This window comes from Cryptomeria japonica, chromosome 6 (assembly GCF_030272615.1).
Source record: "Cryptomeria japonica chromosome 6, Sugi_1.0, whole genome shotgun sequence".
NCBI classification, from domain to species: Eukaryota; Viridiplantae; Streptophyta; class Pinopsida; order Cupressales; family Cupressaceae; genus Cryptomeria; species Cryptomeria japonica.
The window spans coordinates 93,555,059-93,699,237 of NC_081410.1; the positions used below are offsets into that span (position 1 = coordinate 93,555,059).

General features: G+C 36.8%; 2 protein-coding genes across 3 annotated transcripts; both read right to left on the reverse strand.

The window, feature by feature from the left end:
* Positions 1-15,079: 15,079 nt before the first annotated feature.
* Positions 15,080-100,869, reverse strand: LOC131039724 (probable glycosyltransferase At5g03795). 2 transcript variants are annotated; one of them, XM_057972558.2, is made up of 4 exons: positions 100,692-100,869; positions 98,005-98,135; positions 62,791-63,139; positions 15,080-17,340 (listed from the first exon to the last, which is right to left on the reverse strand). In XM_057972558.2, the coding sequence occupies exons 1-4, from the start codon at positions 100,749-100,751 to the stop codon at positions 16,663-16,665; spliced, it is 1,218 nt and encodes a 405-aa protein (XP_057828541.2). In that variant the 5' UTR covers positions 100,752-100,869; the 3' UTR covers positions 15,080-16,662. The 2 variants fall into 2 exon arrangements, with proteins under 2 accessions (XP_057828541.2, XP_057828540.2); XM_057972557.2 differs by lacking the exon at positions 100,692-100,869 and adding an exon at positions 100,056-100,593.
* A 26,656-nt stretch (positions 100,870-127,525) lies between these two features.
* On the reverse strand, positions 127,526-129,866 carry LOC131039726 (geraniol 8-hydroxylase). The gene is made up of 2 exons (XM_057972560.2): positions 128,832-129,866; positions 127,526-128,382 (listed from the first exon to the last, which is right to left on the reverse strand). Exons 1-2 carry the CDS (start codon positions 129,729-129,731, stop codon positions 127,762-127,764), a joined length of 1,521 nt encoding a protein of 506 aa, XP_057828543.2. The 5' UTR covers positions 129,732-129,866; the 3' UTR covers positions 127,526-127,761.
* Between the last annotated feature and the right edge of the window lie 14,313 nt (positions 129,867-144,179).

The following is a 144,179-nucleotide window of genomic DNA, read 5'->3' on the forward strand; positions in this document are numbered from 1 at the left end:
TAACAAATTCTTTAGTGGGGTTCTATTCACATGCTAACTTAGGTTCTATGTGTTGTGTTGTAAACATACATGCCCCATTGCAATGGGGACCCACACATTTCGCTTCTTAGGTTGGTAGTTTTGCTTAGTTTGTCAAAGATTTTGATCTTTTAGCCTTTGGGTAAGGTAGTGATGTTTTGTCAATTCCAGAAAAGTGTATTAAGCAATCCTTGAAATGAGTAAGAGTGTGAAACTTGTACTTGGAAATGGGTAGGTCAAGTCACGAATTCGTCAAGTCTAGAATCCATGAGTGAGCTTCAAGATTGTAAATTGAGGGCAAAGGTGCAAAATGTTGTCAAAAGTTGTCAATGTTGTCAAAAATGCAAAATAAAATGTTGTCAAGGAAAAATTGAGGAGAAAATTCAAGATCAAGACAAGGAAAATTTGTTGTCAGGGTTGGATTTTTCAACCTTGAAAGGGGAGGAAAATATATATTTTTGCGAAAATCCTTGGACAAGGTTGCAATTTTTATGGAAATCCTTGTTTAAAATGTGGAATTCAAGATTAAAAGATTAAATCCTAAGTTGAGATAGGGAATACCAAAATTGAGATTCAAAATCAATTGAAAATTGAAATGCACAATCTTAAGGCGAAACATGGAAATCCAAATTTAAATACAAAATCCTTATTCAAATAGGGAATTCCACAATTTAATTCAAAATCCAAGGTTGGAACATGGATTAATCTCTATCAAGATCAAATTTCCCTATTGAGTTTCAAGCTCCAAGTCATGAATTCAAAAGGACAAAATGCAAAAATCCATGTTTATGCCTCAAGTCCACTTGGAAAAAGTGAAAAATCCATGTTCATCCTTCACGTTTTCTTGAAATCCACCACAAAATTCTTGACAAGGTCTAAAATGCGCTCAACATAGTTCTTCACAACCTTGCTCTTGCGCCCATGCGTCTGGAACTACCATGCTCTAGCGTTCACTATTCTAGAACGGACACAACTATTCTGGCTCCAAAAACATTTGTGTTATTGACACCCCCGAAAAATCGCGGTCGTCACTTTTGTGATCACTGGTCTGTAATGCACCCATAATTGCGTGTTAAGTGAATTTCCATAGTACATTAGTGCATTTTTGGAGCCAGAATAACACCCCATTAAATGCACCCTCTAATCCATGGACACATGCAAAATGTGCCTAGTTATCCTTGCACACATGCTAATACTGCCAGGGTGGAGTTAAAGCTTGAAGTTGACTGACTTGATGAAAGTAAGAGGACATTTTGAAATTTTGAAAAGCCAAAAGTAAGATACAAGCATGGCCAACTTGACATGAGTTATTTCAAAGAAAAAATAAATGCAAAACCTACCTAGGTCAACCTCATTAATAAGTTTTAACCTAGTAGGTAGAGTGTTATAAATGCTAACTCAAAACTTGATTTCTCCATCACAATTCAACACAAATTTAGAGCATACCTAAAGGTGCGATTTTCCAAGCAGAGATATTTGATTTTAAACCAAACAATACATTCCCAAGAGAATAAGGGGCAGGATTAGGAGCACACTGTAGCAAAGAAGAGGCAATTTTGAACATGAAACTCAAGTGTGAAACAAGTGAATTTTAGCAGTGTAAATTTTGTGCAAAGAAATTTTGACCCCAAGTCAAATGTTGAATGAAAAGAGAGAAGTGTTGAAAGAGGTGTGAGTTTTAGTAGAGTAGCAAGGTGTGAGTACTTATCAAAGAGAGTCTAGGCCAAATTCAAATTAGGAGAAGATAAATTCCATTAAGAATTAGATCAGAGCTAAAAGTGTAGCAATTTTGAAGAAGGGATCAACTGATTTGAGCTACATTTCTCCACTTAATAAATATTTTCTAGAATTATATAATTATTTTTAGAAATTTTGGGTTAAAAGTTCAATTTCTATATTTCAAGAGATAAAATCAAAAGTCATCTAGGTTTGGTTTTTAGGAAAATTTAAGTTTAAAAGGAAAATACAAAGGTTTTGACAAGGAAGTGAAGATCAAGGGCTTGGAAAGGATTGATGAAGCATTGTTATGAATTGTTGATAATTGATTTCAAAGAGTTAACTTTCATTTTCTTCTCATTTCAAAGTACATTACACTTTATTCATAATCATGGTTCAAAGTTTTCTCTTTTAATGTGATTGTAAAGAAGCATATGGAACAAGGAAAAGGACTTCACAGCATGGGAGAGATCAAGACACGCAAGGGAACAAGTGGAATGATCGAGAAGGACAAATAGGACTAGCTCAAGATGTTCAATTTCAAAGAATGCAGACAAAGCAACTTGGAAGGCAACAAGATTGATAGAGGATCAACATCCAAGACATCACAACGTGGAAGATTCTACGACCACCTTAGATTTCCTTTGGAAATCCAAGATCGAGGTGAAGGAAACAACAAGATCAATACAAGATGACATCAAGATGCACAAGAACAAGACATTACAACATGGAGAGTGTTACAATATGGAGGATTGCTCAACTACGACAAGAAGATCAAGGCAAGATGATATCAAGGTCAAGTTCAAATATATCCAAGACATCAAGAAGGATCTAAAAAATGAAGTGCAAAAGAGATGAAGCCCAAGGACAAGGAAATTGCAAGGAAGATAGTTTCAGAAGAGTTAATCAAAGTTAGATGCTCATCCAATAAAGATGATGCAATTTGGGAATATGAACCATCACAACCAATCAAATAATGACAAGCTAACATGTCCAGATTCATTAATGAACCTAACTCATCAACAAGTGGACATGTTGATGCATTTCAAATGAAGTGTCATCATCTACTCATTGTAAATTGTGCCATTGAGGCTATATGTTAATTATCATTGGTCTTTTTCCTTAAAAGGATATGTACTCAAAGCTTGTAATTTTTCCGTTGGATGGCATTAACTGTAAAGTGGTAGTTGTTATAAATACCTCACTTTAGGGTTTTTTATAATTATCTTGGACATTGACTTAGAATCAACCTAAGCCCTTCATTTGTAATTGAGAAGTCTATATAAGGCTTGCTCTTCGCATTTGTAAAGGTTAATAAAGAATAGAAGAGAGCAATTGTTCGAAGTTAAAAGTAGTAGTAGGAGGTGATCAAAAATCATTGCCAAGGGTATGATGGAATAAATACATGATTTTCATTGAAGATATGGTGGACCTTTGTATATTGTTTCAACATTTTTTATGGTTTCTACTTCTCAAGTTTTAGTTGAAGTTCATTGATTGTAATGGTGAAATGCGAAAATATTCGATGAAATTCCAGTTCATGCCATTTGTAGTTTGTTGATTGCAAATTGCAGTGCATGGTTAGTCTAAACCTAATTTAGCACTAGTTCATTCATGGATGTTCATTTGGATTGTGCTAGTACTAGGCATTTGGATGAATGTTTACAATATGAAAATCCTTTGTTACCTTTGGAGATTGCATCAGTTTTGTGTAGTTGTTTCCTCATGGCAAAGTACAACTTGATTTATGGAATCCATCTATCAAAGCACTATCCATCATCATCATTGTACTTAGGTTTTACATTAGATTCTCTAAATGTTATCTTTTTTTCTTTTATTTGAGATTCAAGTCAATTTAGTATTCAAATTCCAAGTTCCTGGTAAAGCATAAGTCCCTTTGTGATATCAACAAATCACATATTTTCATTGCGTCTATCCATCGCATTGTTCGCATTTAAACCTTGGGGCTGCCTTATTTGATCACATTGTTTAGCATTTGAGGTTTCCTTGTCCAAGAGAGGATATAATACTTGGTATTTTATTATGTGTTGGCGAGTGTCACAAAATATGCATCAACACTACGTGTCTTTCTGGAAGTCTAGGTTGTCAATTGATTCTTATCTCATTTACTTCTTGTATTCTAGCTCATTTAATATTTGTTTTAGTTAGTTGTTTCGTGTTATAGGATCAAGAAACATGTCAACATCTTCTTTAATCATGTCATGCTCGTATAAGCAAAGTTATTGTACACTTTGTAACATATCTCATAAATTTTAAAAGAAAGAAAGCTCACTTCTTGCATACTCTCTTGTGGAAGGTTTTCATTGTTTGTACAAGTGATCCTAGAATCTTGAGCTAACCTCCAGTTTCTACATGGTATCAAAGTCACAACGTTGCAAAACCTTTCTCAAATCAGAGGGTAGAGCTATTGATAGATAATAAATCTTGGTGGATTTTAGTAAAGTTGAGTATGTTCTTCTCTTGCATCATATGATGATGTACAGAATCATAAAAGCTTTTCAAAAACTCTAGATTTAAAGTTTCCTCTTTGTAAATTTTTATTGTAGGTTCATATTGGAGCATGTTGGAGCAAATTTGAGCTCACCATAGAATTTAGGGAGTTGAAGAAAGTTGATTTTGCATAAATTGGGCTTGTGAGACCAAATCTTCAAAGATTTGAAGTTGTGAGGATGTTGCCAATCCGAGAGGAAGCTAAATTTTCAAAGCATTTAAGACCAGAATAGACTCTATCATCGCATTTGAAGGGCCCAAAAACCCTAATATCAACTATCAAATCATGAAAGTCTTATGTCCCAGGCATGCAGAGGTTTTTTCTACCCCCATTGTCATTTTCGTACAGTTCGTATTGTCGACTTGTGTTAGTAGCCATAGTTAATAGAATTTGTATACGAATCAACATATTTTGTAGCATATTCACTATGATCAGCATATTTTAGGAGAATATTATCCTTTGCACAAACATTATGTAGGTCTGGCATACTCTAAGATGTGTTCATTGCTTGCATCAAAAGTTCATCAGATGGTATGTTTTTGTCAACTGACATTTTTTTCAGTTTTAATTTGCTTGCCTACCTGTGCTCTTTGTAGAGGATTCTGGGGGTTTAAGGGGGGGGAGAGGGGGCAAGTCAGCCGCCAATTTGCTAACTGCCACCAAAGCACCATCACCACCCCGATGGCGCCTCCATTGTTGGTGACAAGATTTTTTTGCCACACTAGCATGACAGGTCACATTAAGAATCAATGGCTAGTGACCAAGGCGTTAGTATTTAGCCCCTCCAAAGCCCTAATTGGTCCTTTTTTCTCTTAGCCATAACTTTCCACTAACGTGTCAAAATTTTCCAAATGAGATATAAATGGATAGCTAGTTCTGCTTACTTCATAGTGGAGCACGAAATTTTTTAAGATTTTGTTGTAGGTGAATTTTATTGCTAATTGAAATCAATTTTTTCATTATAGACCTCCGAGCTCATAACTTTTTACCACAATCTTCAATTTTCATGTTTTTGGGCATTGGAAATGTATTGAGGAGCTCTATCATTGAACACATGCACTTATTCCAAATTCAGTTGTAGATATATTTTATTCAATTTTTTGCACATTTGGAATATTGATTGATTACATGGACATTAACTCCTGGAAATGTTCTATCTTTTTGGGAAGGCTTCAATCTGACTATTCATCATATTAGAGAGTTTCTATATGTTGTTGAGGGTTTATGTCTTTGTAATTTTAGAGAATTCTTATAGTCTATAATGAGTTTTTCATTCATCTTTCTCTCATCAACTTGAAATGGGGAAACTATAAACAATGGAGAGATAGCACCATAAAACATCTTCATTGGCTTCATTTGTTGCCACATTTGTATGGTCTTGTTCCTCCAAGTATACCCAATAAAAAATTTGCTTGAAATTGCAAAGGGGATCATGTTTGAGTTATGATGTACATGTTGATGATGATATCTTGAATTCTATTCTTGAGTTCGAGTGTCTTCATGCTCTTTAGACTGAAATTTGGGAAATATATGGAGATCCTAATACCCGAACATTCCCAAATAGTCCCCTTTTAAACTGTTTTGTGCCTCTTTATTTTTCAAAAAAGATACCCTATGACTATGATACTATTTGAGAGTTATCATCTTTCATGGACAAGGTGACACATGAGTGGATTTCAAAGACATCATCATCGTACATCTTCATGCTTCTCCATGTCAATTCCTATCCAAAATGGAAAACATTCTTGCATTTGTACTTCATTTTGTTTCTTCTGAAAGGGAGACAAGTTATTTTTAGGCATTGGATCAAGTTTTGTCTTTAGGTACTTACCATTTTTTCAAGGGATTACTTAGTGTTGGGGAAAGGGGCTACATAGTCTCTTTTTCCCTCATATGGGGGGATATCAATTGTATCTTTGTGATGAATGTAGTCCTTGGGGGGTATTGATGAGTCCTCCATACACCACTCATTTCATCACTTAGCATTCTCTCTTTTGGAGGGGGGGTTTTTTCCATGTGGTTTTTCTCCTTTTCTCCATTTGCGAGAGACCATTTGTAAATGGATAACTAAAACGGCCTCGTAGTCGAGACCCATCATGCATCATCTTTGCATTTCTTACATCATTTGCATTGGTTTTGTTCCTCCATAGTTGCAAAGGAGGGGTGTTGGTGTGAATAAAATTTTATACCTAACTAATTGCTTAGTGGGGTCCTATTCACATGTTAAATTAACTTAGGTCCTAGGTGTCTTTCTAGAAGTCTTAATTGTCAATGAGATCTTACCTCATTTACTTCTTGTATCCTATGTCATTTAATATTTGTTTTATTTAATTGTCTCATGTTGTAGGATTAAAACACATGTCAACAACTTAATAATTCTATCACTCACCTTTCTCATATAAGCAAGGTTATTGTACACTTTGTAGCATATCTCATAGATCTTAATATCAAGCAAGCTCATTTCTTGCATACTCTCTTGTAAAAGGTTTTCATTGTTTTTTGCAGTTGATCCTAGTCTCTTGAACACATTTTCATCTCCTACAATCAACTCATTATAAACCAAACATCTTTTCCAAAGAAACACATTGTTGATATTTATTGTTTATTAGAAGAAAAAAAATTGCTCACACCTCCCAACCACAGAGGCAATAATAAGATCTATAGATCATCTATTGTTGATGCACTTCTAGGTCTCAAGGTCAGGGTGGGAGCATTAATCTTGGGGTCGGGTGGGAGCATTAATAATAATAGGGGTGGGGGAAGGGCCCTTCTGATTGTCAAGAGAGAGAATGCCCCCTAGGGGTAGGGAAGGCCAACCAAGAGAAAAGGCAAGATCAATTATTTAGAGTATAGAGGTTGTTTTTCTTGGGGTAGCAATGGAGGTGGGAGTTTTGGTAGAGAGCTTCTAGTGCATAGTATGCACATAAGTCATATAGCGATAAAGCATAATTTTTTTTTCAATTATTACAAGAATATTCCACTAACTTATATTGCCCAAGCATGATCTTCTAAGGATTTCCCCTTAACATAGAAAATATTTGCATAATAATGAACTATATATTTTTTATTAAGATAAGCAAGGTTTCATGGGGCTAAGAACCTTGTACAAAGAGAAGGATAAAGCATGAAGCACATCAAGACACCAAAGAACAACCAAGAGGAGCTACAATGAGACTACACAAGACAACACATTACACAATCTTACAAACTATCAATCTTGTCATTAGGGCCGTTTAAAGATGATCCCAAAGATTTTTTATTTACCTTGGGACTCGTATCCTAATCCCCTAAATTCCTTATGACAAGGAGAATTCATACAAACACTAGCAAATTCCTCATGTAACCCCACCACTTTAGGAGAGGTTTCATAGTCAATGCGTGATTTCTTCCTATTAACCTCCTCTTGTGCCTCCTTGAAAGAGTAAGAGACTTCTCTACTATTGTAGAAATCTTCTCTACATTAGTAGGCATTTTTTAATTTTTCCTTTAAACAAAATGGTTTTTCTTATTGATCAAACAAGTAGCAATAACATGGCCCACTTTTCCACAAGAATTGTAAATGATAGGGGAGCCTTCAAAAACAACTTTCTATACCCAATTACCAAATTTGGAAGATAATGTTAATTGAGTATGAAGCACCTTGTTCTTGTCCACAAATACACAAAATCTAGCAAATAACAAATGCTTCATGAGTTTGAGTGTGGTGGTAGAATCCGTAGCACAATTTTGCCCAAAAGAATATATTATGATCATAAAAAACTTCTCATTTCAAAACTCCAAAGGCAACCCCAAAAAGAAAACTCAAACAAGAGCTTGAAGTTTATATCATTCATTGGATTGAAACTAGAAGACCACTTTCAAAGACAAAGGCCATTATTTCCCAAAAACCATGTGCCTTCCAAAAGAATCCTTGAGGTATTTTTTAGATTGGAAAAAAGAGAGAAAAATTATTCAACATAAAAGTTACCTCAACATAGCCTCTTAGTTTCCATACCTGAAGAACCCATCTTTTGATAGTATCAATATTGGGATGATTGCTACAACATCTTCCAACAAGTGAGTGCCTAAGCCAAGCAAACAAATCAACAAAAACTATTTGGATATGCCCTTCCTCCTTGACCTTAGTAGATCATCGTTACCAGAACTCCCAACAATCACATCGTAGTCATAGCCAATTTGCAAGTTAGAAGCACCACAAACCTCCACGACATAGAGATCCTTTAAAACCCTTGGGTCGGAGCAAGGACAATAGGAGGTGAATTAACTACCAAAGGATAGCAGGAGGTGAATAAACTACCACATGAACAACAAAGCTCACAACAATCACATCATAGGTAAAACCTTTTTGCAGGCTTGAAGCACCACAAGCCTCCATCTCATAGAGATCCTTTGAAACCCTAGAGGCTAGAACGTGAACAATAGGAGGTGAAGAAACAAAACCTTCCTCAACATATTCAGATTGAGCAAAATCAACCCCACTTGTTGATTTATTAAACCCACATCTCTCCCTTAGCAAAAGACATGGGTATCAACAGATCCTCATTATTGTGGGTCGACTTGGAGGACAAAACACCTATAGAAGGGAGGAGAAATCCTTTACGTAGACCTGAAAAAGGATCTCCATCAATGACCTTCGCCACTAACTCCCAAACATGCCCTTTAGCCTTTGCTTCATGAATTAGATGTTGGCCCAGAATGCTTGCCATCAAGACTGCTTTGCCAAATTTGAATTATAACTCTCATTTACATTTTGGACACCTGTTGGATATTTCCGGAGAAAATATCTTGAATACTGGGTTATTGGGTTTTGGTTATGATATTTTAGAGACACTGAACGTTTATATGATTGCATCAATCGTAGATAAAGTCTCTGTTAGGATGAAAAATCAAATTGAAAACAACAGATAAACAGAATTAACAATACACAACACAAATAAAGAGACACACAAATTTATCGTGGTTCGGCAATTGCCTACATCCACACTTGAAGCAGGGGAATCAATCTATTAATCACCAATCTGGTTTACATATACACAACTGCAATCAGCTCCAGCAATTAACCTTTAGAAATGAATTACAATCAGCCCTTAAAGAGCTTGCAAAGAGAATATGAATAGCCAAGAGTTTTGGCGGCAAACAAGGAAGGAGTCCGTTGGACTTCAACTACCAACAATCTCCCACTGAAGGCCAACGAACTACTACAACAAGTAGATTCCCCCACTCAGTTCTGCTATCAGTTATTGGAAAGGCTAGGAGAAGCTCGGCAGAAATCAAACTTATCCCACTTAACCACTTTAGTGAGCACATCAGCTGGATTTAGGTCGGTATGAATCTTATCTACATGAAACTTGCCTTCTTCGACCATATGGCGAACATAATGACTGCGAACATCAACATGTTTTGACCGCGGCTGAGATGTCTGATGTTTAGTCATAAAAATTGCACTGTTGTTATCACAAAACAAAGCAAAATCTGATTGCTTCAAACCCAACTCGTTGAACAAGAGTTGCAACCATACCATCTCTTTTGCTCCCTCAGAAAGAGCTATGTATTCTGCTTCCGCGGTTGATTGAGCAACTGTATGTTGCAATTTTGAAGCCCAACTAATCGCTGCCCCGACAAATATGAAAGCATAACCAGAAGTAGACTTTCTTTTGTCTAAGTCACCGGCAAAATCAGAATCGATAAACCCTTGCAAAACTGCCTTGTCCTTTCCAAACCATAAACAAAAATCAGAAGTACCTTTGAGATACCTCAAGATATACTTAACCGCCTCCCAATGTGATTTGCCCGGATTAGCCATAAATCTGCTCACCAATCCCACGACATGAGCAATGTCTGGTTGAGTAGACACCATAGCATACATGAGGCTTCCAACTGCAGATTTGTATGGAATTTTATCCATAAACTCCTTATCTTCTTGTGTTTTAGGACACAATTGAGAAGACAACTGAAAATGAGAGGCTAAGGGTACACAAACAGACTTAGCATCCGCCATGCCAAATCTATCCAAGACTTTTTTAATGTAGTCTTGCTGAGATAGTTTGAGTTCTCTCTTTTTTCTATCCCGAAAAATAGTCATTCCTAGGATATTCTTTGTTGCTCCTAAATCTTTCATGGCAAATTCCTTTGCTAAATGAGTCTTAAGTTCACTCACAATCATCATGCTTGTGCCGACCACTAGCATATCATCCACATAAAGGAGAAGAATGACAAATTCGCCATTAGGAAGCTTCTTGTAATAGATACAAGGATCAGACTCGCTGCAAGTAAACTTGTGATCAATCATGAACTTGTCAAATTTAAGATACCACTGTCGGGGGGCTTGCTTAAGCCCATACAAACTGCGTTTCAATCTGCAATAAAGGTGTTCCTGCCCCTTTTTAATGAACCCTTCCGACTGATGCATAAATAGTTCCTCGTCAAGGTCGCCATGGAGAAAAGTCGTCTTTACATCTAGTTGTTCAAGTTCAAGATCCCAAGCTGCAACTAAGCCCAATACTGCTCGGATGGTAATCATTTTAGCTATTGGCGAAAAAATTTCTTTGAAGTCGAGGTCTTGCTGCTGAGCATATCCCTTTACAACCAATCTTGCTCGAAATCTTTTGTGACCATCGACTTCATCTTTTAGTTTGTATACCCATTTATTTCTTAATGCCTTTCTATCAAGCGGAAGTGGCACCAAATCCCATGTCTGATTTCTCACTAGTGCGTCCATTTCTTTGCACATTGCATCGTGCCAGTTATCATGGTCTGCATTTTTACAAGCCTCTTTGTATGTTGCAGGCTCTGTTTGATCAGAGATGAGCAAAGAAGGTTCAGCCTCTTCACAAAACAGTAAATCATAATCGGAGAACTTTGTAGGAGGTCGCCTCTGTCTGGTTGATTTCCTCACTTGACTCTCTGCTGAAGTAGTAGAACCATTAGGTGTTCCCTGTTTATGTACATTTACATTGCTCCCATTGTTAATGTCTCTACTAATATCCCTGTTTGTTTTCCTATGTGCAGGGTATGCGAAAACTTGTGGATTTTTATCCACATTGTGTGTAGGCAATTCACGGGAAAATGGACCTGCAGAAGCATCATGCTCTGCCTGCAATGACTGTTTGTGCAGGGAGTTGGGTCTGCAGGAGGGGGCTGCCACATCACCATCGATAGTTTGGATGCATGATGGTGGCAGAGACCCCGTAGTAGCCGGTGAGTGCAGGGGACGAGACGGTGGAGAGGCCATGGCGTGAGAGTAGGCGGGGAGCTCACGGGAGAGAGCCTGCGCAGAGGGGAAGGACGTTGCAAGGGGTTCGAGGGGAGCTTGCAACGTTGGCAGGTCACGCGAGGAGTGAGGGGAGGCTGCAGGGAATCCACGGGGAGAAGGAGAGGAGACTGGAGGTGCAGAAGCTGCAGGGAGCTCATGGGGTGTGGGGAAGATGATGATTGCGGTGGGTGTGTTGTGTGTGATGGCTGTGCAACATGCCATGGAGAAAATAACTCACAACGCGGTGGATAGAGTGTTGAATGTTGTGCAATAACCGGTGGAATTTCAGACCACCATGGTTCCTCCAAAAATTTTGCGACATCAGTGCGATTTTGGGGAGGCTTTGCTCTGTTTTGCAGACCCCTAATTTCAAAATTACATGAAGACCAAACATTATCAACACTTTCTTCATCATTTGCAAACTGAGAATTGTATTCAACTGATGTAGATGTCATAGGAGCTCCCACTGAATGAGAGACCAGAGGCAGAGCGCTAGTAGTCGAATTCTGAAATAGAGACATAGGGACATAATCTATCTCTGATTTATTTGCATCTTGTAGTGCGGGAAAGGAGGTTTCATGAAAGACTACATCTCTGTTGTGAACAATCCTTTTGTGAACTGAATCCCACAATCTAAAACCAAACTGCTCTTCTCCATACCCCACAAAGATACATTTCAGCGACTTTGGATCCAATTTCGTTCGCTTTTCCTTGGGTATATGCGAGAAGGCTTCGCATCCAAACACATGAAGATGCGAATATGAAATCCTCTTCCCTTGCCATTCCTCTTCCGGAATACCAAAATCCAATTTAGATGATGGACTTCGGTTGATTAAATATACTGTTGTGTTACACGCTTCTGCCCAAAATTTTTTGCCTAAACTTGCATTAGACAACATACATCGTGCCTTTTCAAGAATTGTTCTATTCATCCTCTCAGCTGCACCGTTTTTTTGAGGAGTGAAAGGAACAACCTTGATTCTTCTAATCCCATTATCAGCACAAAAATTATCAAATTCATGTGAACAAAATTCCCCACCGTTATCGGTTTGTAAGCATTTAATCCTATGCCCAATCTGATTTTCAACTAAAGCCTTGAAAATTTTAAATTTTGAAAATACTTCAGATTTCCTAGAAAGCATATAAATCCATACTTTTCTTGTACAATCATCAAGAAATGTTACAAAATAATTAGCTCCTCCAATGGAGGTTACCTCGGTCGGTCCAAAAACATCCAAGTATACAAGCTCCAGTGGTGTTGTCTTTGTGTCACGCCCACCTTTCAAAAAAACTGACTCTCTTTTGTTTGCCATAAAGGCAATGTTCACAAAAGGCTAAGTCCACAAGCTTGAGGCCCGGTAGCTGATTTCTTGTATGCATAACATGGAGTCCTTTCTTGCTAATGTGTCCAAGTCTTTGATGCCAAAGATCCACTTTGCTGTCCTCAATCACCATTGCAGCTCCCACTTCACCATGAGCCTTAGATACGTATAGTCTTCCCACTTTGTTACCATTTGCAATCAGCATGGTACCATGGGTTACTTTCCATGTATCTGGGAGAAAATTAACATTAAGACCTTAACTAAAGAGCTGTCCAGCGGATATCAAATTCCACTTCAATTTTGGGACATGGCGAACATCTTTGAGCAGCCATGTTTTACCACCTTCTAATGGCAGCAATACATCCCCTTTGCCTGTAATTTCACAAGCTTTGTTATCTCCTAAGAAAACATTGTCAAAATGACCTTCATGGTAGTTAATGAACGCTTCAAGACATGAGGTAGCATGATAGGAGGCACCGGAATCAAGCACCCATGAATCTGAAGTAGTGTCGATTGTTGAAAGGATTAAAACGTTATCATCTTTATCATAAATTGTATTTGCTTCGCTATCCCACACCCTCTCTTGTGCCCTTTTGAAATTTCTGCAATCCTTTTTCACATGACCAGCTTTGCCACAAAACCAAAATTCACCATTTATGTTTCTAGACTTCGATCTCTTTGCTGATTTCGAACGTCTATTGTGCCCTTTTGAAATTTCTGCAATCCTTTTTCACATGACCAGCTTTGCCACAAAACCAAAATTCACCATTTATGTTTCTAGACTTCGATCTCTTTGCTGATTTTGAACGTCTATGGTAATTATTTCTGCCTCTATTATGACTTCTACCTTTATTATCGGTGCTGACCACCGTTAAGGCTTCACCGGATGAAGGTTCATCATTCTTTCTTCTCAAATCTTCGCTAAGAAAAGTAGCTGCTACATCATTAGAAACCAACTTATTTTTACTGGATATAGATGTGCTAATTGTTGTTACAACACCATCCCAGCTGCTTGGTAAAGAACATAATAACAAAAAAGCCTTGCTTTCATCATCTTGTGTCATCCCCACCGAAGTCGCTTGACTAATCAATGTATTGAATTCATTGATGTGGTTTGCCATAGCACAACCTTCCTTCATTTTCAGTTTGTACAAGCGCTTCATAATAAAAACTTTATTTGGAGTTGATGCCATTTCATACATGGCTGAGAGTCTATCCCATACTTCTTTTGTTGTTGCATCACCCGTGACATTGAAGAGAACATTATTGGACAGCGAGAGAAAAATTGTAGCTCTCACCTTCTTGTCCAATTTTTTCCAATCTTCATCAGCCATCCCAGATGGTTTCTTTGCTTTCCCTTCAAGCACGAGTGAAAGGTCTTGCTTTATCAACAAAGACTCCATCTGCACTTTCCATAACCCGAAGCTCTGACCGGAGAACTTCTCTATCTTCGATTCTTCCATGATTCTGGAAATTCAAACACCAAAATCTAAACAACGATCTAACCTCGCTCTGATACCAATTGTTAGGAGGAAAAATCGAATCGAAAACAGAAGATAAATAGAATTAACAATACACAACACAAATAAAGAGACACACAGATTGATCATGGTTCGGCAATTGCCTACATCCGCACTTGAAGCAGGGGAATCAATCTATTAATCACTAATCTGGTTTACATATACACAGCTGCAATCAGCTCCAGCAATTAACCTTTAGAAATGAATTACAATCAGCTCTTAAAGAGCTTGCAAAGAGAATATGAATAGCCAAGAGTTTTGGCAGCCAAAAAGGAAGGAGTCTGTTGGACTTCAACTACCAACAGTCTCTTCAATGAGTTCTCTGATCATGCCCGTGTAAGAAGACCTTCTTGATGGGGAGTAGGCCAACTTGGATAATTAGGTTCCCCCTCCGAGAGCTGTTTAGCTGCATAATTTTGTTTATATTTGTTATTGACTGTTAACTTATGATTATGTAAAGGCTGTTTCTTTTTAGGGGGCATCAATACTTCACTTCCTAAATTAACCTGTTTGATCAATTTTGCGGTGTGATTCCATTCTGCCCACTATTTTTCGAGGATTGATTATAAGTTTTTACTTTGTGTATTAACATAGGAGTCTAATTCATCAACATAATTGCCACATCACAGCAAGTTTAAAATGAAATTTTGTTTATGATCAGTTGATTATGTTAATCAATGATTTTTTTTAAAATAACCAGTTCTAGCATAATTGTTGCGAGAGTATAAAGGCCAGCAAATAAAAAAATTGTCCATTAAAACCAGTTTTCCACAACATAGGCAAGGAAAGCAAGGGGTGGTTTTGAATTTATGTAGTCATGAATGTGGTGCGGCTAACCCTATTGGCTAGTTTTATGGGAAATAAGCAATAATCAACTAGATACTTAGCCAGGCTAGAGCTGTATATCTTCATTCTTGATTGATGCAACGAATGTTAAAGTTCTTTCCTTACTAACCACCATATTATATTCTGTCAGATTGGCAAGAACTTGGTGAGGAAATAGTTCACAACCATAGATTACTGAAGCTGTTCTTGATTTCTCAATATGAAATTTTCTTACATCCCCTCTACTCTGAATGAGATGCCTGTGTGCTATAATGAGCTTGGATTCATATTCCAGCTGTACCAGTCCTTAAACACCAAACCATCCTGTCACGTTCAAGCATGGCTCCAGAATACTTCTCCACTGGGGATTACACACTATTCACTCAAAGCAGGTCCTCCCAAATTCCGATCATACTGGGCTTATATATTGGAGATTTCACTGACATGAAGATTCTACTTAACGGCAGGAGGCACCCTCCCAATTGTCGCTAACAATAAAAGTTCAATAATGTCTAAATCAAGAATGCCAAGAATGAGATTCAATCCCATGGCCTCTCAGACCAGATGTTAAAACTTGTGGCTCCTGATGACAGTGAGAGTTTCTTCCTTCACACTGTGGAGTGACCTGTGCGTGCAATTTTCTTACCATAATGTGAAAGCAACACACCATTAGTCAAATTTCTGCATGTACTTAGATAAGGTAGATCCTATCCATAAAGAGATTAGAAAAAAAATGAATTCAGTTACTTCAACAAGAATATATCAATAGAAATTAGAAAACAAAATGTTGTATGAAACTGATTTTCATTTGCTAATTCTCCAACATCAACACTAGTGCTTTGAATGCTTTGATTAGATGCACGGAGGGAAGTACAGGATCAACTCATTTGTGCCAATAAAAGATATTGACAGAAATATGAAAATACTGGCATGGCGCAGTCTTTTAAGTAATTGCTGAAGTTCTTTGAATCGATGTGCTTATCGTTCAATTGGCATGGTGCAGAAAAGGATACCCTCTGCAGTTGTAAATATCATCAATGCTTCACAAAGATGTTTTGCCTTTATTTTCTTTAATGTGGAGACATAACGTTTCTACAAATGCTCCCCTCATCAGATCTTCCTTATTGTCAGGCTGGGCCAACACATAACATTCCATCCCACACTGTCATAGTGCAGAAGATATTTTATGTTCAGTGTAGTGTTAAGTACAATGTTCTCCTGCAGCTGCCTGTAGCCCAAAATGGATTCTCATTTTCACTGTTGAAAATTTGTGGAATCCAATGGTTCAGAGAGAAATGTCTCCACATCTGGTTTTTATCACCTAAAAGGAATCACAATCCACATTTTATTTTTAAATGACTCGGAGAGCAAAATGTCTTCATGTCTTGCTTTTATCACTTTAAGGGATCACAATCTGCATTTTATCCTCCCCATTTTTATGTTTCTTTCCCAAGCACTTAGACTGTATGCCCCACTGACTTCTACCGTCAATAGTTTCTATGATTCAATCTGATTCAACCTATTAAACCAGATGGAGTGAAGAATCATGTGAAAAATATCATACTTAACAGGCTTTGCATGCCATAAGAAATGCCTTTGGACTTTCCTCACACTTAATTGCATTGAAAGGTACTTCTGCTGAGGAATGCTCAAAAGAATGTCCTTCAACTTGGGAATGTCCTTCTCTGCCACAGTTATCGAGAAGGCGTCCCAATTCAGAACCTCATTCAAAGGATGAACAAAATTATCTGCTATTATTACTGGAACACACTCATAGTAGATGGCTTCCACAATGCGTGGACTATTTACCTCATAACCCATTGGGCAGATACAGTACTTGCTTGATTTCATGTGCTCCGAATAAGACATTTTTTTGGCAACACGAGCAGGTAAGAGATGATAAATTTTCATATCATCATCCTTGCCTTTCCAGTACTTCAGGAGAATTGGCCTTACCCTGCCATGTATATTCCCAGCAAAGAAAGCAAGAATAGATCTCTCTGAGACAGCTTTGCCACCTATGTTTCCAGTAGGATGTGCGATTTTACGCAAAGTTGTTTCAGGAAGGGATACATCCTTTCCCAAAACAAAATATCCTTCAGATAAATCAGCATTGCATAGAACTTTAATTGCATTTTTCCGAAGCTGTGGATGCTCTGTTGTTGTGTATGGTCCCTGTAGATGAAGAACAAGAAAATGAGAACAGACGGGGAAAGCTGGTGTGCAACCAATAAGGAGCCCAAAGAATAGAAATGATCTTTCATAGACTTCAAAATATACATAACGTGATTAGATAAGAAATATATTCATTTGTTCAACAGTTGGCAAAAACTTGGCAACTTAAAAAATTACTTTAGTTTCTTAAAAACATTTTTTTTTTAATTAGATTTGATTCTTGAATACATATGGCTTACAAAATTGCATCATATTATGAATTTATGATGATTGTCTTCAAAATTCATTATCATAAATTGCATATCTAGGCAAGTAACAAATTACAACTTTTTACAATTTCATCTTCCTTGTTCTAGTGAAAAATTGGGTGGTAGAGGGTATTGTTCTCACTCAATTGTAAATCAATTAAAATTTAATCAATCCACAAATTTGTCGGTATGTGAAATCAATTTTATTCTTTCAGCATTGGTAAAGCAATTGATGGTCTATTCACATTTGTGAGGTGTGGCTGAAGGCCTAATTACCAAGGTGTTGTAGGGGGATTGGCCATAGCTCCTTACCACAGCTGACGGCCAAGCGAAAGAAAACTTTTGGCCATGTGTTTTGGTGTATCCGTATAATATGGCATGTGACTAACCTGTTAATATCAGGTCTAACTCATGTTCGACTCCCAACATTACCCTACATTGGTTTTTTTGCATGTACTCACCAAGTTTCAGCGAGTTTTTGTCAAAAATAATTGCAAAAATTTCAATGAGTTTTTGTCAAAAAATTTCAGCAAGTTTACTTTGAGATAACTCGTGGCAGGGAAAAACTAAAGAGTAATCGGCAGCTCACTGAGTTTGTGAACTATGGATCGGACAATCCTTGGTTGACTTTTATATCTAAAGAAGCAATTTGATCGATCGCCACTACCACCAGGAGTTTAATGTTTGAGGAAGACAATAACTTGTCTATGGTGTTGAACTTCTTCCATGTTGTCCTATTCCATGTGCACATGCAGTATACAAGGTCTTTTTTATGAGCTATCAATAATGGTGACAAGAGTTGTAGTACCCCTGCTCTAATCAATCTCTAACCTTGGTTTAATCTTGATCAGTTTATCGTAATATTATGTTAAAGTCAGATGTTTGATTTAACGCATAGCTGTTGATGTGATTTTCACACTAGTTGTATGCAAGTTGTTTAGTGTTCCTATTTCGTGATATTAACATCGAGCTAACGCTTTCATTAAATTTTACATATGTATGCATGTATGATCTTTGGTTGCAGGAGATTTCAGGTACGAAGTCGCATGAGTGCGAGGTTCGTCTTCACCTGGATGTGCAGGTTTGAATGTACCTCTGTTAATCCTTAGAGTTGGATTAGGTGGTCGTAAGACCCTAGTCGACCTTTGTCGTGCTCAAGTGAGCATCGCCAGTCGTCGTCGGTAATCCCTTCTTGTTTGGGTTTGCGAGTCGTCTGTTTGGTTGGCCTTCTCGGTTTGCGTGCTTGGTGTGTTTGGTTAAATTGTTTAATTAGTCCTTAGTAATTATCTTGTTTAAATATGCGTTTGTGCATTGAAGATTATGGGTTAAATTAATCGGGAATTCGTTATGCAATTTTCGTTGTTAATGAATTGTCTGTTTTTAATTGGGAGTAAATTCGATTAAATGACTGATCTTGAATATTTAATGCATTTTATATATGCTGTCGAAAAAGAAAGTTTTGTTTTTATTATCGCAATAGATTGACTGTATTCTGTTGGATTATTAAATTAGAACGGCTAAATTTGATTAATTGAGAAAATCGATTTGGAATTGAAAAAAAGCAAGTCAATTTGTTGTTTTAATTAGAAAAGGATTAGATTTTGTGAATTATTGGTAAATAAAAAATTTAATTCCAAAAATGGAATTTTTGGGTCAACTCTTCCATATAACCCAAATTTGGGGAAATTTGGAGGGGATGGACAAATTTGGAAAAACTTTGGTTGGAGAGAATTTTGGAAGGAAATTTCGGGGTTTCCTAGCGGGGCATTACATTTGGTATCAGAGCCAGGTTGTGTGATGACACTTGTCCCTGCGTTCGCTAGTGTGTTGTCGTTTGTCCTGTTAAGAGTACCTTTGTGGGTCGTCCTTTTGTTTATGCCCTTGTGAGTATCGGTTTCATGTTAGACCTTGGGTGGTGATGGCTCAGTTTTATGGATGCTCTCCTGGACCTTTGTATTAGCTTTGATTATGTTCAGCTGGATCCTTTTCTTTTCAGATATCGTTTATGTATTGATTGACCGATGCGGTCGTTTGTATATTGTTTATGTTTCGCCTTGATGGCTGGATTGTAATGGTGTAACCTCTTGTATTCTTAACTTTATTAATTATCAGAGGGGTCTTGCAGTTGAGCAAACCCGGAGATGTAGCCCTTTAGGGGTGAACTCCGAGATCATTATGGTGTTATGTGATGTATTCTCTTATGTTTCCTTTATTCAGCTTTATCATGTATGATTAACTTATGTTAGAATGGTTAAGTGGATAATTGGAATTAACTATAAATGCTTATATTCAGTTCTTTCTTGAATGCCATGTTGATCGAATGCGTAAGTGGTTTAGATGAGATTTATCGTAGATGCTAGTATGCAATCGTCTTTTAAAATGCAATAAGTTGGAATATGAAAGAATGCAACTTAGAGTAATGAATTATACTCAATTGTTGTTAAGAAATTAAGTATGCTTGAAAAGATCTCTTATGTTATGATGAAATTCTAGTGTGTTAAGATATTAGATGTATGGTTTGTAATTTTAAATGAAAAGCTTGAATGAAGATTATGAATGGATCTTAATGATGAATCTTCGCTTGTGATTTTTATTTCCCTCTTTTGAAAGGAATTATCCTAATTATGAATTATCTCGTTATTAAGATATTCAGCTTTTGGATTAATTGTGTGAGTTAAGTGAATTGTGAAATTTAAGTAATCTCGTTGGGAAACTCTTTAGGTGTTAGTTGATGTCTTCCGCTATGTAATCTGAATCTTTGATATCTCGTTGTATCTTAATGTGTTGTAATTTTTATTTTTTTTAAAAAAAAATTTTGCACTCTATTCTTGTAATTTTGGCTTATCCCTTCGGGGTTTCCTGGCGGGGCATTACAAGAGTTGTTGGTTCTGGTGTATAGAGTATATTGTATCCGTGAAAAAAATTCATATAGTGTAAATATTCAAAATTCATGTCATTTTTTGTTTAGCGTATCAATGTTCATCATGGTCCTGAATGTCATCTCTCCAAGCTCAAATAGTGTCTTTGTGTAATCAATGCTAAATGTTTTCCAACACATCAGTCGAGATGAAGATCACAGCTGAGACAGGAGAGGAAAGGCAGGGATGACATCAAAATTGGACATTCAGACTACCTGAGTACAAATAGTTTGCAAAGACGACGAGCAAAGAATTGATCACCTTAAGCTAGACTTTGTTGTAGATTTCTAATCATTCAAAGGCAATAAACGCCAACATACACCAATGACTCTTAACAGCTTTTCTGAACCTTCAATTGCTGTTGGAAGGATTCGTGTACATTAGTCATGATTGGAAGCACATTTGCAGGGTTTGGACACCAACATATCATCATTGCAAGCATTTTCAGCAGCCTATCATCAAATGTTGTGGATTTTCAAAGATGTATAGGGTTTGGGAAATGTAAATAAGGAACAGTCATCGCCCAAGTTCCTTGCCGTACAGGAAGATGAAAAAAACAAAACAAAACATGGTCAAATGCACCTTAAGCACATGCTCATAAAACTCAGTCACAAAAATCTCAGAAAATGGTCAATCCCAGTCCAGGTGGACACCAATGAGAGGATCAGACAGAAATTTAAAAACACAAAAGACTGGTCACATGATCCCTGAGTATGCTTTTGGAAGGAAAAATCAGAAGTTTCAAACAAAAAATAACCATAAAAATTAACATATAACAGTAAGGGTTTGGATCAGATTTTGAACATCAAAAACACCTTCTACCTGTAGTGTGTGCCCTAATCAGGTTTCATTAACGGTTTGGAATTTGAAAGCATAAGGAATAGGCCAGCACAGTGTTCAGAACACACCAAGAGGAAACCAATTGTTTGAAAATGCCAAAAAAGGGTCATACCAATTAGAAGCGTTAATCTTGTTAGGGCAAAATCTGCAAAATACATGGACAAACCCTGCCCAGGTGCATGCCATAAGGCCAAATGGCCATAAAGCTCATCAGGGTCAAAAAAAGGTTCAAAATGCCTATAAGCATGCACCTTAGGAGGTTCTCAACAGAATTAATAAAATGTAAAATAATCCAGGCCCATGAGTGCAAGCCACGTGATCTTTTAGACAAAAGTTCAAACAATTGAAGTGTCATCCTTCAGCTCAAGTACATGCATGGCAAGAATCTGTCTAAGTTTGATCAAAGGAGTGCTGAACATAAAAATGATGCACTCCATTCACTCCAATCGTCACTTAACATAATATTGGCTAGTTCATAAATGCCAAAGAAAAAATTGATATTCACATTCCCAGCATGAACCCAGCATTGTTTTGGATCAGAGTTTGGAATGTCAAAGGGCAGACGGTGAGGATGAAGAACATGCCCAGCAGTTCTTTGAAGAGGTTTTGATATAAATAGGAGCACCCTTCCTTCAAAAAGTGTTTGCTCATCACTTCTCACTCCATATTTTCATTGACAAAGACAAAGACAAGGGATTGATTTGCAGCTGTTTAAGAGGATTGTGATTTGCACCTTTCAAGTTTATTGCAGATTGGTTATTGTTTGATCATCATAAAGGATAACAACAGGGTCATCAAGAGTTATCGGCAGGTTTTCAGCCATAGACATCCATAGCAGATTTGTAACAAGTTTCTGACAATTTTTTATATTGTGTCCTCAGTTTAACTTCATCTACAGTGGTTGTTTTAAGTCATTTGGTCTCCATCTACAACAAGCATCTTTCAGCCATCAAAAGGGCAGGATACAGTAGTTGGGTAAACCACTCAGAGATTATCATTTCCTTCACTCTTCATCCAAGATGCTTCAAGAACAATGGTCTGATTCTTATCAAAGAGGTTTTCAAATACACCCATTTGCAGGTTTGTCTCAAATGTTTAGGGTTTAAAATCAGTTTTGTCAAGTGTCTGCGGCAAAGATCAATTTCCAGGGGTCATCCTTGACAAGGTTTAGAGTTTTCAGAACACTGATTTTTGCAAGTTTGCGGAGATGAAGGATGATGGGCACACTCTTTATAAGAACTCAGATTCAAGTCACCAAGATTGTTTGGTGATTTGTCAATGGTCCTTGGGTTTTAAGTGAAAGTTTATCTGAGGACATGATATATTTAGTCAAAGCCTATTTGGGGCTTTCTTGTTTTGTTTTAAACATTGTATTTTATAACATTTTTGTATTTTGAGCTTGCTGTGACTGCAAGCAAACCATTTTTGGTTTAGGAATTTCATTATGGCTTTTTATTTATCTTGAATAAATTATATGCAAAATATTGTAAAACACTTAATAAGTGTCTTTTGCACTAATTCAGCCTAAACCAGGGAGTATAATTAAAAACAACCTAATATAGCAGCCCAATATTTAATCAGCAAATTCATATGTAATATGGAAACAGCAATATTAAAAAGATAAGAAAATTTATTCTCTGTTACACCAAGATTTCAGGATAGAGATGGCAAGGGGCACAGGGACATGTTTTTGAGATGGATTTTTCGGGAAGCCAACTTTTAGGGAGCAGCTATTAAAAATATTCTTATAATAACATTGATAAGCCATTCTTCATATACATTAAAGAGCCTTAATTCATAACATTTACTTGAATTGAGATTTCGGATGAGTCAACAAATAAATTAGCAAAACTCAATTGCTTTCATTGTTGATGTGCATATATATTATATAAAACTTACAAAACAGCTGAAGGCTGTATGTTTCAACTAGAAAATAACAAATACATAGAAAATATGTTATTGTACCTAATCAACATCCAGTAACAGTACACCAAAATCAAAGTCCAAGTCTAAGTCACTGCCACTACAAGAGGCTGCCACATCTAACAAAACCCCATCCAATCCCTCGTGCCTCTTTCTCACCAACCTGTGTGGCATTTTCAAGATCAACATCATAGTTTGCAACTAGAGTCTGACAATACTCAAGAGTCTATTAATCCTAAAGCCAGAAGGCACTATGCATGGCCAGCAATGCAACACCAACTTCTCTACTCGTTGAGAGGTAAGCTTGTTTGTCTTACTTGACTCAATGAAGCTTCAAGCTATATGTGGAATAAATCCTCTTTGTAGCAACGGAACTAACAACCTTTGAAAGGAGGCAAGTAGAAAATATTGTCAACTCGAGTGCATCCATCATCTAATAGGATTAGTTTAAGATATATTGTAGCTCTATTTGTCCTCACATTTGGTTTGCTAAATGTTGTGTGAAGTAAAATAGACTCCTTATTTGTATATCTATCGCCACTTTTGGTCCACGCACCCGAACAGGGTTCGCTCAGGTTCGGGTTCGCCCTGGGTACTTACCCAGGCATTTGGGTTTGCTAGGTACAAACCTAAGCGTATCCAAAGGTGCTGAGTGCCAAAACATAACAAATACAGACAATTTTGACCTTTTTTTGCATGCAAAAACCCTAAAATGTCCCTAAAAACACCCCTTCTATCATTGGTTTCTCACACATTGATCAATCATATATATATATATATGCACGGACGAACCTGACCCAAGAACCGAAAGGGCAAAAAAATTTTTACCTGAACCCACGAACCAGGTTCATGTACCCAAACTTGAACCCGAACCGGTAACTTAGTGTTTTTCAAAAGGCCTTCATTAGCCCATCTTTCACCTCTTCATCATGAGATGGAAGAGGCCTAGCTACATACCATTTAGGATTTAGAGCATAGGCAGCCATATGAAATAGGGTACTCATAGTGTTCTACTATCACATCACAATAAACCCAATATGCTCATAAAATTCCAAAGTAAGATCCTGTTGGTGTACGTTTTATCATATACTAAACATTAGAATAAAATATCCAAGGATACTCTATCCTCACCTAAACAAAATCACTACTTGTGCCAAGATTGTGAGAAAGACCACAAGGCGACTCCAAGGTCTATATGTGCAAACGAGCGAATTTATGTGGATAGCTTCTTGGGTAGTATGTGCTGAAATACAAGGGGGACTTACGCTTGACAACTAGTATCATTCACAAGTTGGACTTAGGCAAATTATCAATAAATGCTCTTTGTTTTTGGATAATCCGATTTGGGATTTCAAAAAAAAAATGATAAAAAGGATAAGGGTTTTAGGAATTCTAACTACTGCTAAGAACTCAAGAGATGGTGTAGACTGGGTGAAACCAATAAACAACACTTTGTTTTGCCACTCTTGGACAACTACGCAAAGCATGCGCAATCTTCTAAGGTTGTGCTCAGGAGTTTCACACATGAATAATACCAACAATTGAACAATATTATTCGAAGTAGAAGTTAAGCATCCACATCAAAAGCTCAAGCCAACTTTACACATTGAATGAAATCATCCATCCAAAAAAAGTATGAGCAAAATTTCACCAATCTAAACTATCAATCTTTCATTCATCTAACAACTTCAAAGAAAATTACTCAAAGCAAATCTATTCTAAGTGTTGAAGAAAATATGCTACCATGCAACCACTTGATAACAATAAGACTTCAAAACAACACTGATAATGAACTTTTTATTATTCAAATAGCTCTACACAACAATTTCATAAATCTCTCCACACCAAATGAAATGAGAGAGTGAGTTTATATAGAGTTTCTGAAAACAAATGAGAGGCCGAGATCAATCTAAGATCAACGGTCGAGAAAGACAACCTAAGCCTAATTAGGGTTTCCCAAAATAAAATTAATATCCAGTGCATATGAGACAAATGGCACAAGGTGCTATCTTTTAGGATTGCACCCCCTTCTCCTGTTGAGAGGCAGAAAGTTTAATGAACTTGGACACAATCTGATCAACCTCTTCCATCGCGACATGTGGCAGCATATCGACCCTGAATTCTAATCCTTCCAAATCATCTGCACATACAGCAAAAGTGATTTCCCAATCTAATTCCAGTTTTTGGAAAGCATCTTTGATGGACAGGAGGTTCGATGCCTTAGCCAGATTCTGCTTCAGGATTGGTCCAATGGGGAAGATTTCCTGTGTCTTGTTCTTTAGATTTTCTAGTTGCATATCCTTCTCTCGGATGGTTTCTTTCTCAAAAACCTCTGCAGCTACAAGGTAAACCTTCTCTTGAATTTCTTTTATCTGCTCCTCAGCTCTATCAGCATCTGCCTTCATTTTCTCCAAGACTTCAATGCGTGCAACCAATGTTCAGTGCCAACTGTTGAAGTCATATGCAGCTCCTACTTCAATTATATTTCCATCCATTAGTTCTTGCTTCAAAACTCCTTTCAATTCTCTAAGCCATGGGACAATTTTGTCTTGAATATCCTAGAGATCAGCCTATGCTTCTGCCATGCTTGCAATCTTGGAGAGGAAAGAGGAGGCTTGTCCATATGTTAATGCTAACCTTTCCACAAATGTGGCTGCCTCTTTACTTGTGCTTTCTATCCAATCTTTAGTTTCCTTGGCTGTCACTACTTCTTCCTCAGAACTTCTGACTGTTTCTTGTGAATTCAAGAGTGGAGGAGCTTCTGGATTTGCTTGATCAAGCGGCTTAGTCAAATGCTTAATATAATCCCTTAGGCGCTCAACTTCTTTCTTATGTTCCTTCTTTTCTACTTCCTTGTCTAGTCTTGCCTTCATGGAAACAACTGAATTATCCAAGTCTTCAACTTCCTGCTTCTTGGTAGTTGGTCTTGTTGTGACCTTTTCACACATCGCCCCATTGCAAATGGGGACCCCCTACTTTTTAGGCCCTCTAGTCTTTTGGCTTTCGTTTTTTGGGTCTTTTTGCAACAGTCTCGTCAGTCTCTCTAAGCTTACAAGTGAGTGGGGTCAATTTGATCAATTCTTCTTTTCGTTTGAGCTAATTTGGTTAATTCTAGGGCCCGTTTTGGTCATTTTAGGGTTTTGTCCTTCGGTCCTAGATATTAGGGGTTTCTTTTAGGGTTTTTGAAAAACTGAACCTAGAATTTCAATCAAGACTCTTCAAGATACCTCCCAGTAAAATTTGAGTGAATTCTGAGCACTTACTATTTTTAGTAAGTTTTACTACCTCCTGGATTGGTCTAATTTTGCCAAAAATCAAACTTACTATTTTTAGTAAGTTTCTATTTTTAGTAAGTGCTTTCCTGACCTGTTTTGTCCAAACCCTAACATTTTGAAACACTTAGTATTTGGGAAAATCTCTTTTGACAGGTTCATCCCTAAAGACTAAACATTCCTGAACATCATTTCTAAATCCGGAAGAGTCAGAAGGCAGACAAGTTGGATCAAAAAAATGGTTGTATGGAACTCCTATTCCAGAAGTGGAAAACATGCAAAATCATCTAAGTTTGGAAATTCACATCAATCAACAAATGTCATCTTGATCCGGAAATGGCCTGAAATTTGACTAAGTCTGAAAATTTAAAAGATCTTCTAAAACCTAGAATTTGCATTATAATTCCTAGAGATCTGAAACCACTCTCAAACATCCTGCCAATATATACATGAAATATAACTTAAAGTATAAGAAACTTAAATTTTTTTTTTTATGTATACATCTTGATGAAGAAAATGAGACTGACTTGGAAAAGTGGAAATCATGAAATTTTCCTCCCCAGAGCAAATCAGTGCCCAAAGGAGATAGAGGGCGCTAAAACCAAGGTGTGGAGGAATTTTTCCTCCACACCATGAATTCCTTCCTCAAGCCAAAATCCCGCCCAAGAAAGTCAAAGGGCACCAAAACATGGTCAACAAGGAGTGGAAAAAAGTGTGAATTCCTTGCCTTAGGCAAAAATCCGCCCTAGACCAAGGGAGGGTGCTAAAATGAACTATCCAAGGAGAGATGGAAAAATCATGAATTCCATGACCAAGGTGAAAATGCGCCTAGGCAAGGTAGAAGGGTGCTGGGGAAGAGTAGTCATGGAGAAGCCAAAAAATCATAAATTCCTTCCTCAAGCCAAAATTCCGCCCTAGGGAATAGTAGGGCGCCAAATGGAGGGGATGAAAGAAAATGTTAAAAATCATGAATTCCTCCCTCAATGAAGAATAGCACCTAGCAGTGAATGAGGGCGGCAAAACACACAGGGCATGAAAAATGGAGAAAGTTTGAAATTCCAGGGCAAGGAAGAATCAATGCCTTGGTCAAGGAAAGGTATTGAAATGGCTAAGGCAAGGATGAAATGATGAATTCCACCATGAAGAGTGTATTCCACGCCTAAGTTGGAAAACTGAAAATTTGTCCTAAGGCATGAAAATCCAAGGGTCAAGGAGGAATGAAAAGCAGAAATCCTTCATTTTTACACACCAAATCTTATCAGAATCCAAATTTTTTTACAGATTTGGAATCGTGAGAGAATTCTCTATCTCCTGGACTCGGATCCTAAATTTTAGGAAAGTTCCTAAAAAATAGGATATGGTGGAAAAACATTGAAAATCTCTCCCAGAGCAAGGAAAGTTCGAAAAACTTCAAGAAAATGTTTCCAGAGTCAAAGATTCTCTTTTGAAGTTTTCTCTCTCCAAGGGTTTCTCGCCAAGTGGCAATCGGGTCAGCGCATGTTGAGTCAATGTAGCATCTTTTTGCATGCAGTCGTCGCATGAAGGCATAGTGGCACATTCATTGCTGGAATATTTGACCATGGTGACGGCTAACTTATTGCATGGCAGTCGTCGTACTTAATGCAGTGGTGGAGCATCTTTCGCATGTAACTATCGTATTTGGGAGATGATGGAGCATTTATACACATTGGGCGAATTTGAAAGAAGTGGTGCATTTAATGCACAATGGATGCCATTTTGGGCACGTAAAATTAATTGTATATGGGCATGATGGGACATTAATTGCTGATTCCCACCTTGTTGCATCTTGAGTGGAGAATCTTTTAGGGAAAACCCTAATTAGGGTTTGCATGTAGCCAAGGCCAGAGGCCTATATAAAGGGGTAAGCCCCCTCATTTGTACAAGAGGGAGACTTGTATGAAATTGTTGCAATAAGTTTTGAGATAATAATAGTGAAACATTGTTCTTTGATGGTGTCCACTTAAGTTATTTTTTCAAAGCTTGCATGGTTTCACCTTCCTCACTTAGAGTAGAATTTTATTTTCTCAGTTTTTAGATAAAGTGCTTTGATTTCAATAGAGAATGTAATGGCGTTTGATGAATTTCCATGGTTCATACTTTTTGCATCTTGCTGATTGTAAGTTGCAATGTAAAGTTGGCCTGAACCCCAAATTTGTGCTAAGTTCGATTGCGATAGTTGCTTGGATTGCGCTGTGTTGAGTATTCAAGTACACTTTCTCAATGTGCAAATCCTTCAACATCCTCAAAAGATTGCACCGGTTCTTGCAGAGTTGTAGTTAATCTTGGCAAAGCAGAGCTTGGTTTATATTTGGAATTTGTCCACCAAAGCATTAACTGTTGATATCACTACCTTAGGAATAGATTTAGATCCTTCTAAATCCTTTCGCCTTTATTTTTAGTTCATTTCAGTTTGTTCAAAGAAGAAGCATTACCAAATTGCCATATCCGATGATGAAGTTCCAACCACTGTGAAGAAGTGAAAGAACGATCCAAACGTAAGGCCCCTTGGATTACCAGCAATCACATCCACCAACTAAGTCGGGTCCGTTGCATGAAGGAACCTTGGAGTTAGCCATTTGAACTTTTCGCAATCTTAGCATATGGTTAAACTTTGATCAAAAGAGAGTGAAGTGACCATTGGTAGGTTTATTCTATGTTAGACGTTGTCCTAAAAAACACGTCAATAGGTCCTAAACTGATTATAGTGATCTCATATTCATGGGGACCAATATCTCCCTTTGCCTTGTCCACTTTTGGAACAACAATTTGCACTGTCCTGCAGCCGGCTTCATCTCTCTAGATGGTGGAAAACCTTCTAGCTGGCTTCTTTGTGGCAACCTGTTCTAATCTAGCCAAGAAATCTACCATATCATCCTCTTCTTGAACTTTTGTTTCTTGTGTTTTTACTTTCAATCTTTCCTTCAACCAATCAGGAACAGTGGGCTTCTCAAGGCCTTCCACTTCCTGATTGCCTTCTTCATATGTAATACCCGGAAGGGCGGAAATCATTCCTTCTTGAAACTCACCTTCCTCAACATCCATTTCATTGTCCGACTCCAATACTTCTATGCCGGTAGGAGACGGAGGTTTCTCATCTTCTTGATGGATTGACTCTACATTTTCTCCATGAACTGGGGAAGGAATTTCCATCTCTGCCAATGACTCATCAATGGTCAATATGTCATTTATGTTTGTTGATGTGGCAAAACGAGATGGTTCTAGCCTTTGTTTCTTCTGAGTAGGTCCTTCATTCACAATTGTCTTCCCTTTCTTTTTAGCACTTTCAATTGGCTTAGCACTTTGAGATGCCTGTGCATTTGAAGAACATTCTTCTGCTTCACCCATCAGGTCATAAGTCAAGGTTATATTTCTCCGTCTTACAACTAGCCGCATCAAGGTGGTCAAGTCTGCATGCTCTGGTTCTGACCACTTGATAGGAGAAAGAGGTGCATGCTCATCAAAGCTAGGCTGAGTATATTTTGCATTATCTTCCAGCTGATCCGGCACAAGGAAAGGTTCAGTCATTCTGATCAAGCTTACTGGTAGTCTAGACCATAGTCTTTTCTTGATGTCAAATTCATTTGCAACATTTGCCCAAAAATCCTCTATGTCCACTCTATGTTTGAATCTTTCTCCATTCACTGATCCAATATTAATGTAAGGATCATAGTTAGCTCTAGACCGGTAGAATGTGAAAGGATACCATTGCATCTCTAGCCTAGCACTTTCAGCTACTTGTGCTGTCGAACAAGACTCCTCCATATTTACAATAAAGAATGGAAAGGATATAGCTGCCTTCTACCTTATTCTTTTGAAGCTCTGATATGTTTCCAATTGTCTAAGAACTTCAAGTAGGACCATCCTATTGGTTGGATAGATCGGATGTCGGTAAGGATGACCGTCAAAACCTTGAATTCTTATGTATGTAAATTTTGGAAACTGGATAAACCAAGATCCATACTTGTTGATTAAACTTTTGGCTTCAGGAGATAACCTTTGGTGAGTTCCTCCTTGTAATATCCTTGTGATATACATTAGGAATGCATCATTGACTCGCTTGAAATGGCTCTTCTCCTTAAGTTGCAGCTGCGAGTAACAGTCATAAGACTTGAATTCATTTTCTCCATTTCCAACTATGCCTTTGCAGATCAGTCCGGAATATCTAAAATTTCTAGCCAATGAGTAGATAATGTAGGAGCTCATGTAGAATGACTTTGTCTTCTCCAAATTTATCAACTGTTCGTGAAGATTATTGTTGACTATGCGGGACCAATTGAACATCTTGACTCCCGAGGTAATTTCATCAATGAAATAGTACATCCACATCTCAAATGGCGCTCCTTGAGGGCTGTCCATTATCCTATTCAGTAGTAGGATGATATCACCATATTCTTCTTTGAAGTATGGGCGCAGTAGATTCTTTGGTACTTTCCCTTGGGTTTTTTTCTTCTCCTACCATGACTTGTTAATATTTGCCGCACAGAGTTCTGACCGGTTATCATTAGCCTTTTTGGTATCTTCTTTGGTCTTGTAGGAGGTTTTATTGTAGTTTGGAATTCCAAACGTCTGTTGAATGGCTAACTCTGAAAGATTAGCTAAAACCCTTCCATCAGGTGCAATGATCTCTCTTGATTGTGCGTTGTAGTGTAAAGCACACTCAACTATTAGCTCAACACATCCTTTAGCTGGTGGAAATCCAGCTGCCTGGACGATACCATTTCTCATCATCCGGCAAGCAATGTGTGTCAGCAGGTATCCATCATGCCCTTACATTCTCTTTTTGAATTCTTCCAAATCCACATGTCCAAGGTCAGTGTCTGTGGCGTTCTTCCACTTGGATTTGATCTTTGATTCTTGCTGCACTCCTTTACTAGCAAACTTCATTGGTGTTTTTCTGGAAGGTGCTCCTTTGGTGGTCATTAACCTGCATAACACATGAAAAATCAATATTATTTTTAAGACAACTTGCTGATTTTAATTCTGATTATCAGACCCTTTGCTTGAAAATTTCACTTCCAGCTTGTCAAAAAGCTAAATTTCTGCAAAAAAGCAGACTGAAAGTGAGGAATTTGGTCTAGAAATTGATGAATTTTGAGAGAAATAAGATAGAATAATAGAAGAATTCCATCAAACTCAGATTTTGGGTATTCAAAATCGATCTTGTGACTGAAATTCACCTTCAATTTTGATGTTTCAGTCTTAAAATCAGAAAAAAACACTTTGTTCTTGTGTTTCAACACTTAGAAAAATTTTGATTCTTGAAAATTTCACTTCAAAATTAATTTTCCTCAAAAATCTGAGAGAGAAAACTTCTTTTCAATTGCTCTCCAAATTTCCACCTTGAATAATGAATTTTGAAAGTGACTGGTTGAAAATATATAGAGTTTAAGGATTTTAAACTTTGAAGCTTCATCTTTGTGTTTTTTTGTTTTTTCTAATTTTTTCTAATTTTTTATTTTTTTTGTGTGTTTTAATGTTTTAAATCTTTCAAAAATGGAAAGTTTTATCTCTCTCAAAATTCCAAAAAAACAAAGAATCTTCTAGATCTTTCTTCCAAATTCCAAAAATCTTGAATCTTCGAAAATCTTTTAAAGTGTTGAAATTATTTTCTCTTCGAAAATAATTCTAAGTGTTGGAAAATATTATAAATATTTGACATGTCAAGTTTATTTTCCAACTCGTTCGTTGATTGACCCTTGATTTCATGTGCAATTTTTTGTCAAAATTATTTTTCCTTTAGCCAATTTTTCTCTCTTCGGCATGGCAAGTTGATCGTCTTCATGTCTAAGGCATGGGTGAATTTTATCTTGTTCAAGCATCTTCACATATTCCATTTATGCCTAGGCTAACTTGGTCAGTGTCTATCCATATCTTGGTGTAATTCATTTCACCAACTTGTATTTGGTCAAACTTTCAAGGTGCTTGGACAATCTATTTTTTAATTCCCTTAGGCAAACTTTCATGTTTTCTTTGTCAATGTCTTTTTGTTTTATGCCTAGGTGTACTTTTCTTGTTCATTGCCATCTTGTTGTTTTATCCCATCATGTCTAGGCGGACTTTGGAGTATATTGGACATTTTTTCTTATACCTTGATTGTGGACATGTCTTGTGTTTGGCTTTCTTTCATATGCCAAGGTCGAACTTCTAAACCCTTTGGACATGTCTTTTTGTGTATTTTAATCCTCCTTGCCTTTTAATTTTCCTTTAACTTTCAATGGACTTGGCAAACTTTTCTTTAATTCATGTTTTTCCAAGCTAGGCGGATTTGGAAGTTTTGATGCCAACTTTCTTTATCTTCTCCTTATGGCAGACTTGAAACTTTTTGCCAACTTTGTTTAGCTTTAATCCTTTTCTATGCCTAGCACGCGTCAAGTGTTTTCTTTCCAAGGCGGACTTGAAGGTGGACAAGACATGTTTGTTTTGATTTGCTTTATCTCTTGTAACCTTTCTAACTTTCTTTTCCATGCTTTTCATTCCTTCTTATGCTTTTTCCAGCTGGGCGGAGTTTGTAGATGCTTTTGCAAGGCTAAGTGAACTTGTCATGTGCTTGGTCAAGGTGGACTTGGAAGCCTCTTGGACATGGCAGAGTTGAAGTCTTTCTTGCCATGTTTTTCTTTTCCAATCTTTGTCTTTCTTTTTACCATCCAACCTAGGCGGACTTTGGTTCATGCCAGCCATGTTTTAGGAGGGCGGACTTTGATGAAGTCATGCCATGAGTGGGTGGGGTTTAAGGTGTCTTGGACATGTTTTCTTGGGCGGAGTTCATCCTCTCTTGTGCCATGTTCAACTTGTGCCTAGGCGGACTTCAAACAATGTTTGCCATGCTTTTATCTTGGCGGACTTTGAGAAGACTTAGACATGGCAGAGTTCAAGTATGCTTAGATATTCTTCCAACATGCTGGGCGGAGTTCACACAGATTTAGACATCTTTCTTTATGCCTTGGCGGAGTTTGAGGGTGCCTTGACATGGGCAGACTTGGAAGCTTATGCCAAGGCGGACTTTGAAAAGCCTTTGACATGATTTGATTTCCTCTTCAACTGAATGTAGGAATTTAGCTTGACCTCTGCCATGAGTTAGTTGATCGAAGGTAGGAGTTTGATGTTTGCTTGCCACCTTGTTTGTGCATGGGCAGACTTTGGAGAGTCTAAGCCATCCTTCCAACATACTTAAGCGGACTTGAGAGGTCTCTTGCTATGGGGGGACTTGAGGAGAGCTTGGACATGCTAGTTGATGTGCAATCTTCCAAACTTCTAGACAACCTTTATTTGCCATTTCCTTTCCTTGGGCGAATTTGTCCTTGATGCCAATTTTTCTTCCAAACACATTTATTTGAGCTGCTATGTTCATATATGATCTGCCATATCAATATTGGATTCATTTGGAACAAAACCCTAATTAGGATTTCCACCTTGCTTTTTGCACTTGGAGACCTAATTTTTCAGTTTTGAGGACATGGGTACTGATGAAATGGCTTGAGGAATGTTCTTTTTGAACAAAACCCTAATTAGGGTTTTTACCCTTCTTTTTACACTTAGAGACCAAATTTTTCAATTCTAAAGACATGGGCAGTGATAAAATGACCTAAGGAACAAAACCCTAATTCTACTTTCAAAAAAGCAGAAAAAAGAAAAAAGTGAAAAAAACAAAAAGCAAGCCAAAAAAGATGCTTCCCGGATTGGGCCCAAAGTGCCAAAAACAAAACTTTCTAAATTTAGAAAAAAGCAAAAAAGCAGAAATTCTTAAAAATAGAAAGTTGTCAAAAATGATCCAAAGCAATTGCGATCCTTGTCCTTCAAACCTTCTAAGCATTTTGACAACATTCAAACACAAATTTGAGCATGATTTCTCTTTTTGGCTCGGGATAACTTCAAAACTCTAACTAAAAACTCTCAGAGAAAATGGATTTATGAAACTGTAGAGCTAGGACAAAACCCTAAAAAGAAAAAACATGGGGTCCCCATCTACGATGGGGTGATGTGTGAAATAGGTCACAACAGATCCCCACTATGAATGACTTACTTCATCTACCCAATCATGCTAACGGGTCTCGTAAATCTCTCCAAGGCTAGGAGAGTCTATGCTCATGAATTGCACAACAAATAAGATGAAGGAGCAAGCATATCTACAAACAAATTATAAAAATTAAAATTTCAAAAAAAAAATTAAGACTCAAATGACAAAAAGGAATTCTATTACAAAGAATGAAAGTAATTTATTAGTTAAAGCATTAACAAATTAACTTTTTAAAAATTTAATAATAAAAACAACTTCTTACCTCATCGTGGATCACCAATCATTGTCAATTATCTTTTGTTTCACATTTTGATTTTTTCCTTCAAGCATGCTTGCCCATGGTCTTTTAGCCCAGTGCCATGTCCCCTTACTAAGCAATCAGATAAATTTAATAATTTAAAATTTAGATGCTCAATATAACTTTATTTTATTTATAAAGTGCAATTAATATTTTATTATTAAATTAAATGGGTTTTTAAGGATAATACTTTATTTTATGGTAGCTTAGTGCAAAAGGAATATTATTTTATTAAGTGATTTTAAAAAGATATTATTTGGAAAGTATTGCAGGAGGTTATGAAAGGAGGTTGAGCAGACAATAGGATTCAATCTAGATATTGTTTATTTCTCTTTTGGAGATTTGTGCTTGTGGCCAAATTTCTCACCAGAGGGACAAAAAACCTGTTGTGACGTATTCACACATTGCCCCATTGCAAATGGGACCCCCCACTTTTTCTCTTTCTTGGTTGGTTGTCTTAGCTTGGTTGTTGGTTGTCGTTAAGTCTTTGCTATTAGTCTCTTATTTGTAGTTGCCCAAGTAAGGATGATACTCATGAGTTAAGAAGTATGCAGGTGAGATTGAGATCATCTACGTCTTTTAACTTAGGTCAATTAGGGTTTGAAAAGAGCATGAGGAATGTGAATGAAGGTTTGCCTCAACTATGTTGAAATATCAACACTTAGTGCAAATGAGCTTTTGGTGGTCAATTTGGTAAAGAAGGTTTCAACAAAGGATGAAGTTTTGAATCGTGATTTGCCTTAAAAGATGAGATTGGCCAAACTTAGTTTCAAAACTCTGACAAAGCTTTGGATGCAAATGGATTGCAAAGATCCCCTAATTAGCCGACTACGGAGAGGATTGCAAAACTAGTCAAGTGGTTGATCAAGTGTTGACTTGCAATGGTGCCTCTAAAATCTGACTTGATGTTGAGGTGCAAAGGGGTCTTCAAAAGCCGCCTTAGCCAATAATTTGCAATGGTATCCTCAAATGCCACCAAGATGTCAACTTGCAATGCTCCCTTAAAATTCCAACTTGGTGCTTGAGTTACAAAGATGCTCTCAAAAGCCACCTTGATCAACAATTGCAAAGGTCTCTTGAAATACCGACTTGATACTAATCTTGCAATGGTACCTCAATATGCCGCCTTGGATCAATGTTGCAATGGTCTTCCAAAAATCCGCCCTAGTTCAATGTTGCAAAGGTCACTCAAATTTCTGCCATGAAGCAAATCCTACAAAGGTCTTCCAAATTGCCGCCTTGACCATAACATGCAAACATAGCTCAAAATTCCACCTAAGTGTTGAATTGCAAAGGTGAGTTTCAAAGTGCAAACCTATCTCCAAAAGCTGCCAAGTTAGGAAGACTTGCAAAGGTGTGTGCTAAAGACAATCCAAGGTATGACTTGCAATGGTCCCCAAAAATGCCAACTTGATGTCAACTTGCAATGCTCCATCAAAATGCTGCCACTAGCAAAACTTGCAAAGGTAAGAGAAAAAGGTGCAAAGATCCTTAAGAAATTCGCCTTGATCAAATATTGCAAAGGTCCTTAAAATTGCCGCCTCAACCCTAAGATGCAAAGGTCTTCCAAATTGCCGCCTTGATGATCAACTGCAAGGGTGAGTTAAAGAGCCGCCCAAGACATGACTTGCAATGGTATCTCAAAAGACTGCCACTAGCAAATCTTGCAAAGGTCATCAAGAATGCCGCCCAAGATGTTGACTTGCAATGGTCATCCAAATTTCCACCATGAAGGCTAAGTTGGAAATGGTCACTCAAAGAGCCGCCTTGATCAACACTTGCAAAGCTGAGTTAAAATTTCGACTTGTCGAAAATGCCCCCTAAGGTGTGATTGCAATGCTAAGTCAAAAAGCCGCCTCAATGATAAACTTGCAATGATGCCTCGAAATGCCGCCAAGGTGTCAACTTGCAATGGTGTTAAAAAATACTGATTTAGTGATAACTTGCAACGGGATCACGAAATTCCAAGTCTATACATTGTAATGGTGTCCCAAATTTCCACCCAAGGCATTAGCTTGCAAAGGTTTTCTCAAAAGCCAATGTAATCAAAAGTTGCAATGGTCTCTTAGAATGCTGCCACCACATGTAAACTTGCAATGCCCCCTTAAAAATCTGCCAAGGTTATGCAAGTCGGCCTTTATAGTGAAGAGCGCTCAGCATAAGAGCAATCAAAAATAATTTTTTTAACAAGGTGCAAGTCGGCCTAGGAGAGTATGAAATGAAGAGACACCTCCTTATGCCTCCAACGCCTATATAAGAGGCATCTTATTTTCATTCTAAGGCATCATTCTACAACATTTTGCTCTGCAATTCAAGAGGACAGCGAACTTCATAAAGCGATTTTCATATTTATAATCTTCAAAGGTGAATTTGTCTACAAACTTACAAGGCGAATTTGACTATTTCATAACTGCAAGAAAGGCGAATTATCTCTACAACAGCGATTGTGATTTCAGATTTGATCATTTCATTGATCAAACACTTATTTACAAGGAGGGAGAAATCAGTTTGGAGATCAATATTCAAATCTGCATCTCTGAAAATCACGATTTTAAAGGCAAATCTCTCTACAACAGCGATTTTGACAGCAGGTTTGATCATTTCATTGATCAAAACACATTGGCAAGAAGGGCGAATTTTCCTGATTAGCGATTTTGATAGCAGCTTTTGATTATTTCATTAATCAAAATTCATTCTCAAGCAAAGGCGATATTGAATTGAAGAGTTTTATTCTGACTTATTAGCATTTTTAGTTCAATTTGGAGGCAGACAAGAAGCAAAACTTGGTGAAATCTTGTGCATCATCAGACCTCACAAGCGTAAAACCAGATCTAAGGCATAAAGTTAGACTTCAAAGGGTGATTGTTCTAGAAGAGTTGATCAAAGTTACAAGATCAGTTTGAACAACATGACATAATTTGGGAATATGCCTTCATCATCATCATCACGTTGAGCAAACTGGATAATGTTGAGTATCAAGAGATATTACTCAATACTCATTCATGATGATGAATCAAGCCTACAAGCAAGATGAGATGGCGTCCTAGGCATCATCCTAGTCATCATCCCACCGATCAGAGGAGTTCCACCTGAGAATGCCCGGATTCAATGAACCAAGCTCACCCATGGGGGCACAAACTCCGATATACCTACCCCCACTATTTATTGGTTGAATATTCTAAAGAGGACATGTGTCCAAATGTTGTAATTATTTCATTGGCCAGAATAGAGTTTGTTGTAACAAACCCTAATTAGGGTTTCATTGTAAAATCTTGGCCATTGATCTCAAATTGATCCTGGCCACTCATTGTAATGAGCTCTCTATATAAAGCTCAAGCTCTTCATTTGTAGAGGTTAATAATAGAGAGTAGTTAGTAGCAGAGAAATAGCGAATGGTAGATAGCAGCTAGAGTAGAATAGGAGGAGAAGGCATAAATTGTTGCCAAAGTTGTAAATAAACTTCCTTTTCATTGAAGTTATGGTGGAATGTGTTGTTTCTTTACAAGTGCATGGTTTCTTGTTGGATCTTCATGTTAGATGATGAATAAATAGATAAATGAAAGGAATTGTGAATGATTAATGATGAAATTCATATATCCATACCACTAGCAATTCATTGATTGTGAGTTTGCCTTGCATGGTCAGCTAGAATTCTTAATGAGCTTAACTTCAACTGCTATTCACACTTTGATATGCATTGCCTTGATGGTGTCTTTGTTGTTGATAGTGATTTGAACATCATGTACCTACCTTAGGAGATCGCACTAAGCTTTGTAGAGTTGTTCGTTGATGGCAAAGCGAAGCTTAGTTGAATTTCATTCAATTGTTCATTGTCTCTTGCATTCTTAGGAGTAGCGTAGTCTTCCTAAACCCTACATCTTTTGCTCTTTTTTATTCTCCTAGCAAATAGTTAGAATCTAAGTTCCAGCGATTCAAGCATTCAACAATTCAACGTAAGTCCCCTTGTGACCCCAGCATAATCATATCGACCATTGAGCTTATCCACACGTCGTGACCCGACATTGAAGAACCTTGGAGTTATCTCGAGTGATCCTTGTGCGAATCTTCAGCATTTGAGAGGCTTTGATCAAGAGAGAATATGATACTTTTGGGTATTTTATTCTGTGTTTGCATGTGCATAAAAAACACATCAACAAAACCCAATAGTTTTCCTAAAGAATGAATACCTAAAAGACAATGTGAATCCAATCAGGGATTGATCGTGTGCTTAAGATTTGGATTTGAGGATGAAAACCCTCAAAGTCCGTTTGAGCAATTCCATTCAGAAATCATTGTGCTAAAAGTCGATAATTGAAGATTTGGTTTTATTGACAAATTCATCTTTCCTAGAAATGAAGATCTACTGGTACAAAATAATTGAAGTTTTATAAACAAAAATTAATTTCTTGTGATTGCATCTATTTGGACCACCATTTTTAGGAGAAATATATATTTAAAATGGTAATGTGGTTGTATCTCAACCTAAGTTGCCAATTTGGGTACAGGATACATATTCGGGTATGCATGTACAACAAAAAATTTTCTTGAGTACCAGGTACAAGTATGTTCGCACATACACACACATATCTATAGAGACTTGGGCAAGCTATGTAGCATTTAAATCAGCAACCAGATAGGAGAAAAAAAATGGCAAGAATGCAAGTTTTGTGTTGAAAAAATGAGATGAAATGACAAAAAGAAGGTAGGGCAAAATTGGGATTGGGGGGCATTTTTAATTTTTAAATTTTGTTTTTACTTGTGGGGCCCTTTTTTGGACGCCCATAGTGTCGGAAATGCATGGGTTCGCTTGGGTTCGCCCATGGTTTGGCTCACGTGTTGAGTTTGAAACCAAGGCGAACCCAAGGTCAAACTCGAACTGAATTGATGCAAGGGCATTCCCTTTTCCTTGCATGTTTTTTTTGGTGTTTTGTTTCTTTCAGTTTTGGTTTTGGTTTTGTTAACTTTGTTCTCTTCTATTATAGTTTCTTCCTATTCTTGTCGCAGGTTGTTTGTTCATGTTTTTGTTCTAGTCTTAATTGTGACAAGAAGAAGTGTTCACTTCAGAATTCAAGTCGCGAGTAATGACCGATAGTTGCACACGTTGGTAGTCAGTTACATGGGCCCAAGGTAGTCGGTTGCCAAGGCCATGTTGGCAACCGTTAGCCAACCGAACTAAAATTTCCCCTCTATTTGTAAAGCGACAATGGTGTATTGGGGGTTGGTCGCGTTGGGGATGAGAGGGTCGAATTCCACTTAGCAGAGAAAGACATTGAGCGTGCTGGAAATTGAACCCGTTGAAGAATGGTAGAATAAATAAGAGGTGACAGTAATCAATTAGGAAGGTTGGTCGACTGGGTCTATCTAGGAGAAGGCCTTTGTGGTCAGTGACTAATTTTGATGTGAATCATCAGTCAGACCGACTCCTTCAAGAGTCGATTAGCATTGTAAACATTGTGGACATGGTGATAGAAGATAGTTTCTGATCAATGTGTTTTGTATGTCTTGTAATCTGTTACTGGTTGTAAATAGAACAGATTGTTATTGAAATTGTTTCCCTATTTTGATTCTTGAACTTCCTATCATTATTGCCTTTCAATTACTTGTAGACCCCTATGTGAGTTTTACTAATTTAGTGACCAACAAGGCATGCCATCATAGTGGTATTAGAGCCTATAAGAGATTGGGCTTGAATTGTGCAGACAGAATGCCTCCAACGAGAATGGGAAGAGGTGGAGCTTGAGGAAGAGGTAGAAGGGTTCTTGGTGAGGAAATTCAAGAAATGTTGTAGCATTTGATGGCATGAATGGATGACATCGAAAGGGCACAAAGAAGGGGAACCCTTGAAGATGATGTTAGTGAAAATGAAGAGGAAGAACAAGAATAGGAAGGGAATGAGGAAGCACATGAAGAACTTGAAAGGTTTGAGGAGAGACTGTTGAGGACAGTATTGAATGTGGGATCCAAACCCAAGATAGAGGTTCCTACATATTCAGGAAGCCTCAATGCAGAAGATCTAATTGATTGGATAAATGATTTAAATAAGTATTTTGAGTATGAGGGAGTGGCAGAGGAAAGGAGAGTTCAATTTGCTTGCACTAGATTGAAAGGCCATGCTGCTATGTGGTGGGACTTTGTCCGATCGGAGAGAAGAAGGAAGAACAAAGAGAAGATTAGTTTGTGGGATCGAATGGTTGCAAAACTGAAGGCCAAGTTCCTTCTTGGAGACTATCAAGCAAACCTTTTCAAAAGATTGCAGAATCTGAAGCAGAAGGACATGACAATAAAAGACTACATTGAGGAATTTTATAAGTTGGTGATTCGGTCTGGCCATAGTGAGGAAGATATGGAGAAAATAGCTCGATATATGAATGGCCTGAAGTATAGTTTGCAAGATGAACTAAGTCTCATGTCCCCTAGGAGCCTTGAAGAGGCTTATCAATTTGCCTTAAAGGGAGAGGAGAAGTTGCAGCCAAAGCAAAGTCAACAAGAGAAGAAGAGAGGAAGGGGTTTTAGAGGAAGGGGGCAACAAATTGGTAGAGGACAACAGCACCATCAAGGAGAAGAGGCTGGAAGTAGTAGTGGAACGGCCAATAATGATAGAGGGGGTTATCAAAACAAAAGGTGGTAGATCCTATGGAAGAGGAGGTTCACAAGGTAGAGGAAGAGGGTGGAAAATGCTTCAAATGCAACCAAGTTGGGCACAAGAGTTGGGAATGCTCTAAGTCTTCTCAAGGAGGACATATGAAATTTGAAAGGAGTAATCAAATTGTTCATGCTGATCAAGAGAGTGTGGGTTCACCAGTTCATCATGAAAAGGAGCCAGAATCAGGAGTCATTATTGTTGAACTGGGTATTGTTGAGGCCCCAAAAAGAAAGTCAAGAACCTGTTCAAAGGAGGGCCTTATTCAAAACCAAATGTAAGTCCAAAGGTAGATGTTGTAGATTGATTATTGATTGTGGTAGTACAGATAACATTGTTGAAACAGAGATGGTAGATAAGTTAGACCTTAAAAGGATCAAGCATCCATCTCCTTATAAAGTATCATGGTTACAAAAAGGACATCAATTATTAGTAAATGAGTAGGCCTATGTTGATTTTCACATTGGAAGTTATAAAGATAATGTGTTAATTGATATAATGCCCATGGATGTTTGCCATGTATTGCTTGGAAGATCGTGGCAATTTGACAAGAAAGTGGTGCATAATGGAAGGGAGAACACCTATACAATTGAGAAAGATGGAGTGAAACATAATTTGATGCCTATGAAGGAACAAGAAGCAGACAGTAGCAGTAGTAGCAGCAATAAGGTAATGTTGGTAAGTGGTAAGGAATTCATCCGTGAAATGAAGAATGAAGAAGGATTTGCTATGGTTCTTAAACCTAGGCATGTGGTTACTACCATGAAACTTGATGATTTGCCTCTTGAAGACACCTATACAATTGAGAAAGATGGAGTGAAACATAATTTGATGCCTATGAAGGAACAAGAAGCAGACAGTAGCAGTAGTAGCAGCAATAAGGTAATGTTGGTAAGTGGTAAGGAATTCATCCGTGAAATGAAGAATGAAGAAGGATTTGCTATGGTTCTTAAACCTAGGCATGTGGTTACTACCATGAAACTTGATGATTTGCCTCTTGAAGTGCAAGGTATTTTGAATGAATATTTGGATATTGTTGCATCTAATTTGCCCAGTGAGTTGCCACCTATGAGAAGCATTAGCCACCATATTGATTTGATTCCAAGAGCTAGCCTTCCTAATAAGGCAGCCTATTGGTTGACGGCCTATGGAAAATGAAGAGATAAGGAAGCAAGTGGACCTTTTGAAGAAGGGATTGATAAGGGAAAGCCTAAGCCGTTGTGTTGTTCCTACAAAACTCGTGCCAAAGTGTTGACGTGTATTTTGTACACAATCATACACAGAATAAAATACCGACAAGCATCTTATCCTCTCTTGAGAAAATAGTCTCTAACTGCTGAAGATCTGCAAAAAGGATCAGTTAGATGGACTCCAAGGTTCTTTTAGTGGGGTCTCCACGTGTGGACAAGCTTTTAGTGGTATGATGTGATTTGCTGTTTCCTCCAAGGCGTCTTACGGATTCAATAGTTCGAAGATTTCACTAATCTAAAAAAGAACTTTCAAAAAATGGAAAAAGATAGGGTTTAAGAGGTCTAATCTAGCCTAACCCTATGAACGACTTAGCATGAATGAGATTTGGCAAGACTCAACCAACTTCAATTTTGCCATAAGATAACAACTTAATTGAAATTGGTGCGATCTTCTAAGGTAATAATGGTATTCAATGCATCAAAGACCAAGGACACTACTACGAAGGTACATATCCTAGATGCGAAAATGCTTGAAGGTTAAGGACTCAAAATGTTTTCCAGTCGACCACACAAGGCGTTCCTACAATCAGCAAGAAGCTAGTGGTTTGGATTGCGAATCCTACCAAATATCAAATCTCACACTTAGTCTTTCTAATTAACAAACTACTTTGATTGAGCGTGATTCAAGTACATCCAACAACCATGAAGATAACTCAAGAAACTTGCAACAAAACACCATAACTTCAATATTTTATTGATTTCCAAGTCATCATGTACAACAATTGCTTGAACTTCTCTCTTCAAGACTCAATCTTGCTACAAAATAAAAATTGCTTACAATTCTAATCTCTCTATTTCACTCTTAACTCTATTCTCTATTTAACTGACTATTACAAATGAAATGAAAATGGGGGTATAAATAGCATCCCCAATTACAATGAAAGGTCCAGATTGAAAGTAAATCAACGGACAAGATCATGACACCTAAACCCTAATTAGGGTTTGTTACAAATGACCTCCTTTTTACTGAACAATATTAAATACATAGCCAAATATTAAATTTGGCACAAAAATCTAGGAGGTATCAACCAATGAGAAATAAGATGTCATGTCATCTGTAACAACCTTTCATCTAGAATCTTATTCCCTTTCCAATTTTCCTTCTTAGCATATGCAATGAATTTTGTCACAATTCCTTCGATCTCTGTGATTGGAATCTCGGGAAGATTCTTGATACTCTCTTCTAAGTGGATAACCTGATCAAATGCATCTAGAAGAGCTGTGTCCCAAGTAGGTTCAAGTTCCTTTGTTCTATCAATCAGGAGCATGGTGGCATACATTTGATCATACTGCTCATCTGTAACATCTGCGTCCTTGCGAAAGATGATAGTGATTCTATCCTCAAACTCTTGTAAATCCACATCTGTCTCGACCTCGATCCTCCTGCCAAGAATGGTACGAAGTACCTCAAATACTCTGTCCTGGATCGGATTGATCACCTCCTCAACTTGACCACATCTAACACTGATGTCCTCAAAGAGAACACTCTTTATATGGAGTAAGGTTGACCACTGAAACAAACTGTGAGAATCACCTTCTAAGATCCTCTCTTGTGCTAAAATTCTTCTAGATGTATGTCTTATAACTTTCAAGACAGGGATGACAACGTCCTTGGTATGGGCAAATGCAGCTACTGTTGCCATCAATCTGTGGATTATCTCAAGAACTTGGATAGCCTGATGGGTGATCTTCGACATCCTTGTAATAAACTCAATGGCCACCGTGTGAGATCTATCCATCCAATTACATGTACGCTGAACCATATTCCTGAATCTTTCTGCTTCATTGATTGATTGAAGGGGCAATGCCTGCAATGGTGATCTAACTGGATCCTGACGTCCCAAAGGTTCATTGATGTGACTGAAATATGTCCTTCATGCACCGACCTCTTTCTCAAGCTTTCTATTCTTCTCTACTTCTTCTCTAAATTTATCCTTCAATGCCTCAAATGTGTCGGTGGCATCATCTAAAGTCTGCTCTGCTGTGGATGGTCCTAACTCAATAGTCTGTATATGATAGTCTTCTGCTAGGATCTCACCCTCATATTTGTCTGCCGCCGGTGTAGCTATCTGCAGTTTTCTAGATCCAATCTCATCTCGAATCATCTTGGACATCTTTGTAGCCTTCTTCTTCTCTGTTGTCATATGTGAGCGTCCAACAAGGCTCTCTAGATCGATTGCACTGTCCTCGTCCTCAATTACGATCACCTTAGTCAATCTTTCCTTCAACCAATCTGGGATATTTGATCTTGTCTCTTGAACTTGAATTTCTTTGTGTACTACCTCTTCTTGTCTGGGAGGAGATGTTACTTCATTATCATTATCTAAATCATAGTCTTGGAGAGATCCATCGGATGAAACATGCTGTGCCTGTTCTTCCTCCTGTCTGTCATTCTGTACCATCTATTCCATGGATTCTTCCACTCGAACTGTTCTATCTTCTGGCCTGGAAGAAGTACCTGGTGTTTGATCTTTGTTAGCACCTTGCTTTTTCTTGGAAGGCTCTTTCTTTTCTGATCTTTCCTTTCTCTTTGAACCTCTCGGATGGAGATTGCCCTCACTGGCCCATCGAAGGTTACCTTCTCCTGAATTCCTAGGATTAGGATTGCCTTCACTAACACTGGCTCCACCTTCGGCTGGCTTTTCTTCCAAAGTAAAAGACATGGCTATGCCTTGTTCTCTCAACTTCTGATGTTGAATGTCTACCCATCTGCGAGTACAAGACAAGACTGGTGCCATCAAATCATCTAAATCCACGGTTTCGGGCTCATTCCAATTCAAACTTATTGCTTTGCTCTCTCTATCATATGAAGATTGGATGTGCCTGCCGTTGTCCTGAGCTTGGTCGGCTACTCTGTAAATCTTACATTTCCTGATGAAATCCAAAGGCAATCTAGAATGTATCTTGCGTTTTACTTCAAGATCATCTAGGAGATTCATCATAAAATCTTCAATTTGGTACTCATGTCTAAATCTTCTACCGACTGTCTCCTCTAAATGTCCATGTGGATCAAAACTATTCCTCCAAGCAACAGATGAAAAAGGATACAAGGCTAACTCCCTCTCTGCGTCATCCATGGCTGAGACATTGGGACATACCTCAACTGAATTACCCAAAATAATAGGTACCTGAACTCCATTCTGATGTCTGTGTCTGAATGCCTTCACATATGCTGCCAACTGCCTTGTTACTTCAAGTAACACAATTCTATCTGTCGGGTACCTCGGCAACATGTACGGAGGTAAAGGACATCCATACACTCTAATGTAAGTGAACTTGGGAAACTGAATGAACCAAGCACCGTACCTCTTGATTAACTCCTGGGCATCCTGAGATAATCTGTTGTGAATCCCTCCTTGCAACGTCCTGGTGATGTTCATCGTGAAAGTATCATTGATTAACTTGTAGTTCTTCCCTGGTGGATGATGCAAGTAGGTATAGGATTCACAAACTCTGACCTCGCCGGGTCCTCTTCCAATCACTCCTCTGTGAGGTAGTCCTGCGTACTCGACGCTCCTGATTAAGGCATAGATGACGTATGAACTCATGTGGAAGGACTTAGTAGCCCTGAGTCTTCTCAATTGTACGTCTAAGCAATGGCTAATTATCCTAGCCCAATGTATTGTACCCTTTCCTTGAACAATCACCTGGATGAAATAAAACATCCATTTCTCAAAATAGAAGGCATGAGGTGCTCCTGTAACTCTGTTGAGCATGGTAATCAAATCTCTGTACTCCTCTTGGAAATCGATCCGGTGTGGTGTGTTCGGTACTTTGCTCAGACGGGGACGACTCTTGAGTAGCCAGTTCTTGTTGATTATGCTTAGGCAAGCATCTGGATCATCATCGTACACTGATCTGGCTCCTTCAATGCTCTTGTATATCATGTCCCTGTGCTCTGGAAGATGGAAAGCTTCACTTATGGCTTCCTCTGAAAGGTACGCCAAAATGTTTCCATCATTGGACACAATTGTCCTGGACTGTGGATTGTAATGACGGGCACACTCGATCATCAACTCGTGACACTGAATGGCTGGAGGAAAACCGGCCGCCTTAACGATGCCACTCTCTATTATTCTCCGGGCGACAGGTGATGGCTTGCCGATGTAAGGGACCTCTCGGAACCTCTTCGTGCTAAAGTTTCCCAAGTTTGTATCTCCAATGTTGCTCCACTTGGACACGATCTTGGTCTCCACCTCTTCAGTCTTCTGATCTTCTTTCATGAGAGCCGAGCGACTGGTGGATGCTCCCGCCTTTGGGGTTGCCATACCTACACAACATTTCATTATAAGAAATAGATTTTTGAAATAAATAACGTAGATAAGAGAGATAGATTTTAGGAAACCTCATGATAAGTCCCTAGAGTTATCATTTCCTAAAATACAACGATTGAGCTAAGAGATTTAGAAATTCAAAATTTGAAATATGATGATGAATGAATAAAACAATAATAATTAAATCGCCATACCTCGATAGAGAGCTAACTCTAGAATGCAAAAACAAAATTTGCCTAGGCAAAATTGAGGTATAAAGATAATCTTCAATATGATCCCCTCAAATTTGATTTCGCCACCTCTGGAGAGAATGTGATCTTCAATTATCGCCTTGGACGTGGTCTTGGGTGGATCTTCAAATTCGGTCTACCTTTGATCTTCAATGCAATTCGCACCTCTTCAAACACACCTCGCACGCCTCACACCACCTTGGGAATGTCTACGCCACCTTTGGTTTGAAGTCGCACCACCTTTGGAATATCTAAGCGCGCCACCCTTGGTCTTCAATGCAATTCGCACCACCTTTGGAGTGTCTTTGCCACCTTGGATAAACAAAACTCGCACTATACTCGCCTCTTGTCAACTCGCATAAAGGAAGGTAAAAATAATGATGTAGAAAATGATAATTCTACCCCCCTTATATAGCGCTTGCATCCTTTACCCCTTAGGCCGACTTAATAAAAATAAAACCATTTTTTAAATGATTTGCAATGACATAACAAGGCCGACCTCCATATATGAGCGCTCAAATCGATTTTTTTATTAATTAATTAATTAATTACTAATGCCTTGCGTTTTTTAATTGCAAATTTCGATTTTTAAATAAGGCAAAAATAATTAATAAATGTTAACGCCACATTAAATGCCAATAAAAATGGATTTTTTAAATTTTAAATTGATTTAGCATTTAAAGTAAATTCGAATTGTTTAATTTAGTGCCAAAAAATATGTAAATAGAGGGACGTACCTCATCGCTCTGGTCCCTTGATGAGGGACAGGAGCGATCCATGATTTTGGTCTAGATTCTCGCATTTTCGACGTTTAATTCCTTCATTTCCACGTCCCAAATCGATCATCTGGTGGTCTTTCGAACTTGAATTTCTTCCTTGTGCGAGCAAGTGCATCCTATGACCATTATCGCCCTGGTCCCTTGGAGAGGGACAGGAGCGATCTCCATGTTTTTATGTTCATCTTGTATCTTTGACCTTCGAAAAATCATTGCTTGTGTCCTTTGCGCTTATTCCCATTCGCTTCATTATGTGTTTGGACGTATTTAAAGGGACCATCGCCCTTGTCCCTTGGAGAGGGACAGGAGCGATCCATGTTTTCTCCTTGACCTTGGCAACTTTACACTTCGATCTCCTTTGCAATGTCCTCCAAATGTCGTCCTTCGCATTTCCTATCCTCATGTCGCCTTGATCTTTGAAGGAACGTGAGTGTTTTTAATGATATCGCCCTAGTCCTTGTCCAAAGGACAGGAGCGATGGGAGACTTTTACCTCGATTAGCAATGTTTGGACGTTAAAAACTCTTGCAAATCGTCTTCAAACGATGCCTTGGACCATATGCTATCTTAAGACGTCTTGACTTAGCTTGGTCTTGAAGCAAAACAAGGAATCCAAAGCAAATCGCCCTGGTCCCTTGGAGAGGGACAGGAGCGATCTAGTCTCCATGCTCAAAATGATGATCATTTCACGTTCAAAACTCTTGTTTATCATCTTTTTACCATACCATGGACCCTCCAAAACATTGCAATGTATTGTCCTTACGTAAATTTTGCATGGATTAATCTAATATATCAATATCGCTCTAGTCCCTTCCTGAGGGACAGGAGCGAAGTTCATCATAACATGCTTGTTCTTGTTTGTACTGACTTGCAATCATCTTCATTGCGTGGAATGATGTCCTTTCGACCCTCTTGGTAGCTTGAAACTTGCTTGTCTTTTGAAATCGATGCTTTAATAGAAATATCGCTCTGGTCCCTTGGAGAGGGACAGGAGCGATCTAGGTCTTTATAGTGCAAATCCTTCCATGTGATGACTTTTGCAACGTTTCGCTTGATGGAAATGCCTTGAAATGTCCTCGCCACCCTTCGTCCTGGCTTGGATCGGCCTTGAACCTTGGAGGGACGACCTTGAACTCTGGAGGGACGCATCATCACCATTGTATCGCCCTGGTCCCTTGGAGAGGGACAGGAGCGATCCTTCCTCTGTGGCCTTCATCTTACTTTGCCAGGTTCCAAGTTTATATTCAACGGAGTCGTCCTTCTTCACTCTATCCGCCCATGCCTTGACATTGTTTGTAATTTTGCAACAAAGGCAATTATATCAAAAATCGCTCTGGTCCCTGGGAGAGGGACAGGAGCGAACTAGGCATTTAGCACTGGTATGGACGTCCAAAAAATCTTCAAATTATATTCAATGTGCTCATCTCATGTTCCCCTTTGTTTTTGAACGTAAACTTGCCTCGACCCTTGTCTGGATTTTGCAAAATGAAGGAAATCGCTCTGGTCCCTGGGAGAGGGACGAGAGCTACAAGGTACCTCGCCCTGGTCCCTTGGAGAAGGACAGGAGCGATTTAGTCAATATAGGTCATTTTCCTTCGTTTTTTGCATCTCAAATTATATTCATTTGGCAAAGTATCTTCCTTCGGACGTCCTCAAATCATTAAGTTTCCAAAATCTTGCAAGGACAAGGCGAAATTTGAATCGTAGCTCCGGTCCTTGACTGAGGGACAGGAGCGATTTTCCTCCTGGAGGCCTTTCCGCGCTCATGAAAATCTTCAATTTATATTCAAATGAAAGATCTTGTCGTTCTCTATCATTTCAAACGTAAAATTTGTCTGGACTCTGTAGGGACGATGAGATATTTGAAATTGAGCTCCCGTCCTTCACTGAGGGACAGGAGCGATTTTGCTCCTACAGGCCAAAATAACAAGATTTTTCACATTTTAACACTTCACGAGGCAACAACAAATCAATTCCGATGCTCAGGATCAAACTTCAAAAAAGTCAAAATTTGGTCAAAATATTCAGTCAGACAAAAATTCATATTGACGGTCAACACTTAGACAAGTTTAAGCTCTGCATGAACATTCCAATTGAAAATTAGACCATTTTGGCGAAATCATTGCATTCAAAATTTGCATTCTAGAAAAGGAAACTCAAAAGGCTCTCAAAAAAGACTGGATTTTGGCTTGAAAAGGCGAGATTTAAAACCCTAAGGCTTAGCCCTAAATCCAGACAACTAACGGACTAACAAAACCCTAAAAACGAAAGCGAAAACGAACAAAAAAACAAGCAAAAAGAGGGGGTCCCCATTTGCGATGGGGCGATGTGTGAAATGGTCACAACATCTGGCGACACCACCGAGAAATGTTGCAAAAACATTTGGGAATCAATCTTTCTAAAAGAAGACCCAGAAAACCTCCCTCAACAAAACCAGGAGTTAAGAAACACTTACAAGAAGAGACCATCATATTGAGACAAAGTATCAAGTCCACAGTTACCCATGTGTGTGCAAATGCTTTAATTCCCCTCAACAAGACAATCATGATCTCCAGGTTCCCCTGTGATAAGCTACATAGTTCATCTAAACTCCAAAAGCATCCTGGATAGAGCCTCGCTGCCAGTCAGACGTCCATAGTCCCGACGAGGTTATCGCCGCAAGCTCACGAACATTGCTCCATTGCCAGTCAGGCGTCTATAGCCCCGATGGAGTTACTCGCATATTCCCTTTAGCCAATTTGATATTTCCTCTTAGCTCATTTCTTTTCTTTTGATTTTTCTCATTTTTTCATCTTTTCTTTTGATACTGCTTTTCAGTTCTGTCAATTCTTTGGCTCGTGAGTAGTGAAACTCACTAGGGTTTGAGGATTGCGGTGGCGCTGAAGCTAGACTTTAGATTTTTCACTGATCACAGCTTTGCCTGTAAACCATAGTGACTCGGAGATTATAAGTGTGTGAAAATATAATAACTGGAGGACAAAAATACGTGAGTTCAATAAGCTAATCTACTTCAATGCAAATATGTCCTGACTCAAAGCTTCATTAAAAGAAACTCCCTTGGTAATTCCAAAAGACCTCATGATTTTCCAAATGCATCCAACAATCCAGTAGGAAGTCAGAGCGTTATATAACAAAATCACCCAATGTCAAATGGATACCCCTCAGGACAAAACAACTAAACTAAAAACAAAAGCACCTAAACTAAGAAAAACAAAAGGCAAACCAACGCGAGAAAAACAAACAAACGGAAAACGACGAAAGCAAACTAAACTAGCTATGTACAAGGGAAGGCCTTGGCACTTTAGGATTGAAAATAATGTTTGAGATATCTCCCGTTGACAGGCAACGGGATGTCTTCTCCAGTTAAAGTCTGCAACCTAAATGCGTTCTCTCCCAATATCTCTGAAATTTGATAAGGGCCTTTCCAAAGCCTATCAAACTTATCATGTTCTCCTCTTTTCTCATGTGCTTTGTCCCAATACAGGACGAGATCTGAAATTCGGAACGCCTTGACTCTTGCTTGTCGATCAAACCATCTCTTCACCACTCCTTGGTGTTTAGCAAAGGTCTCTAGTGCTTGATCTCGTTTCTCTTCTAAATTCATCAACTGTGTCAACCTGGCCTGCACTGCATCAGTGTCTCCCATGTACTCCTGAATGAATCTCAAGGTTGGAATCCTGAGTTGCATGGGGAAGACTGGGTCTTGGCCATAGACTAGAAAATAAGGCGAAATGCCTAATGCGTTCTTTGTTCTGATTCTGTCTGCCCACAAAGCAAATCTCAACTGGGTGTGCCATTCTCTTGGACTTCTCTCTAATAATTTCTTGATAACACTGAGCAAATTTTTGTTGGTGGATTCTGCTAATCCATTACCCTGAGGATAATAATTTGATGAGAACTTGAGGGTTACCCCGTACTCAAAAGCCCAATTTGAGAATCTCAATGATGTGAATGCCGATCCATTGTCGCAAACCAACGCATAGGGGCATCCAAACCTTGTGATTATGTTCTCCTCTAGAAACTTGATTACAACTTCAGTAGAACAAACCTTAAGTGCCTGTGCCTCTGACCATCTGGTACAATAATCTGTAGCTGTAATGATGTACTTATGTTGTGCTGAGGATGCGGGGTTGATGACACCAATAAAGTCCATTCCCCATTTAGCAAATGGTCTGGCTTCAATCACGGGATTCAGTGGCATGGCAGGATTTCTCTCTCTAATAGCTGCGACTTGACATGTGTGGCACGTCTTAATGTGATTGAATGTATCTTTAAAAAGCGTAGGCCAGTAATATCCTGCTCTTAGGATCTGGTGAGCTGTGGCGAGGTTGGCTCCATGTCCGGTTCCAAACTTAGAATGGAAATGTTCAATTATCTGCTTTGCTTCGCCTTTGCCAACACATCTCAGGTACACTCCTTCATAGTTTTTGCGGTATAAAACAGATCCTTGAAGCATGTAATGTTGACACTTTAATCTTAATGCTCTCTTTTGTGTAGGTGTCATATGAGCAGGACATCTGTGATTAAGCAAATATGTCACAATGTCTTTGTACCATTCATCAGGCGTGACATCCTCTAATTCATAAATTTGTTGGACTAATCCTGGCCCATCTATTGCCAATGTCTGCGCCAAAGCTTGTCCTCGGACAAGTTTCATGGGCTGTATCTCAATATCAAATTCTTGGATAATGGCGACCCACTTTCCTCTTCTCTCTCCTAATTCGTTTTGCATGAGAAGAGTCTTGACTGCCGCATCAGGCACTATTGCATAAATCTTGGCTCTCAGGAGGTAATGTCTGAATTTCTTAACTGCTTTTACTAATGCGTATGCTTGCTTTTCAACATTTGGATATCTTAATTCTGCATCTTTCAACGGGGTGCTCATGAAAGCAATGGGGTTTTCATCCCTCTCTTCACTTCTTTGGGTGAGAATGGCGGCACAAGTGTATTCGGAAGCGAAGGAATATAAATAAAATGGTTTGAGATAATCAGGACTAATCAAAACTGGCGCCTCCATAATTGCGGTCTTTATTTCTTCAAATGCCCTTTTGGCTTGTGGAGTCCATTCGACCTTTGCATCTTTCTCTAACATTTCATTCAATGGTCTGACAATCTCGGCAAATCCGGTAATGAATTTTCGGACGAAGTTGATTTTGCCGAAAAATGATTTGAGCTCTTTCTTGCTTGCTGGCAAATTGATAGTAGATATGGCCTTCACCCTTTCAGGATCAATAGATATTCCTTTCTCTGAGATGACATGTCCTAAAAGCTTTCCTTCTGTGACTCCAAATATGCATTTCTTCGGATTAAGGGAGACACCGTATCTTCTACATCTTTGGAAGACTCTTCTCAAATCGTCCACATGATCTTCTCTCTGCCTAGAGAAAACTGTGATATCATCCATATATATAATAATGCTTTTACCAATTAAATCTCTGAAAGCGATATCCATAGCTCTCTGGAATGTGGCCCCGGCGTTTATGAGTCCAAAAGGCATTCTCTTATAGGCAAATGTTCCCCATTTGGTGGTGAAAGCAGTCTTTATTCGATCTTCAGGTTCGACTAGGACTTGATTGTATCCTGAATATCCGTCTAGGAAGGACATCATCTGCGATCCATTGACGATCTGCAATACTTCATCTAATGATGGGAGCGGATAGTTATCTTTCTCTGACGCTCTATTAAGATTTCTGAAATCCACACACAATCTGATCTCTCCATTTTTCTTTCTAACAGGTACCAGGTTGGCGACCCACGTCGAGTGTCTTACTGGGAAGATGATTTTAGCTGTGAGTAACTTCTTCACTTCTTGGTATATCAGCGGTTCCAACAAAGGATTGACGGGTCTTTGTCTTTGCCTGAATGGCTTGCTTCCTGGCTTCAACGGGATTGTGTGAGTGATAATCGCAGTGTCGTAGGTCTTGAGATCTTCATAGCTCCATGCAATGACATCTGGGAAGTCCCTCATGTTTTTTAGGATTCCTTCTTTTTCAATTGCTGTGTAGGACTTTCCAATGAAAACATTTTTAACTTGTGTCTCATCACCTAGATTGATCGCGTTACACATATTGCCTTCTACACTGTGATTCTTCTTTTCTTTCAACTTGTCAGGATCAAAAATCCTTTCTAATTCAACCATTCCTTTCGGAATAGTGTTTGTCTTTAAGTTCAGGACTCCTTCGGCATCGAACTCAGCTTCACCCACTTCATCTTCATCTATGATCTGTGTTAAGAAAACGTCCGTGCTGGTTAGGAAGTCTAGAATGTGCTTGTCGTCTTCGAAAACTTGGAAATTGGTGATGTTATCTGGGACTGAAGGGACTGATATTAACTCGATGGTAAACTTCTTTAATCCTTCCATTGCTAATGGAATCAATGAGCTCGCGGCCTGTGCAAGTGAATTGGCCACTTGATTCTGATGTCTATAAATTGAATTGATATTGAAAGCTTCAAAACTTTCAATTAGATCCCAGACTCGATTTCTATACTTAGTTAGCCTTTTGTCATGGCAAACATATTGCTTCCTGATTTGCCTTATTGCGATTTCTGAGTCTCCGTATACTTGCAGTATCTTTGCCCCCTTTTGGATGGCTAACAGTAATCCATGGACCAAAGATTCATATTCTGCTACGTTGTTGGTGCAAGGGAACTGTAATCTGTGAGCGGCAAGGTATGTTTCTCCTTTAGGACTAATTAATTCATATCCAGCTCCGGATCCTTGTTTGGACTTAGATCCGTCGAACCTTAGTGTCCATATTTGATTTTCTTGATCGTCCGTTTCTGGACTTTCATGACTTTCATCTGTTGTATCGGACGAAACTTCATCTTCTACAGAACTTTCGGTGTCTGTAGAGCTTTCATTCTCTGAATCTTGAATTTCCTCTACAATTAGTGTCTGCGGGATTCTTTTGTTTACTTGCTCCAATGCGGTCTGGCATAAAGCACAAGATAATTCTGAGTGGACGGCATTGTGAATTCTACACCAATTCGGAAGGAGCAACTCTCGAACAGATGCTAGATTGCCAAGTTGCACACTTTGCTGGATGTTTCTTTGCACGAACCTTCTGAAGTTTTCAAACATCCCTTCGTCCTCTTGGTCGGATCCTTGATCGCTTTCAATGACGATCTCAGTTGACTCCATGACCTCTTGTTGGGTATTCTCATCTTGTATATCTTGTATCATCAAGATCTCCTCTACTTTTGGTTTATATGTTCCTAGGTCGGATTCTAAAAATAGGACTTCATTGTCCTCTCCATATTCAGTTATCATCAATCTCAACCTTGGGGTGCTATCAATTTTAATCTGGTTTGGAACTCCTCTCCATGGTAGCCACATGTGTGCGAAATCGGTCGATACATATCCATTCAACTTTCGGGACCAATCTCGACTCAGGAGCATTCCATATGAATCTGGAATATCCACTACTGATATATCTATAAAATTCTGGACCCTTGGGTCTGCGGCCAATTGCATGTGAATATTGTTCAATTCTCCCATGACTGGAACTTCCGTCTTGTCAAGCTGAGTGACTTTTCTCTTGGTAGGTGCAGGAGTTATTCCCAGTCTTTGACAAACGGCTAAAGGCATGACATTGCTTGAGGCTCCGGAATCATAAAGGCAATTGTGCAATAATTTTCCAAATATTCTGACTAATAGCAGGAACGGGGCCGGTTCGTCCTTTCCTTGAGAAGGTACTGAATTCTCTTCACTTGGTTCTTGATGTTTAATTTGATTGATCTTTGAGTGATCTTCCTTCACTGGGCTCTCCTCTTTTGATTGACTGGCTGGGCTTGCAGATTTTCCTTTTTTAACCACATCTTTCTTGATTGTAACTTCCTTCTCGGGTAGAACCAAGTTAGTGGTGAGGTTCTCTTTGACTGTAGGCTGAGCTTTCTTGGTTTCGCCTCTTTTGAGTAATACTTTTCCTTCCAACATATCTTCCTTTTTAGCTGGGAAGGTTATAGTTTGAACCATGCACTCATTTTGCTCGGGTTGTTCTTGAGAATCGGCTTCCTCTTGGGTCACATTGATAGTGGTTTGAACATTTGACCTTGTTGCACTAGGTTCATTCAAACTATTGATCACTGCCCCTTTAATTTCTGACACTTTGAGCAACTCATAGAGTGGTAAACTCACCTTGACTTTCTTGAGTTCATCTAACACCAAGGCGGCCAATCTTTTCATTTCATTTCCCGCAGGAGGTGAAATATTTCTTCTTTGTCTGTATTCTTGAGTGTTTTGTGGATATTCAGGGACGTTGCTGGCTTGGGGATCCGGCGGAGTTGAAAAATTGTTTGGAGGAATCGATATTGTTAATGGTTCGGGATTTCTCTGATTCCTGTGATAAACTCTTTGGTTTGCACCTCCTGACGATTGGTGGAATACTTCCTTGATTCCTTCTACTAAAATACTGTCGTTCAATGGTGGGAAATAGTATTCTGAATCCTCTACAGGTCCATTTGCAGACGCTAGCGGAAACTGAGATCCTGGTGGCACCATTGGTCCATTGGCCGATTCTGGAGGAAATCTCCCATTTTGTACTTGATTAATTTCTTCTTGTGAATATCTGCAGGTTTCAACGATCATGGCTTGACCATACTGTGTGGTTGGAACAATTTCGTACCCTGTGGTGGGAGGGTTTTCAGGCGGATTGGTAGTACGCATCTCTTGTTGGAAAATGTCGGCCGCAATCTTGAACTCAGGACACTGCAACTCGGAATGTTGGTTCGTGTTGTGTAGTCTGCACCAACTGGACAATGCTGCTTCGGCTAAAAACACTTTGCTCGAAGAGGGGTTTTCTTGACTTTGCGCATTTGGTGGATTGTCCAAGGGCGTCACCACATTTCCATTGTTGGGAGCTGTATTCCATGGTCTTCTTTGGAAACCTTGATTGTTATTTCCTTGATAATTGTTTCTGAATCCTTGATTATTATTGCCTTGGAAATTCTGGTTGTTCGCGTGTTGGCCGTGGTTGGCCCTCTGCATGCTCTGGAGTTGATTATTCTGGTTCCTCAAATGGGTGACCTCAGTTGATAACTTCTTGACTTGCTCAATCAGCTCTTTCATTTCATCTTTCTCTTCTTGTGTCCTTGACGAATTTGTAGCATTTTGCAGGTACACAGGTTGAGCGGGTGGGGCTTGAGAAATTGGAGCTCCTGGGTGAAGGACCAACTGATTCGCTGGCTGTACGTTGGGATATGTCGCTTGCGGAATTGGATTCATGACTGGAGTTTGGTTGGCCAAAGCGGTGCCAACTGCCTGCATCTGGTTGGGTGCTGCGACGGATCCCATGTGTAGTAGTGGTCCAGTGATGTTTTGTCCCATGTGCTTACTCACTTCAATGGCTCTTGTATATGCCACATTTAGATCATTCGGAGTTGGATGTGTCCTTACGAACATAGCTGTGAGATGATCTAAGGCTCCATAGTAAATTTCCCTTGGATCTGCAATAAGATAAGGAGGACGTAGCATTGTGTATGCTCGGTGAAATCTGTCATTGAAGGAGGTAATAGGTTCATGTTCTCTCCTTCGAACCTCAACAAATTGTCTATATAACTCTGCTGGCGTAGTTGGGATGCCAAATTTAGCAATGAACGCGTCTTTCATCGCATCCCAAGTCCTGATGGATCCTGTAGGCAAATGAATAAACCAAAAGTATGCCTCTTCTCCCAATGAGTAGGGAAAAAGCCTACATGCCACATCTCCATATTCAATTTGTCTGTTACGAAGAAGGTCCTCGAACATCTTGATGTGATCTTCTGCTGTGCGATGGAAATCACTAACATTGAACTTGGAACAAAAGTGTTCTGGATTCTTCGGCATATCATGATAAACCGCAAATTCCAACGGTGATGGATTGTAGACTAGCCACGTGGCACCATTAAGTACATGAGGAGGAGGAGGTGGAGGTGGAGCACGATGAGCCATTGTATTCCTTGAAACTGAACTTGATGAACTAGCTTGGCTCTTTGTTTGTGAAATTGCCTGGATACTAGACCCCTAGACCCCTAGTACTAGTCAGGTTTGGTTCTGGTCCGAGGTTCTGGTCCGGTCCTGTGGTCCGGATAGGGTCCATGATTCACAGCCCTGGTTCGGACCAGGTCGAACCCAAGAGGATCCAGGAGTCTGACAGCCCAAAAATGGTTTTTTTTTTGCAAAATTTAAATTTTTTTGAATTCCACCACATAAAAAATTAAAATATAACCCTAAAAGTGAGTTTTAAAATATTAACTTGGCTCATTTCACACAAGCAACATGACTACAAGCAAGGGGAAACCAACATGTGGGATATAGAGCCAGAGCATATTGATTTGGATGCTTTCACTTCTCAGCTTGTTGCATTTGATGACTCAGATAGCGAGCAAACTTAAAGTGCAAGTGCAAGTGTAAGTGGCATTGGCATTGGCATTGATTGATCTAATGTCAATGTCAATGATGAGGAGGAGGAGAATCCATTTGATGATCAAAATTTAAATTGTTGAAAGTTGAAACAATGATACTTGAATATTTTATCATTTTGATATTAAACTTGATGTATATGATGTTGTTATGGTATGATCATTATGCTATGATTACAAGTTTATGTTGGTTTTGTTGTTTATATGATGCTATGTGACATGCTAATCTTAATTCATGCTTATAGGCTGCATATATATATATATATATATATATATATATATATATATATATATATATATATATATATATATATATATATATATATTTTTGTACTAATGAACCCAAACCCCTTTTCAAAGTTTTTTCGTACCAACGTACCAGTTCTTCGAACCTGAACCAGTGCCCGAACCCAAACCGGCAACCTAGTTTTAATTGCTTAAATCTCCTTTGCCCAAGGAGGCCGGCCAAGACATATATTTTTTATTTAATTTAAAAAGGCACCTCCCAACAATGGGTGCCAAAGTTCATGAGGAGGGTCGACCCTAAAATTATTTTATTTGTTTTCACCAAAACCAAAGATGGGTTGGCCAGCATGTGAATTATTTTGGTCAGCCTTCATGATATATTTGCTGCTATAAAATATTTGCTGCTCCTTAACAACTAAATCACTACCATTAAGACCTTAGTTGCTTCTTAATTCAGTTAGAAATCTTCTCATTCAAACTCTGCCAGAAAGCCACCAATAGCCCTTTGACATTAATGACAATTAATCCAACATGTAATATTGCTATCAGGATTTAACTATGTAGTTTTTGAGTCAAACCCATTGACCCATGATTCATGAGTAGTGGTTCACAAGAACCCATCTCTCATGAGAATGAATGGAATACTTAACACTCATTGCATCTAGGTGATACTCACAAAGGTGAAGCAGGTCAACCATCCCATTCATTCATTCATTCTCATGAGAGATGGGTTCTTCTGAACCACTACTCATGAATCATGGGTCAATGGGTTTGACTCAAAAACTACACGGTTAAATCCTGATAGCAATATCACAATTTGACTTGCTATGGAAAATATCTCCTACTTATCAGTTGCTGAGCTAAAGGGGCTCTATAATGAATGGTTCATAAGGCACAATACTTGTTGAAGGTTTTGCAAATGGGTTTGCAAGCTAAGTGGGCTTAACCTTGGAGGAAACTCCATGGTTAAGCATGATTGAGTTGGAGTAGTACTGAGATAGGTGACCTCCCGGGAAGGCCACCTCTGTGAGCATCACGTAGATGCAATGAGTGATAAGTGTTCCTTTCATTCTCATGATACATAAGTTCTTGTGAACCACTACTCATGAATCATGGGTCAATGGGTTTGACTCAAAAACTACATAGTTAAAACCTGATAGCAATATCACAATTTGACTTGTTGTGCAAAATATCTCCTACTTATCAATTAATCCAACAATTAAGCTCTAGAAGTTGAGCTCATGAAAGGTCGAGCTCCGGAAGCTTCAAAAGTTGAGCTCCAAAAGTTAAGCTCTAGAACAATCACGCTATAGAAGAGCTTCAAAAGTTGACATTACAAAGAGCTCCTGAAGGTGAGATTCAGAGAGCTTCGAAAATTGAGCTTTGGAATGGTCAAGCTATAGAAGAGCTTCAAAAAGTGAAATCCAAAAGAGCTCCAAATGAAAAGTTTTAACTTTAGAAGTACAAAAAGAGTATAAAGAAGACTCAAATTTAAGGGGAAGCGTTGGAATTCGATAATCCTAAGTAAGTGCATTTATGTCTAACATATACCTCATCATTGACCAAGATCTCTTGGATCTTTACCCCTACATTCCTCCAACAATCACCAAACATTTAATCCTTGGGGGCTTTGTTTTAATACCTAGATTTGGATTTTGAACAGCAGTTCAATTTTTTAGGGGAAATTTAATACATAGGTGAATTTGAAATAAGAAGAGACAAACAAAAGGAAAGAGTACAAAAATAGTTAGTATAGTGAAGAAAAGATACAAAGAGATGAATAGAGACAACCGCAGCAACAACAAAGGTTTGAGAAGAGAAAAGTAGCAATAGATATAGAAGGTAGTTTACACAACTCTAGACAGTGAGATAACACAATAGCTCTGGAAATGTATGTCTAGAAATTTATGTAATTTGTATATAACATTTTTTATGTACCGAAAGGATGTCACTCAAGGTTGAGGTAAGGATCTAACTATGGAGGAGTTGCTAAATATAAGCGTATTGATAGGAGACTCTTTGCTTTACCACTAAGAACCACCCAAAAAACAAGTGTCAAGAAACCTTAATCTTCACTTCACTTCAAAATGTCAAATCTTTGGTGTAAATGATTATAGCTTAGTTGCAATGTTGTCAATGTCTTCTTTGCAACTACTTGGTAGGAAAGGAGCAAAAAATCCCCAAATTTTCAAAAGATAATCCTTTGAATTTCATCCCAACCTTGTAGCATTTCTGAATGGGAATGCAACTAGAGCTTGTTTGAGGCCATTCACATGAAGAAGTACAACAATTTGACACAAAATCGCCTCACTGATCTTGTCTTCATGCGATACAAACTTCACCTTTGAGCAAAAAAGTTGGAGGTCATAGCTAGTCAAGATACAGTTAACTTGGATGGCATTGATTTATATAGTGATTAGATTGCATTGGATGAGGACCCTTTGATTACAAAAAGTCAAATTGTTGATTTTGTGCGACAAGAAAAATAAGGTGTAGCAAAATAGTAGGAAGCATTGGATTGGATGAAATCATGGCTAATGATGACTTTGAGCTTGAGGAGTAATTTCCTTCAAGTTCGCAAGTGGAGATAAAACTGAATATAAGTAGAACCCCAACTACCATTATGATACATGTCATGTTTATTGGTTGTTACATTCACATGTTGGTGCAATATTGTGCACTTTTTTTATTCAAATCTAATGGAAAACACTTAATGTTCTACAAGCTCATTTGACGAATTGTGTAACTATATTTTGCATGAAATTTATGTTTTTGTAAGGAATTTAAATTTCTTTCAGTTTACCGAGTTGCCAAGTCTGACTCAAAATTGGGTTTGTCAAGTTCTAGTCATTTGCAAGTTTTTGAAAATTGGGTTTGTCAAGTTCTAGTCATTTGCAAGTTTTTGAATTATGAATAATATCATTATCATTCATTTTATTTACTAACAATTTGTAACTTCCACCTTAGAATTTTAAATTTTAATTTTCATTCTTTAATAATGATTTTGACTTCTTGATTCCCACATTTCCTAGGCTTTGCCTCCTTCCTTGGCATCATAGATATGTTTTACTGAGCTAAATCTGTAATCCACCCATCACTCTTCCTCGTCCCGATGAAGAATCACAAAAGTTTGATCTGAAATGTTGATGCAAACAAAACGTTTTTTTTCTAAAGGCATTTCACTCATTTTTGTGACATGTCAAATAAATACTCCATTTGCTTTGCCTCAGTAACTCTAACTAGAAGAGAGGTACTCATCTCTTTTCTTCCAAAGAGTGCATGATTGGTGAACACAAATCTTGTATTTCATGCCAATGGACATGGCAAGAGACTGCAACCGGTGTGCCATGAAATGACCTCAAGAAACTTGAAATGAAATTGGAGTATAAGTGATCTACCATCTGGTTTCACAAAGAAAAGTTGCAACCAAGATATTGCAAGTTGTTAGCAGTTAGTAGTGACTGGAGACAAACAGCAAGGTTATTTTAACTGCATGATCAGGCCAGTTTAACAAAAAGAGGTCAGGTAACAAAAGAAATTGAAAGGCCATTACCAATATATTTCAACGATGTACTTAGAAAAGCATAAAGGTACTATCGCCAATGGTTGAATTTAGTTATGTGCAAGTTGATGAAATAAATTTGTTGGTGTATTGTTGCAATATGAATTCTAAGGATTAATGGAAGCAAAATGGGGGCCACAAATTAAGAAGATCATCTATGCTTTCCATTATGTGTTGATTCGTGTTATCAGTTATATATAATTATCTTCATTCCTCATGAAGTTCAACTTATAAGATGACAAGGAGTTCTATTGTGATTCACATATGGTTGAAATTAGATACATTTGTTGAGAAACTACAATGTAATTGCTAGTGTCCCGCAAAGAGGAATATATATGTTACAGGGCAATTGCATCAAGAAAATGTAAGCTTTGCGGTTACTTAATAGAACATTAGAAAAATAAATTAATATCTAGAAAATCTTGACTGTTATAACAACTATAGCTTCATTTAAAACTAAACTGTAAAGAAATGAAAAATAATACTCGGTGGTTAAAAAAGCCTCTAGCATTTTCAAAATCAAAGGACAAACCTAGCTTACCCAATCATGGCAGGCAACAAAGAAGTGATCAGTCCCTTGTGTTCTATTCCAGAATGGATGCTTGGAAGCAATCATGTTGACATAATCCCTCAGAAACAATGATATTGGATGCAGGTTGTGAGAATTTGGATCATACATCCCCTCAACCAGCCTGTGAAGACTGTATGGCAAATAAAACATATGGGCCTTCCATGGATCTTTCACAACAAACTGTTTGTTTTGATCCATCAACTTCATGAACCATCCCTCCGATGCATAAATGCCCTTCAGTTCTGGTTGATGAAAATATGGTTTTGGGCCCTCCCTGTACACATATATCTTAAATATCTTCTCCATTAACTCATAACTCCTGGAAGAAAAAAATTGATCATCATTAGGTAGAAGCAAAAAACAATACTATTTTAACTTGCGAAGTACATGCTTGGCACTTCATAAGACTGTTCAAGAAGTGCATTTGACCACTGAAACCACGGATGTTTCTACACAATTTTTTATGTTTTCAGGTGTTGTTTTGTTGTGAGGAAATGATTATGTAATTGAAGAATAGTAGTTATGTCAAAAGATTCGGATAAGGAAAACTTAAGCCCAAAAATAAAGAAAGTGTACTTATTATCTACATTGTACAAAAATTTCATAATGAGACAAAATTTTAATAGTAGCACAGTAGAGCTACTTGATTTGCGAAAGCAGGCCCATCCATCTTTGTTTTGTTGAGGAAATAATTATGATGTTGAAGAAGAGTAATTATGTCAAGAGATTCAGATACAGATAACCTAAGCCCAAACTTCCCTCTGCAACTAATAAAGCACACTGCATCTACAAAAATTTCATAATGAAACAAAATCAAGTATCATAGTAGCGCTCTAATTGAATTGAAAATGGCAACTATTTCAAGAGAACTGATTTCATATTCGCAAAATAAAACACGTCTGAGCCTCATTTCCATAATATTTTACTTGAATTTCAATTTTTTAAGCATCAAGATTAGTCTCTGATGCAGCTGTTTGGTTACTTCTGATTTAGAAAAAAAATTTGTGCTGTTCATTATCAATGGCTCACCATTAGGCATTTCAAAGGATAGTGTGTGATTGATGTATTTTCCTTCAATTTGGAATCTTTGCATCTGATAAGTGATGCCTCTTCTACCTTCATCACTATTTTGTCAACACATACAATCATTAGAAGTCAATAAAACATCTTCTATTACCAAAGAACTTTTACCTTCAACTTGTATGTTGGGTTCCCTTTTGTTCTTGCTCAATAGTGTCTTGTAATTCTGAATTTGACTGCTGTTTTTGCTTACTTCTTTCTACAAACTTGTCCAAAAATATTTTGATTTGCGCTTTTCTACCTTGCAAACATTGTTCTGTTCTTGTGTCCATTCACTCTAGGAATGAGATTGAAGATACCCTCTAGTGAATCTGTAGATCTCCCTCTCCGCTTTTTCATTGTGCAGCATTAAGAGTTAACCCTGCAGGATGGCAAGATCCAGGCTCTGATACCAATGCAGTAACCCTAGGTTTTTTATCAACTTCAAAATTGCTAGGTTAGGGTTATTAGTTCTCAAAACAACTCAGGTTTGGTGGCACAACAGCATGTTCCAATGAACAACAATGAGCATAATGGATTATGAATACCAGATCACACTCAATCAGTAAAACGACAAACAATATAAAATACTGAGTTCAAATTTGAAATTTCTGATATAAAATTCAGGTTCGAATTGTAGGTTGACATCCTAGAAAAGTAAATACAATAACAATAGTCTGATTTATAATATTTTGAAATGATTATGAATGCATAGACCCCACGTGACACTGCTACGACACCTAGGACTTGATACCTCTACTGTGGATGCCTCCAGGTGGGTGGATCTGAGCTCTAAGGGCTACCTTCACCATAGGATTGTTGTCCTCAGCGGAATTTCCACACTCCTGGATGCACAAAGATTGGAATACTACACCCAGCAGCCTTAAATCTGCCAAAACTCCTGATTGCCTGTAGTTGATAGTGCCCAGATGGGTAGGAATAGTGGTCCGTTGCCCAGAAAACCCTACTATGAACTCTCAAAAGTTGGCAGATGCCTAAATGAGGCATCTGACCAGATTGGAACTGAAATTAGGAAAAATGATGCTGCAAATAGGAAAATTGACTAGAAAGAGGCTAGGGTTTGGCATCCTAACCTTGCAGGGGACTGAGGTTTTTGTCCCAGCACACCTATTCAGGATTTCTCCCAATTTTTCCAATCAGTCTTCCATACCCTGGCACTTAGCATTCAAGCTTGTATATATAGTAACATGGAATAGGCACTAGGACCCAAAGAGGTGGACCTGCCACTTAGGCATTTCAAACTTTTTTTTATTTTATTTATTTAATATAAGCCAGCTGAAAACTAGGCACAAAATTTTGTGAATAAATTTTAACTTTATTTTACTTTAATTTATATTTATTACTATTAGTTTGTTTTTAAAAATTTATTAATTAATATATTAATTATGGTGTTAGAAAAACACCTTTAATTAGTTGTTGGGCCGACCCAGCTAAGGAAGGGACATGACACTTGGGATTCCAAATGAGCACCAAAAAGAAAGGGAACTTGAGAAAAATGAGATTAAATGAGAAAAATCCCTTAGTAGATAGCTAAAGCAAAAATCGATATACAACCCTTTGATAGTGAGACAAGTGTTGAGAAACTTGATCAGTGGGTGTCTCAAATGGAGGTATACTTCAGTTTCTACAAATTGAATCTTTGCCAACAAATTGCATTTTCCAAACTTAAGCTTTCTAGGCATACACTTACATGGTGTGAGAGTTACGCACATTCCTTAAAATTTCCATAAGTGCCACATATCTCCAAATGAGAGGGGATTTCAATGGGCTACTCAAAAAGCAATTTTACCCAATTTTCCATGAAGAAGAAAGGGTGATGCAACTGCATTACCTTAGGCCAATGCGTGGACAAAGCATTCAAGAATATACTAGTGAGTTTAGGAAGTGACCAATTTAACTGGGAAAGGATGTTATGGACTGTGAGATTTTAATGAAATATTAGGTGGGCTGTTTGCACACCTAAGAAGGCGTGTGATTATGGAAAATCCCCAAGACATTAAAACAGCACACCTAAAAAGGCATGTACTTATGGGAAATCCCCAAGACCTTGATGAAGCATGTACCCAAGCACATTATTTGGAGTTGGACAAGGAGGGAAGCTCTTCCTACAAGCAAAAACAATTGGGTGAACAGCAGCAGCATGTTGGTGGCAAAAATAAGGATAATAATAAAGGAAAAGGGAAAAAAATATCACTACTACAGTCAATCCCAATTCCAAAGACAAAGGCAAGGGGAAGCTTTAGTGTTCTCACTGTGAAAATGATGGACATTTAAAGGAGAGATCTTTGGAAGTTTTCTAAAATTGCCACCTTCATGGATGAAGAAGGAAAATGACAAGAATGTCAACTATGTGGGGAAACGGCAAGAAATTCATTGCAGCTCGAAGAATGATCAGAATTTCTCTTGTGCCATAGTTTGTAAGGATGTTCATAGCGTGGGTGATGACTTTCCAAATGAAGGGGAAGTCACTCAACTCTTCCACATCAAGATCAAAGTCACGGTAAGAAGGTGGACACTTTTTGTTGATTCATGTCCACAAGTGAATTTAACTTTCCAAAAGCTGATTGGTGAGCTTGGGTTGAAATTTGAAGGCAACCCTCATCTGTATTCATTAGGATGGTTGAAGCAAGTAGTGGACATTTCTGTTTAAAAACAATTTAGGTTTGCAGTGTGCACTTTATTGGGAGTTTAGAGATGAAGCAATGGTTGATGTAAAGCCTCCATATGTCTACAGTGTTATTTTTGGAAAGCTATACCTGTATGTTAGAGATGCTATCTATTTTAGAAGAAAGAATTAGAATAGGCTCTCTGCTTGAATTGGGAAATATTCACATTAACCTCCTATGTTGGAAATTGCAAAATCTCGATGGAAAGCACTACACAAGTCATGAGTTTGATCAATAGTGGAAGAATTGCTCTCTTGTTGTTGGACGTTATAGAAGAGCGAGGGGAGAGTCAGAAGGTGTGCTAAGAGTTGTTTCTTGAGCCTTACGGGTTGCTTTCTCGTAAAGGAATTAAGCATGAAGATCAATTCATGCCTTCTGAGGTATGTTTAAATGATTTGCCTTCCATATTTTTTGATCTTTTGTTTGCATCAGTTAAGAAATTGAGACCTATCAGTCTATCAGGTATGGTCAATTTTAGACTGTGGAACATGTGGGATCGAAAGGAGCATTGCCAAGTAAAGCCAAGTGGTATGCCAAAGAAGACATGCAGAAGTTTCCTCACTTGATGACTCCTTGAGCCTCCTTAGAGGAGAGGTGTGCTCTGAAAATCAGGTCAGAGGTGCTGGACAAAGGGATCAAGATATGCCATTTTCAATCGGTATTTTTGTTTTAGGCCATAAAAGTAGGAGAACTGTTTTTGTTCAGACAGGTTGCAGATGACTACAGAGTGGAAAACTAAGAATGGCAAAATAGCCAGTTTCCTCAGGCAGCGAATTTTAAAATTTTCTTGGCAATTTTGAAACTACTGCTCTACTGGAAGGGGCAATTACAATTCTACCACGACAAATTTGAATCACCCCAGCAATTATACAATTGCCTCTCTGTGGCAAGTGTTGATTCTGTCACACTATATACTATAGACAGCGAGTGTAATTTGACGGATTTCTTCATTTCAGTTCACCTAACTTATACATTTGTTCTTCCATTTTGGCACCTTGAGAGAGTGTATTCATTGTAAACAATGTTTGAGTGGTCAGATGGCATTAGAAACCTTCATATTGTTCATTTTATGACCTTAATTTGTAAAAGAGCAGGGTTTGCACAGTGCAGGGGCATATTGCAGGTATTTAGAGCTGGTTGTAATCATCATCGAAGCTCTACTTTAGCCTAGAGGCATTGTAGACACATGTAGAAAACTAAAATTTAGAGGCATGGGGAGAAAAATATCTCTTTTTATATTTTTCTTCCCTTTTGAGGGTTTCTCTAGATGAGAAACATGTGTCCTGGTCATTATTGTGTGTTTATCTTGCACTTTTACTTCTATGCATTTCTTATTGCTGTTTAACTGATGAATTATTCTTTAGAAAGGAATTTCAGTTTTGTTTGAACTTTGAAGGTGTTTGTAAGGTTAAGAGTAAGAATTATGTAATTGGTGAATGCTAGGAGAGTATCTCCAGCATTTTACAGATCATGCTATCATGTAAGTAGTCACATAAGAAAGAGGTGGAGAGAGGGAGAATGCCATCATATGTGAACAAATGCAATTTAGTCACTAGAATTTTTAGTTGTTTGGGTGTTTTGTCAAGATGATAGATATTATTCTAGGTAGATTCTTATTTTAGCTAGGAAAGGAAAGGATCATCCTCATTGGAAACCTTGAGGTTCTTCAATTTCTTGATTGGCATGATCTTCTTCGGCTCTAAATAAAGGTTTGGTTACAACTCACAAGTACTAGGATTTCCATTAGGAGTGACAACAATATTTTTGCTACATAAACTAATTTATCTTGAATAGTGTTGATGTGTTTTTTATGCACATGCAAACACAAAATAAAATACCTAAAGGTACCTTATCCTCTCTTGAACAAAGTTCCCGACTGCTGAAGATCTCGCCGAAGGATCAGTTAGAGTAACTCCAAGGTTCTGTTATGTAGGATCTCTACGTGTGGATAAGCTCTCTGTGGTATGATGTGATTTTGCTGGAATCACAAAGGGACTTACACTTGATGACTGAACGTCTAATTTGCTTTGAATATTACTGGAACATAGGATTTCAATAGCCTAGATTTTTAAAAAAAAGGAAAAAGGATGAGGGCGAGGAAAGGATCTAATTCTGACACTAAGAATGTAAGAGCAATGAATGACCTTTGATGAAATTTTAACTAAGTCTTGTTTTGACATCCCAGAACCATCTCCACAAGGTTAGTGCGATCTTCGGAGGAAAGCTTTATGATGTTCAGATCATCACTATAGGCATAGACACCATCAGGCTGATGCATGTCAATGAAGAAGCGACAATTGAAGTTAAGCTCAAGCTGAATGATTCCAGTTGACTACACAAGGCAAGTCTGCAATCAACAAACTGCTAGTAGTATGGATATACAAATTTCACCATCAATCAAACACATTTCTTCCACTCATCTAATAGCATGAAATCAAATCTGAGAAGTATAGAGACCATGCAAATTGTTGAATTGACGCATAGATTTCACCATTTCTTCAATGAAGTTTACAAGTCTTTTACAACAACATCTTGGCAACAATCTTTGCCTTCTCTTTCTATTCTACTCTAATTGCTATTCTATTTGCTATTAATCGTTAGCTATTCTAACCTCTATGAACTAACTATTCACCTTCTAACTATTAATGACTAACTATTAGCCTTTACAAATGAGGAGCCAGGGCTTATATAGCGCTCTCAATACAATTCAATGGCTCAGATCAATTTTAGATCAATGGCCGAGATTTTACAATGAAACCCCTAATTAGGGTTTGTTACAACCAACTCAATTCTGACCAATGAAATAATTGCATTATTTGGACACATGTCTTCTCTGGAATAATCGACCAATAGAGAACCAGGGTAGGTACATTGAAGTTTGTGCCATTTTGATGAGCCAAGTACATTGAATCTGGACAAGTTGAGGTGGACCAATCCGACTGGAGGAGTGATGACTGGGACACTGTTGTGACCATTTCACACATCGCCCCATCGCAAATGGGGACCCCCTCTCTTTTGCTTGTTTTTCGTTCGTTTTCGCTTTCGTTTTTAGGATTTTGTTAGTCAGTTAGTTGTCTGGATTTAGGGTCAAGCCTTAGGGTTTTTATTTTTGTCTTTTCAGGCCAAAATCCAGTCGTTTTTCGAGCTTTTGAGCTTCCTTTTCTAGGATGCAAATTTTGAATGCAATGAATTCGCCAGAATGGTTTAATGTTCAATTGGAATGTTGATGCAGAGCTTAAATTTGTCTAAGTGTTGAGAATGAAGTGTGAATTTTTGTCCGATTGAATATTTTGACTAAATTTTGACTTTTTTGATTTTTGATCCTGGGCATTGGAAATGATTTGTTTTTGCCTTGTGAAGTGTTAAAATGTGAAAAATCATGTTATTTTGGCCTGTAGGAGCAAAATCGCTCCTGTCCCTCAGTGAAGGACGGGAGCTCATTTTCAAATATCTCACTATTCCTGCAGAGTCAAGACGAATTTCAAATTGGAAGTGATGGAGAACGGCGAGATCTTTCCATTGAATATAAATTGAAGATTTTCATGAGCACCGAAACGCCTCCAGGAGGAAAATCGCTCCTGTCCCTCAGTGAAGGACCGGAGCTACAAATCAAATTTTGCCTTGTCCTTGCGAGATTTCGTTGACTTGATGATTTGAAGAGGTCCAAAGGAAGATGCTTTACCAAATGAATATAATTTGAAGTGCTAACGCAAAGGAGAATGGTCCAGAATGCAAAGTTCGCTCCTGTCTCTCTCCAAGGGACCAGGGCGAAGTACCTTATAGCCCCCGTCCCTCTCCCAGGGACCAGAGCGATGTCCTTCATTGAGCAAAATCCAGGCAAAAATCAAGACAAGTTTACGTCCAAAGGCAAGGAAGAGCGTGAGATGAACTCATTGAATACAAATTGAAGATTTTTAAACATCCACAAGGGTCCCAAAATGCCCAGTTCGCTCCTGTCCCTCAGGAAGGGACCAGAGCGATTTTTGTTATAATTAATTTTCTTGCCAAGTTGCGGACGATATCAAGGCATGGATGAATGGAGTAGAGCATGACGAATCCGTTGAATATAAATTTGGAACCTGACAAAATGAAATGAAGGCCACAAGAGATGGATCGCTCCTGTCCCTCTCCAAGGGACCAGGGCGATACAATGGTTATATTGCCTTTTACTTAAGTTTGAAATCGATCTAAGTCAAGACGAGGGATGGCAAGAACATCTTAAGGCATCTTCATCGAGCACAAGCACTTAAAGGTCATCACAATGAAGAAATTTGCACCCTAAGACCTAGTTCGCTCCTGTCCCTCAGGAAGGGACCAGGGCGATGTTGGATATATTGGCCATTTCATGCAAGATTTACGTAAGATCAAGGGTTTGCAAGGTCTTAGAGGGTCCATGGTGCCTTTTGAAGGTGATACACAAAGATTTTGAACGTAAAATGATCACCAAGATGTACATAGGGACCATATCGCTCCTGTCCCTCTCCAAGGGACCAGGGCGATTTGCCTTGGACTCTTCGTTTTGTTTCGAGTTCATGCCAAGTCAAATACTCCACAAGATCATACAAGGTTCGAGACATCGTTTGAAGATCACATGCAAGAGTCTTGAACGTCCAAACATCGTCAAATATGCTAAAAAGCTCACATCGCTCCTGTCCTTTGGACAAGGACCAAGGCGATCCCATCAAAGGCACTCATAATCCTTCACAGTCAAGGCAAGGCGAGGATGAACAAGGTAAAGGACGGCGTTTGGAGGACATCACAACGAAGATTGAAGTTTAAAGTTGCTAAGATTATGGAGAAAGACATGGATCGCTCCTGTCCCTCTCCAAGGGACAAGGGCGATGATCCCTCTAAATGTCCAAACACCACATGCAAACAAATGGAACGAGCATAGAAGGAACGAACAATGATGTTATTCGCTCTACAATGAAGGATCGAAGATCAAAAATGCGAGGTCTACGTGAAAACATGGAGATCGCTCCTGTCCTTTGGACAAGGACCAGGGCGATGAACATCCAAAGGCACTTAAGCACACATGCAAGACGATCTAACTCAAAGGACCCATCAAAATGATTGATATTGAACGTGGAAAGGAAGGAGATGAACGTTGAAAACATGACAAAATCATGGATCGCTCCTGTCCCTCTCCAAGGGACCAAGGCGATGAGGTACGTCCCTTTCGTTTTCATAATTTTGGCGCCAAATAAACATTTCAAATTTTCCTTAAATGCTAAGTTCGATAAAATTGAAAATCCTATTTAAATTAGCATTTAATATGGCGTTGATCATTTATTAATTATTTTGCCTTTATTAAAAAATCGAAATTTATAAATTAAAAACGAAAGGCATTTAATTAATTATTAATTAATCTATAAAAAATCGAATTGGAGCGCTTTGGCATGTAGGTCGGCCTTGTTATTTAATTAAAAATCATTTTAAAAATTGTTTTATCTCCAAGTCGGCCTAAGGGCATGGAGAGGTGCAAGCGCTATATATGGAGGGTGAAAACTATTGTTTTCACATCATTATTTTTATCCCTCTACATGCGAATTAAGGAGAAGGAAGGAAGTGCGAAGTGTGGGGTGCGAATTCCATTCAAATCCAAGGTGGCGCTATTACATCAAAGGTGGTGCGATACTTCATTTGAGCGAATTTGAGGACCACACTAGAGGCGATATTTGAAGATCACGTTCAATCCAAAGGTGGCGAAGTTGATCTTTTGAGGAGATAACTTTGAAGATCATTTATACATCAATTTTGCCTAGGCGAATTTTGTCTTTTTGCATTCTAGAGCTAGCTCTCTATTGAGGTATGGCGACCCCGAAGGCGGGAGCATCCACCAGTCGCTCAGCTCACTTTGGAAGAAAAATCAGCCGAAGGTGGAGCCAGTGTGAGTGAAGGCAATCCCAATCCTAGGAATTCAGGTGAAGGTAACCTTCGATGTGCCAGTGAGGGCAATCTCCATCCGAGAGGTTCGAAGAGAAAGGAAAGATCAGAAAAGAAAGAGTCTTCCAAGAAAAAGCAGGGTGCCAACAAAGATCAAGTACCAGGTACTTCTTCTAGATCAGAGAATAGAACAATTCAAGTAGAAGAGTCCATGGAGTCTATGGTACAGAATGACAGACAGGAGAAAGGACAGGCACAGCATGTTTCGTCAGATGGATCTCTCCAAGACTATGAGTTGGATGAAGACAAAGAAGACAATGAAATGACATCTCCTCCCAGACAAGAAGAAATAGTGCATAAAGAGATTCAAGTTCAACAGACAAGATCGAATATCCCAGATTGGTTGAAGGAAAGATTGACTAAGGTGATCGTAGTAGAGGACGAGGACAATGCAATTGATTTAGAGAGCCTTGTTGGACGCTCACATGAAGTAACAGAAAAGAAGAAGGCTACCGAGATGTCCAAGATGATTCGAGATGAGACTGGATCCAGAAAACTGCAGATAGCTACACCGGCAGCAGACAAATATGAGGGTGAGATCCTAGCAGAGGAATATGATATACAGACTTTTGAGTTAGGACCATCCACAGCAGAGCAGACTTTAGATGATGCCACCGACACATTTGAGGCATTGAAGGACAAGCTTAGAGAAGTGGAAAAGAATAGAAAGCTTGAGAGAGAGGTCGGTGCATGGAGGACATATTTCAGTCACATCAATGAACCTTTGGGACGTCAGGATCCAGTTAGATCACCAGTGCAGGCATTGCCCCTTCAATCGATCAATGAAGCAGAAAGATTCAGGAACCTGGTCCAGCGTACATGTAGTTGGATGGATAGATCTCATACAGTGGCCATAGAGTTTGTTACAAGGATGACGAAGATTATTAATCAGGCTATCCAAGTTCTTGAGATAATCCACAGATTGATGGTAACAGTAGCTGCATTTGCCCATACCAAGGACGTTATCATCCCTGTCTTGAAAGTAATAAGACATACATCCAGAAGAATCTTAGCGCAGGAGAGGATCTTGGAAGGTGATTCTCACAGTTTATTTCAGTGGTCAACCTTACTCCATATAAAGAGTGTTCTCTTCGAGGACATCAGTGTTAGATGTGGTCAAGTTGAGGAGGTGATCAATCCGATCCAGGATAGAGTATTTGAGGTACTTCGTACCATTCTTGGCAGAAGGATTGAGGTCGAGACAGATGTGGATATGCAGGAATTTGAGGATAGAATCAAGATCATCTTTTGCAAGGACGCAGAGGTTACAGATGAATAGTATGATCAGATGTATGCCACCATGCTCTTGATTGATAGAACGAAGGAACTTGAACCTACTTGGGACGCAGCTCTTCTAGATGCATTCGATCAGGTCATCCACTTAGAAGAGAGTATCAAGAATCTTCCCGAGATTCCAATCACAGAAATCGAAGGAATCGTGACAAAATTCATTGCATATGCTAAGAAAGAGAATTGGAAAGGGAATAAGATTCTAGATGAAAGGTTGTTACAGATGACATGACATCTTATTTCTCATTGGTTGATACCTCCTAGGTTTTTGTGCCAAATTTAATATTTGGCTATGTATTTAATATTGTTCAGTAAAAAGGAGGTCATTTGTAACAAACCCTAATTAGGGTTTAGGTGTCATGATCTTGTCCGTTGATTTACTTTCAATCTGGACCTTTCATTGTAACTGGGGATGCTATATATACCCCCATTTTTCATTTCATTTGGTAATAGATAATAGTGTAATAGAGAGTCAATAGAGTAATAGTCAATAGTTGATTAGAGTTAGAAGCAATTTTATTTTGTAGCAAGATTGAGTCTTGAAGAAAGAAATTCAAGCAATTGTTGTACATGATGACTTGGAAATCAATAAATTATTGAAGTTATGGTGTTTTGTTGCAAATTTCTTGAGTTATCTTCATGGTTGTTTGATACACTTAAATCGTGCTCAATCGAAGTAGTTTGTTAATTTGAAAGACTGAGTGTGAGATTTGATATTTGGTAGGATTCGTAATCCAAACCACTAGCTTCTTGCTGATTGTAGGAACGCCTTGTGTGGTCGACTGGAGAACACTTTGAGTCCTTAATCTTCAATTATCATTGTGTCTTGGATATGTACCTTCGTAGTAGTGTCCTTGATCTTTGATGCATTGAATACCATTATATTACCTTAGAAGATCGCACTAATTTCAATTGAGTTGTTATCTTATGGCAAAATTGAAGTTGGTTGAGTCTTGCCAAATCTCGTCCATACTAAGTCATTCATAGGGTTAGGCTAGATTAGACCTCTTTTAAACCCTACTCCTTTTGCTATTTTTTGAAAGTTCCTTTTTGTTTAGTAAAATCTTCGAGCTTTAGAATGCGTAAGACCCCTTGGAGGAAACAGCAAATCACATCATACCACTAAAAAAGCTTGTCCACACGTAGAGACCCTACTAAAAGAACCTTGGAGTCTACCTAACTGATCCTTTTTGCAGATCTTCAGCAGTTAGAGACTATTTTCTCAAGAGAGGATAAGATACCTATTGGTATTTTATTCTGTGTATGATTGTGTATAAAATACACGTCAACAGACACCACCTTGTCTAACACTTGCAACTTGGTTGATGTTCAATTTGATGATGCTGAGAAGCTAACTTTAATTAACTCTTCTGAGACTATTTGCTTCTCCAATGGACCCTTGCTTTAACCTCCTTTGTCTTTGATGTGCAGGATGGATGGTGTACCTTTCCTTCAAATGCTGGACTGGAAGAGGTCGTCCCTGATGATGTTGGATCGGAGAAGGCCGTCCTTGTTGATGCTGGACTGGAGAAGGTCGTCCTTGTCTTGGCTTGATCTTCTTTCATCTGCAAAAACAAATCAAAAGATGATTAAGGACATAATAAATTCATTTCAACATAGTATTTCACACCTTAAATCATCAACAAAAGATATTAAAATGAAGTTAGTTCAAGACTCTTTCCAGGGACAGGCCCTATAAGAATTTCGCCCTGGACCCTCTGGAAGGGTTAGGAGCGAATTTTGCATTCTTGGCTCAAATTGTTCTCACTTTGCAACCGTACTTGCTAGATACATACCCAAGGACGTCCTCATTCAGAACCAACACCAAGCTTGATGTAAATTTGAGGCAAAAATGGAGGTTTTAAGAATTTCGCTCTAGACCCTTTGGAAGGGTCGGGAGTGAATTTCACTTTTGTAGCTCCCTTCTTCATCATTTCATCTTGAATTCTCCTCACAAGGCAAGGAAATACTTCTCTTCTTTCATCCAACCCAAGATTAACTTGATTTTGCAAGGCAAAATAGGTGATTGAAGGATTTTCGCCCTGGACCCTTTGGAAGGGTCAGGAGCGATTTTCCTCCTCTGACCTAAAATCATCATTTCTAGAGACAACCATCAACTCAAGGGCAATCACAAGGGCATCTTTTACCTTGGTCTAGGCATAGCTTAGCATAAATTTGAAAGGAATAGGTAGGTTTTGGGATTTTCGCTCTGGACCCTTTGGAAGGGTCAGGAGCGAAAATCTTGTTTTAGGGCTATTTCTCCATCCTTTCAACTTCAAATTACCTCCAAGACTTAGAACACCTTGCCTCACTCCTCTCTAGGTCATAAAATCAAAATCTTGACTTGATTTGCAAGGAAAAAGGGGTGATCTTAAGAATTTCACTCTGGACCCTTTGGAAGGGTCAAGAGAGAAATTCTCATTTTGGCTTCAAAATTTGCATTCTTGGTGACCAAAATCCACTCTAAGGCAATCCAAATGACTTCTCTCACCCTTGTCCAAGTTTGACTTTGCTCAAATTTTGGAAGAAAAGATGGTTTTTAGGATTTTCGCTCTGGACCCTTTGGAAGGGTTAGGAGCGAAAATCACTTTTTAGGCTCAATTCCTTCATCTTAAATGGTTTTTAGCCACTTAAAGTCACTCTCAGGGGCAAATCTTCCTTGATTTAACCTTAGCCCACACTTGATCTAGCACAAAATTGATAGCAAAGAGAGGTTTTGAGAAAATTCGCTCTGGACCCTTTGGAAGGGTCAGGAGCGAAAATCTCATTCTTGCCCAAAAATCATCATTCTTTCAACTTGAAACTTCATTGCAAGGTAGAATCTCATCTTTCATCGCCCTAGGAACAAGGTTTCAAGCCCAGGAAAGGTCAAAAGGGTAGGCTTGTAAGGAATTTTGCTCTGGACCCTTTGGAAGGGTCAGGAGCGAAATTTCCTTTCCTAGCTAAAATCCTTCATTTTCAACTTTACCAAACACTCTCAAAGGCTAGATCATGTTCATTCTCCTTCTCATCATGCCTTGGACACCAAATTTTAGTCAAACAAGGAAAGAAATGCATCTTAGGAAGATTTTCGCTCTGGACCCTTTGGAAGGGTCAGGAGCGAAAATCTTGATTTAGGCTAAATTCTTCATTACTCCCTTTCAAAACAACCCCAAGAGGCAAAGACAAGCTATCTCACTTCCATCCACGCCATAAAAGATCAAGGACTTGACCTCCTTCAATGCAAAAAAATAAGAGTTTTTAGGAATTTCGCTCTCGACCCTTTGGAAGGGTCAGGAGCGAAATTCACCCTTTTGGTCTAAAATCCTTCACACTTCAATGCTTCCAAGCATTCCAAAGGCTACAAGATGTCCATCCTTCCTTTCAAGATACCCTACAAATCAAAATTTAGTCAAACTTAGGAGGAAATGAGCTTTAAGAAGATTTTCGCTTTGGACCCTTTGGAAGGGTCAAGAGCGAAAATCTCATTCTAGGCTAGATTACTCACTTTTCAAACTTCAAACCACTTCAAGAAGCAAAGTTAGACCATTTTCCACCTAAGGAACAAGGTTTCAAGACCATTCAAGGCAACAAATGAGGTTTATGATGAGCTTCACTCTAGACCCTTGGGAAAGGTCAAGAGCGAAATTCTCCTTTAGGCCAAAATCTTGCTCTTCAAAATCAACCAACTCCATCTCAAGGCAAGAACATACCAATTCACCCCCAAACATGCCCTAGAAACCAACACTTAGCCAAAATTGGGAAGGAAAAATGGGCTACAAAGATTTTCGCTCTGGACCCTTTGGAAGGGTCAAGAGCGAAAATCATGTTTTGGGTTTGATCCTTGACTTTTCCAACTCTCACCCTCTTTGGGAGGCAAACAAAGATCCTTCCTCATGCATCTCCACCTTGGTCCTGACTTTGGCTAAAGGAAAAATGAGTGTTTTCAAGAATTTCGCTCTGGACCCTTTGGAAGGGTCAAGAGCGAAATTCTCATTCTTGGCTAAAATCTTCACCTCATCCACCTTTACACACCTCCTAAGGTTAGAACATTCACAAACACCTCCACACATGCCTCAAAAACTAGGAATTTGGTCTTGACAAGTGATAAATTGAGGTGTATAAGGATTTTCGCTTTGGACCCTTTGGAAGGGTCAGGAGCAAAAATCACAATCTTGGCCAAGATCCCACCTTGGTTCACTCCATTCTCCATCAAACTTGACCAAATCAACTTCCTTCTTTCACTATCAAGATATTCCATCACCCAACTTGGTCTAGGCAAGGTCCAACTGGGTTTTCAGGGCCAAGGAAGGCAAGACAGGGAGATTTCGCTCTGGACCCTTTGGAGGGTCAGGAGCGAAATCCTCGTTTGAGGCTAGCTTTCGTCATCTTAAGATCCAAAAATTCCTCTTCAAGGCAAATATGCACCAAAACCTACCAAATCATGCCTTAGAAGCTCCTAACTTGGTCAAGCTAAGAAGCACAATTGAGGAAATATGAATTTCGCTCTGGACCCTTTGGAAGAGTCAGGAGCGAAATTCACCTTTTGAGCCAATTTCTCACATATTTTCTCCTCCTCACACCTTGGACAAACTTCATTAGGCCTCCTTTCCTCATGATCATGCAAATTTCTCCTTTAGGCTGACATATAGCTCCAGTTTTTGTGGAAAATAGGGTTTTACATGAATTTCACTCTCGACCCTTTGGAAGGGTCAGGAGCGAAATTCCCATTCTAGGCTCAATTCACCTTCAAACTGGCTTGAATTTGTCCTAGGCTAGATCTTTGATTCATCCCTTCCATTCCTTAGCCAAATTTGCTCAACCACTCACTGACTTCCTTGAACTCAAATGGGACACCACTAGCAAAACCAAGCTTAAGGAAGACCTTGAAAAACGCCCTTAACTTGGAGCATCAACTGACTCACCCTAGCTCAAGCAGAGCTTGCTATCCAGTGATCCTCCTGACAACACTCACCATGCAAAAGCTAACAGACTAAAACCAAAAAGACCCAGAAAACAAACCCTAGAGAGCAAAAAGTAGGGGTCCCCATTTGCAATGGGGCAATGTGTGAATACGTCACAACATCTAGCACCACCTTGAATAAATGTTCCTGAACATTTCAGAGATAAAGACTCAATCGACACTTAGAACCTCCGAAAAATTCAACCTAGCTTATCAAGAGATTAGAAAATGTACTCAAAGTGGAAGGAAAATCTCAAACCACATCCAGACACTTATTCTTTGATTACCCAGGTGTGTGCGAGTGTATTCATTCCTCTCGACAAGACAATCATGACCTTCAAGTTCCCCTATGATTGGCTACGTAGTTTATCTGAACCTCAAAAGCATCCTGGATAGAGCCTCACTGCCAGTCAGACGTTCATAGTCCCGACAAGGTTATCGCCACAAGCTCACGAACATTGCTCCATTGCCAGCCGGGCGTCCATAGCCCCGATGGAGTTATCCGTATATTCTCTTTAGCCAATTTTGGTATTTCATTTCATTTAATTTTTTATTTTTTATTTTTTTCTCTTTTATTTTCTCATTTTTTTCCTTTTGATATTGCTTTTTTATTCCGTCAATTCCTTTGGCTCGTAAGCAGTGAAGCTTACTAGGGTTTGCGGTTGCGGTGGCGTTGAAGTCAAATTTTAAATTTTTCACCAATCACAGCTTTGCCTGAAAACCACAATGACTCGGAGTCTATTAATGTGTAAAGATATAGTAATCAACAGATGTCGGCATCAAGACACAAAAAATGATACCCTTCCAAGTCAAATACAGGTCCTAATCAGATGATAAAACTGGAGAGGAACAACCTCGGATTCCAAACACTTCATGAATAGATATCTAAGAAATGAGTCTAACATAAGATCCAGGATGTAGCCAGTGTGGGAGAAACAACACAGACGCCTTTCTCACAAGATGGAGGCTCCCACTCAAGACACCTAAACTAAAGCAAACGACCGACGGACTGACCCAAGGCAAACAAAGCTAAGACAAACCAAAACCTAACTAAAGAAAGCAAACAACTAAACTACCTAAGCCACACTAGATCATGAGTCAAATGACTCAAGGCAAATTAAGAACAAGGCTCAAAAACTACTAAGCTAAGACACACGAAAGAAAAACCTACTCTAAAAGCTATATACAAGAGTCCCAGACTCAACAGGACTCAAAGAAGCAAAATATATACATGACTTTACATGGTTTCTCAGGTTGTGCAATAGGAGCATGGCAAACGTGATGGTTCTCAACCAAGCAAATTCATCCTTAAATATAGAAAGGCAAACTCTCACCATGCATATCTCATACTCAGGCAAATTTTCGGTCAAAATGATCAACTAGGGTAATTCATTAGGACCATGATCAATCCAGATGCAAGTTGTTTTCCCAAAATCCCCGTAATCAAAATCATAATAACTTTCAAGGCTAGGATTAAGGAAAGAGACAACCTGGCATATTTCAAGCTCAGATGGCATTGCATTGTCGGAAGCGAGGTCACCAGCTGCTTCAGGAGGTCACCATTGATGATGAATCATTCCACGAGCATTCGCATTATGTTGACCTTGATTTGGAAAGTCCTCTTGAAACAAGCTCAGTGTCCCTTTGAATAGCTCAACATCCTTTGTCATAGTAACATCTTGCATAAACCAAGCATCTTTATGAAATTTTGTGAGCATATCGTCAAAAGCCAAGCACTCCCTGATGGATTGAGCCTCAAACATTTCCTCTAGTTGATCAAAGATAATCTCAAGTGATGTCTCGTCTTCAAGCATAGTCTCAAGAGGTCGGAGCTGATGATGGATCATATCACTCACAGTAACTTGCTTATCTTGAAAAAATTTTGGTAGTGATTCCATTTGTACTTCTTCTATAAGATCCTTCAACACCTCTTCAAATATTATGAGAGTGATGAAATCTTTAAGTGCCCCTTTGAATTGTTCTTCATATCTGAGCTCACTTACGATAATTTGTAGCTCTTTGTTCAATATGTCAACTTGATTGTCTTTTTTAAGAATGCCATTTGAGACCTCTTGCAATTCACTCTCAAGGATCTCCCTTTGTAGCATAAGTGAGAATTCCTCAAGGAATGAGTCATCTTCTTCTTTGATTGCTTGTTCAACTCCTGGATCTTCCTTTATCACTACTGGAGTATCTTCAACTGATTCTTCAACTTTTGTTTCATGATATTCCTTTTCAGGTGCAAGGCATGGCGGGCTATCCACTGTAATACATTGTTCATCAAGTGCATTTGTATCGTCAACGTACAACTGATCCTTCTCACAATCAAATGCTGGAGCAATGTCCTGTTCATAGGTTCTCCTGAATTCAACTGCAAGATGTGCACCCCAAGATCTGTTAATAATACATTCTTCCTCAGACAAAGTTGGCATTCCAAACTGGTTTCTGACTTGATTGATAGCCATTTCACATACTAGCAAGTAAATTCAGAGTGAGGTGAGTTGTGAATTCTACACCACAATGGTAGTAATGTGTTCTCCAAACGCATTTCACCATTCAAAATGAGCTGACTCTCGATCATCCACAAGAAGCTTAGAAGAGGATCCTTGCTTTCTAGGACACTGAAGCTGCCTTCTTCTGTTTCTGGCCTAGGGACATCCCAAAAGAAGATTTTTCCCTGCGCTGCCAATTCCATCCTCAATAAGTACTTCAAGCAATGCATTTCATCATGTTCCTCTGTCTCGTGGGCTCGACACTGCCCTAGTCTTACAAACTCGGACAATCTGCGCGGATAAAGCTGCATATCTAATCTCCACCAAAGTTGACGAAAATTGATTTGTTGCTCCTCGTGAAACTGTTGCCGCTCCATTGAGAGATCTTTTCTTTATGATTTTTTTTTTTTTTTTTTTGGATTTTCACTTTTTTGGATTTTCTATTTTTCACTTTTTTTGGATTTTCTATTTTTCACTTTTTTGATTTTCTGGAATAAGAGAGATCTTGAATATCTCAGATTCAATTTGAATGTTCAACTGGTTCCAGCTTGATTCCTTGTTTTCGACAATCCAACTGACGACCCAGCGATCACCTTCCTTCTTTGTATTACTTCCGTAGAGTGTTTGAGAAAAGGCTTTCCACTGATCTTCCTTGGATTCAAGAGTTCGTATTCGCTCACCTTTCTTCTGCTTCAATTCTGTCGAGCGTGGAGGAGGGTAAAAAACTCTGGATATTTTTTTTCTAAATATGACTTGATAAGTTCCACTAATCGCAGCTTGAAAATGATCAGCCCTCCTTCTAGCGCCAATTATGTTGAGCGCGGGAGGAGGGTGAAAAAAGTCTTTAAGATTACTCCTGTAAATATGAATTGATAGAATCTGAAGTTTAGTTGTTTAGGCATTCATCGCGATCAGGCCCTCCTTCTAGCGCCAATTTTGTTGAGCGCAGGAGGAGGGACAAAAGTCTTGAATAATTCCTTGCGAATTAGGATCTCGATTTCATCTACTCAGCATGATAATGCTCAGCCCTCCTTCTAGCGCCAATTCTGTTGAGAGCGGGAGGAGGGTAAAAACTCCTGGATAACTCCTTCAAATGCGATGTGACTTGACAAGATCCAACGTTCAAATGCTCAGCCCTCCTTCTAGCGCCAATTCTAGAGGTTAGAATAGCTAATGATTAATAGCAAATAGAATAGCAGTTAGAGTAGAATAGAAAGAGAAGGCAAAGATTGTTGCCAAGATGTTGTTGTAAAAGACTTGTAAACTTCATTGAAGAAATGGTGAAATCTATGGGTCGATTCAACAATTTGCATGGTCTCTATACTTCTCAGATTTGATTTCATGTTATTAGATGAGTGGAAGAAATGTGTTTGATTGATGGTGAAATTTGTATATCCATACTACTAGCAGTTTGTTGACTGCAGACTTGCCTTGTGTAGTCAACTGGAATCATTCAGCTTGAGCTTAACTTCAATTGTCGCTTCTTCAGTGACATGCATCAGCTTGATGGTGTCTATGCCTGTAGTGATGATCTAAACATCATAAAGCTTTCCTCCAAAGATCGCACTAACCTTGTGGAGATGGTCCTGGGATGTCAAAACAAGACTTAGTTAAAATTTCATCAAAGGTCATTCATTGCTCTTACATTCTTAGTGTCAGAATTAGATCCTTTCCTCGCCCTCATCCTTTTTCCTTTTTTTTCAAAATCTAGGCTATTGAAATCCTGTGTTCCAGTAATATTCAAAGCAAATCAGACGTTCAGTCATCAAGTGTAAGTCCCCTTGTGATTCCAGCAAAATCACATCATAACACAAAGAGCTTATCCACACGTAGAGATCCTACATAACAGAACCTTGGAGTTACTTTGACTGATCCTTCGGCGAGATCTTCAACAGTCGAGAACTTTGTTCAAGAGAGGATAAGGTACCTTTAGGTATTTTATTCTGTGTTCGCATGTGCATAAAAAACACATCAACAAATAGGTTGGCCGGCTATCTTCTCTTTGGCATTTATATGTAGTGTGGATCCTACCAGGCCAACATCCATACTCATCAAGCTTAAATGAAAGCACTCTAGTTTTTATTTCCATCTTTGTTAGATTTGTTAGAATGATCCATTGAGGTGATTTGTCATTAACCCTTGGGAACTTTGGATGGTATAAAATATGAAAAGATTTAAAAGGTATAATTGAAACAAAGGAAACAAGAACCACCAAATGGAGGGTTCACACTTTGGGTGCACTAAAATATATGACCCTGAGAAAGTACCTCCCTCAATATATCCTCAAATAGACAATCTATTGGCAATATATAATGTAATAAAGTGACTGAAGGATACACAATGATAATCAAAGAACTTAAAATCAATAAAGAGGTGCTTGTGTGCTCTATGTAGACCATCAATGTCCATGATACATAACAAAATAATTTGTAATGTTCCCTTTTTTAGGCAAAAGTGGTTTGTGGACAATTAACCTATTTTCTGATTTTTCTTGTAAGCTAATTGGTGAGCAAGGGAGAACTCCCAAGTTCTTGGAGAGCACAGGATGGGTCTAGTAGAGTTATTACTCATGGCAATGAGCTTAGTGGGTGGTGTGGAGCCTCGTGATGCTTTTATAATTGGTTTCCAACCTTTTAGGAGCTCTCCAAACATCTTGGAGGAGTTTACTATTAATAGACAGTCACCTAATTGCTTATGATCAGCATCCTAAATCTTCAGTAAGACTTTGGTAAGGTCAGAATTGCATAGTGATATCATTTTGTCACATCCCTGTTGCTGACACCGATAGACGATTAAATAAGTAAATAAAGTAATTTGAAATGGTTTTTGAAATAGGAAAAGAGACAGAGAGAGGTAGTAAAAGAAGCATTAATGGAAGTAATTTCCTTCATTTGCCTTCATTCCACGATAAGGGACAACGTGCAATTAATAAGAGTGGAATAGGTATGGTGGAGATAGTCAAAGGGAGATGGCATCCCTGTCCATAGACAAGAAAAAGTCTGCAAGTCAAGTGAAAGAAATAAAATGTTCTAGTACAGACTATGCCTTTATTAAGGCATGGTGCCCCATGGTTCAGTCAATCACCCACGTGAATGGATAGACTAGAAATAAGGTTCGTTCCATTAAGAGGCATGGGAGCACAATGTGATGAGATTTTTAGATGGGAAGGTTGTTGGGAATTTATGGGAGGGTAGCAATCGAAAGTGAAGTGTGGGGATTGTTAGGCAGGTTGAATCTGACTGGCAAAAAGTGTTCTGCTCACAAGTAATGGAGATGAGGTTTCTTTTAACTTATCCCTCAATTTGTGCAAGGCTGACTGCAAACTTGTGCTGGCTGGCAATGGTTCTGATTTTGGCAACAGAGTGGAGCATCTCGAGAAATATGTCAATGATAGCATAGCTGGTGTGGCCGAGCTTGATATGAATAACACTAAATTGGTAGTCGATGAGGAAATTCACAAAGAATGGCGAAGTCACAGTCACATTGATGCTTTAGTCAACTGCCACGCTTACGAAGAATAGTGTGCAGAATGTGGAAGCACAGACAAGCATGTGAACTGTTTGACATAATTTCTAAAATGAAAAAAATGTGGTCTCATGGAATGCAATGAATGCAGTATATGCACAAATATATTTGTTGAAAAGGCTTTTCAAACTATCAAGCAAATGCTATTGGTAGGTGTAGAGTCAAAATCTACAACTGGTGCAAGCATTCTCCCTGCCTGAGCCACCTTTAGAACTTTGGAACAAGGTATGGGCATCCATCGATGTTAAGAGTTAGATGGATTCTTCCATGAGACAAGGGAAGGAAATTTTGAAGTAGAAGTTACAAGAATGTAGAAAGAGGAAATTCCAGGGGTAAAGGTGGTATTAGAATAAGGAATATAGGAATACTGGCACCAGGAGGAAGGACTATAGATTCAGCACCAGATGAGGAATATCATCAACTCACCCCAAAGCTAAGTACAACATATTTCATATAGTATGAGTTTGGAATATCTACTCTTCCCATTGTTATTTAGGGATTTTGAAGATTTAAATAAAGGATATGGAAAGTGATAACTAAAGTTAAGGTTATTGACTAAGTCATTTTGCCATGTTTATTATACTTTTCGATAGTTGAGAATCTTGAGATTATTTGGTATTCGATTTTAATAGTGATGAACTTATATTCATATTCCCATGTGGGATGCATAATGTTGACTAAGAAAAGAACATCTTTCCAAGGTCTCATTCTAGCTGTAAAATATGGATGATGTTAAGGTGTTGTGATCCTTTTTCTTATGGGTTCCGTTTACAAATGTTACTTGTTTTTTTGACAATAACTAATCAACTTGCTATTGGACCTATCAATTATAAAATATGTTCACTTGTGCATACAAGCATGCAACATATGAACTGATAAATATTAGTTAATGTTACTTGATTCCCTCAATGTTAAAAGGAAACCGAGAAATAGTGTTTTAATCCTCACAAAATTAATCCCATGTATGACCTCTTTAAAGTTTAGATACTTATAGATTGTAAAGAGATAATTTAATTAAGGATCTTGGCCTTGAAGCCATACTCATACATGACATTACCTTAATAAATTCTCTATTGGTAACCATTTAATATGGGGTACTAAGTGTATTGAGTCATAATCAACTCAAAATATTATAGCCAATAGCGGCTTAAGATGTTGTGTAAAATAATTATGTTATTACTCCATGGCTAAGAAGTGGCTTGGACCTTAACCTCTATCATGAAATTAGATTGTCATGTGGTGAAGAGATCCTAGCGAGTTTGGTCATAGCTGAAATGTTATTTAGGATTAGGATACCCTTATATTTTCAATAATATCAATTCCAAAAGCTAATATTCATCTTTCCTAAGGTTGATACCAATGTGTCCTTTAATTTAGTAAACTATGATAAATGAAAAATTGAACATAGTGTGGGTTATTAATAACTCTACAACTATTGTTCATTAAACCTTATCTACTAGAACATAAAAATGGGGTATGGTAATTATTGATCTGCACTATTGTTAATTAAAATCATAAGTATAGAATATTATTATTATTATCATGGGTATTTCTTTATACAAAGACTTATCAAATATAGTGCCTTAATCTATCTTGAGCATAGAGTTGGTAATAATTACACTTAAAGGAAGTTTATCATTCTTGACGTATACTTCTATGTAGTTGGATAACACACACTACAATATACATGACATACTTATCTTGATGACAATAGTTTCATATACTATGACAATGGGTCACTCAATTAGGAAAATGAACTATACAGTTAAGAATATGATTACCACTAATATTAGGGATTGAAAATCTAATATGAAAATACACGAAGCATAGTGCTCTTAATACCTTGAATGTGACATAAACATTGATTATACTTGATGCAAGTTTGTAAACGTTGGACATATCTTTAGTAATCCAGAAGAAATTGATGTGGCTTTAATAGGACAATGTCCTATATTTTTATGATGCTTGATATCATTGAACCGTTTTGAAGTGGAATGCCACTCGAAGCCTTATCGAGGCTTTTGGGACATTCTTGTATCCTATCAATATTATGACTACACAATGTATATTGATCTCTTAAGTATGTTAAAGTTGATAGAGGACTATAATGAGAACCAAGGAAGGTTTATATAGTTGTGTTGGAAGATTGTATGTTCAACAGTAAGAATCATGGCTTAGGAAAAGATACACCTATGTTGTAAGTCTTATGAGGATTCAAATACTTGTGGTATTGGAAATATTAATATAGTGTTATATTGAAACTATAAGATATATATATTGAGCCCTTTTGGGTAGAAAAACCTTTATATTAAACCTATTAGGTGAATTTTGATTGGTAGTGTTTTCTTGTGAGTTTGTGTGAACTATGGTTATTTCCAAGTTGAGTAATAAGGTTAGCCCTAGGTTGATAAAACAAAACCTGGGACATTTAAATTGGTATGTACTATGAATAATAATGGAGGACTCTAGATAAAACTTCAATATCTTTAAGGGAAAGCGGTATAGAACCTGTTATTAAATTATGGACTTATTTATGATTTTCTATTCATTGTTAAGTGTTAGTGATGGAAGGAAATACTAATGAAATTTTGAATATGGGGAATTTGAGCATAGGCATCCTTTGAGAGAATCCTTGTAAGGAGAACTACGTGTGACTTTGACCCATTTGGAAGTGGGAACGTAGGCGGTCCTTGGGTGAAGGATGCCCAAGTGACTTCAAGTCCATAGGGGTAGGGTCTAGGGGGGGGTGAGAGGAATATGTAATGTCCCCTTCTCGTTGATGACCTTCCAGTGGTCCATTAGCCTATTCTTGAGACCGTAGGCTAGGCGGAATGAAGAATGAGGGTCCAGCATTGATGAGGCGAGAACTTACTATTTTTAGTACGTCAGGGGTTGGCCATTTTGGTGATACTGTCCTACTGAGCTCTCCATGCTCTGTCACTAGGCGCGAAGATCATGATTTTCGGAGCAGTAGTTCATGACACTATTTTTAGTAAGTGGCAATATAGCATAGTTCTATTTCTGGTAGTGGACAGGGTCCTGATCCTGCAGCAGTTCAGTGGTCTTCCCGGCTCAGCTTCATCCTGGTTTTGACAATAATCAGTATTGGAGTCATAAGTGACATAATTAAATATTATTTCCTTATCCTAAGGTTTAATATTTAATTAATGTGATTAGTTACTACTGATTTATTGACTTTGGAAATAGTGCCTAATATCTCCTAAGTGCTAGGCGAATTTTATGTCTACAAGTGGACGTCAAATTATTAATGGAGATATTATTTTATTTCATCTCAAGTGTTTGCTAAGTGAAAATCGTGGTCCTTGCTATTTGGCATGAGGTTTGACTTGTGGAATGGCACCATTCTTGGGGTCCACGTGAGATGTAATGAAATGCAAATGGGGAAAGATGAATTTGAAGCATTTGCATTTGAATTTGGTGATGTGAGGTTATAAATAAGAGCCTTGGGCTCCCATTCTTGGCATCTTGAAAATTTGCATTGTTATGCTGCCGGATTGGCGTCAGAACTTTGAGGCTTCGGAGTGCGTCTCCCTAGTGCTTCCCGGTTTCGTACTTGAAATACAGTATCTAGCTATGTGTTGTAATCTACCATATTCTTAGTGCATATCTTAGTCCTTTTGGTGTTTGGCGATTTTGGAATTTGCTGGTTTGCCTGTGGCTGAAGTGCATTTTTTATCATACCTCTCTGCTAGAGTGACTGACCGTTGTGGGTATTGGCTTATTCATCCTTCCTAGTGCTGGCGATTGACACTGTAAGTTTGTGGCCTCTTTGTTTGAGCTTTGAATTTATTAGATAAAATCGAAATTACTTAGCTAGGCGTGGGGTTTTGAAGTGCATTGGGATGTGTGCCAAATTAATAAGGGAGTTATGATAGCTTGTCTTTGGTTGGTTGTCATCGTAGCTAGTCTAGTGTGGGTTTGGGATTTATTTTGGGTGTTTTGGAGAAGTATTGAGAGAGTTGTGAGCATTTTAGTGATTCCTTAGGCTGTTGGTTTTGCAATTCCAGTCTACAGATTTGATGTTAGCAGAATTTCATATTCTTATTTGGATATTCAGCATTACTCTCTTCTCATATCATCTTTATTATTGTAAGGTTAAGTAGTAGTACTACTAACCAATTTTGATTTGTAATTCTCACCCCGCTGAAAAGTGGAAGAGGCTGGCTTGCTGCCTATTATCAAGTAAATTGTAATTTCAGTCCTCCCACTGCATAAGTGGTTGAGTGATGTCTGAGTGTAATGGTCCTCCCACTGCATAAGCGGTTGAGTTGAGATTGTTATGTAATTTCAGTCCTCCCGCTGAAATATTGCGGTTGAGTGATTTGTGCCTTTGTGTGTCTCTCTTGGCTGGTTCATCGCCAAGTTTCTTGCATTCCCGCTGGATAAGCAGAATGGGTTGGCTTGCCACCCAAGCATTGTATTGTTTCCAGTTATTTGAAGCTAACGATCCCCTCAACACCGTATGCTCTCACCTTCCCAAATTGGGCACTTGGTGATCAGAAAGTGGAAGGGTTGCTTTTCCAGCATGTTTCAGTTTATGCTTTCTAACCTTAACGGGTTATCTGTTTGTTGATGACTATCGTTGGCCTAAAAAACAAAAAAAAATAACTAGGATTTTACAAGATAACTCCAAGGTAAGGGGTTGTTCCTAACTAGTCGACCTTTCCTCTTTAGTAGGCTTCAAAGGAGGCCGAATAGGTATTAGAAGATTATGAAAGAGTTAAGAAAGCGTTATAACTCGTATTTAATATATATCATGTTTTGAATGATTAGTCAGTAAAGTGAAAGGGCAAACCACCTTATGGTCAATTCATTATCTATTGAAAAGAGGAAATCTTATGTTGGATCCAAGTGATCTTATGCGGATGTTTAATTTAATCTAGACCTATAAGACTTTGTGTATGTACCCCTAGATCAGTCAATTATGATTTGTTTGTTCTGAATTAGGAACCTCTCTTCTAGTTATAGTGCTAAGCCAAGTACAGGTGCTGACTTTTATGACAATGGATGGAGGTAGGACCCTATGAGGGCATAGGTAGAGGATAGAATTCCTCTAGCACATAGACTAGTCCACTCTATCCGAGGTGATCACCGAAGGATAAAACCTATGCCCCGCTTAAGATAAGCTTATCCACTCGAGATTGACTATAGTCAAGGAGTGTACTACGTCGGTAGACTGTTAGCCGTACCACCTAGTTAGCGGATGGATGCCACCAGTTGCATGGAGGTGAGGGATACCCGTGATGACCTAGGGTAATTGGATAGATTTCGCTAGGAGCATGTAGGCCTGGGGGCCAATTGCATGCCAGTGATGGATGTCTTTGTTGCTTAGCCATCCGATGCACTACAGGGAAGAGAATTTCTAATGAGGAATAGGCAGGTAATAATTGGATAGATCTCATTGTATAATTTGGGCATATATTATTGTGGAAGTGTTATATTTGACTTGTTAGGATGAGGATAGACACCCGGTGTAGTATGGGATACATCGAACTTTGTTCTTGCTTGTTCGTTGCGGCAAAATACTGGACAAAGAACGTGACCCACGGTGTAGTGCGCAGTGCACCGACATCTCTTTTATCCAAGATGCACTATGGGCAAGTGGTAGCTAGTTGTTATGGTTATGTTAGTTCCTCATTGTGTGAATGCTAGTCACTATGTATGCGATGCCTACTGAAGATAGTCTCTATCTACGAGAGATGTATATTGAAGCTAGTCCCTATGAATATGGGATGTATGCTAGAGCTAGTCCCTTTAAATATGTGAAATAAGCCAAAGCTAGAAATCATGTATGTGATATGTATGAGCTAGTCACCATGTGCTGATGGGAAGTGTGCTCGATTCACTCTCTATGGATTTGTAAAAAATGTGAAAAGATATGACCCTCAAGTAATTGTGTATGTTGTATGTCACTTGTTAGCAGTTGGTTATTGCTATTGGGCTAGTTTTGATAAATAGACCCGGTTTAAGAGAGATCAAAGATCTTATACAAGAGGAGAGAATGAACTCCCTCTAACCTAAGGGATGAATTACGAAGCCTCTGACTTCCCTTGAAGGGCTACGTAGGCAAGGTCATCTAAAATGAACCCTCGAGGCTTTAGGTTTAAGTCTAATAGGGATCCAGACCTCAAGAGCATACCCTCCTTAAGTGCAAGCTTAATTGGTGATGTAGGTTTGTTGCCACTTTGGTAATCAAAGAAATTATGAAGATGACACTTCTAAGATAGAACAAGAAGCTTGGTTGAGTAAGTCGGTACTTGGGAATGTAAAAAAAATAAAATTGTAGTGTCCAAGGGGTGGATATTACACATTTGGATAATTTCCACAACCTAGGCAAATTATTAAGTTATTAAATAATTATTCACTTAAGTTGTCTAATGTTGAAATTATTAAAAGACGACTTAGTGTAATAATTTATCAAAAAGGTGTTATAGGTTGTGCATCAATTTGTATGCCTATCGAAAGTGGTCATTTTATACATGATGAATTATTATTTATTTTCAAAAAAGAGTTTGTGGTGGAAAGAGGGAATTTTTATATTTTTTTTATTATTATTTTCCCTCCCAGAAAGTTATAAAAAGGGATTGAGAGTTCATTTGGAGGATTAGCCATCAAAAGTTATTTTCTTTTTCTATAGGAGAGAACCTAAGTTCTTTCAAAATTTCACGAGGGAAAAAACCCCCCTAGCTAGTTAGAGTGGTTTCAAACAGAAATCACCACAGTGCCTACAAAGTGAAGTTCCAGTTTTGAATGCAATCAGGGAAGTTTTTTATGTGTTCTAAATCACTAATATTTTGGTGTTGTTTGTGAATTTTTCTAGAGAGTGATTTGGATGACTTATGGGTTGGTCGTATCATTCTCTTGCAAGCCATATACCTTCACTTTTGGTCGCTCCTTGTTGGGTTATGTTTCTGCAGTGTTTGATCCTCTTTATTTAATGTTTTTGGACATCATTCTCCTGACTTGCATGCCAAAAAGGAATCTGAAACCAAAAAAGAGCTGGTCATACATCCTAGTACAAAGCCATACTATGTTGATGAGGAGCGCATGAGTCTTCTTGGATAAAGTGCCTAGTTTCTGACCTTTATTTCTCCTTGTTTGATGGCGCCAAGGTGTTCAACCATTCCAAGTCATTTGGAGTTGAGTTTTTGGGACTTTGTGGAGTTATGTTGACTTTTTGGGGTTTTGTACCAATGCCATATTAGACCTGTGCATATCTGATTTCAGTTATCAGACTAGTAGAAACTTCTTTCAATGTGTTTTGGTGAAGTTTGGGTGTACTTGGAGGCGGTGTTTCCAGCTTAAGTTCATTGTGGTGTGTTGGGTGTGAGTTGGTTAGGTTTTATGGGTGATTGCCTTGATGTTCAGACTTATTGCAATGAGTTACAGTCTATACCAGAGCTGCAATCTGCCTTATTTCATCATCTAGAGGATATAAATATAGGAATAGGGCACTAGGTGCCATAGTCCACTCTAAAAGGTACAAGTGAATTTGTGAAGAAGACATTCTTCTATTGACTCTTTGATACTTTGGCACCATAATTGAAGCTTTTGAATGTTGAAGAATGATGGGAACTAACTGATGATAGGTTTGTACCTCTCCTATAGATTTTGGTATGGTTCTTTGTTTATTCTCATATTAAGTTTTGATAACCTAATCTGCTTTGTTATTATTTGGAGCCCTGGAGAACACCACTTTCTCTTGGGTTAGGGCCCTAATACCAGATATGTAATTTATATGGAAAATGACAATTTTTAATTGGGGAAGAAATGCATTGAACTTTAAAATGACATAGGACCCATATAAGCTTAAAATGAAATAAGATAAAGGGCACACTTAAAATAAGGACCCAAATAGAAAAGTGTTGATGTATTAAAGTAATATAGGACTCATAATCTTGAATTAGATATTAATTTTATGCTAGAAAAGGTCCTATAATGTATAGAGTAATGGGAAAATATATATATATGGTTCAGTTTTGGGTTGTTTCAGCTATCAAATTTGTTATCAGCACTTAAACATCAGTTAATCTTCTTACGAGATGTTTGTAATGCATATGAACTAACTTTGTAATACTTTGGATGTTGTACTGCTGAAGAGACTTTGTAATACTTTGGATGTTGTACTGCTGAAGAGTTGTCTTTCTATGCATTTTATATCGTAAAACTGGATGGTTTATTGCCAATTGATATTGCATTTTATGATCCACCATTTTTGTGTTGATACAGCTCGTTTTGGCATTCAACAAGTTGGTATATTGACCATTTTGATCTAAGTCAAGCTTATACATTATGCCAATGGCTTTGCTCTATATTCACACACTCCACAGAAGAGGTGTTAATTAGGCCAGCTATGTTGCTTGCATGCTTTGGTCGGCTTGCCAACAATACTTTGCAATTGCATCCATTTATATAGCTATGTGGTCAAAAGCACCATGTGCTCTCACCTTGCCCACTTTGGGATCTAGGTGATCAAAAAGTGTTGGAAGGCATTGCATTGTTTCTCATTTTCAGTTGGTGAAAATTTCCAAAAATAAAAATAGGGGTGTTTATTACATTATTAAAGAACATAATGGAGGGCATAGGGTACTTACCTAGCAATCTTGTTGATAGACAAATTCCCCTTTGAATAGAACAATCACATCGAGTTTCAGTGGCTGTAGATGAAGCATAGAAGAATTGAAAAGCTCAAGAACCTTAGGTAAATGTGTGTGCCTAAGACTCTGGTGTGATCATCAATATTCATCTATTATATCTTTAGGAGGCTATGTTGTGAACATTACTCCTTTGGTTAAGTTTGCACCCCTAAGGCAGATTAATGAGTCATAGACAGGACCTACTATAAATGTGCTAGAGATATTCAAATTGTTTTGGTCTCATTTACAAATGAATTTCTAGAATTACTATATATGTGTTAGCCAATTCTAAGCTCCATATTATATTCAGGGTGATATTTTTTATCATGGTTGAATTAGTTGGCTTGCTTTAGGGCAAAAACAACTAACGGGCATTTTCTTCCAATAATTGAATTAGTTGGGGATTTATTCCAATAAAGACAAATATCTATCACAAAGAAAATACTATAATTCTTTAAGTTGATTTTTGAGGTCCAACTTGTTCTAACTAGGTTGGTCTTTCTTGGATCTTAGTTTAGTATGAGTTGGTTATCGTGATGGTTGTGATACATACTTTTATGCTATTGTGGATTGATAAAAACTTTACCTCAATATATAAAGAAAAGGTGAATATTTTATATTAAAGATAAAGTTAGAACTTTAGATCAAGGTCATAGCATGGAACTACTTAGGGGAAAAGAATATAAGAGATTTGAGATGACACTCGTTAAATTTTGCAGCTTAGCACAGCAACAAAAAAAATGTTATCTAAAAAAGAGTACATAGAAAAGTGTAAAAATATGAGACCATCAAGACCATGTTAGGCTGTTTCCCTTTTCTCTCACCCTTCTACTAACTATGAATCTTGACAAAATGAGTGGTAGATTGTGCAAAGATATTTAGGCTAAACAAGAAGATAAGAGTCACAAGGCGCATATGCTTCATCATTAGAAAGAGTGAGATAGGCTCCCTACAGCTGCTACTTGATCCAATGGCTAGTTCTTTCCGCTAAACAACAAGATCATTATGTAGCAAGTTGATTGGATTGGGGATGGTGCATTCAGAGCTTAACATCATGATGCAGGAGCATCCCCGATTCACAGCAATCTTGCATCAACCAAAAAGATTTTTCTTTCTGTTTTGTTTGCAGTTTCAGTTTCCTTTTTGTGTGTCCCGATTTTGGCTCACCGGATCCTGTGGAGTTGGATTCTACTTGGAGACTTGATCATCTTTCTTGCTTTCAAACCACATTTCATTTGGATCACTTTCCGGCAAGATATTGCTACCAGTTTCCATGATAGTTTCTTGTTACCGGTTGTTCCTTTGTTACCGGTTGCCTGAGACCTATTCTGGTGATCTACCGGAACCCATTCTAAAGCTTGCGGAGCCTTGAGCATTGATCTCGATGTTTCTTGGCGTGTGGCCGACCTTCTACGTTTCACCCTTTGGATTTTCCGGAGGAATTCGAGAAACCGTTATTTTTTGAGACAGTTATGATCAGGTATCTATATATGTTAGAAAATCAGTAGTAATTAGGGATCTTTTTGGGGGCTTTTGGATAGAACTTTGTTTTTAGAAAGAATTCTAATAGTTTTTGGTAGATGTGAATTAGGTTATCTAGCTGCAATTCTGTGAATTGAAGACTTTGTGCTCTGATTAATGGATGTTTATTCTTCTTATGTTGGATACATTGTTTCTTGGATGACTCTTCTTCGTATCTATTAAAAGTCTTTATGGTGAAGTCGTGTATATTGCTGTAGAAAAGTTGGCTTTGAACAAATGACACAGTAATGTAGTGATATGTTAAATAATTTGTCATATAAAAAGAGGATCTTTGAATCCTCTTCTTATCTTTATTATGTTTTTCTACCTTTTAAATGCTTTCTGATTAAAAGCTTTGCCTTATTTGCTTTCGGGTCAAAAGTATTCATAATTTTAAAATTCCTTGTTGATCATTAGAAGGTAGCTACGCCTTGTAAAAGAAGCAAAGAGTGGGTATAGAAGGACCTCATGCCTATCTCAACTGTTGGTCAGATTGTTACCTTTTTGGGCATTACAATATAGAGTTAGGTAGCAAACCCTGTCAACCAAGAAGTGTAACAATTGTAAGTTTGAGTACCTTTGAGTTTGAACTATTTTTGGTCATTCATGGACATTAATATAATTTCTTTCTATTTATTTGAGTGCACTTCAACTTTGATTTGCAATAGCCAACGCTCATTGCTTTGTTAAGAGTTAAGAGTTTCATTCTTTTAGTAATTTTCTTAAACATTGTAAACACCTATAAAGCAACTTTTGTAGCTGCATTTGAAACTGGCATGGAGGATTTCATGGCTTAGAAAAAACCAGAGTTCCGTGACTCGCCATGACTCGCCAAAACTCAGCGAGTCATGGGTTGAGTGACCCTCGGCGAGTCCTGGGTGGCTCGGACTCGGCAAGGCTGACCCAACACACTCTAGGCAAAAATCACTAGAAAATTGGTTTTTTTTGCCGAGTTCAGCCGAGTTTTTGCTGAGTCCTGTCGATTTTTTGCCGAGTCCCGAGTCGGGTCAGCCTTGCCGAGTCCGCGCAGAGTCTGAGTCTCGTTTCTATGGAAAAAACAATTAAATTTTATCCTAAAAATCTGCAATTAAGTAATTGCCATGATAGTTACAAACCATAAATCCCTATTTAGCTTGGTGAATATGTTACATGTGAAATTTTGACTTAAGGAAAGAGTATTTTCTTATTAAATTTCTCAAAATTTTATATCATGCTTGGTCTAAATGAGTGTAGGAAGCTAATGGTTGGCATAAGTCAAATATTGGAAAATCTCACTTAAGGTTATATTTTGCTTCAGTTTTGGGACTCAACACATAGCACTTCTATGCTCAACCATGGCTGATAGGTTTTGCAAATATGCCAAAAATGTTTTTAGCCATTATCATAAATATTTGTCTACTTTTTTGATGAGGAAACTAAAGAATTTACTGAATTAAGTCTCAGATCTACCTTCCTCACATTCCAAAGTTACTTGTTTGAACAAATAAAAACAGTAGCTATCGGTTCTCCTTTGTCCATGGTGTTTATAAATATATCCAAGAAGAAACTTGAGGAAAAAGCCCTAACCTATGTTGGTTGCAACCTAAATGGTGAAAACGATAAGCTCATGATACCAATGTAAAAATGGCCAATAAGAAAGAGGTAACCTTGAACCCTTTCTCTCTCATTTCAACAATATATGCATCAATACCAATGTTTTTCCAAGACCTAGCTCAGGTTAAGTTCCTTGCCCTCCTATACAATTTCAGCATTTGTTTTGGAATGTATGGTTTATTATATGGGTACTTTCACTTGTCATGAACCAAAAAACCCTTCATAGCAAACCCAAACCCAATAAACAGGTTTGTTGTTTTTGTTAATCTTGTCAAGATGCTAAAAGGGTCCACTGAGGTAAAGATTTAAAACTCCTGCTTTGGAAAACCTAGGCACTATATCGACATGCCAAGCTACAATCCAAATGCCAAAGTTCGTACAATAGATTTTGTACTGTCCTTTAATGTGCAAGGCCCCTTAAACACCCTTCAGTCAAGGGCATACTAATTGCTTCAACCTTTAACAAGGTTTGACCACTATGGCAAAAGGTTACACTCAAGTCTTGAGTTGTGTGTATGGGAAAAATGATGGATTTTGCTAAACTATGATACTTGAACTAGGAAGAATTCTGTTTTGGAAAGCTTTACCATTCAAATCAAGGTACATAAGTAAATAAATAGGGCACAACTATATTATACAAAAATGTAGTCACCATAAAATGTGTACAAGAGATGGGGATGGGAATATGAATGGAGACAGGATGCACTCCTCATTTATACACCAGAGTTTCCCAGTACACATGCTTAATATGTGTGTTAAGAATATCAAGTTATAAGGTTGAAATATTGATGTATCTATATGATTCAAGAAGGAGCTTCAAATTTATTGCCAGCAATACAACTAAGTGCCACCTCTCAGTCTACCGTAACACCCAACTCATTTCAAAGGTTTTAATAATCAACAATCTCTTATTGCCTGTGATAACACCAGCCAATTCTCTATGATCTGCAGTAATCAGCCATTGGAATGGGTTCCATATAATAAGCAGATGAGGTGTGCAAATTAGAAATGAGATGAATGTGCTTTTCTCTATTCAATAGTTTACTCATCTTTATACTTCTGAAATGTTTTCACATTGAGAGCCCTCTCTATAACTTGGTTTGGTTTGCCCCAAGTACTCTCTTATTACATCAATGTGGATGCAGTTGCGACACTGCAATACCTATCCCACAATTTCACTTGGAAATCAGGCAATTGATTACCACTAATCCAATAACAGGACCCACCTACTGAAAATCATTAGAAAGCCACTTGACAAAACACATCAACACAAACCCAAAAGATACAAATAATAGTAGCAGCCAGTAGAGAAGAGAAAATCCACTGTACAAGATGTATATTAGCATATCAAAACACTAAAGGAAGCCCCATAACTTTTTAAAAATTCTGGAATTTTATACTATTTTTTGTGATATCAAATGAGATATTTAGCTTAACATTTTTTTTTCAGTTTATTGTATGTAAAAACTTACTTTTTGAATTTACAAACATTGTGATAAAGAGGCCTATAGAGATCACGATCATCCACAGCACCCACATAACTCTCAATCTCTTTCTTTGCCAACAGAAGCTCTTGCTGACGCTCTAGAAATGCTTTGAATGCCTGCCCATATAATAACAACATAAATTAATTAACTTGTAGATTAATTGAGTTCAGAAATGACTCACATTCCTCTCTACCTTATATTAAAAACTGTTATATAAATCAAACCAAAACTCCTTGGAACAGAAAAATTGCAAGGATATAACTTAAATATGACCTTCAGATCAGGGAAACCCCAAGAGATGTTAAATGAAGTAGAGGATACAGCAAAACATCGTTCAAACATATACAAAAGGCATTAATTAAACATATATTTTGAATCTCAACCTAGCACATGAAATTTGATCTTACACCAAGACAATAAAAGTTAGAGGATATAAAACTAGACACATAAGTAAAATAAAATGTAATCGTTAAATTTCAATTAGTTCCATGAAATAGATTGGTGCATGAGATATCTTCTACTGATTTTTGATGAATAAATACCCTAGTCATATAATCTTTAATTCTTTACCATTCAGAGAGTTTCACGATATTCTTCTATTGTTATTATTGACAAAAATCCCTATAGTCCTCAGATAGCCAAGTATAAAGGTATCAGCATAGCTGACCCAATGTCAATGTAAATTTGGAATTCAAAGATAAAAGGTTCTCTGTTTTCACAGCTCATACTAAAAATATTTTCTATTCTCTATTTCTACTGCCGATGATAGAAGCATCTTCTGATGTTATTGCCATGAATATATCATCATAGACATGTAGTACCCACATCCCAGTTTGACCTTAAATCATGTGTAATATCATAAGCAAAATGCAAAATAATTTAAAATCCAACTAAGTTTATTCATAGGTTTGCATAAAAATAGCCATTCATGATAGAAATGTCTTCTAAGGCAACTGCCGTGGATAGATCTTCATAGGCAACAGCACCACAAACCATTATGATCTTAAATCGCTTAATTATCTAATAAACCAACCAACAACTAATTTAAACAACATAGGGACAAAATATTCATTCATAACTTTGAACGAGAGTAACCTTTCATAATAGAAATATCTTCTAATGCCGCTGCTATGACTATATCTTCATAGACAATAGCATCCATTTGATCATAAATCGTCTAAAAGTAAAATATCATAGTCAAATATAAAACAATTCAAAAAACATTTAGGTACAAGAAATTCATCCATATCTTTTGAACGGGAGTTTGCTTGATAGAAATATTTTATAATGCTACTGCTATGATGGATAATAGTACCACGTACCAATCATCTACAGTGGCATAAGCCAACTAAAAAGTAATTTAAAGAAAGTCTAAGAGCAAGAAACTCTCAACCAGAGTAACCTTTCATGATTGATATGTATTCTAATGCTAATACTATGAATACATCCTCATCTAAACTATCATAAGCCAACTGAAAAAGAATTTAAATAGCACCTAAGAACAAGAATTATCCTAACCATAATTGACAGTAAATTTTCATAAAAAATATATCTTCAAGTAATACTGCACCATATATCTTCAAGTAATACTGCACCGATACATCTTTATAGTCAATACTACTGACATATCAATTTGACCTTAAGTCGTCTATAATATTAGGAGCCATCTAACAAATAATTTATAGAACCTCGGCACAATATTAATACTATTGAATGAGAGTAACCTTTCAAAGAAAATCACATATACCTTTGAACAGGAGTAGTGTTTCATCATAAAAATATCTTGTAATGCTAGAATGGTGCCCAAATTTTACAAGCGAACTTAAAGATAATGAATGAAAGTCACTTTACAAGATAAAAACCATACTCTGAAAGTAAAGTGACCTTTCAGGATAGAAGTATGTTTTAATACTACTGCATCTTGGTATGAAGTTGTATGGACAGAACATTAGACCTTAACTCATCTATAATCGCACAAACCAACTAAAATATAATTTATATATTAAAACATCTAAGGTCGGGAAAACCATTTATACCTTGCCTTTCCTGGAATCCACAGGAGATTTTACTATTCTCGGTATCTCAGACTTATCCCTAGATCCCACAGATGCGGATTCTTGGGCAGTTTCTTCAACTGCCAAATTCTTATCTATCTCAGATTTATCAGGGGAATTCACAGGTGGGCGTGACTGATCCATACCCATTTGGGATTTCACAGGTGGGTACGACTGAAAATCCAAACCCATCTGGGAATTCACAGGTGGGTGCGACTGAAAATCTAAGCCCAATGTCTGGGACAAATTGTAATCCAAATTTGAGCCAACAGGGGACAGAGAAGAACTCGAACTCTGGGCATGGGTGATCACAGGATTTGAAAACCAGAGCGGAGTTTCTAATTGATTTATCCATGTCTGATAAATTGTGCTTGCAGCTACAGCCAATGCTATTACGAGGATTATTTTCCTAACCATCTTCGACTACCCCTTTGAGTATTCCATGGCAATGAATCCCCACACACAGAGAGCATAAAAAACGGCGAACACAACCAGAAAAACGACATGGTGAAAACAAAAATGAATAGTAATAGATTTTAAAAATAAACAAATTAGAAATATTCACATCAGCATGTTGTTTTACCAGATAACTAACATTTTTTACCTATTAACACTTACCCAGTACTTGCATTTCCTGGAAATTCGGCCGGACCTGACTTGTGTTAAATTGCCTCTCATTTCTTTAATTGGAATACAGTTATCTACTGGAAATTACTTCAGAAAACTCGTGCTTTCCCAGCCCTACGTGGCAGGCCATGTCAGCGTTTATAACAGTTAAACCTAATTGTTGTACTGATGACCCAATGCCAGCGTAACCTGGCCATGTCAGCGTTTATGCCAGCGTTATCTGATTGTTGTACTTTGTATTTACCGTTGCTTTTTTGTACCATTAACCATGAAAGGTCCCTGATTTATTTCTTTTTGTGTTTTTTTTATGTTTTTCAAGATGTACGGGCCAGTGATATGAAGGAAATGCTTGACTTGGTATTTGTGAAATGTTGAGCACTCCACAATGCTCCTTTTTGATTGAGACCAAAGAAGACTGTTGTTAGGCCCAAAGGCAGAATTTTGATTTTTATATTTAAATTTAGATATGATGTCAAACTTTTCAAGTAATAGAGCACGTAGTCATTTTTTTATTGGCTAGGTAGTCAATTAATGGAACTTGAGTATAATGGTTTGCTTGCTTTTTTTTTCTTCTCTTTTCTGAGAAGGGAAAACAAAAATTAGATAACTTCAATCTTATCTTTTATAACATATTTAGAGGGATCAAAATCTTGATGGTGAAGGAAATCAAAGAACATACAATCATTTTTAGTTCCTGTCAAGATAGGATACTATTGTATTCATTCATTTCTAACTTTAAATTAATTTAACTAATCATTATAAAAAATTAAAAATTTTGCATAAAAATTTTATAATCTAATTTTAATTTTTATTTAATTTATTTTAAAATTTTTATTTTTCTATGTTTCTATTGGTTAGAATAAGGAAGAAAAAAAAAAAATTCAATTTTTTTTAACAACGGTCTGATTACAAATAAAATAAATATTTATTATTATTTACCCAATAAAATACTATTTTCAAAGACATCAATATGTTATATCCTTTCATTTCATATGTACGAACTGATTTTACTCTGGTTTTACTAAATATTCACTCTCAGCAAAGGAGAAGAAATAATTAGTTTTATTGGTTTTACTAAATATTCACGTTGGGCAAAGGAGAAGAAATAATTAGTTTTATTTAAAGCTCATGCCCTGGAAGCTTACTTTTCACATGGAAGATTTTATAAAGTATGAGATGAAGTTTTTAAATATCTATCCATATTGAGATTGGACATATAATAGACATATAATATAGATTGTTTAGATTTTATTTTGAGATATTTAAAATTTAGTTGTTAGATATTTTTTTTACATTAGTTTAAAGTTTTAGTTTTTATTTTATATAATTTTTTAATTTGATAAGGATTATTTAATTATTATTAGATTAATTTAAATTAATTTATGTTAATGTGTATATATTTTATTAGATTAGTTTATATTAAGTACTCTAAAATATTTTTTTAATATTTGTTGAAAGAGTAAGAATGTAATCATTTAAATTTATGTCATAAATAGTGTCTAGTTACGGATAGCATGTATTTTGAGATAGATGTAACTTATAATTGGGGTTAAACCAAGTTTGATTTAAGGTTAATTATGCTAATTCCTATTTAGAATTGGTTCTAATATGATTAAAAATGGATAAGAAGTATAGATTGAAACATTCATCAAACTAAAATAACTAATCTTTTAGAAAAAATATTCCAATCAACATGTACACCTATATCTTTATTTAAGTATAATACATAGTTCAATTTATAAAAATGTCTTTACCAATGGGCTTCCTTCACACACTATTGTTAAAAAAAAAGCAAACAGCATATATACTTATCTCTATGTCTCTATTCCTTTATCATAATGCCACATATGTGTCTATCCCCCCCGCTCTATCTCTCTCTCTGTACTTATCTATCTCTTTATCTCATTCTCTCTATCTCTCTCTAGCTTTATCTCTCCCTCTACCTCTTCCTCTCTATTTATCAATCTTTGTATCTCTATTTCTCTATTTTTATCTCTCCCTCTACCTCTCTCTATCTCTATCTCTATATCTCTCCCTCTTCCTCCCCTCTCTATCTTGATCTCTACTTTAATTTGCTCTAAACTAATCATACTAATGGCAGGAACATGATGCTTTGTGTAGATCTTGTTACTAATTGTGTTCAACCAATTGAACTACAACCCTTAAATTACAAATATAAGTTTAATGAATATATAAAGTTAAAATATATATAATTTTTTATTGAAGTTGAATGTTAATGTGATTGAGTTGATTATGGGAGCATTTCACATTCAAATTTAAAATTTTAATAGAAGATGTGAATCCTATAGTTAATCTATCTCTAATGCTTTTTATGTTGTAAGATATGATCACACATGCTTATCCTATTTTGGTGTGATTATGTCTACCCTATCATTATTTTGTCTCTTGCACAAAACTTTGATACCTAATTTGCACAATACAATGTAAATGAACACCTTTGAGAGTTTGTTGTGTTGGGATTGAATTGTTGAACTTCATTAAGCCTTGGTCAAACACCTTTTATTGTTTTCTCAAGAGTCAAAAGTTTGAAAGTTGTGCATGTAAGTATCTAAAGTGCAATGTACATTGGTGTGAATGCAAACTTTTCTAATATGACCTAATATGCTCCCAAGATGATGATTCTAAGATGATCTATGCAATTCCATATGGTGTTCATTGTCTTAGGTCTTATCTTTAAATATGACATTCAAGGTGCTAATTTCAAATACTTTAGTTTATAAGCCAATGGGAAACAATCCAATTTTAAGAATTGGATTGAGATGAGTAAAAGGTGAATTCAAACAAAGAGAATCTATTTTTAGAATCACACCTATGAATTACTCCAAGGCGAGAAAAGTAAAAGGAATTAGACTACGTCTAGAGCATTGTGTGTGAAATGGATAAAGACAAAGGAATTTTTAATAAGTGTTGTCAAGTTATATGTGAAAAGTTGTTGAATTGAGCACTATCAAACACATTTGAAAACAAGGCTCAAATGAGTGTAAAACTAGTGGGGAAAGGGAAAAGTGTGAACTTTTCTTCTTTATATTTTGCTAGGCACTTTGGCTTAGATGTAAGCTACATTATTTATGCATGTTAACGTAAGTGATACTAATTAGATAGTAAATAGATTCAAAACAATATGCATTGTGTTGCTCACTTTCTTCAATTCTTGGTAGGATTGTATCTCCACAACCTACACACATAGACACAACAAAGCATTAGTAGTACCTACACTAAACTAAGCATAAAAATTGTAACCATTTTGCATTCCATGTATTTTATATCAGCTTTGTCAATAATAATAAAAAGGAAACTGAGGATATTGCCATGGGGATGTAACCAAGTTAGACCTATGGAACCATGTAAAAGAGATATAAAAAAGAAAAGGGTTGTCAAAGAGTTGGATTCAATGTTCCCCCCTCTATATATACAAACATGAGCTAAAAAAAAGATAAAGTATGATTTGTAGGATTGTTGAGGAGTTACAAATAGTATAGCCCCTTAGTCTACACAACATGAAACTAATCAAAAGCTTAAAATTAGATCCCCATACATAAGTGTAGTACCCTAAGAAAAATAAAAAATATTATCATCAGTAAATGAACAAATTATTGGAGGGAAATTTGATGGCTATAGCGCAACACAAATTAGGGCATCTCGATCCTACTCGTGTCCTCCTTCCTCCAATTCTACTTGGTCATGGAAACATAAGACGGTTTTTTCTCTACATGTGGTGTGTGATTGATGTTGCAAGTGTGTGTGGCATGGTTGGTGTTTGTGTTTGTTATTGTGCGAGGCTTTTCAGGGTGTTTAGGGTGTGGCGAGGATTTATTGGGTACAACAAGGGTGCATTTTGTGAGAGATATACCTTCTTTTTGTTGCTTGATATTGCCTCAATTAGAGGATCAAGAGTTAAAGAAATGGTATCATTTTGTGAGGTTTTGATGGGTTTGAAATGTGCCCATCTATACATGTGAGTGCAATTAATTTTTTATATCAATACCATGATTAGGGAGGGCCCATCTCAAAATGGAGGTCCTCAAATTCCAATGCTACATGATTGATTTAGTTATTCAACAAGACTTGATGGTGAAGGATGTCAACTATTTAAATAATCATGTCTTAACTTGAAATTTTAGAGGAATTCGGGTCTCCCTTCCCTTTTTCAAATACTAGGCTTGATAAACATGGAATATTGAAGATGATATGAAGGTGATGTTGGCAGCTAATAATTATTTCATGGTGGTGTTTTCTTGCATAGTAGATCAAAATAGGACCTTTGAGGGAGGTCCCTATTTTTACATCCAAGTTGTTCTATTCATCAAGTTGAGACACAGGGGGTTTAATCTTGTGGAGGATCTTTCGTAAAGGGTTCTTGTTTGAATGTAGCTCCCTTGGCTCCTACTAGAATTCCGGATGAATGATATTATATGTATGATTGCTTTGTTGCTTGGCAAGTCAAAGGGGTCATCACTATAGACACTAGATAAGAAGGTAATTTATTATGCCCATTTTTGTCTCGAGACTAATTTAAATAATCTATTGTTGAGTTCTCTATAAATTCATCTTTTATCCATGTCATGGGTTTAATAGCTTGATTATGAAGCTCTCTTGTTTTGATGTTAGGTCTTTCCTGAATATAGGAATATGTAGAGGAAATCCTTGAAAGTTAACCCTACAAGGACTTCATCTAATGTGCCTCCTCACTTAGTGCCAAAGTTAGATAAGGGGAAAGCCCCTGTGATAGAAGGGGAAGAAGATAAGGATGGCTTTATTCTAAAGAAGTCCCATTATAAGGGAAGAGGGAAGAAGAGAAATCTCAAGAATATATAGGTTGAGGGGATATATAAGTGTTTCGATTTTTTGAAAGACTTTGACCAACATGAGGTGATACAAAGGGGTTGCAATCTAGAGTAGGTCCTTTAAGGGTGGACTAGGTGGTGTCTAGGGAGGATGTTATTCAAGACAATTTACAAGTCAAATTCATGTGGTTGGTGATCTAGAGCCAACTACTAAAAAATATTTGATAGAGGGATAGAACTTTGTTGTTCTTGCTCGTTGACTAAAGATGGAGAATCTAGATCCAAGAAAAAGTAGTAGAGCCCCACCCACATTAAAGAACCTTCAAAGAGGGTGGTCCATAGAAGCCTCCCAAGGTGGGGTAAAAGAAAGACCATGATAAAATAAGGTAAATGGGTGATAATTTGGTGGAGCTAGGATCAATTAGGATCATTTATTCCCATTTCTCTAATTCTTAGAGATGATTTTTGTTTTGTGAATGCAAGGGGGTTGAAAAACATCCCTATATAAAAATTTGTTCATGATTTTATTAGAGTTCATTCATTAGATGTTATATTTATTCAAAAGTTAAAGTTGTTTGCGGAGAGCACATTCAATATTATTTCTGAATTGTGGTGGAGGGTTCAGTGTTAGTGCATTGTTGTGCAGTGCAATTTTGACGTTTTGTCTTTTTATGGGACATGCAAGATCTTTCCTCCATAGTGGATTTCTTTTTATGTCTCTCGTTGCATCTAGTTTTGATTCTTGAGAATTTTTGTTGTTCACCAATGTGTATACTCTGAATCATCTTCTTGGTAAATCTTGGCTCTAGACTCATATTTGGTATATGCAGCCCCTAGCTCCTATTATCCATGGATATTGGTTGTCGATTTTAATGCTATTATCAATATGTAAAAAGAGGGGGGAGTGGATAAGCTCAATCCCTCTTCTCTACCATTTAAAGATAATATTGATGTCATGGAAATGGGGACAAGGAAACAACAAAGTTGAATGTAAATAAGTTAGTTTCAACCATAAAACCAAAACAAAGAACTAAAACCCATTCCAAACATATCAAAAGAGATTTCAAAAAGCATGAAAGAAGTTTAACAAAATAAAAGAAAGGAGAAGAGCCTCCCTAAGATGCTTCCATGATGCCTTTTGATGCTCCTCCCTTATTTATCCCCTCTCCAAGTCCCAAATGAGTGTAGCTCTCGGCTTTTAGCACTAGCCATGGATGCCATATGGAGATTCAAGATGGTTGAATATGATAAACAAATGCTATGCAAGTGTAGATAGTGATGTTATGAAAAAACTCTATGCTAATACCAGTATAGCAACAATACTCTAATGCTTCCTTCTTTGCTTGAGGAGAAGGGTTCTATTTATAGAAGAAATGGGGAAATGAATGGTTAAGATTAAGCAATCTTAACAAGGGTTAGGATTGAAAGATATTCAATCCATGTGAAACTTTCAACCCAATCCCATGTTGACAAGTGTCACCATGAGGAGGCTTGAGAGGAGAGATAAGGAGCATTAAATGCTTGAGGGGACATGATGGTTACCCTGGGGGTTGGGTTAGGGTTAGGGTTAGGTTAATGGATATTTCTTTTAGCCAAGGGATAAATGAATGTGCAAGGGTTAAATGGTTACCTTAGTCAAAGAAATAAATGCTTTGAAGAGACCCATGAGTCAAAAGGATGGTTAAGTTAGAGGAAAGTCTCTAACCAAAGGTAAAAGGTGAGTTAACCATAAATGGTTATGTAAGAGCCTTTAATGGTTTGGAAGACTTTAGAGGTTAACCATTTGAAGACATAAAGCCTTTAAAGGTTATTGAAGACTTTGAAGGTTTTTGAGAAGTGACTTTCTTTTATTTAGGAATGTGACAATGATTAGGATAGGATTAGGCTAATTAGGAGTTAGAAGAATCTAGAAGAGATTTAGGCATGCAAATGGATTTTGTAGGAGAATGCAAGTGGGAGGAATTTTGAGATTTTCAATTAAAATAAAATCATTTATTTCAATTAAATGGTGTAATTTGCATTTGGATAGACATTAATTAAATGTGATTATTAAATCTTAATTTATTTACATGAGAAAAAGGAAGATAAAGCATTTAAATGCTTGAAGACTTTGAGGGAAACCATTAAAGGCTTAAGAATACTCTAGAAAGAAGCCATTAAGTTTGAAGACTTTAAGGGAAACCATTAAAGGTTTCAAGTGGGTGAGGATAAATAGGATTTTAAATAAATAATTTATTTATTTAAAATAGTTGTGCAACTTGCATTTGTAGGAAAATGCAAGTGGGTGGAGGATAAAGGTGATTTAAATAAATGTTAATTTATTTAAATGTGAGAAATGGGATTTTGGGGGATTTAAATAAATATTAATTTATTTAAATGTGAGAGAAGATTTAATTAAACAAATATGATTTATTTATTTAATTAATGGTCTGAATTTGGTTAAGTGAATTAAATCAAATAAATTGAATAATTTATTTAATTAATAGGAGAAGAGGGTTAAGATGAATTAATTAAATATTAATTTAATTAATTATTGATTCATGGTTAAATAATCAAATAAATACTAAATATTCATTTAATCAAGTGGACAGATTTATGTTACTACATTTGCCCCTCTTTGAGACAATGCGGTTTTATCGCGTCGTTTCAAAGAAAGAAAAATAGGTGTGAAGAAATATGCCCCATAAATGTTAATTTAGTGGGTGGTATGCCCCCTCGAGAGATGGGCCAAATTTTTTTGAAAAATCGGGCGATCTCTCGAAAAAAACGAGAAGTGGAGGGGAGGTAGAATAAAAGAAATTATCAATAACGGTGAAAGAATTGAAGAAAATAGAGTGAATACGGAGAAATGGCAAGCCAGTGAGTACCCGTAGGTTATGCAGGAGATACGGTGCAAATGTGGTGTTGTGCTTTTGATTGATGCTATATAATTGATCAAATTGGTTGGACAATCTGGTGCAATTGGTTAAATTGCCCCGGTGGAGTCAAAGCATGACAGTTGATGTCAGTTGTTCGCTTGGACAGGATAAAGTCTGAGTAAGTGAATCAAAGTGACCTGTTGGTGACTTAAACAATTGATGTAATTGTACAATGAAGTCAAGGTATAGGAAGCAAAATACTCGTTGAGACTTAGACAATTGATGTAATTGTCCGTTATGATTGTGTTTGATTGGTTGAGCAATTGATAGTGTGTGCGTGTGATGGATGGTTGTGGTGAATCATAGCAGCCCTATTGAGACTAGGTCATTATGATAAATGTCTGATGTAGTCTAGGATTACCATGATCGATTACCTGTTGAGACTCGAAGATACTTGATCAGAGTATCTATTGATAGTCTAGGTGTGTGTGAGTCGATGTACCTATGCAAATAGAGTAACTGGCTTGATTATGTGGATGACTGAGGATGGGAAGCACAACCCCTCATGTTAGAGATGGATGGTGATGAACGTAGCTTGATTGAGTTGATGGGAAACGATGAAGGGATTATGATAATGTTGATGATCAAGATAGGGAGGGTGAGGGGGTGGATTCAATGTTAGATAGAAGATATGGAGGACCTATTCCTATGGAAGAAGAGTGAAATAGAGTATGCACCCATTGTCATTACTATGTATGAATGATATGCAACTATTTATGAATGTATGGATGGATGGAATGCAACAGAATGCAATATATATAGATGAGATGGAATGACGATCCATAGTGCTTTATTTTCATCATTGAGCAAGGGTAGTATCAATCTTGAAGGAGGCAGTAGGAACCAAGTTTGGAGCATTGTACCTACAAACAAGTAGCATAAATAAAGAATAAAGAATATGGACCCTCCATAATGGTTCATGCTCATATGGTCGAGGTATACACTGTAGTCAGCAAGCCATAGTGATCCATGATTGTATTTTGCATAAGATCACGTAGCTTAGTGAACTTTCCATGTAGACACCATTAGTACATGCCCCAAAACTTCATTGGAATAATTCGCAGAAGACATACAAATAAAACGATACTTAGGAACCATCTCGGCCACTCTAATCACTTGTGGATATCTCGGAGTAGCGTAGGAACCTGATATAAATGAACAAATAATGTATCAAACTGACCAAGTACTTGATAGCTTAAACATAATTTTCTTGTCAAAGAAAATGTCATCTTTGTCTTTATTTTGGTAAGGAAGGATGCATCCTTGTTAAGATAGTTGGCGTGTTGATGTTGATTGTTTGGTTGATTTGATTTAGTGGTCATCGTTTGAGTATTTCACAATGTTTGTTTGGTATCTGCTTGGATGCATATGTACAATGTGTTTGCCATGTTTTTGATTGATTTTTGATGTTTTTATGATGTTTTTTGGATTTTGTGTTTTTGAATGTTTTTGGAATTTTGTGAGACAGTTTTTCAAATGTTTTTAAAAAATTTGTGAGATAGTTTTTTGAATGTTTTTGGAATTTTGTGAGACATTTTTGAATGAAGAACTCAATGAATCACAAGTCATGCAAAATCCACTTCCATCGATAGGTTTAAGAGCATTGCCCCCAGTTTAGACATGACTATGAAAAAGTGGGATGCAAGACGCATGAAGTACTATCCTTGATTGCAAATCAATAACAAGCCATGGTTTGACTGATGGATGAGTGGATGCAATGAATGTGATCACAACAAGTCTAAAAGACAATGGAGCCATAACCTTTATGAGTGGCGCATGTTTGACAGGCTTTCACCATCGCACTAACCCAAGGTGCCACCGGAGTGGTTGTTCACCATTTGGATGCATGATTTTTCTTTACTATTTTGATTTTTTTGTTTTTTTTCTTCAGGACATTTATCTAAATGTTTTTGGTGTTTTTCTGGTGTGTATGGGAGCCTGATGCTCTAGACAACTTATGTATAAAACCATTTGAGATGCATGTTGTTGATCGGATCTGCTAGCGGTTCTTCTTCTGAAGTAGCCAACTGATATGCCCCAAAACCAAATACAACAATCATAATATATGGACCCAACCAGTTTGATTCAAACTTTCCCTGATGTTCTCTGTTTGGTTGGTTACAAGGATTCTCTCGAAGAACAAGATCACCTACCTCAAATGTACGAGGTTTAACTCGATAATTATAGCTTCTGCTCATACGCTGTTGATAGGCTTTGAGGTGATTGTATGCAGCTTGTCGTTTCTCATCAAGTATCTCTAAGTCTTGAAGACATGAGACTCGGTATGCTTCATCATCTATGAGATTATGCAAGGAAACCCGTAGAGATGGTATCTCAACCTCAATAGGAAGGATGGCTTCTGCACCATAGACCAGCGAGTAGGGAGTTGCGCCTGTAGGGGTTCGAATGCTAGTTCGATATGCCCATAGTGATGGATTCAATTGAACATGCCAATCATGACCGACATCATTGACTGTCTTCTTGAGGATTTTTAATATGTTCTTGTTTGATGCTTCAGCCTGACCATTTCCTTGTGGGTAATAGGGAGTGGAAAAGCGGTGTTGGATGTGAAACTTCTCACAAAGTTCATGGACATCCTGATTCTTGAAAGGAAGACCGTTACTTGTGATGATGGACATGGGTACACCATACTGGTAGATGATGTAATTAAGGATGAATGAGGCGATCTGCTTATCGGTGACTTGGGTAAGTGGAACAGCTTCGATCCACTTTGTGAAGTATTTGATGGTTGTAATAATGAATTTGTGGTCGTTGGATGAAGATGGATGGATTTTACCCACAAGGTCAAGTCCCCATTGACAAAAAGCCATGGTGTTGTGATTGGTTGCAATTCCTATGCTGGTCCATGTATCAAGTCTCCATGAACTTGGCATTTCTTGCATTTTCGGACAAAATAATAGTAGTCTTTTTCCATGGACGGCCAATAGTATCCAGCGCGTATGATCTTCTTAGCTAGTGAAGGACCTCTTGCATGAGTTCCACAAATTTCTTCATGTACCTCTTCCAAGGCCTTTGTTATCTCATTTGGTTCTAGACATCAAAGGAGAGTACCATCAAGACTTCATCGGTATAGGGTTTCATCAATAATGGTATATCGAGCGGTTTGGCGAATGAAGGTTTTACGTTGGTTATTCGATTGGTTAGGAGGAAGTGTGTGATCATAGAGGTAGGTGTAGAACTCACCGTACCATGGCAATTCAGAACCGACAAGGTGACATATCATCTCAGATTTGGGGATAGCATAAGCGGGAATCCAAAGATGTTCTACCAAGAACTCGTAGCATGTTGAATTATGTGGAAGATCTAGGAGAGATGCAATGGTAGCCATAGCGTCAGCAGCTCAATTCTGATCTCAGGGTATCTGCTCAAAGGTGATAGTAGTAAATTATGCCTTTAAACTGTCCACCATTTGTTTGTACGGTATGAGTTTGTCATCCTTGATATGATATTCATCTGTTACTTGTCGGATGACCAGTTGGGAGTCGCCATATATTTGTAGCTCTTTTAACTTCCATTGGACGGCTAGTCAGAGTCTTGTGATCAAGGCCTCATACTCAACTATGTTGTTCGTGCATGGAACTGTAAGACTTTGGGATGTTGTCACCTTGAGGTGTGATAAACAGAATGCCTGCCCCCGAGCCATGCCTAGTGTATGAACCATCAAAGTATAGTTTCCATGGTTGTGCTACTCTGATCATGAATATCTCTTCATCTGGAAAATTGGAAATGAGAGGATGAACGCCTATGAGTGGTGCATCGACCAACTGATCTGAAATTACTTGACCCTTGAAAGCCTTACGGTCCACATACTTGATGCCAAATTCACTTAGAATCATCACCCATTTGGCCAAGCGACATGTCAATGCTGCTTTGTTGAGTAAGTACATTAGTGGATCGATCTTGGCAATGAGTTGTACTTTATGTGTTAACATATAGTGCCTTAGTTTAGTGGCTGCCAAGATTACTACTAGGCAAGCTAGCTCAATAGGGGTGTAATTGAGTTCATAGCCAAGCAATGTGCGAGAGATGTAGTAAACAACACACTCTTTCCCTTCTGCATTATGTTGTGCTAGTAGTACGCCCAATGTCGTATTTGTTGCTGAAATATAGAGTAGTAGAGGTCTACTTGGATCTGGTGGGATCAACAATGGTGTATTCATGAGATAGTCTTTAAGCATCTGGAATGCTTGCTAGCATCTGGTATCCCATTGAAAGTAGATGTTTTTGTGTAGCAGGTGTGTAAAGGGGTGACATTTATCTGCCAGTTGTGCAATGAATCTTCGGATGGATTGTAGCCGCCCTTGTAATGTCCTTAGCCGATTGATATTCTTTGGAGGTGGCATGTCCATGATTGCTTTGACCTTTTCTGGGTCGACCTCAACGCCTTTGCTTGAGACAATGTATCCTAGAAGCTTCCCTAAGGTTACTCCAAAGATACATTTCTTTAGATTGAGGCGAACATGATATTGTTCCAGTCTATCAAAGATTTTATCTAATATTTCCAAATGACCTTCTCTTGTGAGTGATTTTGCCAGTAAGTCATCAACATAATCTTCCATCATGGTATGCATCATATCATGAAATATGGTTGTCATTACTCTTTGATAGGTCACTCCTGCATTCTTTAGACCGAAAGGCATTACATTCCAACAGTATGTTCCCCATGGATAGGTGAAGGTCGTCTTATGTTGATCCTCTGGTGCGTTCTTTATCTGGTTGTACCCTGAAAATCCATCCATGAGAGAGAGCATGGCATGTCCTGCTGTTAGGTCTACAATCATGTCAATGTTTAGTAGGGGGAAGTCATCTTTAGGACATGCCTTGTTTAGATCTCTGAAGTCAGTACAGATACAGATGCCCCCATTTGGTTTGCCGACGGGCACAATGTTGGATATCCAATCTGCATAATCAATTGGTCTAATAAAACCAACATCTAGGAGTTTCTTAAGTTCTGCTTTGACTAGTACCGCAATCTAGGGGTGCATCTTGCGAAGCTTCTTCTTGACAGGCTTGGCTCCTTCTGCTACGGTGAGGTGATGCATGACTAAATCAGGATCAAGACCAGGCATGTCTGCATATGACCATGTGAAGTTGATCTGGCATTTCTGGAAGAATTCGATAAACTTAGGTTGTTCCTCTGGAGTTAAAAGAGATGCCAGATGTATGTGGTGAGGAGTTTTAGGAGTCCCCATGTTATATTCTTTTGTTTCCTCAATAAGGATTGTTGATCGTTCATGTTGTGTACTAGAGGGGAGGATGTCAAACCTTTCATCCTCCGATGCCTCAGAGAGGTTTTCACCATTGGATACACTCTTTCTTTTTACTTTTGTGGGATCAAATAGTGCCACAGTGTGGTTTTCACTAGAAGATCCATGTTTTATTGTTATATTTTTGCAGCTGAAAGGTTTGGCATCCCCCCCAAAGTATGTTGTGCTATTAAGTTCAATGGTGAACCCAACTTTGTGATCCCCGCTTGGTATGTTATCTCGTAGGTCCAGAAAGTCAATGATTGCCTCATCGTTTTGGAAGTGGTCAAGACATGGGGGATTAGGTTGGTTCCATTCGATGAGTTTAGGATGTTTAATAGGCATTACCTCATCGATTAGGTTAAGTTCATAAGAGGTGTCAGTGAGGGTCAAGACGTGGTGAAGGTCATTGATGGTACTCTCCCTGTCAGATTCAGGCATAGGATGTGATGTAGGGTCTGTGGAAGATGTTTCCAGTTCAGGGTCCCAAGAGGTCTTTATCTGTGCTTCTCCGTAAACAGGGATTTCTTTGTGAGGTGGAGGTGGAGATGCGTCTTCCTCATCTGAAGTATTGAGATGTACTGAATCAAATTCCCACTCATGTGAGTCGGTCTCTGAGTCACTTTCCAGTATCTGATTACTATACCATACTGGGATGTCCTTTGAGTTAAACAATGCAAGTGTGATCGATTGATGTACCCTTGTAGATGAAATGATGGGTGCTATAGGAAAGATTATGGGGATCAATGAATCCAATATTGGGAGTATCGGCATTGTTGAATCTGCTACTTCTGATGGAATTGTCGGTGTTGTCGATATTGTTGGGAGTTCTGATACTGCTAATGGTGCTATTGATGCAGTTGTTGCTGCTGATGGGGTTGTTGGTTTGATTGGTGGGATGATTGTTGTTGCGGTTATTTTATTGGTGCCATGGGTATAGTGGGTACTGCTAGTGGGATTATGTGTTTTACAGGTAGGATTATTGGTGTTGTTGGTATTTGGATTGGCGTACTTGGTACTACTGATGCTACTGATGGGATTGTGGGTGCTATAAATATAAAGAATTGATTTGATATGAACTGTTTATATGAGACTGATGTTGATATGAGATTGATACAGAGATGCGATATGATAATGCCCCCCTCAGGAGATTGTTTGTGCACTAAAGGCATGAATGATATCTTGAAAGAAGAAGAAAGATATTTGAAAGCTAGAAGAATGAATAGTTGATGACATGCATGTGTTTGACAAGATTGATTAGATTGATATTAAGTCTGGTTTCAGGAATGACACCACTTGTATAAGACAAAGATGATCAAAGCATCTGGTTTCAGGAAAGATATATCCTGTATAAGACAAAAATGATCAAAGCGTCTTGTTTCAGGAAAGATACATCATGTATAAGACAAAGATGATCAAAATGTCTGGTTTCAGGAAATATACATCTTGTATAAGACAAAGATGAGCAAAGTGTCTGGTTTTAGGAAAGATACATCCTGTATAAGACAAAAATGATCAAAGCATCTGATTTCGGGAAAGATACATCCTGTATAAGACAAAAATGATCAAAGAGTTTGATTTTAGGAAAGATACATCCTGTATAAGGCTTGATCAAAATGTCTGGTTTCAAGAAAGATACACCTGTATAAGACAAAAATGATCAAAGCATCTGGTTTCAGGAAAGATACATCCTGTATAAGACTTGATCAAAATGTATGGGTTCAAGAAAGATACATCATGTATAAGACATGGTATAATGGATTAGATGAAAAGGTTGGATAGAATTGATAAGATTGGGATCGAGTCTGGTTTCAGGAATGACACCTCCTGTATAAGATAAAGATGATCAAAGCATCTAGTTTCAGGAATGATATATCCTGTATAAGACTTGATCAAAATGTTTGGTTTCAAGAAGGATACATCCTGTATAAGACATGGTAGATGAGAGTTGGAAGAATGATGAAGACATGAAAGTGAATAAAGATTTCATGATGATGTGATGGATGCAAGATGAATGTGACTAGATGATGATGATGATGATGATGATGATGATGATGATGAGATGTTTATTGAAAATGAGATGTATGATATGAGATGTTAGAATGTCATACTGATAAAGATAAGGCTAAATAGAACAAAATCTAGTAGTCATACTAATCTATGTCATTGTTTTGTTTTGTTTGATGATTGATAAAAATGTTTGGTTTCAAAGAGTGAGTACCCCGTATAAGATTGATCTGTCTAGTTTCGAGTGTACCCATCCCTGTATAAGACATGTTGATGTCGATAGATTTTGAGTGATGAATTGATTAACAAGACATGTGATTAGTTTGATTGCAGATTTTGAGAGTCTTCCCTATTGTTGAATTGATGAATGAGCCATGCGTTCATGCTTTGATTTTCAATTTTTATTTGATTTTGTCGATTTTTTATTTTTTATTTTTTTTTGGATATTTCGTTTTTTTTTTAGTTTTTTGGATTAGAAGAAAGATGTATTCGGTTTCCCCAATGTATAGAAAGATAATAAATGGATGAATGAACTGTTGATGAGGATTCCCTTGATGATTAGGGATCTTCAGCATTTGTGCCTCCTTTAAAGGCCTCATGAAAATCATTGAGATTTCCATCCTCCTCTTTTTCGATCTCTAGTTGTCTAGTTCTTGATCTAGTGTGAGCCATTTCGTTTACAAGTTTTTGTTGAAGTTTGGTGAAAATTATGATCAGTTGGTGATGGAACGAGAGATATATGTTTGGTGAAGTGTTTTGCATATAGATCTCTAACACTAAAGGTAGATGTTACCAAAGTCCTTCTATGAATTGCTTGTTGTGTTTGTTGACAATGTTTGATATGATAAGGTTTAGAGAGGCTTGAGATGTATTACAGACCCAACTACCTAGTAATGAGAGGATGCACTCATAGACTAGTTTTAACCGGCGTAGAAATGTCTCTTAGAATGAGTTTACCCTAGATGTAGAGACACTCTAAAAAGTGATGTGTTGTGTTTGATTCAAGCAATATCTAATGAAGAACTTAGGACATGATCTCTTTATGTTTTGAGAGTTGGAACAGATTAATGATGTGTGTGAATGTGAAAATGGATGAAATGTTAACTTCAATAGAAAATCTGTGTCACAAAAGGAACAAACTCTTCCTCTTCTCTTTCAAGGGTTGGTGGTTCTTCCCCAACTGAGTTATATGTGATGCAAATTTCTGGAAAGAAGGCAGGATTTATTTTGCCTCCCTTGTTTTTATGATAACTTAAAGCTCTATATTGAGTAAAATCTTTGTGGTTTAAAGACTCTTGATCAAACTCGTTGGATTTTCCTTGAAGATATAGACGCATGTGACGTAAGAAGGTTCTATGTGAGACAAAGATTTGTCTATTAAGATAGAAGAATTTCCTTCTTTTGATGAAAGCCTTTAAGCTCAATGGTCTTTTCTTCAAATTGATATGTTGATGAAGATTCTTCTTTCTCAAAATGTGAAGAATGGTCATATAGTTTGATACTTTGTTGTTGCACTTTATTTTTTATCTTTGTTGGTATTTGAAAATGTTTGTGAAAATTTCATGTTGGATGAATACTTGTTTTGGAATCGTATTTTTTATTTTTCTTTGACAAGAAAACAAAGCAAGCACACAAACACAAGAATGTTGTCTTAAAAGGCACAAGTAAGTGTGGGTCTAGATCAACCCAATCTTTGGACTTTTATGACCCTTTCTTTCCAAATGTTTTTGAGTATATTTTTCCAAAAAGCCTGAAGTTGGCTCAGTTTATTATTGGTCTTGACACAAAACGAAGACACTTCAAACACACTTTATCCCTAAGGTCAAATGGCCAGTTGTGATAATTTCAGTTCACATCTTGATATTTCTTCAACTTTGGTACTACATACCTTATGAATCCCGCCATGGTAGGTAAGGATGTGATATACTAAGTCTTGCACGAGCATAACAAATAGATGATCCCTATGATGGGGGAGTCACCAGTTTTATCAGGCTACAAGTAACCTTTCAAAAAGCTATGTTTCTACTCAAGGAAATATGTATGGTGAGTATCTTGGGAGCAAAACCTTCTATGCTCTTGCACTGAATTTATCACAAACATCCTCAATCAATAGAACGAGTGGGTTTCTACATAAAAAGGTGTTTAGTAATTTTTGATGTTTTTGGACATAAGTTCATTCTGCAGTGACTCACTTAAGAGCCTTGTAACTTGTGGTGGGGCCCATTTGTCCTTTCAGCAAGTTACACTGTAGGAACAGCTATACCCAAGGCCATAGCTTTCGCTCACACCTGATTTCTATAGCGGCTCAAAGGATTTACCGCACAAGGTCGTTCCCAAGAGTGATGTGTCTCTTGGCAGATGTCTCTTAAAAATATAAACTTCGAGTGTTACTAACACTTTTCTCTTGCACCTAGGACCACGAAAACCAAGGGAGAGGATAGTGTGTGTTAGAAGTAGGACCACTCTACAGATTTTGCACAAGCATGCCAAACACAAAAGACACTTGTTGTTTTTAACCCATCATCGCAATGTGATCTATTTGCTACTTGGAGATGTTGCTCCAACAACCATGGTGTTCGTTTTAGCCAAGATAGTAAAATGAAGTGTTCATTTTATCCAAGATTGCAAAATGATTGTTCTCTTTTAAATTCGAAAAATAACAAGTTGATCGTTCTTTTTAGCCCATATTGCAAGATGTGAATGTTCGTTTTAGCCAAGATTGCAAAAATGATAGTTCGTTTTAATCCAAGATAGCAATGTGATTTTTCTTTTTAAACTCAAAAAAATAACAAGTTGATTGTTCTTTTTAGCCCATATTGCTAGATGTGAATGTTTGTTTTAGCCAAGATTGCAAAAATGATAGTTCATTTTAATCCAAGATAGCAATGTGTGTGTTCATTTTTAGACCAAGATAGCAAAATGAAGACAATGTGAATGACTATCCTAGGATTGATCAATTTTTCCAATTAGAACATGTCAAGGAAAAAAATTGCAAATTTGACACTTTCAACACCTGCAACAATATGTTAGAAAGATGCTCCTTATGTCCTGCACAAGATGTAAACCCAAAATTAAATTAATCATATTAACACAAATCACACTAACAAACAAATCAGATCTAAATTAATAAAACTAATTTAAATCTAATCGAAAACTAAATTAAAAACTAATTTAAAATCTAAATTAGAACTAAATGAAAGACTAATTTAGAAAAATCTTAATTTAAAGACTACTTAAAAAAAAAATCTAATTTTAAATAAAAACTATTTTAATAAAATTTAAACAACTAATTTAAAAGTCTATTCTAAAAAAGAAACCATTTAATAAAAAAAAAACATTCTAAACAACTAACTAAAAAGGCTTATTCAAAAAAAAAAAGAAAAGCTAATTTAAAAGCAAAATTCTATTCTTTCACGTCGGGTTCACCAAATGATGTCATGGAAATGGGGACAAGGAAACAACAAGTTGAATGTTAATAAGTTAGTTTCAACCATAAAACCAAAACAAAGAACTAAAACCCATTCCAAACATATCAAAAGAGATTTCAAAAAGCATGAAAGAAGTTTAACAAAACAAAAGAAAGGAGAAGAGCCTCCCTAAGATGCTTCCATGATGCCTTTCGATGCTCCTCCCTTATTTCTCCCCTCTCCAAGTCCCAAATGAGTGTAGCTCTCAGCTTTTAGCACTAGCCATGGATGTCATATGGAGATTCAAGATGGTTGAATATGATAAACAAATGTTATGCAAGTGTAGATAGTGATGCTATGAAAAAGCTCTATGCTAATACCAGTATAGCAACAATACTCTAATGCTTCCTTCTTTGCTTGAGGAGAAGGGTTCTATTTATAGAAGAAATGGGGAAATGAATGGTTAAGATTGAGCAATCTTAACAAGGGTTAGGATTGAAAGATATTCAATCCATGTGAAACTTTCAACCCAATCCCATGTTGACAAGTGTCACCATGAGGAGGCTTGAGAGGAGAGATAAGGAGCATTAAATGCTTGAGGGGACATGATGGTTACCCTGGGGGTTGGGTTAGGGTTAGGGTTAGGTTAATGGATATTCCTTTTAGCCAAGGGATAAATGAATGTGCAAGGGTTAAATGGTTACCTTAGTCAAAGAAATAAATGCTTTGAAGAGACCCATGAGTCAAAAGGATGGTTAAGTTAGAGGAAAGTCTCTAACCAAAGGTAAAAGGTGAGTTAACCATAAATGGTTATGTAAGAGACTTTAATGGTTTGGAAGACTTTAGAGGTTAACCATTTGAAGACATAAAGCCTTTAAAGGTTATTGAAGACTTTGAAGGTTTTTGAGAAGTGACTTTCTTTTATTTAGGAATGTGACAATGATTAGGATAGGATTAGGCTAATTAGGAGTTAGAAGAATCTAGAAGAGATTTAGGCATGCAAATGGATTTTGTAGGAGAATGCAAGTGGGAGGAATTTTGAGATTTTCAATTAAAATAAAATCATTTATTTCAATTAAATGGTGTAATTTGCATTTGGATAGACATTTAAATAAATATTAATTTATTTAAATGTGAATATTAAATCTTAAATTTATTTACATGAGAAAAAGGAAGATAAAGCATTTAAATGCTTGAAGACTTTGAGGGAAAACATTAAAGGCTTAAGAAGACTCTAGAAAGAAGCCATTAAGTTTGAAGACTTTAAGGGAAACCATTAAAGGTTTCCAGTGGGTGAGGATAAATAGGATTTTAAATAAATTATTTATTTATTTAAAATAGTTGTGCAACTTGCATTTGTAGGAAAATGCAAGTGGGTGGAGGATAAAGGTGATTTAAATAAATGTTAATTTATTTAAATGTGAGAGATGGGATTTTGGGGGATTTACATAAATATTAATTTATTTAAATATGAGAGAAGATTTAATTAAACAAATATGATTTATTTATTTAATTAATGGTCTGAATTTGGTTAAGTGAATTAAATCAAATAAATTGAATAATTTATTTAATTAATAGGAGAAGAGGGTTAAGATGAATTAATTAAATATTAATTTAATTAATTATTGATTTATGGTTAAATAATCAAATAAATACTAAATATTCATTTAATCAAGTGGACAGATTTATGTGACTACAAATATTATTTTTTGAAGTTAGTAAACATAAAGCCAAGAAATGGATTGTATACATGGAGCAACTAGAGATGTGGTACAGATTCCATATTAGAGAGATTGGACAATTTTTTATTTTCTAGCTTTGGGATTGGCAACAATTGATTACTAGCTTTGATATTTTGGAGTGGAGAGGATTTGATCACTAATCTATCAAATTTTTAGCTACCTTGTTTTTGTGCCACTAAGAACCCTTCCTTTAAGTTTCGGCTTATGTGGTTGAAAAAACCTGCATTACAAGATCTTATAGTTTATTAGTGGAGCAAAGGTATGCTTTCTTATGACATCGCAATGTATTCTTTTATTAAGAGATTACAATTTGTGAAGCATTGGCTTAAGAAGTGGAATAAAAAGTATTTTGGAAATATCTTTATGGCTAAGTCAACAGCTCAGAACCATTTGGATGCTACCACCAAGTAGAATAGAGATCATGGACCTATAGATAAATCCCTTAGGGAAGAGTTTCAAGATTTGAGGGAGCATACATAATGGGAATTGTGTGAAGAAATTTATTAGAAATAGAAGTCTATGATTCATTAGCTTCAAGAAGGGAGGCAAAATGTGATATTATTTTTTACTTAGTCAAGGCCCAAAGACATCAGAATTTTGTCTCCTCAATTGTGTCTTCACATGGTAACCATTTATCTTCTTTTCAAGATATATAAAAGGAGGTTATTCAATATTACTCCTTTGTTCATGGAGGATTCGTCTCTTGTAGGGGAGGAAGAGATATATCTTATTTTGGATTGTATTCTATCAGTAGTATTCATTGAGATGAATAAACTTCTTATCAATACCATGTCTTGGGAAGAATTAGAGGGCATTGTGTTTCTAAGGATGAAGAAAGGGAAAAAACTTGGATTTTATGGTTTTCTAATAAAGTTCTTGAAACAATTTAAGAAGATTATCAAATGTGGCTTATTGTAAGTAGTGAAAGAATCACAAAGAAACAAATAGATGTTGAGAGAAATGAATTCTATGTTTTTATTGCTCTATGCAATCTAGTTTATAGAATCATCTCAAAGTTAAATTGCAAAGAGACTTAAGTCATGGCTTATTTGGGTTAATTCTAAATAATAACACAAACTTGTGGTAGGAAAGAAAATTTTGAATGGGGTGGTCATTACAGTAGAGGCCATTCATTCCATGGAGAGTTCTAAGGAGAAGGCTATATTCATTAAACTAGACATGGTCAAAACTTATGGTTGGCTCAAATGGTCATTTTTCAAAAAGTGCTCCTTGTTGTTGGGCTTGCATTTAATTAAGTTAATTGGGTGATGAGTTACATTATGTCTACTTCTTATTATGTTTTATTTAATAGTGAGCCTTATGTCTTGTTTGCTTGCAGGACATTTAGCAAGGTGATCCTTTGTCACCCTATTTCTTCATATTAATGGTTGGGCACTTGGAAAAAATATTAAAATCTCATGTGAGTCAAAGGCTTATCCAAGACTAGAGTTGGGGCAATAGCTTTCCATCTCATTCTCATTTGTAATTTGTGGATGATATTGCTTTGATTGGAGTTACTCTAATTAGAGAAGTGACTACCACCAGATAGACACAAGATGTCTATCTTATAGCTTTGGGTTAGAGGATTAATGAATTAAAGTACTCCATATTTTTCTTTAACATCCCTCACTTGTTTAGTTTAGAATTTCTTAGATTCTCATATTTCAAATTGGTGCTTTTCCTTGTATACTTGGGTATTCCCATCTCTATTGGCCCATTTCAGAGGGGGACTTGGCAAAATGTCTTGGATAAGTTTCATGGGAAATTCATCCATTATACTTTCAATTATTTTAATGGACGAGTGATGTTATTGAAATATGTGGTTCAAGATCTACCCATTTATGGTGCTTGGTGCACATTGCTCCTTTAAGTTTCATAAAGGAACTAGGTGTTCTTTCTATGCAATTCTAATGGGATAGTAACATTTTGGCTCCATCAAATTGGAGTTTAGTTAAGTGGGAGACTATTTGTAGATCAAAATAGTTGGGTGGTCTTGGTCTATGGCAAGTTATCTGCATTGATTAAGCTTGTACTGACTATGATCAAGCTTGGACTAAGATCAGTTCTTTTAATTATCTAAGGGGTGTGATGATTGAATATGTGACTAAGATATATTTTTTGGGTAAGGGGTCTATGATTTGGAATACTCTTAAAAGGGATGCCAACTTAATTAAACAAGGCTTGTTTTGGATTTGTTACAAGAGCTCTAAAGCTCTTTTTCGGTATGACTCTTGGGATGAATTTCTCCTAATAATGTCCATGTATCCACATTAATAGCTTCCCTATCATAGCTTCTCGAAGGTTGGATGGTCTCAGGTTGAGGACTTCCAAGTTGCCTAGTGCTTGGGGCGAGTGGAGGTATTTAAGTGGAGGGATTCTAGTGAGTATTTACAGGGAGTTTAGTTGAGGAACGAGAAGAGTTAACTCAAATTTTAGTAGGAAGACCTTGTAATTCTTTGAGAAGTAGTGACATCATAACTTGGAGTCATGATCCTAGGGGGTGTATCTGGTAGCCATTAGGTGTCGAGAATAGATCAAGTGAAATATGTGTGGATGAAGCCCCTTGATGAAAGAATGTGTGGAATAAATTTGGTTGGCCCAAATTCAACTCCTTCCTATGCCTTATGCCCTGTAATAATTCTCACACTTGATATTACTTATGGAAATGTGGTTTTTAAGGGTCAGTTATTTGTGTCCTCTATGGAAATAGTGAATGCTTTTCACATTTTTTTCAATGTTCCTTTTCTAGAGTCATTTGGAACTTATGGTGGGAAGTTTGGAAGCGAGGTTGTGTTCATGTTTCTTCTCTTTTTGAATTTTGGTGGAGTTTGGGTAGGTCAACAAGTAAGGATTTCTTTCTTTAGGTGGCTTGGAATATTGACCCAGTCCCTCTTGCATCCTTTTACAAATATGGCTAGAAATGAACCATAGAATCTTTTAGGGAAGGAAGCTTGTGGTCGAACAACTTTGGTAGAGGATTATTGGTATGATTCAAGAGACTCTTAATGCTAAATGTGAGATGATTATCCCCTTGGATTCTAGTGAGGTTGAGGTGATGTAGAGATTATGATCATCTAAGAATGGTTTAGGGTCATCCTCATCATTGGGGGGGCATCTACCCAATAGGAGAACCCAAATAGAGGATAGATGACCTATACCTCTTGTAGGAGTTTTCAAGATTAATGTTAATGGCTCCTCTAGGGGCAATATTGAGCATGTTAGGGTTGGAGAAATTGAGAGGTATAGTACTAGTGTTGTCCTTTTATTCTTTTCCATCTATAAGGATCATTAAATTAATAATCTTATGGAAATTATTCTATTTTTATTGATTTAAAAAAGGGGTGTGCTCTTGGTTGGCATGAGGTTATTCACAAGTCAAACTCTTAGATTCTAATTAATATGTTGAAAATCATTATCTTGATGTTGTGAATTAATAGTTAGCTTTGGTGGTTCGACAAATTTTGTGGATAGTAAATTCATTAGATTTTGTTTCTTTTGTCCACATCTTGAGGGAGTGGGACAATGTGACTGACTTCCCAACTAAATGAGCTTCATAGCATATGGGTAGTTGGAATGTTGATGGTTGGGAACATCTATCTTCATATTGTTCCTAAGGGTTAGATAAGTTGTTGGTTAAGGATATGCCTAGTTAATGGGTTATTTAGTTTGGGGTTCTTGTGGGTTTAGTTCTCTCTATGTTTTATAATTGTCTTGCTAGTTAGACTAATCAAGCCCCCTATTGGGGATGGAGATTGGCTTATTGCTTGGATTGTATTGTTGGTTCAACTTGATTAAATAAATTTTTATCCTTTCTAAAAAAGAATGATTAATTATGTAATATATATAGATATTTCACTTTTATATTTAGTGATTGACAATATATAAGGTTTGATAGAATGTATTTTACTCTCCACCTTTTGATCTTTAATGTATGTTAAAGAGAATGTTATATATAACTACTAGCTATCATGCTTTATAATTATAACTAATTATGATCAATAGTGATGACTAACTTAAATTTATATTTTTTGGATTTCTAATTAAACCAACCAACAAAACCTCAAGAAGTCTTAGTGATATCATATTAATGTCGCAATTATTGATTCAATATATACTATCGATGGGTCAATTGTTATTATTTAGTCATTTGGAGGAAAAGATTGGTTCAACCTTATTTACACATTCACATTTCATTAAGTAGGTCACATATGTTTTGAGGTCTTTGTGTCACTCATTTGTAGCTTTATCTAGTTTTTACATGTAACTAATTATCAAATGATGTGTTGTGTGTCAAATGATGTGTTGTGACTCATCATGCAACTCATCAAAATAGCACTTCTAGAGCAAAGTGTCCTAAAAATGACTTTTTAAAGATTCGACCAAAACTTAATCTAAAAATGCCTAGTAGTTGAGCCAAAAAATATCATTTCTTGTTAGTAAAATATCATATTTTTATTTAAAATATAACTTATATGCAACGTAGATGTACCATAAATAGTTGTTATCTCTAACTTCTAAATCCAGCATAAATGGACCAATAGTTGAACACAAAAAAACTATTTGTTGCTATAGAAAAAATATATTATTATATAAAATGCAACTTATATCCAACACAAATGGACCAATAATTGAACACTAAAACTTTTTGAAAAAGTTTCACATTTCATGGAAAAATACAAGTATTTTTTTGCTCACCTTTTATATTTGTGATAACACAAGTTCTTAATATGAAATCCTCTAATGCATATATATTGCTACTCTAATTGACAACAATACTTATTTAAACCAGTGCCACATAGAGGCGAGTACTTGCCTTTGTTAATTTTTTTATTGAGTGTAATTGAAATCTTAAATAATTTGAGTTGTATATTAGAAGGCTAAAGAGTCGCAAGAAATGCATATTCACATTGTTAGCAATAATCATTTATAATATAAGTGATTTGATCATAAAATATAAACGAAGTTGAATATGAATCTACACAACTTATTTTAACAACTTAATTTATATCAATAAATTATGCAAAATGTTTTTGTTATTTGAAATGTTTTTACAACATATGTTTACAATAAATACAAGAGAGATATTACATCAAATGCATTTGTTTCTATTTGGTGTGTTGTTTTGTATACAATTTTCACCATGCATAAGTCTTGAATAGTCCTGAAAAATTATATTGGATGTAAGATACTTAGCAATTTTATCAATGTTACAAATATGCATAAAATAATAAATTGATTTATTATTATTTTTTATATTAATTTTGATATCAAGTAAATTTTCAATATGAAGTTTTTATTTAATATTATAAATATATGATAAATTATATATATTAAAAAAATAAAATATAATTCCTAATAGATCATAGTTCAAGATTAATTGTCGTGACTTTTTAGTTTTTTATGTATATTAATTAAATAAAATAAATAAATTTTCAATATAGAATTTTTATTTAATATTATAAATATATGATAAATTATATATATTAAAAAAATAAAATATAATTCCTAATAGATCATAGTTCAAGATTAATTGTCATGACTTTTTAGTTTTTTATATATATTAATTAAATAAAATAAATTTGATATGATAATATTTTTATAAAAACATCAATAAAACTAATTAATCTAAATATTTAACACCAAATTTTTATATTATAATTTTTTGTTTTATGGGGAATCCTTTGGAAGCAGCTTCAATTGATGGACTACTAGAATATCAAAAATTACATTATTAAATGGTTGTCATGAACATTATTTGTTTTAGATTTCCGAAAAATCCGCTTATAACAACAAAAGTTGTATTGGCCAATCAGGATACAAAAAAATAATTTTTATAATATGTAAACTTAAAAATTGCACAAGTAACTTTAGAAAATAAAAATATTTTTAAAAACAAAAATAAAACCTTGTTTGTAATTGGTTCAAATTAATTTTTTTAATAACTAGTTAACTGTAAAAAAGAAAAAGTATCATATTTTATGATATGAGCATCTTATTTTATAAATGACACACTTATAGTGGATAGTTATAATATATTATTTCAAACAAAAAAAATTATTTATTTCACTTGTTAATGAATGTATTTATGTTTTTTAATAGAGCACTTATAGGTTCTTATGTGTTCAAGTATAAGTATACTTTGATCAAGATTTGATTATTTTTTGATTTACATGTGGACTATTTATTTGCAATATATAATATAAATTTATGATAAGATGGAATATTATAAGCATAATTACTATTGAACCATGTATAAGGACTATAAATCTGTAGTAAGATTGAATATTATAATACTTATTTTAATATGTCTTATCTCAATTTTGTAAATCTGTATTGTATTCTTCTTTTAAATTAATTATTTAATCTTTGTTGCTAAGTAACTTACAACGTTTTGAATCAAACTCCATGATCCATCATCAAAATAAATTTAATCTTTTTATTTAAAAATAGTATCTCCCCTCCAAAACTGTTAAGCAAAAATGAGTTCTCCATAAAACATCTAAACTGCATAGACACTCTCAACCATATATATTTACTACTATCTCTTATTTTGGTATTGCTGGTATGATTTTTTTCAATATAAATTCTAAAGCTTTTCATAGATACTACCTTTTAACCTCTGGTTTATTTTGGCAAGAGGCAAATTTCATTTACAGAAAGAAGACTTTCATTCAGCCTCTGAAATTAAATAGCATCTTTTTTTAACTTAAAAATAGCTCAGATTTTGTATGTCTAATCTGTGTCAATTTGATCATTTGCAGGTGTGGTCAGGACCTTGGTCCAACAAAAGAGTGACACTAGCGTTCTGGACCAGAAGCAATTCTACTATTTTTATCACAACCAAATCATTTTATAAAATGTAAGAAATACTAACTAAATAGTCATAGTTTTAATTGTGTATTGCTATAGCATCAACTAATCATAGAGATTAGGCTGCAACAAACGGGGCTTAGGCAGGGCAACCAGAGGAACTGCTTTGCGTAGCACAATTCCATACTTCTCAGCCATGTTCAGCTTCTCTCCAACAGGAAGAGACCAATCAAAAGAATGCAGAAGAGAAGCCAATGCATAATTCACCATTATGTTTGCCATGGAAATCCCTGCGCAGCTCCTTCTCCCTGACCCAAATGGAAAATAGTCAAAATCCCTTCCATTGTAATCCCACTTTGAATCTGCAAACCTCTCTGGATCAAACACTGATGGATCCTTCCACACTTGTGGGTTCCTCTGAATACTCCACACATTGATCAGCACTTGGGTGTCCTTTGGAATGAGGTATCCTCCAATCTCACAGTCCTTTTCTGGACGGTGGGGTGCAAGCAGAGGCAGTGCAGGGTGTAACCTTAATACTTCCTTCACTTTTATGTCCAGGTATGGCAGTTGGGATAGGTGGCTTTCTTCTACTATATTGTCAAGCCCCACAACTTGTTCCAGTTCTTTTTGGGCTCTTTTCATTATCTCTGGCTGTTGTAACAGTTCTGCCATTGCCCATTCCACAATGTTGGATGTTGTATCTGTTGATCCACTCACCATATCCTTATCAAAACAACAAAGAAATCGGAGATTAGATGAGAAAAAAACATACTGGAAAAATTCCATTACAATCAATCATTACAGCTTCTGGGTGCTAAGTACAACTATTTTGTAAGGCATTTGAAGGTCATCAAAAGAGACTTTTAGGAAAAGAACAGAGAATAAACTAAGTGAGAAAATTATAAGGAAATAATTTTATTGTAAAATGTTTGAAGAAGAGGAGTCTCCCACTCTCTGGTAGGTATTTCAAATGACCCTACTCTAAAAAATAGAAATTTACAATTTTAAAATCTTGGAAAAGAACTTAAAGTCTGTCACTGGAGATTCAATTCAATTCAAATAATGCGTGACATTTTTTCCAGAGCTAAGAGAGAGCTTCGCCCCTTTCTACCTTTTGAACTGTTATTTTCTTTTCTTCTTCCAGTTAAAGGAAGAAAGAGAGTGGGACTTACCAACAACAAAATTTTAACATCTTTCATGGTGAGCTGAACACTGTCGGGATCATGTTCATCCACGCCTCTTTCTACCAGATCAAGCAAAGATTGCAGAAAATCCTGCCCCTTGCTCTTACCACTCACCCTGTCCTGAATAATTCTATCAAACAGCTTATCAAATCTCCCAAACACCTTCTGCATCCTCTTGTAAAGCCCCTGGACATCCAGTCTCTCCAGAAAGGGAAAGAGATCAGAAGCATTGGGCACACCCAAAATATAAACAATTTCCCGAATCAGATCCTTAAATTCCACCCCCCTTTCATCAGTCTCATTACTGATGCTCCACATCATATTTGTAATCAGATTCAGTGAAGTAGTAAAGGCCTTAGCCCCCACATCAATGCCGATACCTTTAACAGAGTCCTTATAAATGTTCCCAATTGTTCTGCGCACCTCCTCTCTTCTCAGAGGCTGCAGAGCCTCAGTGCTCTTGGTGCTGAAAAGCTCCTTCACACAGATTTTTCTGAGCAACCGCCATCTGGGTCCATTGGGGCTCCACAGGATATCCAATGCATCATACGTAATGCGTCTGGCAATGACAGGCACGCTTCTGTTTGCAAAGGTCTGGTCATTATCTTTCAGAATCTCTTTCGCCATTGCAGAGGAAGACACCACAATTGTTGTTTTCATGCCAAACTTGAGGGTCATGAGAGGCCCATATCTCTGAGAGATCTTTGAGAGGCATTCATGTACATTGGGCTCCAGCAGATGAAGATGGCCTAACAGAGGCAATGCAAAAGGCCCTGGAGGAAGCCTCTTAGATCTCCATTTTTCAATACCCATAATCAGAACTATCACAAAACCCAAGGCACCACTCACCCAGTAGTACCATACACTGTTTCTACTGCTCATATCCATGATTTCTGCTCAATCTAAAAACTCACCTTGTCCTCTGTACTAAGCTCTATGAAATTTATTTATGGGAGAATCCAAGTTCAGCTCATACACGACAAAAGCAGGATTACGCATCTGCTGCTGAAAATCCAAGAGTATAAACTTGAAAATTGTCTTTTATTTTGTTGGGCTTATCCAAAAGTGATGAGTTACTACGACAAGGCCCCACCCTTATACAAGATATCGAGCAACAAAGGGTGGGGGCGAGAATTTTCTGTGGTAGGGCATGAAGTTCAATCTCTTTTTATTTACTTCTTATTTATGAAGACATTCATGTTAAAAAGTGTATTCAGTGCATTGCAGTTTACAGAAAGTTGTCTGTTTCCTGCAGTCTAAATAAAAAATTGAAACAACATAAAACAAATAGTACCTAGTAAACAAATCAACAATCCTCCATCATGCATAAGGATGAAGGAGATAGAGTAGCCCATCCAATAACAATAGCAAAATCAACAAGGCATGCACAAATCACAATGGCATGAAGCAAAATTGTTTTAAAGAATTTTAAATCTTATTTGCCATCTTATTTTTTGATTATATTAAGCTGAATAAGCTTTTTCATTAAAATTCTTGTCTTGAACCATCTTCTTGTTTTCCTTATTAGAGATCTTCAAAAAGGGTGCACATTGGCACACACTAAGCTTACACTTCAAGGCTTAAAAGCGTTAAACACTCTGAACTGACTCACATTTTCTAGGCTTAAGATGTTGCTTAAGGTGTGTGGTCACACTAAGAATACACTTTCGTATTTAAAAGTGTTAAACACTCAGATTTGACTAAATTCTCTAGGCTTAATATGCTGCTTAGTGTATGTGGTTTAAGGCTGGCTGTGAACATTGTGACCAAAGTGTAGGGCTAAACGCATGAGAATCAAGGAGCTCCTCATCTAGGCCCTCCCTAATGGTAATCATGAAACTCACTATGACTAGTAAGCTCTTAAATAACATCAATGTTGCTATGAAATAAATTGTTTTTGCACAACTAATTTAGTCATTTGTTAAATGAATTTTACAAGTCGCATCACATTAACCGATTATATAAATCTTCATATTTATAGAATATGACAAGTGATGAAGTTCTAATATCAATTTGAAGGCTCTAAGATCAAAATGTTTTATCTTATAGTAGAAATATTGTATGGAACTTTGACATGCTAAAAATGACATGTTTCTAGTGAGAATTGACCTCTACAACAAGAACATAATGAGTATGATAGCTTTGGGTGCCTACAAAACGAAACAAACATGAATGAAAATATTTATAGTTGATGCAAGTTTATTTTGATACCTTGGGTGCTCTTCTACACAAATGTTCACCAAGTTAACTCATCCTAGCAAATGACCTATATGATTTTAATGCAAACTATTATTCTTTGTCTTGAGAAACTAAGCGTTCTCTAACATTTTCTCTTTGTTAATCCATCCCGTTTTATGTGTGTATTAATTGCATGAATGAATATTAAATTTTAGAATATAGTAATAAGTGACAAACATGTGTTAGTTTCAACTATCGACTAGTAAGAAATGGGAGAGCCTTGAATTTAAAATTCTAAGCTTGAGATTCAATCCCACATGCACCTTGGCAAACTTGAATCTAGTGCAACATGAACAAAGTAGAAAAAATTATCAAGTTAAAGCAAGGAGTGAATGTATGAAAGTGGGTGCAAACAAGGGCACGATAAATAGGAAACAAATAAAAAATATGTGTGGATGTGTGCAAATGAGATAAAATAGGGACAGATAGAGATTAGGTATGAACCAAAATTAACATAAGAGTGTCACTTGTCAATATATAATTATATTAAGATGATCTATTAAAATAGACCTAAAATTTAATAGGCTTTCATATAAATGTAAATTTCATAATGTTAACAACAACTAAGAGTTTTTATTATTTTAAAAATAATGCAACAATAAGATACAAATTGGTCACATCGCAGTGAAGATATCAATATAATTTTGTCAAAATATTTGAAAATGGTTAAAATTTTAATAAGAATGTGAAAACGATCAAAATAAATAACAATACAAAATATAAAAGGAAAAATCATAATCAAAGTAATGTGGTGTTGATTAAAAAAAGATTCATGACAAGTTTTGCTAGTTTGAATCTTTGTTATTTTCTATTTCTTCAATGGTTTTTTGGTGGTTGGAGGGTTTTATATCAAACCCAACAAATCATTTTGCTAGTCGATGCAAGAACATGAGCTTTAGGTTGCTCAAACCTATTTGGTTGAGAGCTAAGGAGAGAGGGGCATCTATTCCACCAAAGTTTTCTAGGGCACAATTCCCAACCCAATCTCTTATAGTATCGAGGTCAAACTTGATTCTTAATAGGCTCATTTAGAATCATATTCATCTTTACTAATAAATGAAGAATGTATTGACAATTTTGATAGACTAAATTAAAATCAATCAACTTTACCAATAAACCAAAATCTATTAACTCCCTTTTTTCTTTTTCTTTTTCTTCTTCCATGATATTATCTCTGCATTTGTAGAAATATCCTGCATTGGACCCAAATTGAAAATAGTTGTCTCCACGCTTGATTAGTATATTATTTTTGTGTGTACCTAATTATTTGTCGACCACCTTGTCATTGTAAGCCATCACATTCGAGCAAGGCCAACAAAATGAAGTATAATATATACTCGATTCTTAACAAATAATTTTCATAGAGCTTTTTACAAAGAATAAGGTGAGTTTTGGATTATCCAAAAATAATGGATATTGCTAGGTGAGTGGTGCCTTTCTTACAGTTTTCAATATGGGGTTTCCCATGGGGCCATCCTCATTTGCTAGAGCTCAACGTACACAAGTGCCTCTCAAAGATCTTGCAAATATATCACAATTTGCTCAAATTTTGCTTGCACTTTGCAAACAATCATATCTTGCATCAAACTTCAAATAAAGACATACCTAGAATATATTTCTTTTGTGTTTTATCATTTCCTTTATCATAGCTATGCTATTTCTATGTCTAAAAAAGTAGATCTTAGTTTAATCATTTAGGCAATAAACATGGTATTTCTTATGCAATGTGCATAGTTGAGGAGCTTAATCCAATCTTTGTTGTTTTCGTAGAAAAGTTTGATCTTTCTATTTTACATTTATTTTAAGAAAACAACATAGTAAAATTTTACATTACATAATTTTATAAATGTATTGTTTTAATGATTTTGAGTGAAAAATGAATACATATGTAATCATGCAAATAGTCTATATGATTATGTCGAGAGGCATCTACAATGACATACAAATATCCGTAAATGAAAAATTGGTTTTGAATAAATTTGACGTGTAGATGATAAGTAAATGCATGCATGTTTCAGTTTCTCTATAAGTATTATTTTATTATTCTGAGAAAAATAGAATCATTGCCACTTGTCTCTAAGTATATGAAGCTGTTACATTTTTAATGAGAGTGAAAGAGTGCAACATTATTCAGCTCCATGTCCTTCTTAACAACTAATAAACATGGAAGACAATTATATGATATCTCTCGGCATTAATTTTCGTATATTTTTTTTAGAATATAGCTATACTAGTTTTATTGTCTTTGAGAAATAAAATGTGTTCTATTGCTTTCTCCTCGATAAATTTATCCATATTTTTAATCTGTATTAATGGCGTGAATAGATTTCTTAAATGCCAAATGTAGTTATAAGTATGCAAATGTATGTTGATTAAATTGACAACAATTAGTAGGAAAGGGCAAGAGTCTTAGAATTTGAATTAAAAAAAATTAAGTTTGAGTTTCAAGTGGTACAAACTTGAATTAGATAGAGAAGTGATTAGATTGAGGTAAGGAGTGAATGTATGGAAGTGGGTGTAGATAATGGCACAATAAATGACTAATAGATGATGTATATGTGTAGATGAGCATAAATGAAAGAAAAAAAGGATGGATAGGGATCACATACGAACCAAATTAAATACAAGAGTGTACCACTTGTCAATGTGTAATTATATGAAGAAGTTCCATCAAATAGATCCAAAATATGCAAAATTCATAGTAAGAAAGGCAACTAAAAGTATCTATTATTTTAAAAATAATGCAATAATAAGATACAAAATAGTCATATCAATAGAAGGGTAAAAATACAAACTTGTGTCACACTTTCAGCCATTAGATATGTCCACAACTTTTTCAACTAAAATTGTTCACTAAATGCATATGTAGCATCACTTTGAGGTCAATTTACTATAAAAAAAAAATTCTTAGAAAAAAATGGTGTTTTAACAACTTCTACTCATCTAAATAATATTTTTTTAAACAATATAAAAATACCATTTTGTAGGTCTACATGTGTAGTTTTCAAAAAAAAAAAAATTGTTTAATTATTCTTTATTTTTACTAAAAGTAAGTTATCAACATCAAAATATAAGGTTAGTTATCATGTCAATAAAAAATACTAAAATTTACGACAAAAAGTTTGAAAAAAATAATGATGCACTAGATAAAAGATTCTATGTCAAGATGGTATTTTTTTCTATTTTGGATAAATTGTTAAGACAAAAGATGACATTGAATGAAAACAATTTATTTATATTACACATATTTTTACGTCGAAGGCGTACCCTATTTGAGTTAACTCTGAAGATCAATGGTTCACATCTTCTAAAAATTGATGCAAGACGATTGAACTTGTCATGACCTTCGATATTGAATTCACAAATTTAAATTAATCCTATTTTCCTCGTCACTCAACATTCTTTTTTCCTCATTGGCCAGTTGGAATTAAGAAAGATTTTATTTGTAAGCAAAGTAGAGTATCCATTTTTAAAATAATATTATAATTTTGTGAGAGAATTTTATATATAAATAAATAAAAGTTTTACTAGTGGATTGATATTGAATTCACAAATTTTAATTAATCCTATTTTTCTTGTCACTCAACATTCTTTTTTCCTCATTGGCCAGTTGAGATTGAGAAATATTTTTGGTCCATTTTTTAAATAATATTATAATTTTGTGAGAGTATTTTATCATAAATAAATAAATAATTTTTTTACTAGAGATTTAAGTTAAAAATAGAAATAAATCATAGTAAATTATAATAGTTAGAGCTTTCATTCCATGTTTTTTTCCCTCTATATTGTTATTTTCAATCTATCACAATTTGTCATTTTATAAAACAAGACTAAAAACTATTTTATAATTTTGTGAGAGTATTTTATAAAATTAAATTAAATAAATAAATAAAAGTTCTACCAATGGATAACAACAATCTTGATCTCAAAAATAAAACAGTAAAAAGAAGATTAAAAACTATTTTATAAGTTTGTGAGTATTTTATAAAATAAAATAAAATAAATAAATAAAAGTTCTACCAATGGATAACAACAATCTTGATCTCAAGAATAAAACAGTAAAAACAAGATTAAAAACTATTTTATAATTTAGACTGCTTTCATTCCATGTTTTTTTCTTGTATATTGTTATTTTCAATCTGCATGACAATTTGTCATTTTTTTGTGCTTTACATTGCTGGTTTCTTGGCTTCTTAAAATGTAATTCTCTTATATAAATAAGAGACAATATTATCCACATTGAACCATTTAGATAATTGTTTCTTTGCTTTGGATAATATGTTTCATTATAGAAATTAGTTTTGTGTTGTCCACTTTTGCATGTAACCATAATTTGTTCGATTTTCAACAAGCATTAGAAGAGGTGCAGGAGAGAGCTCAAAGCATCTTTCTAAAACAGGTTTTTACCCTATTTTATTTAATTCTTCACTGTTTTTACTGCTTTGCATTGGTTACTGTTTCTTTTCTTGCATTTTTCTTATTTCCAATAATTTTGATCACTCACTGTAATCTTCTTCATTTTTCAACTAATTGAATTTTAATAATATTAAAAGATATACATGTATATCATTCATTGATTACTAGTGATTGTTGTCAATGTCCATCCTTAATATTTTTACTGGAAATTGTAATATCCCTTTTTCAGATTATCTTGTAATTTACGCTCCTAAGTTTGCATACCTAGCAAAGCCTATACATCATTCCCCTCCATGCCATTTGCTCATTGGATGAAGATTACCCAAAATTTATTCAACAAAGAGATTGTCTTTGAAAAAAACCCTGCAACAAATCTTTATGCTTGCTCCTACAACAGGTTCAATTAAAAGAGATTAGAATACCAGCTATCTACTCTTACAAATCACCATAAGCATAAAATCATAACATAGTTTGAAAATTCTTGTGATTCTTACCTCTTCGGTATCAAGTTCGAACTATCCAAGTACCCATACACCTGTACCTAGTTGTGACTTTATACAATCCAAGAAACATCTTGAACTTCTAGATAAAAACCAAGGTGTGCAAAATATTAACAGTTGAGCAGAATTTCATGCACTCCAAATTCTCATTTTCTAAGTACGTACTTATTGTTATTTTTAAAAACAATTGACATTTAAGAAGAATCATGCCTGCTTACAAATGTACAAGAGAACATGGAATCACAATCTTCATTTGTGGTAAATATTCCACCCGCACTTAGAGAGGTTGAAGAGGTACGCTCTTTACTACAACTAGGGAAAGGATGACCAACTCCTACTCTAGATTGGCTACCCATTTCTCCATCCCCCATAAATGAATACACCACTGAAGGATTGTTTGCAATGGCATTTCCCACTTTGTTTCCAAAAGGAAGCACCATATTCAAACAACAACGCATCAAAGAAGTTAAGCTACATGAATATGCTCTACATCTTCTATGATACCATGATAATAGATTTGGGCAACACCCATGATTTAGATACTTCATACTAAACATACTGATGTGTCATCGAAGTCAAGTCACATCCTCTATTTTTGTGCAAAGACAACTAGATGATTCTCTACCAACAACAATTTTTGATCTATGCCAAAGACTAAAGGGCTTGCTTGATGACAAACTTGCTGACCAACTCATGTGGTTTACCTCATCAATTCATGGCACATGCCCATTCTAGAACTAGTGTAGAAGAGAGCTCACATATATGGTTATTCAAATTGGTTGCCCAACACTATTCTTCACCCCTAGTGCAGCATATACAAAATGACCAGACTTGAATAGTATCATGCCATCCAATGCACCCACAAATCCATATGCAGCTTCTAGATGGAGGATACAAAATATAGTTCAAAACCCACACCTTACTGCAATATACATGCACCACAAATTTACAACATTTCGTGAAGAGGTCTTGGAAAAACTCCTTGGTGCAAAAGACTATTGGTATAAGTATAATTCTTAAACTATTGTAATCTTGTACTACAACACTTGTTACTTATATTACTCACTAAAAAATCCTTTCATAGGTATGAGTGGCAATATAGAGGATCTGCACATATCCATGGTTTCATTTGGCTCCATGAAGCACTTGACTTTGAAAAATTACAATGGAATAACATTCAATCAGTACAAAATGCACTTGACTACATTGATAGATATGTCTCTGCATGGAACCCAAAAACCATTGAATTAAGAAACATAATGATTCACAGATCTCCTATTAATGATCCTTGCTTGATGGACACAAGAATGATAATGACAACAAACCCTTCCACTAGCTACAATGAATTGGAAAACCGTGTACAATGCTAAACAAAGTGCACCCTAAAAAATTGTCTCAGGAAAAAAGGGACATCTCTTGTTTGTTGTTATAAAGCCCCTTGGAACATGCAAGAGAAATCAATCCTCTTCAATGATGATAATGGCCAACCTAAACATACTCCTACAAGAAATGATGACCGCTTGAATCTTCACAACCCATCTATACTCTCTATTTGGAGGGCCCATGTAGATTGTCAACCTGTTCTCTCAATAAATGTAGTTATAAAATATATCGCAAAATATGCAGCAAAAGCCGAACAAAAATCTGAAACATGCCATGCTATGCTATCTTGCATTTCAACCAATTTTGAGCCTGATAAACCTGCCCCAATTGCCTTTCAAAAAATGCTTATTGATACTCTTGTAGATCGAGACATTGGTGATCAAGAGACTTGCCACCTTCTGTTAAAATTACCACTCTCCATATGTAGCAGGACATTTGTTTCTTTAAATGTAAACCAAAAAAACTTTCAATGTGTTTCAATCTCACCATCCACAACCACATCCTCAAGTTATATAGATGCTTACATGGAACGACCTACACATCCATAAACATTCACTTATTCAAGTCACTCAAAAGTGGACATTCAAAGCATCTTGCAAGCACAAACAATGGAAAGAACGATCCACACCAGCCATTGTTCAAGTATCTCCATGATTCACAAGCATCCCAACAAAAGATGACAAAGCTTTCCAAGCATTCTATGGGACTGAACTACTACTATACCATCCATTTCGTAACATTCAGAATGATATTGGTACATCAGATGACCAAGTTATGGAAAAATGGGCAACTTTCTCTTGCTACTACCAACCATGGCATGTGTGGCGCACACCTCTACAACCAGATGAAGAAACTAATATTGGAAGTCCACCTATTGAGGAGGACCGCATGCAAGAAGATATACCTGATGAAAGGGAAATATTATCAAGTCTATATCCAGGCCTCCCTATGCACATTGATGAAATTGACTCAAATCGACCAACATTTCAAGCTCCCTGTGATCTCATTCAAAACACCCAACTTCACCTGTCTATTGAACCAAAAAAAGCATATGATATAGTTGTTTCACACCTACAAGCCACTACTTTGTAGCTGCCACTTAAGATAATTGTTCAAGGAACAGCTGGAACTGGAAAGTCTCACTTGATTAAAAGCATCAAGATTGCATTGATGATCTCATCACCAATTGGCCAATCACCACTACTACTTCTTGCACCAATAGGTATCACAACATTCAACATACAAGCATCAACAATTCATTTTGCCTTGAGAATAACAATAAAAAAAATGGCCCCCTTACAAGGACAAACGCTAGAACATTCCAAGAGAGCATGTACTTCATTTGATACATTCTAATAGATGAAATGAGTTTCATTGTCCCAAAGCTACTACAATAAATTGACAGCAGATTGTGTGAAGCATTCCCAAGCCAAAATCATATCCCATTTGGAGGACGATCAATCATGTTATTCGGTGACTTAGGGAAGCTAACAACAGTCAAAGATATCCCTATGTATGCTTCAACTTCTTATGGGGGAATACTGTGGCATTCTTTCACAACAGTTATAACTTTGAACAAAATATTTTGTCAAATTGGAGATGACCCAACATAAATTAGTTTTTGTGCCCTTCTCTCAAATTGACGAAATGGAAAGCCTACAATTGCAGATTGACAACTTCTAATGTCACGATAAAGCTCCTCACTCACAACTGAAGAGAAATCTCATTTCTCATCCTCCATACATCTATTTGCAATGAATGAAATGGTGTTTTCACATAATAAACATATGTTGTTATCTTCAACAATGCCAGTAGCATTATCCATAGCAGAGCAACTTAGGGGATCAACATGCTCAAATCCAAAAGAAGAAGAACTTGAATCTAACATACTCCTATGTATTGGCCAAAAGGTTATGTTATGTTCAAATTTGTGGGTGGAAATAGGGCTTGTAAATGGTGCACTTGGAAAAGTCAAAGAAAATGTATATAGACATGGAGAAAGACAACCTCAACTTCCATTATTTGTTGTTGTTCACTTTAAAAATTATAGAGGACCAATGTGGGATCACAATCAACCAAAACATGTTCATATAACCCCTGTGATTCATGGCGTTCGCTGTCAAATACCACTAAAAATGGCATGGGCATTAACTCTACACAAATCACAGGGGCTCACACTCCAACGAGCAACAATCGATATCGACAACATTAATCGTCAAAGATTGACATTCATATCTATCTCAAGAGTTTGTGAACTCGCAAGTCTCCGCATACACCCCACCTTCACATTCGAAAGATATTCACGCATGCAAACCAACCCATATGTTTCTCGTCAAAAACAAGAGGAGGAGTGATTGCTAGCATTATCAAATACTAGTTCTACAAACACAAGTTAAAAGATCTCCAGTTTTGTTCACTCAAGCACTTGTTTCCGTAACTTTAAAATGTATACATTAAAACCATACTTTTAAAACTTGCAAACTATTCAAAAAATACTTCCTTTAATTTTGTTTGAATTACTAAATCAACAAATATTTGATAATCAATGTTAAACAAACAAGCATGTAACAAAAGTTGTACAATATTCAAATTTTAATTATATCTCTTTTCCATACTCTACTGGTACAAATTCTACAAAAGGATAATTGAACACTTATTTGTAATACTATTCTATTATTACTACAAGTGAAAAGATCTCCAAGTTTGTTCAATAAATCACTTGATTTTGTATCTTTATAATGTATACATTAAATATAGACTTTTTCAACTTACAAACAATTCAACAAATTCCTTTAAAAAAATATTAATTACTAAATCTACAAATATTCAATAATCAATGTTAAAAAATCAAGCATGTAACAAAAGTTGTACAATTTTTGACTTTCTAATTATATCTCGTTTTCATACTCTACATGTACAAATTTTATAACACGACAATTTCCCTTATTCATAACACCATTTTATTATTAGTTACTTCCAATTCAAAAGAATTTGCAAAAATAATTTGTACAAAAAAAGGAACGTTATTGTGTTAATTGCATATATTGTTCAAGGTCCAAAACTAACTTAAATTCAATATCAAAGATATCATCGGCGTACCCATTGCACACTAAGGTGCGATTGCTAGTGATATTTATTTTAAAATAATGTATATAACGAAATTAGAAAGATAAATCCATGCACTAAAGTTTCAAATTATAAATGCATACACAAAAAGAATGAAATAAAAAAATACTATATAAAGAGTGACATCGCATGTACAACTTTATTTTTTTATTAGCAACTAAAATATAGTGTCAATTTTATTAAAAATATATTTCAACAAATTTTTTATTTTTCCAAGAAAATATACATGGAATGCACTAAAAAATACACATTTTATTAGTTTAAGTCATTTCAAAATTCAAAATATACATGTCATTTTTACTGATTCAAGTTAAAAATTTAGATAAATATTGGTTGTTTCCTTTATAAAGCATAACATAGCTTTGTACTTTTACCTTGAATCTTGTTAAAATATTTTTTAAAAATTAAAATTTTAATAATAATTTGAAAACAACTAAAATATATTTGTGTTATAGATTAAAATGATTAAATTTATTAAAATATTTAAATCCCATCTTAACTAAATGTAGCGTCCTAAAATTGTGACACTTGCAATTTCGACTGCATTTTGGTCTTCACGATGGCGACGCAACACGCAACCTGAATGGAGACCCCAAAACTTGCTCACGACACCAAAAACTGCATTTTTCAAGCACCTTGGCCTGAACCTCCTTGCACCCCGCTGTCCCGGAGGTGGGACTAGAGCGCCCAGCGCCCTGGTCCCTTAGGACCAGAGTGCCCAGCGCCCTGGTCCCTCAGGACCAGGGCGCCCAGCGCCCTGGTCCCTGGGTCCTATTTTGGGCCCGGTTTCCTAAGTGATATCGGGTCTTTTTGATTGCAATTTGGAAATATACTTCCCTAGTCGGCCTAAGGTCGGGAAAATCAGTCTATCAGCCCTAATTGACAAGTATATAAACTACATCTTCCTCTCTCATTTGGGTAGATGAAAAAAAAAAGGCGAAAGCAAGATTCAAACATTCAAGCATTCAAGTATTCAAGCATTCAAGCATTCCTTCTAAGTCTCCATTCAAGGCTAAGTGTTGCATTCAAGACAAGGATTCAACCATTGAAGAGGAGATCACTTATTACATGCTACATACTACAACATACAACATCTAAACCTTTGCACATAAGGATACAAACATCCTTAGAACAAGGTATTAGTACTTGTTTTACATTACAGTCATTTACATTTACAGCACTTGCTCATTTCTTGGTTAATTCCAAAACCGGGGTTTGACCTAAAGGCAAACCCCTAATCCCTAACCCCCCATCGTCTTCGCTTTTCTGTGTGTAGGTTGCAGGTACGCGGCTGAAATTGAAGATCTGGAATCCTTGTGCAGAGACGAACCGATCCCCCTTCGTTTGACGGATTTTTCGGAGGACCGTGGCGCCGGGCACCATCGTCCCGACAACTTTTGCTCAAATTTGCAGGACAGCGCCGTATCGACATTCTACTGCTAATTCCAGGTCCGCAGCTTCATCCTATAACCTAAACTCAGTTTATAAGCGAATCTTTGTCACTTTCTATGCATGCTTAGCTTAATTCTTCTATGCACATTCTTTACAAAAGAGGGTAGCCTTGCTTTCCTAACCCTTGAAATTCATTTAGCATCCAATCTTACATTGTGTGGGATTGAATCTTATGAGTTTCAACCCCTCTTTTGAATGTAAAGTCTTCCCCTTAAGTGAAAACCCATCGAATCCTAGCGAACCTCCCTTCTCTCTCCTCGGAGTCAGAAGAGGGGAGAACAACTAGGGTTCGACCGCGATTTTCCGCTTTACACTAAATAATAATATAAAATACCTTAAATAAGGATAATTAAAAATGATAAAATTAATAACAATTAATTTAAAATAATATATCAATGCCAAGTGACAAATGTTGGGGTTATTAATTCCTCCATTAGTCACTCAATCCTTCTAGTATAATCAATTTGCTTATATATAAATTGTTGGGTGAAGATGCACAACAAATGATCTTTATAAATTACACGGCAATTGAAATATCCCTTCACACGTATATTTCCTGCAGACCACGAACAAATATATATGTGTTAGAAGAGAACAACATAACCCTCTATATCGTATACACTAAATTTACATCAGCCTCTCCTATGACACATATGTCCGATCAGTATTGGTCTCTACACAACCACACATCTAGCAATTTCCCCTGATAGAAGATAAATACTCGTTCAATTTCGGTGAGGGGTTGTGACCTCAATCGAGGTGGCATACCAAATGAGGGGGTGCGATGTGTAATCATCGATAGGCAAACAAGACATAATACGTGCTAACTAAACGTAAATAATTAATGAAAGCAATGTGCATATTGGTGATTAGAATGATATATATTATTAAATGTTGAAGGCCTTAAGGCCAATTTAACATTTAATTTTATCCGACTGAAGCTATAAATCATCAACACTCCCTCTTAGCTAGGGAGGATAAAAGATATTGGGAGCAATATTCATAAATCGTATGATGCTTATCTTGGGACCATATTTTCAAGATGTGAATTGCCTTTGTCGGTGATTCTATTCACAAAATCTTGAGTGGATTGCCTCTGTCGGTGATTCTATCCATAAACTCTTGTGTGAATTGCCTTTGTCGACGATTCTATCCACAAGCTCTTTTGTGGATTGCCTCAGTCGATGATTCTATCCATGAGCTCTCACGTGGATTGCCTCAATAGGCGATTCTATCCATGAGCTCTCACGTGGATTGCCTTAGTCAGCGATTCTATCCATGAGCTCTCGCATGGATTGCCTCAGTCGGTGATTCTATCCACAAGATCTTACGTGGATTGCCTCAATCGACGATTCTATCCATGAGCTCTTGTGTGGATTGCCTCTGTCGGCGATTCTATCCACAAGCTCTTGTGTGTGGATTGCATCAGTCGGCGATTCTATCCACAATCTTGAGTTATTGTAAGATTGTCACCTTCCAATAACCTCAAAAAATACAAGTGGAAATCATTTGGAAGTCGTCACTTCCTTATGATTTACACAGGGCCCATAAAATAATTATTAGTATTAATAATAATAATACATATTTACAATTTTACCTCAGAAGTGCTCAATCTTTATTAGTAAGCTCCCTCTCGATCACAAGGTATCTTGAGTTTCTTCTAGAGAACATATTTTTCTGAACATACGTCTGAATTTCTGACTTCAGCAAGGGAAGCTTGTAGTTTAAGTTTGAGAGGAAAAGTTCTTGCAATGTGGCCATATTCGTCACATATGAAACATTGTACTTTAGAGAAGTTTCTAGGCTTCTTGAATGATCAATTATCATATGTCTTTTTGTCCTTTTTCCTTTTCAAACTAGAGACTAGAACTTGAACATCTTCATCAATGGGTTTCATGATTCCTCTTGATATTAGGTTACACTCTTCTTGAATGGAGTCAGCTTTTAGTCTATCAAATTTGGGAACTTTGGATCGAGCACTAACTCCTTGTCTAAAGTTTTCCCATGAGATAGGGAGCCCATTTAGAATTATCATATTTAGCTCCTTATTATCATAAATGTGACCAATTGATGAGAGTTGGTTCCTTAATTCTGTTATCCTCATAAAATATGAAGTGATAGTCTCTTCCTTACTCATTTTAATATTAGAAAGTTGATTTTTAAGTGTGAGGATTCTACTCGTGTTGTTAATCTCAAACACGTCTTTCAAGGCTTTGAACAT

Excerpts from the sequence above, each read along its gene's own strand:
- LOC131039726 (XM_057972560.2), bottom strand. The coding sequence starts at position 129,731 with ATGGATATGAGCAGTAGAAACAGTGTATGGTACTACTGGGTGAGTGGT. Across the intron at positions 128,383-128,831 it reads ATGTTAAAATTTTGTTGTTG|GATATGGTGAGTGGATCAAC; the intron begins GTAAGTCCCACT and ends TGTTTTGATAAG.
- LOC131039724 (XM_057972557.2), bottom strand. The coding sequence starts at position 100,490 with ATGGTTAGGAAAATAATCCTCGTAATAGCATTGGCTGTAGCTGCAAGC. Across the intron at positions 63,140-98,004 it reads AATGTTTGTAAATTCAAAAA|GAGTTATGAGTTAATGGAGA; the intron begins GTAAGTTTTTAC and ends TTTTTCTTCCAG. Across the intron at positions 17,341-62,790 it reads TTGTTGCCTGCCATGATTGG|GGACCATACACAACAACAGA; the intron begins GTAAGCTAGGTT and ends CTTCATCTACAG.